Below are 144,179 nucleotides of genomic sequence, written 5' to 3'. Positions count from 1 at the left end.
AACCATCCTTATTTTTTTTGAGACAGGGTCTCTAACTAGCCTAAAGTTTGCCCAGTAGACTAGGCTGTCTGGTCATCAAGCCCCAGGGATCTGCCTGTCTCCCTGGAACTAGAATTACAAGTGTGTTTCTCCACATTCAGCTTTTTTTTTTTTTTTAATGTGGGTTCTGGGGGTTGAACACTTTACCAATAGACTGAGCTATCTCCCTAGTTCCCTGCTCCATTCTTAAATAGAGGCGGAGTAGACCGAGGGATGACTCTAGAGCATACAGGGTTCAAGACATATGATCTGAAGTTAAAAGGCCTTGTCAATTCCTAGGAATTATGGGTTTTCCCCTACAAATGCTAGATCACTCCTGCGTATAGCAGTACTTTCTCCTTGGGACCACCAGCTTATAAATAATGACACAGAGACTTCTTATTAATTATAAAAGCTCAACCTAGCCAGGCGTTGGTGACGCACACCTTTAATCCCAGCACTCGAGAGGCAGAGGCAGGCAGATCTCTGTGACCTCGAGGCCAGCCTGGTCTCCAGAGCGAGTGCCAGGATAGGCTCCAAAGTTACACAGAGAAACCCTGTCTTGAAAAACCAAAAAAGAAAAAGAAAAAAGAAAAGCTCAGTCTATAGCTTAGGCTTGTTCCTAACTAGCTCTTATTACTTAAATTAACCCATTTATATTAATCTACGTCCTGCCATATGGCGTTACCTCTCTTCCATCTTGCACCTCCTGTTTTCTCTCTGTGTCTCCTGGCTTCCCCTGCACACCTAGATTCCTCCTCCTCTTCCTTTCTCTCCCGGGAAATCTCACCTATACCTCCTGCCTAGCTATTGGCCATTCAGCTTTTTAGTAAATGAATCAGAGAAATATACCTTCACATAATGTACAAATATCTCACAATATCACCTGTATAGATGGAAGTTTTGGTCCCACCTGGTCCCACAGTCGTTCAGTCCCAAATAAACACTCAGAGGCTATATTAATTATAAACTGTTTGGCTGAATGCTCAGGCTTCTTATTGGCTAGCTCTCTCTTAACTATGAACCCATTTCTATTCATCTGTGTATCTCTACGTGGTCTTGGCTTCCTAGTGTTAGTGATGTCCAGACCTCTGGTTCCTTGGCAGCTACATGGTATCTCCCTGGCTCTGCCTACTACCTTTTCTATCCCTGTTTTGATTTCCCACCTGGCTAAATCCTGCCTGTCCATTGGCAGAAACAGCTTTATTCATCAATCAATTAGGGAACCATATTCACAGCACACAGAAGGACATCCCCATCACACCTGCAGGAAACACCCACCAGGCACCTAAGGTTGGCACCTGGAAGGCAAGGGTCCAGAGTTTTGTTTCCCAAGGGTGGAACATTGCTTCTGAAGATGGCCACCGACAATTCCTCATGTCCCTAGATACACTTGCCATTTCTCCTCCTCAGAGTCTGAGCTGGCCTTGTGGATGGCTGAGCTGTAAGAAGCCAAGAAGCATCTACTCTCTGGCAGCCCTGAGCCACTGGAAGGAAGTGCTGCAGAATGAGGACCATGGAGGCCACCCTCCCTCATACTGTAGCCACCTCTTCCGAAGGCTATCAAGGAGAGGGGCAGGTGAAGGGAACATAGCAGGACAATAATACAAGTTGAAGGCTGAAGTTGGAGACTGAGTGTCTTGGTGGGGCAGGGGCTGTCCAACATGTGGCATGTTGTTGATTTTGTCCTGGGGATGAACCCATGGTCTTGTGTATGTTAGGCAACTACCCCACTAAGCTATATCCCCAGATCTGTGTTTTCCATTTTGAGACAGGAGTTACCAAATTGCCCAGACTGGCCTTAAACTTACCCTGTAGCCCACATAGGCCTTAACTCATGATCCTCTTGCTTTAACCTCACAAGCAATGTGTTTATAGGCATGCACCATCAAGCCTTATATGTGCCTTGGGATGTAGTTTAGTTGGTAGAATGTTTGCTACTTTAAATATGTCAAAAACAAACGGCTCCAGGTCAGACTCCAGAAGTTTGAACCAGCCCAGTTAAGTCACGCTGAACAGGGTTTCCTTCTTGTCTCTCACAGTTTCTCTTCCAGCTGTAGGGCTTGCAAGTGATAACAATAGAGTAACATTAGACATGGAAAATATGTATGAATGTGTGGTGACAGATACAAGAATGCTCTGGTAGCTTTGTTTGTGATGTGGTGTTATGTTGAAAAGGGCTAAGTGGTTAAGAGCACTTGCCGTTCTTGCAGAGGACCTGGGTTTGATTCCCAGCACCTACATGGCAGCTCACAACCATCTGCAATTCCAGTTCCAGGGGATCTGATGCCCTCTTCTGACCTCTGTGGGCACCAGGCATGCACAAGTGGTGCAGACAGACAAGCAGGCAAAACACTCATGCACATAAAATAAATTAAATTTAAAAAAAATAAGAAACTGGAAAGAGGTTGAGGATGTGGCACAGTGGTAGACCATTTGCTGCTCACACACAGATCCAGGGCTACAGCCCAAACACCAACACTAAGTGGGAAGGAACTTGGAATGAATCTACACATCAAGCAACAGGAAAACGGTCCACATATGATGGGGGTCCTTATCATAAAAGTAAAGAAGTGCCGGGCGTTGGTGGCGCACGCCTTTAATCCCAGCACTCAGGAGGCAGAGGCAGGCGGATCTCTGTGAGTTCGAGGCCAGCCTGGTCTCCAGAGCGAGTGCCAGGATAGGCTCCAAAGCTACACAGAGAAACCCTGTCTCAAACAAACAAACAAAAAGTAAAGAAGCTAAAAGAAATGACTGAGCTACATGACACCATGAGTAAGAGTCTTAGAGACGCACTAAGGTTGTATGCTGATATATAAATCAACCTCACTACAGACCCATCAAAGCATTTCATAGGAGATATGTAACTATATGCTTAAATGTGTGTAAGTACTGTATGGAAGTACTGGGGTTGGAACTCGGCACATGCGCTGGGTTAGCATTCTACAACTGGGCTACACTCACACAAACCTGCAATATACACAATATATCTATATTATATGTAATATATTTAATGTAAAATAGCATTTTATTTATTTATTGTATATGTGTTGTTTTGGAGGCAGACTCCTTTTTTAAAAAAGATTATTTATTTATTTATTTATTTATTTATTTATTTATTATGTATACAAATTTCTGCTTCCATGTATATCTGCACACCAGAAGAGGGCACCAGATCTCATAATGGATGGTTGTGAGCCACCATGTGGTTGCTGGGAATTGAACTCAGGACCTCTGAAAGAGCAGTCAGTGCTCTTAACCTCTGAGCCCCGACAGACTCTTTTTATTTTGTTTTGTTCTATTTTATTTTTCGAGACAGGGTTTCTCTGTGTAACAACCCTGGCTGTCCTAGAACTGTAGACCAGGCTGGACTTGAACTCACAGAGATCTGCCTGCCTCTGCCTCCTAAGTGCCGAAATTAAAAGCATGTGCCACTATGCCAGGCTGGACACAGACACTTGCTAGTTCAAGACTCCTGGGGTCAAGTGATTACCGTAGCTTCCCAGGTAGCTACAACTGCACTCAGCTTTATTTTTGCGGTTGTGAGGACACTGGTCTTGTGGTTATTTGTTGTGGCAGCTCTAGGAAACAAATGTAACCCTCCAGTACCTGCATCCATGAACTTTTGGATTTTGTGTGGGCTATGTGAAGCCCAATGTTACTGAGAACCATGTTTTGCTGAAAATTTGGTTTAGGTCTGGAAGGTGCTGAAAAGGTCCTGTGTCAGCTCCGCACTGTTGTAAAGTGGAGGAACCTTTGAGAGGCACATCCCAGTGGGAGCTTTTAGGTTTTCAGGAGTGTGACTTGAAGAGGATTGTGGGATGCCAGCCTCCTCCTCACTCACCTCCTGATCACCATGAGGTGAGAGGCTTGTTTCATCCTTTGCTTTTCGTTATGATACGCTGCCTCATCACAGGCCCAGAGGCAATGGGGCCAAGCCACCATGGAGTGTAACTGATAAAACCGTGAGCCAAAATAGACTGTTCTTCCTGCAAGTTGATTAACTCGTGTATTTTGTAATAGTAATAGAAAGCTGACTAACACAGGCAAACAGAATAAGGGCTCTTGAACCACACAGCAGACTCTACTTAGAAAATAAGGTCACAGATTTCCCTTACCAGGCCTTCCCTGGCAACTCCTGAGTTTTCAAGACTTGAGTGATAATCTGGGGTTTAGGGCATCTCCATGCTTTCAGTGCTACCCACTGAGGGAACTAGAAAGTCTAGGAGTCATCTATAGGCACTGCAACATGCTGTTGCTGAAGACAGATTCTGGTTAGTTCCAAGGACACTTGGTCATTGCCATCGGGTGTCCTTGCTGAGTGTTTACCTGCTGTTGTCTGGCTCCCTACAGAGTATAAATTCCACGATGCAGCTCATGTCTGCTTCATGCAACACTATTTGGGGTTTAATATTGGGGTTTAATAAACACCAGTCAAGTCGATGCATATATGCATGAATGGGTAAATGAAAGGAGGTCTCTAAAGCAATGGAGATGAGAGTTTCAGAGAAATAATCTAACCCTCCCACCCACCCCACTCCCTCCCCTGGAGAGCAAGAAATAGCAAATACTTGCCACACAAAAGCTTCTGTCACTTTCCGAGGGTGGAGACGGTTCCCAAATTCTTAGTCCAGTGGTTCAGCCATCTTTTGCAATAAATTGCAGGAAGATAAGAAAATGGAACTTGATAGTAACAGGATTGAGGTGGTTCAGAGAGGGTTCTTATGGTGGCCATTTTAAAATACAACTCTGAGCCATGACTTTAATCCCAGGACTAGTGAGGCAAAGACAAGGACAGTCTGGGCTACAGAGTGAGTTTTAGGACAGTCAATGCTACATTTTGCGATTGCTGTCTCAACCCGTGCTCTGCCCCCCCGCCCCAAATTAAAATACAACTCTGGAATTCTCTGCCATCCCTCCTACAGAACTGTAGTCTATGACTCCTCCTCTTGAGTCTGCATACTTGAACAGGGGAATGTAACACCAATAATAAAAACCCAGAGACAGATATGGGGTTCAAACTGAAGGTCAGAGAAGCAGAGCAGCCAAGCCACTAAAGAGCTCTTATCTCGACCAAGGCTGGAAGGGATCCTGTCCTCAATGTGGCTGGAGACTAATTGTCAGAGACTGAATACTGAATGCCCTACTCCTATCTTATATACCTCTCTAGTGCTGAGATTAAAGGCACAAGCTCTGTTTCTCTTTTAGACCGATTCACTCTCATGTAGCCCCACGTGGCCTTGAATTCACAGAGATACACCTGCCTCTGTCTCCTGAGTCCTGGGATTAAAGATATGTGCGGCCACTGCCCAGCTTCTATGGCTGTGGCTAGCTTTTCATTCTGATCGTCAGTGACTTTATTAGATCATTAACAATGTATCAGCACAGGAAAATATGGCAGAAATGATGCTATGTGGGTTTCTAGGAACTGCCAACTTGGGCACAGTGGCACAAGTCTTTAATCACAACATTTGGGAGGAGACAGAGGTAAGTGGATCTCTGTGAGTTCAAGGCCTACCTGGTATACATAGCAAGTTCCAGGCAGCCAGGGCTACATAATGAAACCCTGTCTTAAAAAGAAGAAGAAGAAGAAGAAGAAGAAGAAGAAGAAGAAGAAGAAGAAGAAGAAGAAGAAGAAGAAGAAGAGGAGGAGGAGGAGGAGGAGGAGGAGGAGGAGGAGGAGGAGGAGGAGGAGGAAGAGGAGGAGGAGGAGGAGGAGGAGGAGGAGGAGGAGGAGGAGGAGGTGGGACTGGAGAACTAGCTCCTGGCTCCTCAGTTAAGAGCACTTGTTGCTCTTGAAGACCTGGGTTTGATTGCCATCGCCACATACAGCTGTCTAACTGAAGTCCCAGGGCATCCAATAAGCTTCTCCTGACCTCCAAGGCATGTAGGCACATATATTCACACAGGCAAAACACTCACATACATAAAAATAACAAAATAATTTCAGAAAAAAGGGAAAAGAAACTCTTGGCTTCTTTTGCTTGTCCCTATACAGCCCCGGCTGGTTTTGAACTGGCTAAGTAGCTGAGGATGACCTTGAACTTCTGATCTTTCTGCCTCCATCTCCCAAGGGTTGGGACTACAGGCATGTATCACCATGTCAATTCTTTCTTGCTCTTTTAAATGCTTTTTATGTTTTCTTGTTATTTTGGTTTTTAGTTCTTATTTGTTTATTATTTTTTATGTGCATGTGTTTGAGTGTATGTCATGTGTCCAGGTGCCTGTGGAAGCCAGAGGCATTTTTCTCCTGGAACTGGAGTTACAGGCAATTATGAGCTGCTTGACATAGGTGCTGGGAACCAAACTCAGACTCTCTGCAAGAGCTGCAAGTGCTCTCAATTGCTGAACCCTCGATCCAGAACCCTGTGGGTTGTATGTATGTGTGTGTGTGTGTGTGTGTGTGTGTGTGTGTGTGTGTGTGTGTATGACAGGCATTTACCATGTAGCCCTAGCTGGCCTGAAGCTTTCTACGTAGGCCAGATCTATCTCTGCCTCCTGAGTACTGGGATTAAAGGCCTGTGTCACCATGATGCCCAGCCTGTCCTATTGATGACTACAAATGGAATCAGAGATAGGCTAATAACCAGTAATTTATTAGGGGATATACTCACACAAGGGAACCAGTGACCAGATTAGCACCCCAAGCAGGTTGGGCCCAGAATGCTTCCCAGTACCGGCTCAGCCTAGAGAGAGACCGTGTGCTGGCCCTCCTTGCTCTTATACACCCTGCTATGTACCTGTGACCACGCCCAAGTGGGCGTGGTTAGTGGTACCTGTAATCAGGGTCTCTTCTTACACTGTCCTTTTTTTTTTCTTTTTTTCTTTTTTTTTCTTTTTTTGGTTTTTCGAGACAGGGTTTCTCCGTGGCTTTGGAGCCTGTCCTGGAACTAGCTCTTGTAGACCAGGCTGGTCTCGATCTCACTGAGATCTGCCTGCCTCTGCCTCCTGAGTGCTGGGATTAAAGGTGTGTGCCACCACCACCCGGCTTTTTTTTTTTCTTTTTTTTCTTTTTTTTAAATGTAGAATCTTGCTTTGTAGTGTAGGCTGGACCAGAACTTGTTTTGCAGCCTAGGTTGGTTTTGAATTTACCATTCTCATGTTTTAGCCTCTCTAGTATGAACAGTTATTCTTGAAACTCAGCCATCACACTGTGAGGAAATTCTACTGCTTTGAGAAGAGACCCATATGGAGAGGTACCAGCAGCCAATTTGCCTTTAGTGGGGACGAATCCTCCAGTCTTGGTGGATACATTGCACCTGCCATGGCACAAGCAAAAATGAGCTGTCTCTCTGAATCCTGCCCAAATTGAGGATCCTGAGAAAAGCAAATGTTTTCTGTCCTCTGTTACTAAGTTGGGACTCTCAGCTCTTCCGCTGTGCTTAGTCTCTACAGTCAAGGTCTGTCTCCCTTCTCTGCCTTTAGGCCTCCTGATGGGCACTCAGCCTGAAGAGACAGCTCACACCCCATGAAGAGATAGCTCATATCTGCACCAGTGAGATGGAGTGAGGGATTTTCCTCTGCCCCATGTTCCTGCAGGAGGATTGCTTAGCCTAAGGACCACCCACCACCTTTCACCTTCCCAGCATCCATGTGGAGATCTGGACTGAAAGCTTCACAGCCAAGGGTGGCTTCTGGATGTGGGAATGACGTGTGGGTTTTGTTGAAGCTATTTCCCATTTCTTTCATCCCTGTGGCTGTTTATTAACCTCATGCACTGGCTGAGAAAGTTGAATGCCGCATCTGGCTCGTGGCTTCCCTGTCAAGTCCTGTTGCTCCTTCTGAATATATACTCTCTGAACTCGGGGCAACCGTCTCTGAAGTTGCTGCTAAGTGGTTCTGAAACATGTTTAGATACCATTTAGCTGCTTGAATGACCCAGTGGCTGCCACATTAACCTGATAAACTGTAGGAAGCCACTTGCCTGCTTTCTTCCTCCTGGCATTAGGCAGTGGGTTGAACCGACCCTCACCTCAAGGACACTTTGGACTTCAGGAGGCCAAGGGGGCCTCCTAGGCAGAGACAGATGTGATCTCAATTTTAATCTCTGTGACATAGTCTCATATTCTTATGACCTTCGACAAAAAATGACAGCTGCCTGGCTGAGGGGCTCCACGTCTGTTTATTGGGGACAATGATAACCTCAGAAAGGTTATTTTACTTTAGATTTTAAAATCTTTATTTAGTTTTTGTTTGTGTGTTTACTTGCCGGTATGTGTGCCATGTGCATGTAGATGCCCTCTGAAGCCAGAAAAGGACATTGGATCACCTGGAACTGGGGTCCAAGTGATTGAACATAGGTCCTCTGCTGGAGCAGCAAGTAAAGAGTTGTTTGAAGGGTCTGAGATGAGGTACACAATCCACACGTTAACTGAACTCTTGGCCCTGTGAGATCAACACAAGATGAGTTCAAACACACCACTTGCAAGTTTAATGCTTGTTAAGGGGTCAGGACAATGTCCATACAAAGTCCAAGTTAACCTCTGGGCCTCAGTTTTATTATTTGCAAGTAGAGATATAATAAACACCTCCTCAGGCTATTATGAAAATGAAGGAAGTAAGTGCTTAGTAAACACCCACAACAGACAGCGCTACAATCAGGGGCAGCTGTTAGCACCCTGTGCTTCGTTAATCCAGACGTGAAATCTAATCCATTTCTTATTTTTCACATCAATTTTGCTCCCCGCCAATATCTGAACTGCTGTTTAGATGGTACCCTGTTGATTCGTACATCTTTTATGGTTGTACATGCTAGGCAAAGATAAGTTTAGAAGTGTAAACATACAAAATAAAAGAACAAATCAAAGTTAAAAAAAATGGAATAGTAGGGTTTACAAAACGCGTTTGGATGCAGTAGTGGAGAAAGGAGTTACTGTTTGCTACATGAACTGTTTAAGTTGACTTTGGCATGGCAACTCTTGTTTATTTCCTTATTGTGTTTATTTCCTTATGCTATGTGACGTGTGTGTTTGTGTGTGCGCGTGTGCGCGCGCACGTGCAAAGGCCTAAGGTGTCTTCCTCAGTTGCTTTCCAGCATATATTGTAACACAGGGCCTTTCAGGGAACTGGAGCTCATTGTTCAGCCTACCTTGACTAGCCAGTTTACTCCAGAGGTTCCCTGTTTCTGTCGTGGCTCACAGGCAAGCCTCGCTATGCTCACCTGGCTTTTCTCGTGGGCTCCTGGGTCCAAACTGCAGCCTCTGCACTTGTGGAGAAAGTACTTTACATGGCCATCCATCTCCCCAGCCTATTTTTGATTTAGTTTTTTGAAGGAAGGGTCTCAAGTGGCCCAGGCTGGCCTCAAACTCACTATTTAGTTGAGGATAATCTTGAACTTCTAGTCCTCCTGCTTCTTCTACCTCTTGGGGGCTAGAATTGCAGGCAAGTGTCATCCTGCTGGATTTTTTTTTTTTTAACTATAGTACTGGAGAAGGTGTTCAGGGTCTCCTGAAGGTTAGATCAGCCCCACCAGCTGATCTAAAGCTCTAACCTATAGTAAGAGTTATTTATGTAATCATTTGATTTCTTCTTCTTCTTCTTCTTCTTCTTCTTCTTCTTCTTCTTCTTCTTCTTCTTCTTCTTCTTCTTCTTCTTCTTTAAAAAAAGACAGAATCTGGATATGATAGCCTAGGATGATTTTGAACTTACTGTCATCATGCCTCAGTCTCTTGAGTGATGTGCCACCAAAGCTCAGGGGCTATAGACCCTTGTCTTAGCCACAAACAGGAAAATTCTGAATATCTTTAAAACATTTATATTTACTATGCATCTGAGTTTAGGAGAGGAAAAGAAAAATCTCCTAAATGTCTGAAAACAGGAGTGATCTTGAAACAAGGATACAAACTCTAAGAGGATCCATGTGCTTCTCTAAGAGGATGTTGCCACAGCCCCTGGGAGGACCCATGGTCTTCAGGGATTAGATGTGTTAGCTTTCTGTTCCTGCAGCAAAACACCTGCGACCTTCAACTTAGAAAGAAGAAAGGTTTATTTGGCCCACAGTTGGAGGTTTCGGTTTATGGTTCATTGACTTTGTGCTTTGGGGCTGTGGTGAGGGAGATGATCGTGGCAGGAATCATGTGTCATAGAAAAATCATTCATTTCATGACTGGTAGCAAGACAAAGGAAGAGGAGGAACTAAGGTCCTATCAGTCCCATGGGTCCAGTGACCTAAGACACTCCCACACCCCTCTATGCCCATCTGTGAAATTTTCCATTTCCTTCCAAGGGATGCAAACTAGGAGCTAAACCTTGAACACACATGCCTTTGGAGGATAGATAACACCCAACGTATAACAAAAATGGGCTAGAGACAGGGTTGTAATAGCCCTGTGGTCAGGAGATGATGCCCAGGGGGCATGAGAAAATGATCTAGAACTAATATCAATTTAAACCAGAGCTGGAGCCTGGGAAGAAAATCTTTCCCCTGAAAGGGGTCTAGAGTTTCTCAAGTTTGGGCCCAGATCTGAAGGCCTAATGTCTGAGGTGAAACTGGAATAGGAATCCAGAGGTCAACATGAGCCATCCATCAGGGCCCGAGCAGACAGAGGCAGAGAGTGATAATGAGGATAACAGTGGCCACTCGTCATGAGCCCACTGTGTGCACACACTGTGCCTAGCACTTCACATTTAACTCTCACAACTTACCAAGGTAGATGCCATTATTGTCACCTAATGGCTGTGTTTACAGATTTGGGCAATTAACAGATGAAAACAAAATAGCTCTCCATAGACTCAGAAAGCTAGTGAGAAAGGCATTCTAGAGGTTTTTGTTTGGGGTGAGGGTGGAATGGGGTGGGGTAGGGGCTGTGCTTGTCACAGCACAAGTGTAGAGGTCAGAGAACAACTTCTGCCATGTTTGCCCCAGAAGTTGAACTCAGGTCTTATCTGGTTTGATTGCAAGCCCTTTCACTACCAAGCCATCTTACCAGCCCTATTTATTTATTTTTGAGACAGGGTCTCATGTATTCCTGCTTGGCCTCCAGTCCACTTTGTAGCTGAGAAGGAGTACCTTGAATCTGATCCTCCTGCCTCCATCTTCTAAATGTTGGGTGTGGTGTTGTGGGTCTGTAACCCCAGCCCTAGAGAAGAGTGAAGACAGGTTTCAGAAGCTTGCTGGCCAACCAATCTAGTTGAATCAGCAAGCTCCAGGGTCAGTGAGAGACCCCAGGCCAAAAAATAAGGTGGAGAGCCATTGAGGAAACATCAAGTGATGCTGGCCTCTGGCCTACATGCCCATATGAGCCTGCCTACCCATATGCACACATGCACGTGAGGATTTACACACACACACACACACACACACACACACACACACACACACACACACGCATGCATGTACACACGCAAAAATATAATCGGAAGAATGCCATCAGAAAACATCCAAGAGCCAGCACTTGGGAGGCAGAGACAAGTGGGTCTCTGTGAGTTCGAGGCCAACCTGGTCTACAGACAGAATTCCAGGACAGGCTCCAAAGCTACAGAGAAATCATGTCTCAACACTGCTGCCCTCCCCAAAAGGCTACAGTATTGAGGCTGGAGAGATGGCTCAGTGGTTAAGAGCACTGGCTGCTCTTCCAGAGGACTGGATTCAATTCCCAGCAACCACATGGTGGCTCACCACAGTCTGTAATTCAAGTTCCAGTGGATCTGACTCCCTCATAAAGACATGCAGGTCAAACACTAATGCACATAAAAATAAAAAACAAAGTATATTTAAAAAAAAAGGAAAACATCCAAGACTTTCCCACTTTGCTGTAAATCTGCCTATGTGATATTTCCATCAATATATTTGAAAAATGTCTTGATTTATAATTTTTCTCTGTGCTGTTCCTATAAAAACCTCATGAAACTACTCCCACACTGGCACATGGGATTTGAGCTCATCTAAACATGTATCCCTGGGTCATGGTCACGCATATTCAGCATTGGAGTAAATGATCTCTTATTCCCTTTGAGGTGAGAGCTGTGCTTTCACATTGACAAAGGTTTCTAGCTGAGGCTTTGACCTGTCTCCTTCAATCAGAGCAGGGACTTTTTGTCTGTTTTAAGGGTTGGTTTTTTTGTTTTTGTTTTTAGTTTTTTATTTTTCAAGACAGGGTTTCTCTGGAGCCTTGGAGCCTGTCTTGGCACTCTCTCTATAGATCAGGCTGGCCTCGAACTCACAGAAGTCCACTGCCTCTGCCTCTGCCTCTGCCTCCTGAGTTCTGGGAGTAAAGGCGTGAGCCACCACGCCCAGCTTTGTATCTGTCTAGTTCACTTGAGGCAGGGTCTCTCACTGAACTTGGAGCTTGTCATTTTGGTTACGCTGCCTCTTCCCGTCACCATTTTCATCTGTTCATACTGTGCTTCTCCCTCAGGAGACTCACTTCACTGTTAAACAAGTAATAATCAAACTATAATACAGTAAAAGAAAACAAAACAAGAATCCACAAACACTGCAGTCAAATAGAATGTCTATTTGCTGCCAGTCAGGTGGGTCCTTTCCCTCACAGCATCCCATGATGCTAATTGTGCCATTAGCCCTTCTCTCCAACTTCTGGATGGGCACTGTACTGAGTCTCTGTTTAGGACCATGTCAGCATTTGGCTCGGAGGAAATCCTCTGACCTGGAAGAATTCCCTGGCTCACCTAGGAGGTCAAGGGGCAGAGAGACTTGGGGGCTGGGCACACTTTTTCCAGGATGTAGGCTGTTTCCTGGCTCTGGGGCTCCTCTCCCACAGCAAGAATAAGAATCCATTTCCTGTTCATTATATTTACCTGAAAGGTAAAACAGGTTCTGTTTTTGGAAGCCTCTTGATTGCAGCCTTATAAAGAAGCTCCACATGCAGAATAGGGGGAAATTAATTGGTCTTCCAGGGAGCAGCTGAACGAAGTCTGGTAATTGAATTTCACAATGAATGCCTCCCTCTGGGTGGCCCGAGTGTGATCTGGAATGGATATTTGAAGTTTTCTCTGTGTAAACGGCTTGGGCTCCTCAATGTTTATATTTTTGGTGGGCATCACTCATTCACACTTTCATCAAGAAAAAAGAAATGTACATTTCCTTACAAACTCTGAAATGATAGAAAGGGGAAAAAGAGGGGGAGGGGGCTGGTCTCATCTGGAGACACAATTTGGCAGGCTCTTCGCAGAGACTGGGGAAGAGCCAACTGAGAGAATAAATTATTGCTTGAAAACAGGCTGTGTCAGAGTGGAGCTGCAGACCCAGCTGCTAGGTATCAGAGCAGCCTCAGGGCTCCGTTCCAAAATGAGTTATGCTTGGTGAGGTCGGGAGCCGGAAAGAACACATGAGGTCATGATGCCAATCAATACCTTGAACTGGTGGATGCGGACTAAACTGCCCTCCTCGAGATTTAACTCACCCAGCTGCCCAGCAAAGACTTAACTAACTGTGTGTTTCTGTCTCGACAGAATAGTTACTAGTGAATTACCTTGGCCTTGGGATAGCCATGGAAGACATGCAACCTCAACCCTGGGTGGGTAACAGACCTTTTCAGCTCCTGAAGTCCAGGTTAGAATCAGCAATATAAAATATAGTCAGCTGTCTAGATCTGTGGATTCAACCAACTAGGAATAGAAAATATTAAAACAATAACGCACCCTCCCAATAAACCTCACCTTGTTAATATTGAGCACATATAGGCTATTTTTCTTGTCATGATTCCCTAAGCAATAGTCTTGCAAATATTTACATAGCATTTACTCAGTATGAGGTAGGGGAAGCCACCTAATACTTCTGAAGTCATTTAAGAATGAGAGGATGTGTGGGTTATATGCAAACACCGTGGCGTTTTTTTATTTCTTATGCCGAGCATTGAGCCCAGGGCCTTGTTCACACCAGGCAACCTGGGAGTTACATCCCTAGCCCTGTTGTTTTACAGAGGACGAACTCTTGATTTTGATATCTGACAGGTGTATATGTGTGTGTATGTATGTCCTGGAGTCAAGCCTCAGTGTATACTAATGGATGGTTATATACTACTAGAAATATATAGAATAAATAGGATTGTGATGTGAACCACAAATGCAAATCACATATGTAATTTAAAATTTTTTAGAGGCTGAAGAGCTGGCTCAGGGGTTAAGCCCAGTTACTGCTCTTCTAGTGGACCTAAGTTCGTTCCCAGCATTTATGTCATGATAACATGATCACTGGGGTTTAATGGCCAACAATCTAATGGTGAGAGACCTTGTCTCAAAGGAGTTGTTTTAGGTCTAAAGCCTTCTCCACTCACCCCAAATAGCAGTGCTGGTGACACTGTCCCAAACAGAAGGACTTGGGCCAGTAAACAGAAGAATTGCTGCTGGGTAAACAAGCCTAAAAAGAGTTTTTGTTTACAAGAATAGAGGATCTGCTATAGTGGGTTCCTAATCTGCAGAGAGAGGTGGGGCTTGCCTATAATCCCCAGAAGGCTCTGCAGGAGGATCATAAATCTGAGGCCTGCTGGGCATTGTGGCGCATGCACACCTATAATCCTAGCACTCTAGCGGCAGAGGCAGGTGGATGTCTGTGAGTCCCAGGCCAGCCAAAGCTACAGAGTGAGACACTATCTCAATAACCAAAATCTAATAATAATAATAAAAGAAGTCTGAGGTCTCCCTGGACTACATGATGAGACTTTGTCCCCAAAAGAAAAGTAGGAAAGAAGTCACTACTGAGATGAATCAATGAAAGAAAGGAAGTGAACAATATTGTTGCATCTCACTTATGGAACTGAAATTTCCAAAAAACAAACTTGAAATTGTTAGACCCCCGAAAACTCAAGTATCGGGATCCCAGGCCACGTTCGAGGTCACCCCAATCACCAGGTGCATTCGAGAGCTTGCTGCAAACTGCACGAGGCTTTATTGTAATTTAACGAGCTAACCCTATGTTAGCTCGGGTCTTTCACCCACCCGCCATGGCGGATGGCTAGGAAAGACGGCTTCTAGGGTCTCCCAAAAGATCTTATAGGGCAGCATAAGGGGCGTGTCTAGGTACGCACAGGCTTACGCACAGGCTCACGATTGGTGTGCTTCCAGGCTTGGAGGGCTTGCCCTGTGTTGATTGGTCAACTGGTTGTTATGGCCCTTAGGCCCTCCCAGGGTGGTTGCTATGCTCTCTACGTCATTGCTGTGCGCTTGTTCGTAAAGCACACCCAGGGTCGTAAAGCATAGCGCCACCAGCTAACTTCCGATTGGCTCCTTGTCACGAGACAGGCATCTGACCTCTAAGTGACCAAGGCAGGTTTATGGCAAGCACGTGTTCGGCTGTTATGGCTGCCAAAAGGGAAGCTGGTTCCTTCAAAATCATTAAAAAACCAAAGCTGTCCACCCCACAGGAAAAAAAAAAACAAACACATTCCTGACTGGGGGAGGAAACCTTGGACCAGAATATTTTAGCAGAGAGAGTACAGAGACCAGGCTCGCTAAAGAAGCCAGGACTCAGCAGCCACAGAGCTCTGCCCCTGGCCACCATAAAGTTCTTGAACCAATAATGGCAGAAAAGACACCCAAGGCAGCTCTTTGGCTCTATTTCAAAGGAGAAAACAAACTGATTTTAATTGCAGAGGGATAAGGATTAAGGGTGATACAGAGAAAATACAAGTCAAGAAAATGTGAGCAAGGTACAAGGATGGGTTAGCATCTCTCTTGTTCTTTCCGTGTGTGTGTGTGTGTGTGTGTGTGTGTGTGTGTGTGTGTGTGTGTGTGTGTTGAAGGAACCGGTTTCCCTTTTGGCAGCCATAATGGTCGAACATGTGCTTCTATGACCTTGACCTAGTCACTAAAGTCAGATGCCTGACTCGTGACAAGGAGCCAATCAGAGGTTAGCTGGTGGCGCTAGGCTTTACGACCCTGGGTGTGCTTTACGGACAAGCACACAACAATGACGTAGAGAGCATAGCAACCACCCTGGGAGGGCCTATGGGCCATAACAACCAGTTGACCAATCAACACAGGGCAAACCCTCCAAGCCTGGAGGGACACCAATCGTAAGCCTGTGCGTACCCCTAGACACTCCCCTTACGCTGCCCTATAAGATCTTTGGGGAGACCTTAGGAGCCGTCTTTTTCTAGCCGTCTGCCATGGCGGGTGGGTGAAAGACCCGAGCTAACATGGGGTTAGTTCGTTAAATTACAATAAAGCCTCGTGCAGTTTGCAGCAAGCTCTCGAATCCGCCTGGTGATTGGGGTGACCGAGAACCTGGCCTGAGACCCCGGATACTTGAGTTTTCGAGGGTCTAACAGTGTGTGTGTGTGTGTGTGTGTGTGTGTGTGTCTGTGTCTGTGTGTCTGTGCGTTTCTGTGTCTGTGTGTCCGTGTGTCTGTGTGTGTGATTATGTGAGAGAAAGAGTGTGTGTGTCTGTGTGTGTGTGTCTGTGTGTGTGTGTGTCTGTGTGTGTGTGTGTGTCTGTGTGTGTGTGTCTGTGTGTCTGTCTGTGTGTCTGTGTGAGAGAGTGTGTGTGTCTGTGTCTGTCTGTGTGTGTGTGTGTGTGTGTGTGTGTGTGTGTGTGTATACATGTTGTTCTAGTTTCATTCTGTTTCTGTGACAAGTATGGAAAGCAGTTTAGGGAGTGGAAGGTTTATTTCAGCTTACACTTAGAGGTTACAGTCCATCATTGATGAAAGTCAGGGCATGGACCTGACATAGAATCCATGGAGGACACTGCTTGGTGGCTCACTCACAGGCTCATGCTCAGCTTTCTTTCTTATGTAGCCGAGGACCATCTATCTATCTGCCTAGGGAATGGTGCTGCCCACAGTGGGCTGGGCCCTCCAGGACAGTCCCCCATAGACATGTCCACAGGCCAATCTGATCTGGGCAGTTCTTCAATTGAGACTCCCTTCTCAGGTGACTCGAGGCTGTGTCAAGTCGACAGCTGAAGCTAACTAGAACATGTTTGTGAATTCTACCCCCCCCCCCAATCAAAAGTAGTATAACTGCAGACCTGCATGGGAAGAAAACAAAGAGACAGATGAAAATTGTTTTATATTTCAAAAACATGATAAAACTATAGTGAAGTTCAATTAAATAATTTTTTTGCAGGTCTAGGCATTGAACGAAGGACCTCACGTATTCAAGGCACTACCACTACTCTATATGCCCAGTCCCTTAATTTCAGTTTTCAAAAGAACACAAGGTAAGATGCCAAATAGATGGATGGAACCCAAGGAGGCCAATTGACAGCCCAAACTGCACCATTATGATTAATAAATCTAAAACCACAGAGAACACACTTCTGACAAACACAAATGCTAACACAAAGGAAAGAGTCTAGATGACCGTTATGAGCTTTGAGGAAAGGGACACAGGCTTAAAACTAGAGAGGCTGTCAGAAGGGTTCAGCTGGTGAAGGTGCCTGTTGACACTCCTGCTGCCATGCCTGCCTCTGCCCAAGTGTGATGTCTGCAGTCTATGGCAGAAGGAGAAAACTGACTCCTGCAAGTAATACACACAGAGAGCCACAGACACAGATACACACACACACACACACACACACACACACACACACACACACACACACCATTTAACAAGAAAAAGCCTGGATGGTCATGATAGAACACACCTTTAATCCCAGCACTTGGGAGGCAGAGGCAGGCAGATCTCTTTGCGTTCGAAGCCAAGCCTGGTCTACCCAGTGAGTTCCAGGGTAGCCAGGGATACACAGAGAAACCTTGTGTCAAGAAAAACATGGCCCCTCAACACCAACAAAAAAGTCTAGCAGGCATGGGAAACAAAGATTCAATGCAAAGAAAATAGACATCAGCAAGTAAAAGACAAAGGAAGACAAAATCAAAATGATAAAATGAAGAGATTTCTCTTAATAAAACAAAGCACAAGCCCCAGTATATAGAAATATGGTGTTCTTGGAAACTTTAATTAAAAATATCTCACACTGAAACATAATCTATCATGAGAATTCCAGAACATTCCACGAGGAAAGATGGCAATTTCAACAGTGTCTAGAGAACACGAAAAGGAATAGAGTTGAACTCCACCTGCCCATTAAAATCAACTTACCATGAAGCAAACTCCTAGAGATAAGAATTAAAACTATTACATTCTTAGAAGAAAAAATAAGTGAAAAATCTTTGTGTTAGGTAAGTCTTGTAAATGTAACATCTCAAACATACTAGATAAACAGGACCTCACCAAAGTTAAAATGTTTGTGCTGCAATAGCCCACAAAACAAGAGAAGTTATCTGCAAATCATGTGCCTGTAAGAATCTATTTTGAGATCATATAAAGGATAGTTAACAACTCAGAAGAGAAGAAACAAACAGCGCCTTTAACTAGCACTCTGAAAGCTGAGGCAGGAGAATCGTGATTTTGAATTTGAGGCTAGTTTGTGTTATATAATGAGATCCTGTCTCAAACAAACAAAAAAATGCATACAAGCAAACATAAAAATGGGCAAAGTAGTTTGGGTGACATGCCTGTAATTTCAGGTATTGGAAAGGCTAGAGCAGGCGATATTGAGTTTGAAGACAGCCTAGGCAACACAGCAGGTGCTGCCTCAAAAATCAATTAGAAGATGGGGAGTGGATACCAAATAGAAAATATGTAACTGTTTTTTTTGGGTTTTTTTTTTTTTTTTTTTTTTGGTCTTTTGAGACAGGGTTTCTCTGTGTATCCCTTGTCTGTCCTGGAACTCACTTTGTAGACCAGGCTGGCCTTGAATTTATGGAGATCCGCCTGCCTCTGCCTCCTGCATGCTGATATTAAAGGCGTGCACCACCGATGCCCATCAATAAATAACTCTTAATGTTAATGGTCTCAACTTCCTAATAAGGAAAACAACTAATTAATTAAATAATTAATTAAAATGAATGGACATTTCTCTAAAGAGAGACAAATTGCCAAGAAGCACAGGGACAGGTGTTCGCCATTAGCCGCTAGGGAAATGCAAATTAAAAACAACAAACAGTCAATAGTGCTAGGGAGAAATTGTACCCTCATAAAATTGCTGCTGGGAATCTAATATACTGCAGTTGCCCAGAAAACAGCTTGGCAATTCCTTGAAATATTAAAAAGAGACTCAGGGACCCCTCCTGCACATGCATTCCAAGGAACTGAAAACATGTTTGCAGTGAAATTCATTCCGATGTCTGGACAACATTCTTCATTTTAGTCTCAAACTGAAAACAACCCAATTGTTATTCATCGATGCTTGTTGACACCTGCATTGTGATGGTTAATCTTGTTAATCACCCTGACCCACTGCCCAGAGTCCTGAACCGAATAAAAAGGAGCAATCAAGCAGGGTGTTGGTGGCACATGCCTTTAATCCCAGCACTCGGGAGGCAGAGGCAGGCGGATCTCTGTGAGTTCGAGGCCAGCCTGGTCTCCAGAGCGAGTGCCAGGATAGGCTCCAAAGCTACACAGAGAAACCCTGTCTCGGAAAAACCAAAAAATAAAAAATAAAATTAAAAAAAAAAAAAAAAGGAGCAACCGAGTGGAACACCAGCGTCCATGCCTCTGTGTTTCCTGAGGGTGCAATGTGACCAGCTGCCTTACATCCCTGTGGCCAGGCTTTCCACACCAAGATGGACTGATCGTCAGAATAGGAACCAAGACAAATCCTTCCTTACTCAAGTTGCATTTGCCAGGTGTTTTGTTACAGCAATGAGGAAAGTAACTAATACACACACACACACACACACACACACACACACACACATGACAGAATATTATTTACCCTGACAGAAAGATGGGATTCTGAAACCTGCTATGACATGAATGAACTTTTTCATTTTTATTTATCTGATTATTTGATATTATCTATTTATTTTTGCTAAGTAAAAGAAGCTAGCCCTCCCCACCCCCCACCAAACAACATGCTGTCTGATTTCATTTATATGAAATGTCCAGAATGGGACGAAATGAGACAAAAATAATACGGATAACAACAAACCAGGAAAACCAGGAAGTAAAAGAAGAGGAGGAAAGTCTGTTACGATTTCAAAATGATCAGACAAATAAAACCAGAGTGTAATATAAGAACTAACCACAAGGCTTTGCAACCTCAAGTCACAAATCTAAGATGGCTATTATAAAAACAATCTCTTGAAGTGTGCGACTATTTATTTTGAATTTCAATATTTATTTTAGTTTCTTCAGTTCCCTTTTCTTCTAGTAAATGGTAACAAAATATGCAAAAAGCAATACTATTCATTAAAATTTGGATTTACAGTACAACTCCACCTTAATCAAGTATTTTGCTAGTTCTGTGCCGGCACAGAGCAATGTTTACAATGCTGTTTCTTTGGTGTGAGGTGTAGATCCTGGTGTCTGGTGTGATTTCTTCCCTTACCTCTTCTTCCTAGCATTATTGTATTCTTCATAAAGATTCTATCATTTTTCCCCAAACAATAGGATTAATTTTCTAAGTGCCTGAAAAAAAAAAAAAAAACATGCCGGGATTCAACATGACAGCATATGGTTTGTTATTTTGGTACTTTTTATTTTTCTTTATTTTTAAGATTTCTGCTCCTATCCCTTGCTATGAGCCGCACTGCTTGGCTGGGTCCTGGCAACCTGACTGGATGATGAGGGAGTGAAGAAAGGACAGACACAAAGGGTGGGAATTGGTGGGTCATGGCCTTGGATGGAGTGGGCCATGGCTTTGGATGGAGACATATCAGCAGCTGGGAAACAGCACATTTATTACCTACCTCTGAGAGGAGATGAGTCTATTGTATACAGCTGAACAAGCAGGTAGATTTAGCTCATCTGGGTAGGCAGTCTCTACAGGGGTGCAGTCTCAGTCTGTAATCAGCCAGGAGGAAGCTGCCAGGTAGGTGGATTCTTTGTGTCAACATCCCACACTGACTGGGGGAAAGCTTTGTCATTTTCCTGAGCCTGCCTGCAGCAAGGCTTTACTATTCCCACGTGTCTGAGGCATTCCGGTCCTTGACATGTCTGTGTCCACACCAACAATATACATTCACTCAGCACTTCATCCATTGCCACAATCCTTCTGCAGGAGACTGACTCAATCTTTAGAAAAGGCTGAAAGGAACTGCGTTTTGTAGCTGGTTTTGTGGACATACGCCTGTCATCTCAGGACTCTGGAGGTTAAGACAGGAGGGTTGCTGTGAGTTTGAGACCAGCCTGGGCTGGTCAGTGAGTCCCAGGTCAGAGCTAGATGGTGAGGCTCTGTTTCAAAACATCAAACACACAAACACCCACTGCCTAAACAACAACAAAAAAGAAATACAGAATTGTGGATTCTTTTGTTTGTTTCTTTAGTAGAGAAAAGGTATCTCAATAGCTTTGGCTTAAGTCCTTCCTCTAAGGTATCTACACTCTTGATGAGGAAGGCAAGATGCAAGTGCCCTGACTTGAGTGTCTGGGTGAAAATGTGGCCCCAGAACTTGGAAAGAGACTCCTTTCAAAGACCATAATACAAGCTTAGACCAGGGACTAAAAAGATGTTGCCACAGCCTGGACCAGCAGCACTCAAAGACCTGTAGGGCCACAGTGTGATAGTGTGCTGACTGCTGGAGGGGAAGAGTGACAATAGTAACCATCCTGCAATCCTGTTCTTATCACTTTTGGACTTAAAGAAATAAAAGAGCCCTTTGATCCCAGCACTCAGGAGGCAGAGGCAGGCCTCCCTAGTCTACAGAGTTCCAGGACAGGCAGAGGTACGCAGAGAAACTGTCTCAAATAAATAAATAAATAAATAAATAAATAAATAAATAAATAAATAAGAAAAAAGAAACAAAAGAGAAACAAATAAAAGAATCTCTAACAATTACTTCTGAGAGCTAATGAATGGTTCACTATGGTTCTGTATGGAGCCTTAGCCTGCAAGTTGACTGTGTTTTAAAGTTACCGTGTGTGTGTGTGTGTGTGTGTGTGTGTGTGTGTGTGTGTGTGTGTGTGTGTGTGTGTGTCAGTGTCATTCCCAGAGACTGGGTCCTGAGACTTACTGATTAGGCTAGATAGACAGGCTGGCCAGAGGATCTATCTGTCTCTACTCTCCAGCACCAGGGATTGGGATTACATATGTACTCCACCTGGCTTTTATGTGGGTGCTGGAGATCAAACTCAAATCCTCCTGCTTGCATAGTTAGTGCTTTATTAGGATGGTTAGTTTTAATTGTTAACTTTTAATTGTCACCTGGAAAGTGTGGCTCAGTGAGGAATTGCCCACATTTCTCATTATGTGGGCAGGTTGTAACAGGTTGTCTTGATTACTGTGGTAGCTTGAATGTAATTGGCCCCCATAAGCTCACAGCAAGTGGCACTATTAGGAGATGTGGCTTTGTTGGAGTAAGGGTAGCTTTGTTGGAGGAAGTATGTCACTGTGGGGGTGGGCTTTGAGGTCTCATATATGTTCAAGAGACGCCCAGTGTCTTACACCACTTTCTTTTGCATGCAAATCAAGATGTAGGACTCTCACTCAGCTCCTTCTCCAGCACCATGTCTGTCTGCACGCCTCCATGTACCACCATGATGACCATGGACTGGACCTCTGAACCGTAAGCCACCCAGTTAAATGTTTTCCTCTATAAGAGTTGCCTTGCAGTGGTGTTGGTGGCGCATGCCTTGAATCCCAGCACTCGGGAGGCAGAGGCACGTGGATCTCTGAGAGTTCAAGGCCAGCCTGGTCTACAGAGCAAGTTCCAGGACAGCCTCCAAAACAATACAGAGAAACCCTGTCTCGAAAAACAAAAACAAAAACAAAACAAACAAACAAAAAAAGAGTTGCCTTGGTCATGGTGTTCCTTCATAGCAATAGAAACCCTAAGACAGAAGTTGGTACCAGAGACTGGGATATTGCTGTGATAGACCAGTTTTGTTTGGAATAATATGGACTTTGGGAGTTTGGCTTAGGAAAGCAATAGAATGCTTTAAGTACTGCTTAATGGGCCATGCTAGTAGAAGCATGGAAGACAGTGACACTAAGAATTACTTGAACTGTAGGGCCTTGGCTCAAGAGGTTTCAGAGGAGAATATTAATATGTGGCCTAGAGACTGGTCTTATGAAATTTTGGTGAATGTGACTGTCCTTTGCCCTTGTCCAAAGAGTCTGCCTGAGGCTAAAGTGAGAGTTTTGGATTAATTCCATTGGCAGAGGAAATCTCAAAACAGCCTAGTATAGACATTGTTGTGCAGTTACTAGTGTTAACTCTAACGAAGATTTATAATGAAAAGGAGAAGACTGAGCAGGGTAAATGACAATGTACAATTTGAGGAGAAAAGGATCACCAGGAAGTGGAAGGGAGCTAAATCCTATGTTCAAAGAGATGAACAGATTAAGAAGTGGAATAAAGGGAGTGGTGACCTCGGGGCAAGAATCCACCCAGCTAAATTTCCAACTTATGAAAAGGAATTAAAGAAAAGCTTAGAGTCAGGTATGATGGTACACACCTTTAATCCCAGCACTCAGAAGGAAGAGGCTGGCAGATCTCTGAGTTTGAGGCCAGCCTGGTCTACAGACAAAGTTCCAGAACAGCCGCGCTTAGGCAATGAAGTAAATCATGGAAAACAGAAAGCTGGTGAAGAATATATTGAATGAGGGGGGCATGGTCCAGCCCCAGCAAGCAGCAGAGCATGGAAGCTTTGTCCACATGGTTCTCTGGCTCTAGAGTCAAGGATAGGAGAAAGGCATTATGGAACCTTCCTCTGTAACTAAGGAAAGCCACTGAGGTGTCAGGGGTGTCCCTGAATGGAGGCCCAGTAGAGAAGCCGGTGCTCGAAGCTGTGAAGGTGAAGCCTGCATTTCCTTGGTGAATGTAAGATGTTGGAGATGCCAGAGTAGTGGGATACCTGCTGAGGAGAGCTGCTAGCAGGGAGTGGAACCAGCCCGAGAGAGAAATGTGTTGCAGTCAACAAAGCTGAAAGGAGTTGGAGATGCCAGGCGGTGGTGGCACACACCTTTAATCCCAGCACTCAGGAGGCAGAGGCAGGTGGACCTCTGTGAGTTCGAGGCCAGCCTTTTCTACAAAGCTACACAGAGAAACCCTGTCTCAAAAAACCAACCAAAAAGAAAGAAAGAAAGAAAGAAAGAAAGAAAGAAAGAAAGAAAGAAAGAAAGGAGTTGGAGATCTGAAGACCATCTTGACATCAGACTGGAGACACAGAGTTTGGAGTTTTCCCAGTAGGTTTTCAGTCTTGTTTTGGTTCAATATTTCCTCACTATTCTCTTTCCTACATTTTGGACAGGTAATGTTTATCCTGTGCTATTATATGTTGGAATTATCTAATTATTTTTTGATTTTATAGAGGATTACAGTTAAGAGATTGCATGAATCTTAGAAAAGACATTGAACTTTGGACTTTAAAACATTGTTGAAATTGTGATAAATGATGGGAACTTTTGAAATTAGAATAAATGCATTTTACATTATGATATTGTTACAAGCTTACACGGAGTGGAATGTGGTAGCTTGAATGTAATTGGCCCCCATAAGCTCATAGTGAATGGCACTGTTAGGAGATATGGCTTTGTTAGAGTAGGGATAGCTTTGTTGGAGAAAGTGTGTCACTGTGGGGGTTAGCCTTGAGGTCTCATATATGCTCAAGCCACATCCAATGTCTTAGACCACTTCCTGTTGCTGCAGATCAAGATGTAGGGCTCTCAGCTACTTCTCTAGCAACACGTCTGCCTATATGTCACCACCTCCCACCATGATGACAATGGACTGAACCTCTGAACTGTAGGCTAACCAATTAAATGTTTTCCTTTTAAGAGTTGCTGTGGTTATGGTATCTCTTTGCTGCAATAGAAACCCTAAGATAATTACCTTAAATTAATTAATGTAGGGAGATCTAGCCTAGTGTGGGTGGCACCATTTCCTAGGCATGAGACTTTTGGAGAGATATTCAGCCACAGAGGCCCCCAGGGGAATGTGAATCAGGTATTCAAAGTGGGATCTGTTGAGAATCATGGGCTTGCTTATTGTGAATTTTCTCTTCATTCCTAATTCACCCAAAACTTCTTTGCTTAGTGCTGTTTATTATTATTATTAATTATTATCATTATTGTCTTTAAAAATAGGCTAGCCTGGAGCTCACATCTGACTCAGTGCTGATTTTAAAATTATTTTTTTCTCATGCTCTTTTTTTTTAAAAAAGATTTATTTATTTATTATGAAGACAGTGTTCTGCCTGCATGTAACCCTGCAGGCCAGAAGGGGGCACAAGATCTCATTACGGATTGTTGTGAGCCACCTTGTGGTTGCTGGGAATTGAACTCAGGACCTCTGGAAGAGCAGGCAGTGCTCCTAACCTCTGAGCCATCTCTCCACCCCCCTTTTCATGCTCTTTCACTCTCTCTAAATGAATGTATTTTGAGACTGTCTAATGCTGATTAGGCTAGCCTTAAACTGGCTATGTAGCCAAAGATGACCTTGAGCTTCTGATCCTCCTGCCTCCCCCTCTCAAATGCTGAAATTATAGGCCTCTATACCAGGCTTCTGTGGGTACTTGTGATAGAGCTCTGGACATTGTGCATGCCAGGCAAACACTCTACCCACAGAGCTAGAGCTACATTCTCAGCCCACCACATCTGTCTTTTCATCAACTAATATTCATCTCTCAGTCATTTCCGGAAAGGTTCTTTGAAATACGTGGTTTTATGGTCCATTCAGAGAAAGTTATCTACATCAGGCCCTGACCATGGATCCTGGAAAATCAGCAATAGAACAGCAGGCTTTTGTATTGTTTTGTTTCTTACCACTCACTTTATGAGACCTGCTCATCAAAGAGTCAATTCCTGATGCAATTACACATGTAACCCATATGTCCCCCAGTGGCTCTTGCTGTGAGTGACCTCAGCAAGATGGGCTCAGGCTCAGTTCCATGGCCTGTAGGCCCACAGGTTCCTCCTCAGGTGCCGGGAGCCCCCAGGGGACTCCTGCTCAGTAAAACCTGCCTTCCAGAGTCCTGATTCTGGTATGAATCTCAGTGACCCAGATGTGAAACTCAGCCACACACACAAACAACTCAAATCACAAAAAGCGTTCATGGGTATAATTAGATTTTCCCTCAGTTGATAAAAATTTTAAATACAGACAAGAACAGAGACTAATCTAATAAGTGTCTGTGCCCTCCAAATCAGAATTTAGTGTTATCACTTTACAATGTTTCCTTCCGGTTTAAAAAAAAATGTCTAATAGGATATAAAGTGAAATCTCTCAGGCACACCCACCTCCCTAAAGATATATGCAGGCATTTGGTATCTGCCCTTTGAAAACTTCTTCTCATATATCTACTGTATCATAAATGCCTGTCTTGCATGGTTTTAAGATCCACATAATTGTATCATATTTTATTTTCTGCAACAGGCTTTTAATGCAATAATGTGTTTTTAAGAGCTATCTTTGATGATATATACATATAGATAGATGCAGATATATACAGTTCATTCATATTAACTGTTATGTAGCATGAATATTTATAAATTTGTCTATGCAAAACTCTACTTGTAGACAGTTAAGATTTTTACAAAGTTCCCTCTGTGACAAACAATGCAGCAAAAAGCTATTATTCTTGTATATATTTTATGTGTCAGAGTTTCCTTTAAAGTTTCTAGAAGTAGAATTACTGGGTCTTTGGTGCTCTGTGGGATATTCTGGACTTGTTCTCAGGTGAACAGCAGGTCTCTAAGAACAGAAGCCTGCAGAGTTTCTGGTGTCTCAGGCTCAGACTGGCATAATGGTTTCTGCCTCGTTCTGGTGGCCAACTCTAGTCCAGTTTAGACTCAAGGAATAGATTAGTGGGCAGGAGATAAGGCTCAGTGGTTAAGAGAACTGCTGCTCTTCCAGAGGACTGGGGTTTGATCCCCAGCACCCCCATAGTGGCTCACAACCAACCATAACTCCAGTACTAGGGGATTTTCTGATCTCTGTTGACAATGATGCACACACACACAAACACACACACACACACACACACACACACATTAAACACTCATACACATAAAATAGCAAATACATATAAGATAAAATAATAATGTAAAAAAAAGTGTTTGTTGCTTTTTTTTTTTTTTAAGATCCAAGTTCTGTTCCCAGCACCCACTATTGCTTCATAGCTCCAGGGTATCTGGTGTTGTCTTCTGACCTCCATTTACCTGTTTTTATATGTGCATACCACCCTGCAACCCTCCCCCAGGCATATAACATAATTTAAAATAATAGAACCGGGCAATATAGTAACACACGCCTTTAAGCCCAGCACTTAGGAGGCTGGCTTAGGAGGCAGATCTCTGTGAGTTTGTGGCCAGACTGGTCTACAGAGGGAGTTCCAAGACAGGCTACAAAGAAACCCTGTCTTGGGAAAACAAAAAACAAAACAAAATACCACTGAACTGGCACTAGTGGGGCTGGAGAGATGGCTCAGTGGTTAAAAGCACTGGCTGCTCTTTCAGAGGACCCCAGGTTTGGTTACCAGCACCCACATTGGTAGCTCACAAACCTCTGTAACTCCAGTTCCAGACACCAGTATGCATGTGACACACAGACACACATTCAGGAAAACACCCCATATGCATAAAATAAATAAAATAACTTTTTTTTTTTTTGGTTTTTTGAGACAGGGTTTCTCGGTGTAGCTTTTGAGCCTCTCCTGGCACTCCATCTGTAGACAGGCTGGCCTCGAACTCACAGAGATCTGCCTGCCTCTGCCTCCCGAGTGCTGGAACTAAAGGCATGCGACACCATCACCTGGCTAATAAAATAACTTTTAAAATTAAAAAAAATAGTTGGGGATGGACAGATGGCTTAGCAATCAATAGCACTTGTTCTTGAAGAAAACCCAGGTCCCCACTACTCATGTGGTGGCTCACAACTATCCATCATTCCAGTTCCAGGTCAACCTTCTTCTGACCCCTGTGGCTAACAGGCACTCACATGGTACCTATACACACATGCAGGAAAAAAAAAAAACATATACAGGGGCTGGAGAGATGGCTCAGAGGTTAAGAGCAATAACTGCTCTTCCAGAGGTCCTGAGTTCAATTCCCAGCAACCACATGGTGGCTCACAATCATCTGTAATGAGATCTGGTGCCCTCTTCTGGTGTGCAGATATACATGGAAGCAGAATGTTGTATACATAATAAATAAATAAAATCTTTTAAAAAAACACTTACATACAGAAAAGTAAATTTAAAACCAACCCCCCCCCCAATAATTGGGACCAATGCTGGATGTGGTAGCAAATTAGGATAAAAGGCGTGAGCTACCACCACCCAGCTGCCAGTTCAGTTTTTACATACAATGTAATTTACTCTACAGATACGCCTTAAGCATTTTTGGGTCTTACATTGAATGAGTTGTGGTAAGAATGTAGAGATTTCATGTCATCACACTGCTAAGTGTCCTCTTGTAACTGGCCTGGCAGGCATAAAGATATCTGGCTATCTTGACACAAGAGACCCCAAGAAACTGGAAGTCCCATGGGAAACTCATGCTGGTAGAAGAAAATGCCAGCCATAGTGGTAACTTTAATCCAGTAAATAAATTTACAATTTTTTTTTAAAGATTTTATTTATTTATTATGTCTTCTGCCTGCAGGCCAACAGAGGGCACCAGATCTGGTTGTGAGCCACCATGTGGTTGCTGGGAATTGAACTCAGGACCTCTGGAAGAACAGTCAGTGCTCTTAACCGCTGAGCCATTTCTCCAGCCCCTAGATTTACAATTTTTCATACCACCTTGCTGGAATAACTGCAGCCCAGACAATGATGGGTGGGACCATAACGTGACTGTGACTGGAGACTGTTGATAGATAATTCTGACCTTGACTTACACCTTAATTTCATTTCAGGGTCCTGAAAATGGGTTTTTGGGGGATCTCTGGTTCTCTTTGTGCCTCTTTCCCATGTGGCCACATGGAACACATAACTTTTTTTCTATGTTTCCCTGTTAAGTGTCTTATCGAGGATGGGGTGTGGACCTGACTTGTTAGGTCACAGGCTGTGATGCTCTGAACTCTGCTGTCATGATTTCCATTGCTCAAACTTGTAGAATCATCCGCTCAGAACTTTAAAGGGTGAAGAGAACTTTGCTTCTCCTATGTGAGATCCAGGCAAGAGGCAAGAACAGTTTCAAACCAGGTTAAGACATCACCAGGACAGCCAAGGTGGAGACATTGTTCCTTAGAGTTACAGAGGAGAGGGGAGCAGAGATTGGAGTCAGGGATCACCCCACAGGTCCTCGGGCAGGCCAGCAAGGAGTTTGGCTGAAGGATAGAGTTGTGAGAGGACAAACGGACCAAGGGAGGCATTTATGGATTAAAGAAAAGTGTTTCAAAACAGCCCTTCAAACCTGGGCCGATATTCTGTATGGAAAAGGGCAAATTGCTTGTACAGCAGAATTCCTGGGGAGTTCTCAGATCATAGTGTGAGAAAGAGGATGGAGAATTTGGTTCCACTTGCAACAAAGAATCCTTGTGAACACAGAAAAGGCCAGCATTTTGGAAAGGGAAGGCTTTGAACTTCATTCACATGGAGTCTGTCAGAGGGATAAACTGTGAGGGCGGGACAAAAGGTGATGGCAGAAGATGGAACTAGTGAGGGTGTCTTTCTCAGTTTTAACTGTCAACTTGACACAGACTAGTGTCATCTGAAAAGGGGGTCTCAACTGAGGAACAGCCTATATCAGATTAGCCTATAGGCAGGTCTATGGTGGAATGGCTTCACTTAATTATGTAGCAGGGCCCAGCCCACTGTCAAAGTACCATTCCCTGGGCAGGTGGGCCTGGCCTATAGACAAAAGCTAGTTAAGCATGAGCTGGTGACTGAGACAAGGAGGAGTGTTCTTACAGGGTTTCTGCTTCTCCAACGCTAGGGTTTTTGACTTTCTTCAGTGACATACTATGACCTGAAACAGTAAGCCACTTTTGCTCAAAGTGTGTTATCACAGCAGCCGAAGGAAACTAGAACAGTGGGGTGGGGTAACCAGGAGAACTCACGTGCCTGGGTCCACGAACAGAGCAGAAAGCTGATCTGGAGTGCTTGAGTGATAAGACAAGAGCATACCCCCCTGTTTAGCTCCTCAGAGCTGCCCTCAGTCTCTTCACCAGGTAGCACTATGCCCAGGGGCTAACCAGGAGTCTTGCTCTCTGAGTTTTTGTTGCCCTGAGGAAGACTTGTAGGGTATGAGGAGGCAGGAGCGAGTAATGAAGCTGATTTCCCCCAGCACACTCTTCACTGGAGCCAAGCCTTGCAGGCCACTCTTCATCCTAGTCAGTTGGTTTCATAGTCCCATAAGCACCCTTTCTTCTTGTCCCTACAGGCCAGGACTCTTCCCCCTTCCCTCATAATGTTGCAACCTCTGGGATGGCTTCACAGCACTGCTGAACCCCTTTAGCCCTGTCTACACTTTAATGTTTGCCTTGTTGGCTCCAATCTAGCATCATCTACTTCCTGATGGGACTCAGTAACAACCATGTGAGGCAGTTTCTTTAAAAGGGCACCTGTGAATTTCCAGGGATTATTGTTCCTCTTGGCTACATAGGCTTAGAAACACATCCTTTTGTCTGGAGTCTTTCCTCCCAGAATGAGTCTTGGTGGGAAGTAGAGTTTTCTACTCATGTAGAATGTGAAAGTTCTAGCCTCCCTTGCAGCTAGGGTTTGGATATATGACCCAAGCTCTGTCAATCAGAGGCACAAACTAGACTTTGGATAAGGAGTCTGAGACACAGGGACATTGAGGAGGTAGGGCCAGTGACTGTTCCTCGAATTCTGCTCTGAGGAACCATTAAGGCCTGGTGAGGACTCTAGCTAGCATCCTGCATTGTAGGACACAAGACTGCCATCAGGTTGGCCCTGTGTTTCTGCTATCACACTGTCCAGGTCCAAGTTCCTCTGCCTCCCAGCAGGGTCAAAGCTCTCTAGTCTCTTGTCCTCTGATTCCTACTCTGCTTAGATTTGAGTCAGCTTATAACTTGCATTTATGAATTCCAGCTAGGGGAGGTTTCCTACCTCAAATGTAGACTGTAATCAGTGCTTACCTCTGCCTCTATTTTTGGTGCTTCCTCAGTCATCCCCTGCCTCCAGGTAGCTGTCATTTTCTTTCCAGCTGTGCAGTGGGGAAGGGGGTGATATTTTGACACAGGGTCTCATGTAGCCCTGGCTGAATGATCTTGAATCTCCTATCCTCCATGTTTGCTCCAGCTGTACTTCTTTATTCACAGAAAGGCTGTACAGTCTGTGAGTTAGGAGACATCCACTTTAATGGATCAAAATCCCACACGAAAAGCTTTCTCACTGTGAGGCTAGAGTCAAGTTATTGCACCTCTGTGAACTCTCTTGTCTCCTTATCTATCCAATGGGAGACATCTTGTTGTGAGGACTGGGTAAGAGAACTTGTGTGTGAAGTCTCCCTAGGCTGCCTGGCTCCTAGTCACCATCAATAACAGCCGCTATTATCTTTATACACGCCATTATCATCACCATCAACATGATTCAAAGGCCTTATGGAGCCTACTTAGAACAGGCATCATCAAACCAAATACCTGCAGGAGGCAGGCAGGCAGCAAGGACAAGTGCTGAAGAGTCATTTATACCAACACATTGGCACAAGGTGGGAGCTAGAGAGAATGAGAGCCAGGTCTGTCTCAAGGGGGAAGCCACTGCTCAGCAATAGCCATTTACTGCCAAGTGAACTGTGAGCCAGATGATGCCAGGCTTCACACTATTTCAAGCAAAGCCAAAAATTCAGATCTTTATAGAAAGCTTGGTGCTTCATGAAAAGCTACACAAACACTGCACTGAGGTCACAACAGACTGAGGAGGCCAGTTCGTGTTTCTTCATGTGGGACTCTAGGTCCACTTTCAATTGCCAGGTGACAACCTGCTTGGGTTGGGTTCATTCCATCGGTACAGTCATTGATAGCTAACACCCCTGCCTACCCAGTAGAGAATGTGAGAGACATTCCCTGACACAGGTGTTGGTCTCAGGCACACTTAGAGAGGAGAAGTAAGAATTTCAGGTGTCCTCCAACAGTTACTTTTCTGTGGGTGTCAGGTCCACTGAGGGTAAATGCTTCAGGATGTCAGTGAGCCCCCAGTAACTGCCCGATTACCACAGGTTCAGATTCTCTTATGTATGTTATCACACGTCCAGAGGTATGAAGAACAGGACCAGGACACAGATTAAATGTATCTACAGGATTTCAGGCTTTTTCCATCTTTTCTCAGCATGGAAAGTTTTGCCTCAGTGGTTGCAGGATAGCTACAACCACACCTATCATGATTATGTTCTAGGCAGGAAGAAAAGAATATGATAAGGGGTGGTCCTTATACTAAAATTTCCCAGAAACCTCAGCGTATTTCCTTTTCTATTTCATTGGCCAGAGCTGCTGCCCACATCAGTACTTAGTCACAAAAGAAACGAGATGGGATATTTTTAGATGGTTACACGGACCATCCAAACAACATCAGGTTTCTGTTAATTGGAAACAAAGTGAGAACTGAGTGAGAGTAAGCAACCTTTAGCCTCTGCAGCCTCCTCTGAATACAGACTACATGTCAGACCCCAGCCAAGTACTAGAGACCTCAGCCTTCCCTGGATCTCAGCCACATGAACACAAGTGATTGGATCTCAGTTTGAAATCCAAAGCCTATTCAGCAGAAAGATATGGGAGTGGTTTTAAAACTCAACCAAGCCACCAAGTCCAATGCTGGGACAGCAGCTCTGGGTCCCTCCCTGTCCTGTTCTCCCATACCCCTCTCTGTCCCCACCCCTTCTGTCTCTGTGGCCCCACCCAGGCCCAAGGATGGTGGGGAGACTGTGTGATTAACACCACTAGCAGTTTCAGGAGGCACCCAAGAGAGACATTCTGAGAGAAATATGTCCGCGGCACAGCTGGTTTATAATGTGTATTAATCCCTGACATGTAATTTGAGTAATATATGTAAAGCAGAAAGTTCAGGCGCTGATTTAGGGGCCTTATTATTACCCTGTCAGCAGAATTCATGTTCTATTTGCACAGTGCTCTGGGTCCAGCATCTCATCCTGGGTGACAGAAGGAGGAGGTTTCCTGATGGAGACAGCTGATAGCGGGGGTATAGGTGGATCCTGATGGAGACAGGGTGTCTGTCAGTCAAGTGCTTAGAGCCCCCAGCAGGGTTGCCAGGTACCTACATAGCCCAGGGAGCTATGGAACAAAACCAGGTTCGTACTACTTGGCCTGGAAGCAGATCCATGTTCATTCCTCAAGAGGGCCATAACTGTAAGTCTAGAAAGTCATGGTTTGGAATTCAAAGCCAACTAGGCCACTTTATTATCATGTGACTTTGGACAGTTTTCCCAGTTTTTTGATGGTTATTCCATATGTGCAAGTGGGAATCAGAATAGCATCCATCTAACTGAGGCTTAAAAACAGGTTCTGAGCACTTATGAAGGACTACAGTGGAATTCTAAATGTTTGACATGTTTTCTCAACGAATCCCCATAGCAACCTAATAAGATGGATGTATGATGCCCCAACTTAGAGTTGAAGAAAATAAGGCACAGAGAGGTGAAGTAACTCATTCAAGGTCACACAGCAAATGACTGATAGAGCTTAAAGTTGCCCTCTGAGATCCAATGGAACGTTCTGTCATAATAGAAATGCTTTATAATTCTATGCTGTCTGGTAAAAGATCCACTTGCCACAATTGGCCATTGAATGTTTGAATATGGCGATTTTGACAGAAGATTCTAACTTTTTATTTAACTGTAGCTACTTTAAATATAGTGGTTGGTGGATATGCAGCTCTAGACTCCCCAGTGCTCTCTGACTACACTAGAGGGCTTAGCTTTGACAACTGTTGGCCTAGAACCCCAGGAAGCTCCTATGTTAGCAAGGCTTCCGAAAAAAGGACCACATAGCCATGATGGCACACTTATAATCCCAGCACTTGGGAGGCAGAGGCAGGTGGATCTCTGTGAGTTTGAGGTCAGCCTGGTCTACAGAACAAGTTCAAGGACAGGCTCCAAAGCTACACAGAGAAACACTGTCTCCAACAACAAAACAAGACAAAACAAAAAAAAATCAAAAAACAAAACAAAACCCAGTGCTAGAGAAGTGGAAACAACTGGATTGCTGGCCAGCTAGCATAGACTACTTAATAAATTCCTGTAAGAGACCCTGTCTCAAAAAAGGTGGAAGGCTCTTGAGAAACAACACTTGAGATTATCCTCTGACTTCCACAGCATGTGCATATGTGTATACACATATGTATGAAAACACATACATGCTCACACATAACAAGAACAACAAAACAGGATCATGTAAGGGAGAAAGAGATGACCAGCGTCAGTTGTTATGTCTTTCCCTGTGCCATGCAGAATAAATGCTGCTCCTTTAAGATGAGTGGGTGTTATGGTGTGAACATTGAGGTTCCTCAAAATTCATCTTGAACCTCGGTGCCCAGGCAACAGGGAAGTCTAAAAAGTGGGACCTTTAAGAGGTAATTGGTGCTTCTTACAAAAGCTCAAGCGGGCATGTTCATCTCCTCCATCCTTTCTGCAGTGTGAGGGCTCATGTCTCATCTTGGCAGCAACAAGGTGCTGTTCTAGAAGAAGGAAACAGCCTTTCCCAGAGTCTCACTCTGCCAGCACCTTTATTTCAGACTTCCCAACCTCCAGGTTGTGAGCCAATTAGTTTCTGTCTGTCAAGAACACACTGAGCTGGTGGGTGTTCCGGGTGTCAGGCTGGGGTTGGAGAGAAAGCCTAGTTTGGTGAAGGTCTTGGCATACACACGTAAGGACCAGCTCCCAACTAAAAAGCTTGGCATGGTGGCATGTTTGTAATCCCAGCACTGAGAAAGTGGAGACAGGAGGATTCCTGGTATGCACTGGTCAGCCAGTTTAGTGTAATGATGAGTTCCAGGTCCCAGTCAGAGATCACTTCAAAAAAAAAAAAAAAAAAACAAAAACAAGATAGATGCCCTGAGGAAGGGCACCCAAGGTTAACCTCTGGTCTCCACATGCACGTGACCTGTACACACATGAACTTACATACACACACACACACACACACACACACACACACACACACACACACACACACACACACGTAGGGGAAGCTGTAGCCACGCCTGCTTAGGGGCTGGCTACAGGTGTGCCTGACCACGCCTGCGAGGGCATGGTCAGGGTGATGTAGAGTGAGAGGCAGTCAGGTGGCCGGGTTCAGTTTCTGTTTTGCTTTCGGCTTGCTGTACAGACTGCTGCCGCACCAGCTGGCTAGGTCGCTCTGTAAGTTGTCGTGGCCCGGCTTGTCTCAGCTTTAACCCATGACAGCCATGAGGTTCTACCTGAGTGGGGGTGTGTGAACTTGGAAGCGTCTAGGAACGCAACGACGATAAAGACCAAACATAGGCATCTTGTCATCTTTAGAGAGCTCTCAGTTCCATGTTTTGGAACTAGAGCCATTAGTTTATTAACCATCTTTTCTGGTGTCCCTTAACATCCTGCTAACACTACGAGGCAGCCATTTCTCTCTTGTTCTCTCTCTGCTTGCCCACTTCGCTCCTAACCTTCTGTCCTAACTCACATACCACCAACCCCGCTCCTAACCTTCTGTCCTAACTCACATACCACCATCCCCTTCTCCCAGGTGAGGGCCTATTCAGATGCTAGGCACATACAGATGCAAAATAAGAGGCATATTACCCTCAGGCCAGGTAAACAGTAACAGCCTGGTGTTAATTAACAATACAATAGCGGGCCATAGTTTCCTGGCTTCACGGCTCCTGACAGCCAGAACCTGGGGCCCAATATTTGGTCCTCCACAGTAAGTAAGGCTTTTTCCCTATTAAAATCCCTTGTATTTCTACCTGGCTCTGTATTGGTAATTTCCACATTACACACACACACACACACACACACGCATACACACACACATCCTAGGCCCTTCAGAGAGCCCCAGGATCCTAGATACTGTCTGCCAGTGAGCTAAGATGACAGACACAGGCTCTAATCTTCTACTTTTGGACCTGGCAGTCTAGTAGAGAAGATGATGTTAAACAAATGGCCACTCAGCTAATTATAGCTGACTTGTGATTTTTTGACTTTGCGATGGGTTTGTTGGGTCATAACCTCATCATAAATGGAGTAATGTCTATATTTATAACAGTTAATTAAAGGGCCATCTGAGTGCATGCCAATAAAGCAAAGTGATCAAACGGCAGTTAGAGAAAGTGGTTGGAGAAGCCTAACCCAGCAGTTGTGTCTGGGGCTTTAGGAGATGGTTTGTCTCAGATATGTTGAGAAAAGAGGAGGGGCTTGAATTTAGTCTAAAAGAGTTAGAAGTTGTAGCCAGCTGTAGTGGCCCATGCTTATGAGCCAGCCTACTCAGGAGGTCAAGGCTTCTGTCCAGCTTGGATAACATGGCAAACTGCTAGCTCAGACAACTGGGGTCTGGGACTGGTGAGATGAGTCATTGGGTAAAAATGCCTGCTGTGCAAGCCTGATGCCTGGAGTTAAATATCCAAACCCATGGTGGAAAGAGAGATCTGGTTCATCCAAATTGTCTTCTGATCTCCACATATGAGCATGTCTTCCCATCATGCACATATACACAGTCATCACCATCATCATCATCAAGTCAGATGCTGGGATGTGGCTCAGTTGGTAAAGTACTTGCCCAACATGTGTGAGGCCTTGGGTTCCAAACCCAGCACGACACATACACATACACATGCATGCCCTAAGGCATGCGCGCGCGCGCGCGCGCGCGCGCGCGCGCACACACACACACACACACACACACACACACACACACACACACACACATCCACAAGGTAGAGAAAAATAGGTTAACATATCAGGGGATGAGAGGCTGGGGAGATGGCTCATTGGTTAAGAGCACTGGCTGCTCTTCCAGAGGACCTGGGTTTGATTCCCAGAACCCATTTTACTTCTCACAATCATCTATTATTTCAGTTCCAGGAGATCTGATGCTCTCTTCTGGCCCTGTGGATACCAGGCATACATGTGGTACACAGACATACATGCATGAAAAATACCCAGATACATAAAATGATAAAAAATATTAAAAATATTTTAAAGTACACCCAACAAGCTTTCCAGTAGCAGGAGCAGTGTGGGTGAAGGCATCAGGAGACAGAGTCCTTCAGGTCCTGACCTCAAAATACACAATGACTGGGAGCACTGGTGAGGTAGCCTTGGGAAGATGATGTCCCTACCCCCTTGCCCTCCTCCATTGTGAAATTATTCCAACTTACACTGAATTGTTGGCTGTTACCCTGAAGTGATGCAGGTTTCTGCATAGGGACAGGTGTGAGTTTTGTCTTCAAAAGCAATTCAGCTGTATTGAAGAGTATACAATTGGGCCGTTTTCTAGCCAGGTAACTGTGACATTCCTTTAGGTCTAACATCACTCTTGGGCCATCCAACCTACTTTCCACAGGGAAACTTCAGGGATCTTTTCAGGTTTTGAGTTTTTCATGCAGTTAAAAAAGCCAAACATTTTAGAAAGTTCATCTCTCCTGCCCTCTCCATTTTTATTGTTGTGGGTTTTGTTGTTGTTGTTATTTGTTTTGCTTTAGGGTCTCATGTAACCTAGGCTAGTCTGGAACTCACAATGTAGATGAGATGACCGTCAATTTCTGATCTTTCTGGTTCTTCAAAGTGCTGGGGGGATCCAGTTCAGGATCTTGTACAAGTTGGCAAACACTCTACCAATGAGTTACATTCCAGTCTTCTGTCCCCTCTTCAAGGAATCACTCTGTCTATCTATCCATCTATCTATCTATCTATCTATCTATCTATCTATCTATCTATCTATCCTCATATCTATCTATCTATCCTCATATCTATCTATCTATCTATCTATCTATCTATCTATCTATGGCATGTAACATAGGAAGGGATCACTTTAATTAGTTTTTTTTTTTCTGTTCTCTTCACCAGACTTTTCTGTACATTCTATGCATGGAAGTTACCCCACATTCTTGGGAACATTTCCTCCTCATTCCTGCTTTTGTTGGTAGTAAGTGTGTGTGTGTGTGAGAGAGAGAGAGAGAGAGAGAGAGAGAGAGAGAGAGAGAGAGAGAGAGAGAGAGAGAGAGAGAGAGAGAGATTTGTTTAGGTGCTCGAAATTGTACCCAGGGGCTTACACATGCTATGCAAGTGCTCTACCACTAAGAAATGACTCCAGCCTCCAAAAGGACCCTGCTGGTTGTCCTCTGACCTCCACACACATGCCACAGCAATACTTACCCATGAACACACTCAATGAGTAAATGAGTAAAGAAGCATATAGTAAAGAAGCATGCAGGTAATGAAGTTGTGAACTGCTTTTAACTAAACTGCATGAGTGCTTTGTTCAGATTCTCATATGGATATAAGCCCTCATTTCTCAAGTATAAATGCCCAAGTACGCAACTGGGTTGTATAGAGTTACATATTTAGTAGTAATAAAATGCACATAACATGGCTCACGCCTTTAATCCCTGCACTCAGGAGGCAGAGGCATGTGTATCTCTAAGTTTGAGGCCAGCCTGGTTGATGGAATGAGTTCCAGGACAGTCAGGGCTACACAGAGAAATTCTGTCTTGAAAAACAAATACATGCTATAGATTTACCCTTTTAAGCATTTTAAGCGTACAGTCCATGGCATTAAGCACACTGACATTGTTATATAACCATCACCATCATTTGTTGCCAGATCTGTACCCATTCACCACACAGCAACGTCCTCTTCCTCCCTCTCCTAGACTCTTATAACCACCTTATAACGCAAGCACATCTATGTGTCTACATATCATACACATACACACATACATATATATAGAGAGATATAGATATATAGATATATATGAAACTACCAAGTTTTTATAGGTCAGCCTCAGTATTTAACATTCTCATAGCTGACATAGGAATGCTCCAGTTTCCATTACTCCCCATTGGCATTTAACACTGTTTTTTTGTTTTGTTTTAACCATTCTGATGTGTGCACCGACAAAAGGCTTTGTTTACACATCTAGATTCTCATTCTACAGATACGTGAATTGCAAACATTTTCTCAACAGGGTCTTTCACAGAGAAAGTGTTTTGATTATTTTTATTATATTAGTGTATGTGTATGTATGACGTATGTGTGGTGTGAGTGTGGGCATGTATTTGCCACAACATGTTCTCTTCTTCCACCTTTATGTGTTCCAGAAATCAAACTCAGATCATCAAGCTTACACAGTGAGCATCTTTACTCATGGAGCCATCTCAAAGACCAAGAGAAAATGTTATTTTGTATTGTTTTGTTTTTCCACAGGGTTTCTCTGTGTAGCCCTGACTGTCCTGGAAATCGCTCTGTAGATCAGACTGGCCTTGAACTTGCATAGATCTGCCTGCCTCTGCCTTCCAAGTACTACCCCACCCAGCCCAAAATGCTATTAATTTTAATAAAGTCCAGTTTATCAATTTTATCCTTTATTGACCATACTTCTTCTGGGGGTCAAGTCTCATAACTATTTGGCAATCTGTTTTGAGTTAGTATTTTTTTTGTTTGTTTGGTTTTTTTTTTTTTTGGTTTTTCGAGGCAGAGTTTCTCTGTGGCTTTGGAGGCTGTCCTGGAGCTAGCTCTTGTAGACCAGGCTGGTCTTGAACTCACAGAGATCCACCTGCCTCTGCCTCCCGAGTGCTGGGATTAAAGGCATGTGCCACCACTGCCCTACTTGAGTTGATATTTTTATGTGTCAGCTTTAGGTTGGTTATTTTCCTTTCCCTTGATTCTCTTCTTCTCTTCCTTTCCCCCACACTTCTCTTCTTTGTTTTCCCTGTGCATGATCAGTTGCTGCTCCTGCACCATCTGTTTAAAAGACTTCAAAAGCAGGCACGGTGCCACACGCATGGAATTCTAGCATTGGAAGGTGCAAGCAGGAGGACTAGAAGCTGAAGGCCATTCTCAATTTCCATCTTCAAAAACGGGGTTTGGGGCTAGGTGGTGGTAGCACACGCCTTTAATCCCAGCACTCAGGAGGCAGCCGCAGTTGAATCTCTGTGAGATCGAGGCCAGCCTGGTTTACAGAGCAAGCTCCAGGACAGCCAGGGCTTCACAGAGAAACCCTGTCTCAAACAAAAACAAAACAAAAACAAAACAAAAAACAAAACAAAACCCCAAAACCAAACCAAACCAAACCAAACCAACCAACCAAACAAACAAACAAAAAAAAAAAACAGGGCAGGAGCAGGAGCTGGGCATTGGTGGTGCACACCTTTAATCCCAGTACTCAGGAGGCAGAGGCAGGCGGATCTCTGTGAGTTAGAGGCCAGCTGAGTCTACAAAGCTACACAGAGAAACCCTGTCTAGGAAAAAAAAGAGGGGGGGTGGAGGTGGGGGTGGAGACCATCCTTCTTCCAGTTGAGGACTGGAGAGATGCTCAGAGGTTAAGAGCACTGGCTGCTCTTCCAGAGGTCCTGAGTTCAATTCCCAGCCACAACATGGTGGCTCACAACCATCTGTAATGAGATCTGGTGCCCTCTTCTGGCCTGCAGTCATACATGCAGGCAGAATGCTATATACATAATAAATAAATAATTCTTAAAAAATTCTTTACAACAAACAAACAAACAAAAAACATACTCCTACTGGCATATGACAACGTTACTGTGGGGTTATCAGTCTTCTAGCTGGGCTTATTGTCTCCCATCTTTCTGGAACCACAGGTTAAACTGAGCTTATTTAATGGTTGGAGATGATGGGATTGCAAGAGAATGTACCCAGCGGTGCCAGCATATTTCAGAACCTTTTGTTCATGTCTGGTGACATTCTATCAGCCAAAGCAAGACTCTTGGCCAAGCTCAAAGTTAAGGCAAGAAAATTAGGCACAGTCTATGGAGGTAGAGTCAAGAGAGGCCTGGCATCAGTAGAATCTATCACCTAACAAAAGCAAGAGGTTTCTCTTCTTATAACGGCTTTTATTCACATGGGACCTCAAGCTCTCTTTATAAATATTCCCTATGTTCCCTTCTATTCTAAAGTACCACAGTACAATTAACCCTCAAAATAATGAATATTCACAATACTTTCTTCTCTTACCTGACAGAACAGGGTTTTAGAAAAATTCACACTCATTTTTCTAATTAGCCAGCATCTCTTCCCAACAATAAAGAAATGAGACATTGCAACATTGACTCCGAGTTTCTATCTCTACACTTCCTCCTCTGCCCAGCAGGCTGAGGCTGCTGCTTCTTAGAGGACTGACAATAGCCCAGTGGTTTCTGCTCAGGCTTTTACATGCACACAAGGTCTTCTGTTTGAGAGGAATTGTGCATTGTGCAATTCTTCATAAAGAATGGCTTTGTTCTAGTTTTTAAGGTTATATAAGGTTACAAAACATAATAAATTAATTTAGAAATGATCCAAAAAGGAGAGAGAGGATAAGAGTCAGAACAATCGCTAAGACGTCTACTTTCTTTGCTGCCTTGTGTGGTTGAAGAGAAGAGACTTAGAGATTTAACAGGGAAGTTATGCAGTATGGCATGTGACCAGGGAATGTTGCCCTACCTTAATACCTTTTCCTAATTTTTTTTTTCCTTTATCACTGGTGTGTGTGTGTGTGTGTGTGTGTGTGTGTAGAATAATTTGCCAGGAGGTATTGCATTCCTAGAGGGTCCATACAATATTTTTATGTGCTTGACGACCACCCATTGTCAGCCACGGTTAAGTTTCTCTCTCATCCCACTCACACTAGTGGACAGGTGAACATGTGTTGCCATGGAAGCCTCCTGGAGGTGTCTCTTATATTTTGGGGAATATATGAATCGGTCAAGTATTCTTTTTGGAAGAGATAGACAGCCAGTTGCTACTAGTTTGAGCAAGATGAGGATGTATTATTGGTCTATATGTGGCGTATATATTTATTGGTCTATATGTTTAGGGCAGAGCAGATCTGAGGGATACCTGGATTCAGGAATCCAAACTTCTCCAGGTTCTTCCTCTTCTCCAAGGGAGATGAATAAGGACAATGGAGACTCCAGAATTACAGCCTTTGGGCTTTAGTAACTTCTGGAGGACAGAAAACATATCACCTTTTGTACAGTTTGGATCTTGTTTAAAAAGGAAATGACCTTAACTGGCCTGGTTTGAATCACTTGTTTATGGCCTGGACCAATCATTAGCAGAATACAGATGAGGAACACTGGGGAAATCACAGGAAACCATGAAATCCTGTGTTCCTTATGAGACCAGAACTGTGAGGCAAGTGGAAAACAGCCTGTTACTTTTCTTTCTTTCTTTCTTTCCTTCCTTCCTTCCTTCCTTCCTTCCTGCCTTCCTTTTTTTTTTTTTTTTCTTGAGACCGTGTTTCTCTTTCTAGTCCTGAAACTCACTCTGTAGACCAGGCTGGCCTTCAACTCACAGAGTTCCACCCCCCTCTGTCTCTCAAGTGCTGGAATTAAAGGAGTGCGCCACTATGCCTGGCCCTTAGTTACTTCTCTGTTGCTGTGATAAAATGCCACGATCAAGACAACTAATACAAGGAAGAGTTAATTTGGGAGCTTCCAGTTCCAGAGGGATAGGAGTCCTCTATCACCATCATGGCAGGAAAGCATTGCAGCAGGTGGCGGACACGGTGGCTGGAGCAGTGGCTGGGAACTCACATCTCCAACAATAACAGGAAGCAGCGAGAACAAACTCAAACGGTCCAAGTCTTTAAGCTCTAAAACCACCCCAGTGACATCCCTCCTCAGCAAGGCCACACCTCCTAAGCCTCTCCAACATGGTCAACAACTGAGGACCAAATAGTCAAATATCAGAGCCTCTGGGGGCCACTTTGGTCAAAGCACCACACACCCTCCCCCAGTCTGCACTGTAGGAGGTTGGCGGTACATTGTATTGGAGGGGGTTGTGATCTGGAAGTTCTTCCCGCACTGACATGTTGTAACCCTGATGTAAAATAACACTATTCAAGGAGACAGCTCCCTCTCAAGATGTCTTTGGTGGCCCTTCAGATTTGGTCCTTGTAGATCGTTGCCTAGGGCAGGTTAAATGCTGCTGAGGTGGCTGGACTTGGATGACAAACCAGGTAGCAAGTGCCCAGCTTTCTGAGATGTCACTTTTGGAAACACGAAAACACATTGACCTTGACCCCCTGGGAGAACCGATTCCTGTCCTGCTTCATAGTGATCTCTGTTTGGGGTTTGGCAAATGACCTGGACACCAGGGTTGGGCCACAACAGCCCCGAGTGCTAATTCTAGATCTATTTTCCGGGTTCTGCCATACCACTGATCAAATCCCCCTCTGTCATCTCCTGTATTCCTCTTCAAGCCCCCCCCCCACATCTTCACTCACTCAGAAGCCTTAATGAGCACTGTAGAACTTTCTTAAGATTGGCCAAAGGTATTAAGATTGCCAAGTAGCTGAAGCAGGGGGATCACTTGAGCCAAGTTTTAAGACAACTGGGTAACACAGGGGATTTTTTTTTTCCTCAAAAAATAATCAAACAAGCTGTGTGGTGGTGGCACATGCCTTTAATCCCAGCACTCAGGATGTGTAATGGGGGGTGAGGGTGGAGGTGGAGGGGAGCCAAGACAGGTGGATCTCTGTGAGTTTGAGGCCAGTCTGTCTATAGATGGAATTCTAGGACAAGGAGATTATACAGAGAAGCCCTGTCTCAAAAAATTACTACCACCACCACTACTACTAATTAAACAAAAGGTTGGCACATAACCACATTTATCTATTTTAAAATAAACTAAAAATGTTTAAGGTGTATATGTATCATATGCTTGATGAATCCACATTTAACTAGTTTGTTGAATGACAGACAGTATCTGCCTTGATTCTACCATATTCTTATTGCCTATTAGCCCCCCCCACAGAATATATAATGGATCTGATATTTTAAAATATTGAATGATATCTTAGGGTATCTTCAGATAAGAACTGGATATAAATGTAGGTATGGCAGTGTGGGCCTGTAGTTGCTGCTACTTGGAGGCTAATGGGGGAAGATGCTTAAGGCTGGGAGTCTAAAGCCAACCTAGGCAACACAGGGAGACCCTGTCAAAAAGAACAAATAACAAAAACAAAACAAAGCAAACCCCCCCAAAAACAACAAAACAAACAAACAAACAAACAACCCAAAAACCTAAACTGAAAACAAGTAGTTTAGTTGGTGGGATGGATCCAAGGAACCAGTTTAGTAAGGGGTGGGGCAGGAAAGAAAGTCTGCCGATAAGTTGTTATTTTCCACTGAAAGCAACTAGGCTCAATTCTGCTGAGGGCCTCTGGGAGACAGTCAACAACGTTCCTCAGAGTTATCCTATGCAGTGGGAAAGGCTATGGAGGTCACCGTCACTTCACCACCTGTCATAGGCTGATGGATATATCTGTGGGCATTTCATCTCCGGTCCTCCACTCTGGTCTCCTGAGTATACCAAGATTGCTCTTACGGCTGGGAATACCCCTCAGCTGCGTCCTGGTTGCAGTAATCATGTCTGAAGTGTCCAGTCAGTGACAAGTGAATTCCACTCCTCTAAACCATGTATTATTGGCTCTTGCTACTCCACTGGATCAGTGGGGAGGGGAGAGGGGAAGGTGAATCACATGTGGAAGTCCATATGTCATCCTTGGTCTCTTGGGATAATATAAAGATTTCCCAGAGACACCAGCTTGAGTAGAAGGGCTGGGGTATGCATACAGACTCTTTGACTCAAACGTGATGGAGGGCTGCTGAGATGACTCAGTGGCTACAGGCAACCTGAGTTCTATTACTGGGACCCTCATGGCAGAAGGAGAGAACTGAGTTCAGAAGGTTGCCCCATGAGCTCCATGCGACTGGAATGACACATCAGAAGCATGTGTGTATGCACTCATACACACACAAATCAATGGACTAGACATGGTGGTATAGTCTTTAGTCCCAGCACTCAGGAGACAGAGTAGGCAGATCTCTGTTAGTTCAAAGCCATCCTGGTCTACATAGAGAATTCCAGGTCAGCCAGGAATACATAGTGAAGCTCTGTCTTAGAAAAAAAGATAGATAAATAAATAAGTAAATGTAATTTTAAAATATTGTCAAAAAGTGATAAGGGGATTGAAGGGATGACTCAGTGGTTAAGAGCACTGGCTGCCCTTCCAAAAGACCTAGATTCAGTTCATAGGACCCACACAACAGCACATACACACACACACACACACACACACACACACACACACACACACACACCCTGCTATCCTCAGACTGCTGAATTTGAGGCATCCAAATTGGCAACCCGATCTCTCTGGCACACAGCTCTCTCATCTAAGCGGGAATAATAACAACTCTTCCTCACGGGTTACTTCGAGGATTCAGCAGAGTGGGATGTGGGATGTATTTAGAACTGTGTCAGCTCTGAGTAAATGGTTGTCATTAGGACAACCTGTATCACTGAAACTTTCAGCCCACCCTGGGAAGCAATCTGCCTTCCATCGATTCTAAACTGAGGGCAGTAATCTGCATGGCATAGGTGGTTGTGATTCTGAAAGGAGACACAGGTAAAGCAACAATAGCTAATGTTTACTGAGCACTTGAATGAGCTAGCTATTATGCTGTTATGAGTCAGAAATGTATTTGACATGAAGAAGCAAGATTCAAAACAGCAGCACAAACACTGGAGACTTTCTTTATCTCACATAACAAGAAGTCTAAAGAATCTGAGCTTTGTATTTCTTCCCTGTCAGGTTCATCAAGTCAATTCTTGTCCTCAAGGTTTCAAGATGGCTGCTATACCTCAGTGTATCAAATCTGTGTTCCAACTAATCATGAAGCTAGTGAGTGGAGGATGAAATGAAGGGACAATGAGGGCATCATGCAAAAGGCTAAAGGACACCAGCTGGATCTTGCTTAAAAGCCAAACTCAAAGCCAGGCAGGTGGTACATGTGGCGGTACACATCTTTAATCTGGGAGACAGATCTCTGAATTCAAGACTATTCTGATCCACATGGTGAATTCAAGACTAGTCAATAGGACCCTGCCTCAAAACAAAACAAGCAAACAAAACCAAGAACTTTTCTAGTAACACCAGACTTGTCATCATGGCCAACCCCACCTGCTAGACAGCCTAAGAAATGGAGCCAGGTTTTGACAAGGGAGACTAAATTTGGATGCAGTCAGTTTATAATATATGCCATCTATGCATTTTCCTGTTTAATCCTACTCAAGATTGAGTGAGTAGAAGCACCATTTGTTATAGATGAGTGAACTGAGGCCGGGAGAGACAAGAACTAGCCCAAAGTACACAGTTCACAATCAGCAGAATCAGATTAGAACCCAGGTCTGGACCCTTCTCCATTAAATCATGTTACAAAGTGTTAATTCATTTCCTTGCCTGCCTCTCCTATGAGGTTCCACCAGCTTGATGCTGCTGAGGCTGGGCTTCTGCACCCTGTCCCTACAGTCACAGGGACAGGAGAGCTGGAGATAAGAATCCAAAGAAAGAATGAAAACTACCATACCCAAAGATTCTCTGGTCTTTAGGCCTTGTGACCTAGGTGAGCTTACAAAGTTGGGACCATTCTTGTGTGTGTAGGACAGGGTGGGCTGAGTGATTATCTTTTGATATGGGCATAAATGCTAGCAGAGCATTTTCAAATAATTGTGGTCAGCATAGTCAGCTAGGCAGTGATGGTGCATGCCTTTAATCCCAGCACTCAGGAGGCAGACACTGGTGAATCTCTGAGTTCCAGGCCAGCCTGGTCTATGTAGCAAGTCCCAGGACAGCCAAGGATACACAGATAAACCCTGTCTTGAAAAACCAATCCTTCCTGCTCCCCCAAAAAGAAAAAAAATAATGTGATTAAAGGGTTTCAGATCAGCACCCTGCAGGCCTAAACGACTTTAAATTTTTCAGACGAATTAATAATATTTTACTGTTTGGAAATTTCACATTGTAAACTAAGTTTCCCGTTTCTCTAGGGGAAAAATAGCAAAACAAAATAGTTAACTGGGTCACATGGGAACTAGGATCCACTTAGTGACCCTTTGCTGGAGCGGGGCAGTGACCGAACCTTTTCAGGGATCATGTGGTCACCATTACAGTACTCACCCCACCTACTTCCCTTGTCTGTGCCAACTGCTGGTCTTGAAGACTGGGACTGTAAGAGCTTGAGTTGCTTATGCTCATACAGCCACAGAATGGGGCAACTAGGAACTAGGTCACGGTGACTTCCCCTAGTGACCTTCCACCATAGCTGTTTCTGAGGGTCTTCACCTGGGTGGGAGCTCTACCCCTGCTTGGCCATAGCTTCCTCACCTATAAAATGAAGACATTAACAATATCATTCTTTCAGGAGGGAGAGGGTTTTTTGCTTGTTTGTTTTTGTTGCTTTTTGTTTACAACAACAAAAAACTGCTCTTATGTATGTGTCTTTACCACAGAAGCCAGAAGAAGAGTGTCAGTTCCCCTGGAATTGGAGTGACAGACAGTTGTGAACTGTCATACAGGTGCTGAGAACTGAATCAGGGTCTATCTTCAAGAGCAGGAGGTACTCTTAATCACTGAGCCATCTCTCCAGGCCCAAATGAGAAGCTGAGAGCTGAGGAGCTAGGCAACATTACTGAATGACTATTGTCTTAGTGGCTTATTGCTCTGTAATAAACAAAGCACCCCTCCTGCAGTTTGGAGGTTTAAAATACTACATGATTTGCTCAAGAGGTTTTCAGTCTGGGCTGGGCTCAGCTGAGTAGTTTTACAACTGACTTTGCTCATGAGCTTCTTTTCTTGTTATTTTTTTTTCTTACTTTCTTTTTGGTTTTTCAAGACAAGGTTTCTCTGTGTAGTCCTGTGTCCTAGAACTCACTCTGTAGACCGGGCTGGCCTAGAACTCAGGGACCTGCCTGCCTCTGCCTTCCCAGTACTGTGCACCACCACCTTCCCATTTATGATCATTCTGTGTGCATTGGTTGAGCACTGGGCTCAGCAGGGAAGCTGCCATGATTCTCCACATGGTTTAAGAATCTCTTCTCCTTATGTATTTTCTCCATATGGTCTCTCCATCAGGGCAGCTAGACATTGTCTAGGGTTCCCAATTCCAGGAGGACAGGCTTTGATGTGCAAACACTTGTAGTGCTTCTGCATGACTTATGCTTGCTGAGGTCCCACTGTCCCATCCTTGGCTGACATTAGAGTCTGAGTGCCAGGCTGAAGATGTCACTCAGTGGTAGAGACCTGTCTAATACATGCAAGGCCCTGGTTTCGAACCTCAGCATCACAAAATGGACCATGATACTGGAGCATGGCACTGGAGGCTATCAGAATAATTGTCTCCACATCATTTTCATGATGTATAATGGGTAGAAGGGAGTTCACCTTCACTTTTAGGGTGAAATTGGATAGTCTATGTCACCCTTTTCAGAGCTCTCTTCTCTGAACCAGCTCAGATTTCAATTTTGCAGCTCTGCCTAGAAAGTTGAGGGTGTCAGAGAACCAGACTAAGTTTGAACTAGTTTTTAATCACTTGGATTGCCATGATTGTGTTCCTGTGGAGAAGGGTTTCACTGTGGGCAGGAGGACAAGGCCTAAATCAGGCACCATCTGAGTCCCCTGGCTGGGTTCAAAACTGAGAAGGTTTTCGGCTACCTGGTGAAGAACTGCTGAAGTGCAGCAAATAAAACCATCTGAGACCAACATCCAGGCATGAACTCTCTTAAAATAATATGAAAAAGTGGGTTTGGAGAAGCAGATGGGGAATATAGCGCGTGAGGCCTGCTGACACGCACATGGAAGGTGAGGGCAGAAACGAAGGTAACTGGAAAGTTTCTGGTGGCATTTGCACCTCTTCTGAACACAAGAGTGGGGTAAGGGTGGAAGGACCTGTGTAGCTGTCATTTCCTGGACATTCAGTCTTTTATTTATTTTTTTAATAAGATGCTTCGGAAATGGGTTTTCTCGTTAAAACAAATGCTACCGAATGCAGTGTGTCGATGTTTATATTCCTTCTAATGTGCTTCTGCTTGAGCAAGCAAGCCCTTAATGTCCGTTTCAATTAATGCGGCTGCCTCTGATCTGGGTGCTGCTGCTCTTGGATGCAATGCAGGGTGGGGGAGGTCACTGGGGTGTGGGAGGCAGTGCTGCTCTTGTCAGGGCCCTTAGAGGCCCCTGGCAAAGAAGGGAAGATGTGGAATGAGTCACTGCCTCCTTAGTGAAGACCATACTTTAAAGATGCCAGCCTGCCTGCTGCTTGATAAAAAACGAGCGTGGAGACCATTGGCAAGGCAGAGAACAGAGCAAAGGCTCCGAGAGCCCAGCCAGTGAGGAGCTTGACTGAGGAGAACTGTCCCTCCAACCCTGAGACTCCAGCAACCAGCCACAAGGGTGGAGTCTGTGAGCTACAAGTTTGCTATCCTCGGGTGCCCTGATTCTGCCACATACACCTCATGTCATGATGGTGTCATGACATGATGACATGTCATGATGGCTCAGAGCTAGTGGTCTCATTCCAGCAGGTCTGCCGGTGGCCTGAGGTCAGGATGTCGGTGTGAGTGGGCTGGGCTGAGGAGCAGAGCAAGCTTTAGAGAGAAACAGTCACAAGCTGCCAAGCCTTCCTCCTTCTCTTCCTTTTCCCTTCTATCATCCCACAAGATGTTTAGGAAAAGAATATGGATTTATATTGTCCCAGAGTCAAGCTTCAGAATGAGTTCCCCCTGTAGTAAGTCAGTGCTCTTGCTTTTCATCTCATGACAATCTTTTGTTATGCCCTCTCACCGGAGAACACCTGTGTGTCAGGTGATAATAAACACATTATTTCTAGTTTTCCAAATAACTTTCTAGGTAAATGTTAATGTGTCCACTTTATCTATAGAGGGCAAAATTGGGGTGCACAGAACCACAGAAGCTTGTCCCGTAAGTAGCAGGATTGGGGTTTCCAGAGGCCTGCTCATTTCGATTTCTGGCTCCAGTGTCATCAATTATTGAGCAGCAGGGAGGGCCAAGTTCCTGGCTAAGGCTTGCTAATGGATGCATCTGAAATGAGAAATATCTTCAAGTTTCAGACATTTACAGTGACAAAGATTCAACACAGACTAGCCTGCATTGTCCTAGGAGTCAAGATGTGAAGCTCTTGCCCTGTTCTGTTAATTCTTCTGATATGCAGCTTTCAGTCTAAATGAGTTCCTGTCTCACCATTGGTACTTGAACTTGAAAAAGAAGAATGAGAACATATGGCGGTAGAAATAGAAGGGAGGTTTCCCAGCCCAAACCACATGAAACAGAAGATGATCAGCCCTTAAATTTATAAGAAAAAACAAATCAGGGAATAGAGAGATGGCTCAGAGATTGAGAGCAGTGACTGCTCTTCCAGAGAACCCAGCACCCACACGTGGCTAGCAACCATCTGCAGCTCCATTTCCGGGGAGATGTGAGGCTCTCTTTTTGCCCTTCAAGGGTATTGCATGCACATGGTGTACAGACAAACAGGCCAAACACTCATACACCCATAAAATAAATGTAAAAACAGTAACAAATCACTGCTTTAAGTCACCAAGTTTTGAGGTCGTTTATTTTGTAGCAACAGATAACATAAACCTCAAAGGTGTCTGTCTAGTTACAGACTTTAACAGCGAGAGACTGCCAGTTTTTAGACCACAACCTACAATTATTGGTTTGCAGACATAATTTATTTGGCTTGCATAGGGTTATTTTTCAAAAGATGATCTGATACTTAGAAACTGGGAGATTTCATATGAGAATCCCTATTTAGAGGGTCTCTTGGAAAACCTTGCATCTCACACCTGCGTCCTAGCAACAGCTGGCTAGCTGTCACCTATCTGTGTGTGCACTCTATAGTTTACCACAGTCCCTCCACTCCTTGTTATCTTGCTCCTAACATGCTTTCTGACCCCTGCAGGCATTTGAATTTTTGATTCATGCTGTTGGCATGGCAATGGGAAGGCACTGGAGGCTTCTGAGGAGAGGAGAAAGGATAAGAGCTGAACAGTGAGTAACGCATTGGTGGGGGCGACTCTGGAGCATGTGTAGTAAGAAAAGAAAATCTATTCTTCAGTCTGTCCAGAGCCATGAACTCCATCTTATGGGAAATGCTCCTTCCCTTTCTCTGATTGTAAGGTTCTAATTGAGCCGCTGAGAGCTCCCTGTATCTCCCACTTTCCCATACAGCAGGATAGGTTAATGAATGACACTCAGAGTTGGGGAGAGAAAGTGGCTGAATGTATGCCACAGGGCTCAGATAGCTTTGGGTTTAAATCCTGGCTCCCTCACCTACCATCTGTAAGAGGCTGGCCATGTCACATTTCCTCATCCTTGAAATGGGGGAGAAACTGACTTTGTAGGGTTGATACGATTTAAAAGGACAGTTGAATAAAATTAATTTTTACATGTTTCCCCAACCTTGACACTGTAAAAACCTTTTTTTTTTTATCCAGTTGAATGTGGAAACCAGTCTCTAGAGCTTGTCTATTTTTTACTCTTATTTTTCTCAACTCGTACGCCACTCTCTAGAGCCCTGTAGCTCTTTTATGCCCATCTTCACATTTGCTTTTCCTTCTGTGTGGCGTAGGCAGACTTCTGTAAATGAAATCCTTATGAAAAATGTGGACCCTATTGGGTCCTACTCATCTTTGGTTAGTTTTAGTTAGGAAATTGCAGCTTCAAGTTAGAAAAACTACTCAAACTAGGAAGGTGCATTTGTTATAGCTGAAGTCCAGAAATGGGCTGGGAAGATGGTTCAGTCATTAATTAGTGTGCTTGCCATGAAAGCTTCCTCTTCCCATAAAAAGCTGGGTACTGGTGGCACATGCCTTTAATCCCAGCATTCAGGGAGGCAGAGGCAGGTGTATCTCTGTGAGTTCAAGGCCATCCTGTCTACAGAGTGACTTCCAGGACAGCCAGAGCTACACACAGAAACCCTGTCTCGTAAAACAAAACAAAACAAAATCTGGGCATAATAGCACACATCTGTAATTCCAGTGCTGGGAGGCAAAGACTGTCTAGCTAAATTGTGAGTTCCAGGTCAAGAAACTCTATCTCAAAAAATAAGGTGGGGGACGCTGAAGGTGGCTTACAGGTTAAGAATACGAGCTGTTTTTCCAGAGGAACCTGATTGGATTTTCAGCACCTGTATGGTGGCTAGCAACCATCTGTAACTCCAGTTCCAGGGGATCTGATGCCCTCTTCTAGTGTCTGAGGGCACTGACCACATATAGGGCACAGACACGCAAGGAGACAAAATACCCACACATATAAAATAGAAATAAAATAAATCTTTTAAAAAAGGTTCTTCTACAGTGTAAGTGGTCCGAGGTGACCTGTGAAATGGTCTGAGACCCTCTTTTTTTTTTTTTTTTTCTTTTTTGGTTTTTCAAGACAGGGTTTCTCTGTGTAGCTTTGGAGCCTATCCTGGCACTCTCTCTGGAGACTAGGCTGGCCTCGAACTCACAGAGATCCACCTGCCTCTGCCTCCCAAAGGCGTGCGCCACCAACACCCGACTTGGTCTGATACCCTCTTAACCAAGGAAACACTACAAACTCAGGCAAATCAAGTAGTTCAAACTTCCATGCATATGACAAGAATACCTGTAAAACTGCCCAAGCAGGTGGTCAATGTAATGCATATTTGAAAAGCCACCTAGTCTGAAAGATGTCACTTAAAGAAGCAACCTGTGTCATTCTGTCAGTATAATGGTAGAACTGGGTGGTGTGTCAAGGCCAAACACTATGTCTGGACATGATGGCCTGAAAAAGGTGTTGAGCTTTTTTCTGGACATGCTTAAAAATGCAGACAGTAATAATGAACTTAACTATTTGAATGTGGATTCTCTAGTCTTTGAACACACCCAGATGAACAAAGTACCTAAGATGCAGTCCTGAATTTACAGAGCTCACGGACAGATGAACCCATACACGAGTTTCTAGAACAAAGAGTTCCCAAGCAAGAAGAAAAGATATCCTAGAAGAAATGAAAACCTACAGTATGGGAATAAATACAGCGTAAAAGCTAGGGAGAGATGGCAGAGAATACCCATGTCAACTTTTGTACACACACACACACACACATACACACACACACACACACACACACACACACACACACACACACACGTAACACCACCACCAAGTAAAAAGTTCAGAAGTGAGTGTATCTTCTGAACAGTTTCTTTAGGTTTTTGGCTCAATTTTTCAGAAATGTTTTCTAGGTTCTGTCTTCCAAAACTTCTACATCTTGTCTTTTGACTGCTGTCTCTCATGATAACTGAGAAAAAAAATTCTCTTGCGATGGTAGGTATTGTTAGACCCCCAGAAAAACTCAGGTATCTGGGGTCCCAGGCCATGACCCCGGTCACCCCAATCACCAGGCAGATTCGAGAGCTTGATGCAAACTGCATGAGGCTTTATTGTTTTTTAATGAGCTAACCCCATGTTAGCTCGGGTCTTTCACCCACCCGCCATGGCAGATGGCTACCTAGAGATCTTGTAGGGCAGCTTAAGGGGAGTGTCTAGGGGTACACACAGGCTCAGGATTGGTGTGCCTCCAGGCTTGGAGGGTTTGCCCTGTGTTGATTGGCCAACTGGTTGTTATGGCCCATAGCCCTCCAGGGTGGTTGCTATGCTCTGCAAGTCATAAAGTACACCTAGAGTCGTAAAGCATAGCGCCACTAGCTAACTTCTGATTGGTTCCTTGTCACGAGGCAGGCACCTAACCTCTAGTGACCAAGGCAAGGTCATAGCGAGCGCGTGTTACTGTCATGGCTGCCAAAATGGGGGGCTGGTCATTTCAGTATCATAGTAGACTATGCTATCCAGGAAAAAAAAAGAATATCTCTTCTTCACTCATCCCTTTTATTGAGCAACTACCCTGTTTTTTTTGTTTGTTTTTAGTTTTTATTTATTTATTTTGAGACATGGTTTCTCTATATAGCCCTGACTGTTCTGGAACTCACTATGTACACCAGGCTGGCTTCAAACTCACAGAGATCCACCTGCCTCTTGAAGGAACCGGCTTCCCTTTTGGCAGCCATAATGGTCGAACATGTGCTTCTATGACCTTGACCTAGACACTAGAAAGTCAGATGCCTGTCTCGTGACAGGGAGCCAATCAGAAGTTACCTGGTGGCGCTATGCTTTACGACCCTGGGTGTGCTTTACGGACAAGCGCACAGCAATGACGTAGAGAGCATAGCAACCACCCTGGGAGGGCCTATGAGCCATAACAACCAGTTGACCAATCAACACAGGGCAAGCCCTCCAAGCCTGGAAGCACACCAATCATGAGCCTGTGCGTAAGCCTGTGCGTACCCCTAGACACTCCCCTTACGCTGCCCTATAAGATCTTTTGGGAGCCCGTAGGAGCCGTCTTTTGCTAGCCGGCCGCCATGGTGGGTGGGTGAAAGACCCGAGGTAACATAGGGTTAGCTCGTTAAATTACAATAAAGCCTCGTGCAGTTTGCAGCAAGCTCTCGAATCCGCCTGGTGATTGGGGTGACCGCGAACGTGGCCTGGGACCCCGAATACTTGAGTTTTCGGGGGTCTAACACTCTGACTCCCAAGTGCTTTGATCAAAGGTGAGCAACACCACCTCCTGGCCCTGCCCTGGGTTTTTAATAGTTTAGGAAGACTGGAGATCCGGTTCAGCAATTAAGCACTTGTTGCCCCTGAAGAGGATCTGAGTTCATTTCCCAGTACCCACAAGGTGTCTCACAACTATATGTAACTCCAGTTCCAGTGGATCTGATGCCCTCTTCTGACCCCTTCAGACACCAGGCATGTATGTAGTTGTACATATATACATACAGTCAAAATACTCATAAACATAAAGCAAGTGTTAAAAAATAATTAGGGAGGACATATCATATTCATTAAGCATGTGGACTCTAAAATTGGACTCCATCATTTTCTAGCTGTATGATTTTGGGAAAGTTAACTTCTTTCATGACTGCTTGCTCCTCTATGGGGATTTTAATAGTACATATTTCATAAGGCTGTTAGGGAGATTATATAAGCTTGAAAAGCAGTCAGTTCACTGCCTGGCAACTAGTTAGTGCTCTATAACTGTTAGCTAGTGTTGCCAGCATATTTCCTTAGAAACATCTTCCTTCAAATTCTCATCTTATTAGATTGTTTTAGGCATTAATGTCTTTTTGACATTTCTTGGTTGAATTTGTTATAGTCAACCATAAAACAAACATTAAATGAGGGGGTCTACTATTTTATGCACTGAAGAGCAAATAAAACAGACAACGTCCTGTCCTTATGTTGATCATACTGTGTGGAAAGTGGGGTGTAGCAGAGAGACCATAAGCAAATATACAGATTTCAGGTGGAACATTGCTATGGAGAAGAATCCATGGAGAAAGGGTGTAAGTAGTGAAGGGCTGCTATCTAAAATGTGGACAGGTAAGACTTTTATGTGTGTGTGTATGTATGTATGTAATTATATACTTCTTTAAAGATAGAATTTCAGTATAGCCTTGGCTGGTTTTAAGAGTTGGTATGTAGACCAGGCTGGCCCTAAGCTCCCAGAGATCTGCCCTGCCCAGGTGTGGGGACTAAAGGCATGCTCCACCACTCCTGTCCATGTAAGACTTCTTTTTAGAAAGCCTGAAGATGGCTGTCCATAGTGGTGTACACCTTAATCCCAGCACTCAAGAGGCAGAGAAATCTCTGGGAGTTTGAGGCCAGCCTGACCTACATAGTGAGTTACAGGATAATTAGAGAGCTACATGGAAAGATCTTATCACCAAAAAAAAACTTAAAAAAATACCTAAAAAAAAAAAGGAAGAAGAAAGTTAAAAAAAAAAAAGAAACTGTTAAGATGGCGAGGAGTGAACTTGTGGTGGTATCTTGCTTGTACAAATAAAGCCTGTCTGGAGGTCAGAGAATGGAGCTTGCCACTAGCTAACCATAGAGGTCTGGAGCTCTGTACATACAGACAGGAAGTGAGGTAGCTGGACAGAAACAGGATGTAAGCAGGGAGAAACAGGAAATCTGTTGTCTTGTCTGCTGGATGCTAAGGAGGTAAGGTATGCTGTGGCTTGCTCCTTCTCTGATCTCTCAGCACTTCCCTCTGTATCTGACTCCCGCCTTTTTATTATCTAGACCATTTACATGAGCCAATCAATATCTAGGAGAAGACTATTTGAGGCCAACACAACAGCAAAGGCAAAGGCCCAGAAGGAGCAGTATGTTAGACCAGGAAAAAGACCATAATGTAGCTAGAGCAAAACAGCAGACTGAAACTTACACCATGTCAGAAAGGGTAACCAGTGATAAGTTACACAGGACATGGAAGAACGTGAACAGGATTGTTGTGCAATTTTTTTCATAATGGAAGCCATGAACAGAGTAGGGCAACAGCTGCAACTTGCCTAGTAGTGGGGTTGAGAGATCAGAAGAGGTGGCTCCTGAGTTGAGTATTAGATGAACTGGAGGTATCTGGAGAGAAGTGGAAAAGTGAAAATGCCACAACACAAGGTGTTAAGGGTGGTGGCGGTGGCGCACACCTATGATCCCGGGAGAGAGAGAGAGAGTCAGAGAGAGAGAGAGAGAGAGAGAGAGAGAGAGAGAGAGAGAGAGAGAGAGAGAGAGAGAGTGTGTGTGTGTGTGTGTGTGTGTGTGTGTGTAGAAGCAGGATCTCTAAGGCCAGCCTGGTCTACAAACTGAGTTGCAGGTTAGCCAGGGCTACAGAGAAACCCATTTCAAACAAACAAACAAAAACAAAACAGACAGGTACATTCAAGCAAATATGGTAAGACTAGTGCACAGAGAAGGAAGAAAAAGTAGGCTGGACCGATGGATAGAAGTGTTTATTGAACACTAGACATTTCTTACTTCATCTGTGACAGGCATTGTACAGGTTCGGGGAACGCAGTAATATTAAAAATTATCAGTAAAGAATTCCTGGTCTTGGCGCTGGAGAGATGGTTTAGTGGCGAAGAGTGGTTGTTCTGCAAGGCTGAGAACCTGTTTGGATCATCCATTCTCCACCTAAAACGGCCTGGCATCGCTGTGATTCCAGCAGGTAGAGGCAGGAGGATCAACATCATTTTTGGCTACAGAGCAAGTTCAGTGCCAGCCTTAGCTACATGAGTCCCTGCCTCGAACAAATCACAGGTCTGCAGGGATGGGGAATCCAGTCTTCTGGGAGCTCAGTAGTTAGAGCAGGCAATGGTCCTGCTTGTGCTCCCAGACCTCTGATTGTCTGGAGAGGCCAGAGTGTGGATGTGGATGGGAGACTGAAACATTGATTCGAACGGGAGATCCTGACACAAGAACTATTTAAGAGGGAGAACCAACACCCAGGTTAAGTAAGAAAACATTTCATCTCGTATGGGCAAAACAACTCGACTAAGCTTCTTTTATATTCCCTTTGAGGAACGGCACCCAGACCCCGGGACACGAAGCCTCTCCGCCCAACCCTAGTCTTGGCAGAGTGGCAGCACTCTCACTCTTAATTCCTAGAAAGTGAAATAACCGGGCTCCAATTACTTCAGGGCCCTGCCCGCATCGCCCACGGCTAACCCGCGGGGGCCCCATCTCCAGGCCTCGCCCACTCAAGCACCACCCCGTCGCTCCTCCTTCCGGCTCCTGCTCAGGGTTTACCTCACACCCCCTCCAGCTCGCTCTGCCTCCAGGCCCGCCCCCTTCAGGCCCGCGGCAACCTCGCGTCTTCTGGGTTTCTCTTAGCACCGCCTCCGCGTCCCTAGGCCCCCGCCCGGCCCTAAGTCCCCTCCTCTGGGCACGCTCTCCCGTCGGCTCCGCCCTCAGCCTGCTCCGCCCGGCCCGTCAGCCCCCGGGACCCCCCGGCCCGCCCCGCCTTCAGCTCCCGGCCGGTGGAAGCCGCGAGCTCCTCTCGCTCAGCCCAGCCAGCCCCCTCCGTCCTTCCTCCCGTCAGGCCCCGCCCCGGGCCCGCCCTCCTCCTCTCCGCGCCGAAGCTCGGGACCTTTCCAAAGCCGGGCGCGGGGGTGTGCAGGGAGCCCCCGCGTTTGGAGAGCGGGGCCCGGGCAGGGCGGCGCCGAGGACCGAGAGCTCGGGCGGCTCCGGTGGCACGATCCGCCCCGGAAGACGCAGACGAGAACCGGGCCGGGGCCGAGGCGGCGGGCAGGCCGCGTGCAGAGGCCTGCCTTTCCCTCCCCTCCCTGCGCGCGCCCGAGTGGTGGCGGCCGAGAGGAGGACTCGTGGCTGCGGGGCTCGCGCCTCTGTCAGTGCGGCGGGGCGCGCGAGCGGCGCGGGGTGCGGAGCCGAGGGAAGCTGAGGGGGCGGAAGCGGCCGCGGTCGCGACTGTCGCGCGTGTGCTCCGGCTCCTCACGCGGCGGCCGGCGCCGCCTCTCCCGCCCGCCCGCCCGCCTGCCCACCCTCCGAGAGCGGCCGCGCCGTCGCCTTCCGCGCCGCGCGGCTTCCTCCAGACCTCAGCGCGGGTGAGTGGGGGCCGCGGGCCGCTCCGGAGGAGTGCGGGCGGGCTGTTCTTGTGCCTTTTCCTTCCTCAGCTCCTCAGGCGGGCCGTTGCCTATTTTTAGAAACTATTTTTTTCGGCCGTGCCGGGAGTCCTGGGAGCCGGAGTAACTCTCGGCCCCCTCCCTCCGGGCTTCCCCTCCCAGGCCCGCCGCCCCGGGGCGCTTTGCCAGGGGCTACCCGCGCTCGCTCCTGGCCGCCTGGCGTGCGCAGCTTGCCTCTGGTCAGCAGGCCGGGCCGGGGCCAGGAGTTGGGGGTAGGCCGGCGCCCGCTCGGAAGTTGGAGTCTTTTGTGCTCGCGCCCCGCCCCGACCGGCGAGGGGAGGAGGGGAGGGAGCGGAGGTTGCGCCCGGGGGACCTCGGGCGGGCTGGGGCCTGGCCCTGGCCTGGGTCGGGGACCCGGACTTCTTCCGGCTTTCCAGTCCGGGCCAGCTCTTGGTGTTCTCTTAGGCGCACAGATTTGGTGTCCCCCCCTCTCCGCCCCCCCAGTGGTTTTATCGCCTTCCTCGCCACCCTTGCCAATCCTTTGGTCGTTGTCACCTGGGGCGCCGGAGGGGCCACCAGCCCTGGAACTGGTCTCACACTTTGTTTCTGTCCTCTTAGCGGCCGAGCCTCAGTTTTCTCCTGGGTGAAATGGGGTCAAGAAGGAACGCAGCCTCGCAGGGTGTTAGTGTATTCAGGGAGGGAGTTAGTACATGACAGAAGCGTTACATGCCAACAGGTCACGTTCAATTAGACTGACCCAGGAACTTCGTGAATGTATCGCCTAATGTCCACAGCTGAATTCCAGAGTTGTCCCTACTCAAAGCAGCAGAAATCCAGTTGCAGAGAAATGAAATAGCCGTAGAAGTGCAAAGCTGTTAGTAACTTACTTATTTCCTGATATGAACATGTGTCATCTCTTGTTCAGAGGGCATTTTGATTTACCGTTAGGATTAACATCATATAGTTAAGAAGAAACGTAACTCCGGGTTCCTCCCTGAGACATTGACCTATCTGCCACAGATAAAATCCCCCTTTGTTGCTATCAGAACTCTGAGGGAAAGGTGATTAGGATTAATTTGTTTTGCTTGGTGGTGTGGTTAGAGGCATCCAGAGATCTCCAAGCCTCCAATCTAAATGAAGTTCTGAGCTTAAGGACCTCACCAAAGTCCACCTTCTGCTTTATTGCATGTCTCTCTCTTCTCCCAACCGCAAATCTTGTATTCTCCATGTTCGTAGTTGGAAGGTCAGGGGTGTAGGTAGCTCAAGTTAACTGCCTCAACTCCCTGCCTTCAAATAGTGTTATTCTTTGTTTCCCAGTGAGGCCTAGAGGGGTTAAAGTGAACTAAAATGAACTTTGGCAATTGTTTTCTGTGGTCAGTATGATATTGGTTGTGGGGATCATCTGAGAAATCAGACAGGGCCAGGTCTTGAGGCTCTCATGTTTGCATTAGTTTTTCAACCTGTAGGTCTGCTGTGCTTTCATCCTTAAGATTCTAGATTTGGTAGTGGTGGAATATACGAGTGGATGGCTCAATAGACCATCCCTTCTTTGCTTTTAACTGATCCTTGAAAGGGGCAGGTTGTCTAAACCTTGGTGATTACTAGAATTCTTGGTAGCCTTTCAGTCTAGTGTCATCCCCCCCCTCCCCCAGTTTGTTGAATATGATCTACTTTTTCAGTCCTCAAGATCAGGAGTCTCAAAAGACCTTGTGTAGTCTCAGCCACTTTCTGTGCCCCCATGTCTAAAGAGCAGGTGTCTGTATTTTAAATTAACACATTTGTTTTAGTTTCCTAAACAAATGGTTTAGGTACTCTCCTGATTTCTAATTTATTGTGAAGTAGTTTGCAGGGCTTGATTTATGCCTTTGTAGTGTCAGGCAGTAGAGACAGATTAGGAAGGACTTTTGCTTTAGGATCACAGGATTTAACCAGCGTTGACTTCTACAAGGAGCTGAGCCATTCCTTTGAGTGGCCCTTTGAGTCTGGTTTTTCCAGACACGGTTTTCCTGTGTAGCTTTGGAGCCTGTCCTGGAACTCACTCTGTATACCAGGCTGGTCTCCAACTCACAAAGATCCACCTGCCTCTGCCTCCCAAGTGCTGGCAAGTCTGTTTTCTTATGTGTAAAGTCTCATAGGGTGCTGTGGAGACAAGAAAATGATTGTGAAAATGCTTGTTGCAGTAATAATAGCTAACATCTATTAATCAGTCGTAGGACTGAAGATCATCTATTAATCAGTCATAGGACTGAAGATTTTTAGTGGACTATGTCATTTGATACTTGGAACAATATGAACTAAGTATTATCCCTGCTTTACAGAAGAAACTGGGCTTAAAGAAAGATTACATCAATTGGCCAAGCTGGATTCACTCTGCAGACAGTAACAGTAAAATCAGATTCTTTGAGAAGTTGTGGTGCCATCCATGTATGTCATATTTTAAATAGTTGGCAATGCAACAGTTTTACAGTGTGCAATTCTATGGGAATAAGTATATTTTATATTGTTGTACAGCTGATATCTCCAAATTACCTTACCTTTCCTAACTGAAATTCTCCTGGTCAAACACTTTTAACTTCTTGTTGAAGATTCTTGGCAAACCATTCTGTTTTCTGCTGTAAATTTGACTACTCTAGAACCTTCACGGTGAAGTGAAATAATTCAATCTTTGTCCTTGCCAAAGCTAGCATTACCTGCCTTCATTTCAGTTTTCGGTAAATGCAGAATGATATACTAGTTATCATCTGTGGCAGAGAATGACATCCCTAGATCAGGAATCCAGGCCTGGTTGTGTCTCTGACAAAAGCCCCCTTCTCCACACTACAGTTGAAGTTGATTGCTGAAACCAGTTAGGGAATTACACTAGCCCCTGTATTTTCAGAGGGAGACCTTCCTTCTACCCTTGAACCAGAACCCAGACTACTCCATGGTCTCTGTGCATGCTTGTTTGGCCATTCAGGGTCTGGGTATACAGCTGTAGTGATCAGGAATAGCAGACTATGACAGCAGCTTGAATTAAATTTGTCAGCTGATTAGGTGGATTAATTACCTCAATGACAAGCTCCTTTTTTGTGTCTCTCCTTCCATAAAGGCACACAGAAAGGATTAGAGTTTGGAGTCTGGAGTCTTAGATGATCTTAGATGATTCTTACTGCTGTAGGTGGTTAGGGTGAGGTTAGGGTTACATTGAGCTTTTCAAAATTCACTTTAGTTAATCTGTTTCTGTGTCTTGTAGTGAGATTTTTATTTATGCAAGTTGGTTGGAATTTTGTTCTGATAGTAATGTGGCTGTTCCAGAGATGGGGACTAGGACAACGAACATGGTTATGTTGTGCTCTCTAAAAATCTGATAGCCCACATTGCCTATATACTAAAGTCAGTGTGTTGAATAGTATGTTTGGTAAACTGCCATTTTTCCTTTTTTTTTGTGATGCTTGAGATTGAACATGGATTTGTTTTTATTTTATGTGTATGGGTGTTGGGTCTGCATATGTGTCTGTATACCAAGTGTATGCAGTGCCCAAGGAGGCCAGAAGATGATGTCAGATTCCCTAGACAACTGGAGTTTCAGATAGTTGTGAGCTGCCATGTGGGTGGTGGGAGTTGAACCCAGGTCCTCTGAAGAATAGCTAGTGCTCTTAACCATTGAGCCTTTTCCAGACCTTGGATAGACCTTGGATAGGTCTGCATGGCTATTTAGACCAGACTTCTTTTTAGCATTCCAGATAACTACTTGTTTCAGTGGACACATCATTATTGGAAAATGTTTTCATTTACTGAATTAAAACTTTTTTTTTTTTTTTTTTTTTGAGGAAGGGTTTTACTATATAGCTAAGACTGTCTTAGAACTTGGGGTACTTCTCCTCAGCTTGGAGTTACAAGAAGGATCACTGATGATGCCAGGCTTCATAGACCAGTTTTAAGGCATTTACTAAACATACTACGAGGCTCGAGGATTTGGGTATATTTAATCAGGCAAAGAAGCAGGCATATGAAAAGTTGTGACTAGGCCAGGACCTTGAAAGCATAGACAGATGACGTCTAACCTAGCATTGTTGGGTCAAGAGGGCATCCTTGAATTTGGCTAGGCCTAAACATAAGCCAGGAAAATGAAATTTGGGAAGCCACAGTAGAGGCAGAGACAGGACTATTCAAGGCAGAAAGAACTGTAATTGGAGCATTGGTAATGATGTTATATGAGACTTTTGTTTACTTATTGTATTAGGTACAGTTGTAGGCATTTAACATTTGTTAGCTTCTTCTCTGAGAGGTAGCTAAAAGTATTGCCATCCTGTAGGTGAGGAAAGCATCTTGGGAATTAAATGAATTTCTCAAGATTCTCAGGTCAAGTGTAAAGCCTCAGCTGAGTGGATGTGGTGATAACAGAATTGGCAAGGTAGGGAGAATAGAAGTCAGCTCACAGAAGGGTACTGTTGACCCTGTGAAGGACTTTGGACCGTATCTTGAGGTAAGGGGGTCTATGGTCTATGAGTTTGCATCATTTGGAGGCTATCTCTGGTAATATTCTAGGGGAATAGACTGAGAGCTAGAGCACTACTGGTAGAGACCAGTTAGCCAGGTGCAGTATCATTGGCCCAAGATTCTGGTGTTTCAGGTGACAGAAATCACAGAGTATGTATACATGAAAAAAGGGAACCAAATAAGATTGTTGGAATGGAGAATATGGAAAGAAGCACATTTTAATCTATCATATAGAAGAGTTTGGGGTGTGTGTGTATGTGTGTGATTTGTTTCTCTATGTAATAGCTCTGGCTGTCCTGGAACTCACTCTGTAGACCAGGTTGACCTTGAACTCACAGAGATCCACCTGCCTCTGTCTCCCTAGTGCTGGGATTATAGGCATGTGCTACCAGTGTCCGGCTAGATGAGGTTTTAAGTGGGAACCAAAACAGGGAATATAGAAGGGAAGGGTGAGAATTTATCTGCTTTCATTAATCTCTGTTATAGATACCAGTTCTGTATCAGAGCTGGGGACATTGGTGAAGGGAGGTGGGGGTTAGTTTGACTTCAAAACCTAATTTGGCTAAACCAGCAGTTCTCAACCTGTGGGTCATGACCATCAGAAATATGTCTTAGGAACTGAGACACCACTAGAAGCAAAATTAGTTATGAAGTAGCAACGAAAATAATTTTATGGTTGGGATCACCACAGTATGAGGAACTGTATTAAAGGGTCAAAGTGTTACCAAGGTTGAGAACAGCTGGCCTAAACTGAGTGATGCAAACTTTGGAAAAATATTTCCCTTTGGAAAGGGAAATATTAGTTGCTAGGCATGTGGGTTCTGTACAGCTGCAAAGGAAGACTGCTTTTGTTAAGCCAGGATAATCTTGTATTTTCTCTAGTCGGCGTCTTGTAACACTCGTGTTCCAGTGTGCCGCTCTGTAAGTATTGTCACCTTAGCTAGGCACCAGAAAACCAAAATATGAGTAAAGGAGCCCAGGGAAGTCCCTTTCTAGAAGAGCAACAGATCTTAGTGACTTTGATAGAACAACAGGGTGGAGAAAGGAGAGGGTTGTGGGATTGAGCAGGACAGGACAGGGTGGGATTGCATTGGGGACTGTTTTTATTAGGGATAGGAGTCTATCCTAATAGACCTGTTTTCCAGATTTCCTATTAGGTGGCAAATGTTCAGGTTTGTTCATCTGAATAACTAAGATCCCTTCTAGCAGTAACATTTTATGACTAAATAATTTAGACACTATATCTCCAGGAGAGGTATTTCCCTTCCAGACATCTTAGGCAGTCTTAGGGGTTAGGTAGGGGAGGAAAGATAGCAAGAGGGCTTTCACATGAGTGCTTTGTGTTAAGGAGAGAAAAGGAAAATTTGAGATCTTTGTTCAGGATAGATAGTTAGGGCAGAGAGAGTCGTAAATTGGATGATTAGTAGCCTGAGGATTATCTGGTCTGTTTCTTTGATCCTAAGTGGGTTGGCTAGAACAGGCTATTTTTATTCACTGATGTTGTTTTCTTCATAAAGTAATCTAGGAGGTTCCTGAGAGTCTATAAAAGCCCAAAGACTAGAGATAGGAAGTGGTGACAGAACAAGATTGGAGGTCCCTTCCTACTCTCCCTCCCTCTTTTCCCTTAGGTAAATACACAGGACTATGCCCAGGCACCATTGTTAACTTTTCTCATTGTTTCCATGGCACTTCCTTTTTCTTCCATGTTAAGTTTCTTGTCATTTCATAATTGCTTTTGTAGTAAAACATGTGAGGTACCTTTTGGGAGGAAAAAAAAGGAAGATGAGATGTGGTCCCTTTTTTTAGTTTCCATTTCTTAGAAGAACACTTGGAGCTGTCTACTGTGTCCTGCTCTGGATGGAAGGGTAAGAAGTCAGGGTTGTGGCTGAATACATAGGTTTCCCAGAGGGCGTGTGTATTTGGAATGTTGAGAGTTGATGAAAGTGCAAATCTAGCAGTCCTGTCACCCTGTCTAGTGAGTTCCATTAGGTTTAAAAACATATCTGATGGGCTTTTGATGCTGTCTGAACTCAGTGTTAGTTGGAATTACTTAGGACTGCAATTTTAGTCTTTCTTCTGAAAAACAAGGTGATAGTACTAGATAATCTTTTAATTTTGTTATTTACTATTGTGGGTATATATAGGAGTATGATGTATGTGTGTCAGTTGGTGTGTCTGTGTCATGCTCGAGTGTGGTGTTTTTTTTTTTTTTGTTGTTGTTGTTTTTTGAGACAGGGTTTCTCTGTAGCTTTGGAGCCTATCCTGGCACTCACTCTGGAGACCAGGCTGGCCTCGAACCCACAGAGATCCGCCTGCCTCTGCCTCCTGAGTGCTGGGATTAAAGGCATGTGCCAACAACGCCTGGCCCAAGTTTGGTGGTCTTTTGGGAGTTGATTCTTTCCTTTTACCCTGGGTTCTGAGGATCCGACCATGTCATCAGGCTTTGCATTGCAGGTACTTTGACTTGCTAAGCCATCTAGCTGAATCTGGAATAGGATCTCCCCCCACCCCACCCCCCCAACAGTATTTCCTCTGTGTAGCTTTGGCTGTCCTGTAACCCGAAGAGATCTTAATCTCCTGGATGCTGGGATTAAAGGTGTTTGCCACCACTGCCTGGCTTGCAATAGATAATCTTTTTTTTTTTTTAATTTTTAAAATTTATTTAGCATGTATACAGTATTCTGCCTGTGTTTCTCTTCATGCCAGAAGAGGGCATCAGATCTCATTACAGATGGTTGTGAGCCACCATGTGGTTGCTGGGAATTGAACTCAGGACCTTTGTAACAACAGCCAGTGCTTTTAACCTCTGAGCCATCTCTCCAGCCCAGAATAGATAATCTTAAATGTTGTTTCTACTACAGTTTTATGGAAGTGGCTTAAGAATTTTTCTCTGGAAGGAGAAAGGGGTTTACCTAAAGCATTAAATATCTCAGGGTTAAATTCTGGGGTCATCAAATAAACCTTTTACTATATAAACCGATGGATATTGCTTTTAAAGAGTAGACAAATTGCTGAAGAAAATCCTAGGTTAATTTACCAAATTATCTGCTGAGTTTCATTATAATCTTGGAGCTGAAGCCCTGTGGGCAAACTTGGGAGCCTAAGACTATATGGAACATTAAATTTAAATATGTGACAGACTGTCTGAAAAATCACATAATGAAAGTAGAAACAGTAGGAGTGGAAAATACTAGCTCCAAAACATTTCTTGTTGTTGTTTTTGTTTTTTTTTGTTTTTTTTTTTGTTTTTGAGACAGGGTCTCTGCAGCTCTGGCTGTCCTGGACCTTACTAGGCAGAGTGCTGTCCTCTAACTCACAGTTCCATTTGCCTCTATCTCCTCAGTGCTGGGATTAAAGGTGTGTGCAGCCATGCCTAGCCCCCAAGCAAAGAGTTTTTGCAGAGCTTTTAGCCTTATGACGTAAGTACCCTTATTTCAAGACACCTGGTCCTTGAAATGGCATCTATAGAGAATAAGTAGTTCAGTTTGTCAAGCCAAGAATGATTGCTTTACTCCAAATACATATTCTCTTTTAGAAGGCCAAGTTGAGCAGCCTAATGTTTTTGGCCAGGCTTTCTTCATCCTGGAGACATTTATTTGGTATTTAGCTGTCTCTTGTTTATTGAAGATTTTGGTAAGCTTAGTTAAAGGTGATGTTTGCATGGCTTCTCTTCATCTGTTTGTCTAGTTTGCTTTATAATTCTTTGTGCTAGTGAAAGCAAGCCCGGCAGTAGATTTAAAAGGGTCATTTCTGTAACTCATCGTTTTGTAGGTCTAGGTTTCCCTTGTGTTGGGTCTGATCACGCTATACTGGGAAGTCAAATGTTGCCTGTTCCCCCTAACAGACCATTTTCAGGCTTTGGACTTTGTTCTTCTAGATAACTGTAGGCTACCACTGAGGAATGGTGCTGTCAATATAATGAGGGATGTGCATGAGTCATTGGAACACAAGAGTAACTTTTCTTAAAACCTTATAATCTCACCTTAAATTAATTTTTCAAATCAATTAAAATAGCCTTTTTATAGTTAGGGTTGTAAATGAGGTTAGTGTTACCTTGATGGTGTAATACAATTACGTTTGGAACAGCCTATCTTCCATCCCTGTGCTCATCTGGTCATTGCGGCAATTTGTGTGCCTACTGTGTATTCTCCTTGTAGAATTTCTATCTGCAGTTATTTTTCAATACTGGAGGGAAACAGGTAAACAAATCAGGGTAGCTAGATGGCTTACTGGATAAGGAAATTTACCGCTGAGCCTGATGACCCAAGTTTGATTCCTGGGATCCACATGTGGTAAAGAGCCAACCCCTGCAGATTGTCCTTTGACCTCCACATGAGCTTTATGGTGAGAACACTGTGCACACACTCCCTAAATAAAACTGAAAACAATGGCCATTTGTATTCCATTCCTACCCATTCCTACCTGTGCTTCTCTTGGCCCAGATACCTGAGTTGTGAGTTCATACTGGCATTAGCATAATTGATGCTAATAATTCATAGCATACCACTATGAAAGAAGGCTTTGGTTGTCTGACTTCTAATGTATTGATCTGTTTTTGGTATTTTCTTCCCTTCTCCTTTTCTTCTGCATGCTATCCAGTTGTTGATCTTTCCTGTCCAATGTGCCCGGTCCCTAGCAAGTAAAGTCAAGAACATTAGTGTAAGGGAGAACACTGATCTTGTTGAAGGTGCAGCCATCCACCTAGCACCTTCTCTAATTCTTATATCACTTCTTTGGCTGACTTCCAGAAAGATCTTTCAGAGATAAGATTAAGAAGAAATAAGGCCCGGCTGTTGGTGGCACACACCTTTAATCCCAGCACTTGGAAGGCAGAGGCAGGCAGATCTCTGAGTTCGAGACCAGCCTGGTCAGCCAGGACAGCCCCCAAAGCCACAGAGAAACCCTGTCTTGGGGGGAGGGGGAGAAAGAATAAGGAGAAATAAGTTTCATATTGAATTACTACTTTCTTTTGATATAAATAAGTCTCTGTTTTGCTTGCAGTAGATATTTGAGTTGTGTTTTTTGGAATTCGATCAATTTGTAGTTTGCTGATTCTCAAAGCTCATCACTGTGACTGCCTTCTTTAAGTGCTTTGCTGCATTGAGTCCTAAAAAATGGAAATAGAAATGAAGGGAACATGGAGGTTTCCTTCATCTTGAAGAACTCCTTTCTCTTAAGGGAGAAAAGTCACTTAGGGTAATTTATTGTGGTCATGATTTTTTTCAACAATTTAGCCTTGCCTGAGGGGTTTAAAGGACTAAGTGGGTTCTTGAGATAGTTCAGTGGGTAACTGTACAAGCCTGGTATCCTAAATTCCATTGCCATCATGTAAAGGTTTAAGGAGAGAACCAGCTTCTAGAACTCTCTCTCCCCTCCCTGTCCCCCCCCCCCAGCCCCCTCCAGAGATAGCTTGATGGTTAAGAATACTGTTGTTCTTTTAGAAGACCAGGTTTGATTCCCAGCACCCACATGTGGTTCACAGCTGTCTGTAAATCCAGTTCCAGGGGATTCAGTGCCCTCTTTTGGCCTTTTCGGGCACCAGCATGAAAGTGGTACACAAGCATGCAGGCAAAATACTCATAAAATACAATAATAAAATAATTAAAAAATTAATATTTAAAATACTTTTTTTTTCCAAAAAAGATTAAGAAGTATGCCTTTGCCAACCCTTGAAGATTAGGGATAATGTTAAGGGAGAGGGCCAAACTAGAGCCTATTGTTGAGGTGCTCTTTGGTCTTCAGTGATGTTATATTCTCTGTGGGGGAGATAAAAAAGCTGATAATGAGGTAGGTAGTGTATTGGGCAGTGAAACTTGGGACAGGAAGCTCTACTCTTTTATGGCACTAGCAAACTGGAGAAATAATTTTTCCTTACTGAGCTTCACTTTCTCATTTATAAGATGGGGTTAATATTCTGTATCTTGCTTTCCTTACCATGTAAGGGGAAAATTAGCTAATGTTACTAAAAGTACACAAAGTAAAATGGTGAGGCAGTTTTACTTCATGAGTCATTTGTCAGAAGTAATAGGTAACTGGCAAGGGTTTCCATAGGAAGGGAAGTCTTTGGGCTGCAGTGGTGAGCAAGAGTATCTGAGCCAGTCTCTAGAATCAAGAGACATCCCTTGAATGTCTGAGCTGGTTTGGTCTTGTAGTATAAGGATAGTAACTATTGTTTGAGTTGTTCCTCATTTCTAATATTCTGACTGATTTCTGCTTACAATTGATTAAATGCCAGTATTTCTGTTTCTGGACTATATTACCCAGACTCCACCCAGAAGCAACATGCAAACACCTTTTCTCAGTTAAAGGAAATCCTTTCTTTCCTTCTACTTTTACAGTTTCTATTCATCACCCAGGAAGTCAGGGCAGGAACCTGAAGGCAGGAACTGATGCAGAGGCCACAGAGGAACTTATCAGCTTGCTCCCATTGACTTGCTCATCCCGATTTCTTTTCTGCTTTTTAGTTCCAGGAGAGCTAGGGCTACACAAAGAGAAACACTGTCTCAAAAATCCAAAAATATATATTATGTTTTGTGTATGACTGTTTTGCTTGCGTGTATATGTATGTGCACTATGTGTATTCATGGAGATCAGAAGAGAGTAAAGGACTTTCAGATGGTTATGGACCACGTGTGTTCAGAGGATCTGAATATAGATTCTCTGCAAGAATAACAAGTGCTTTTTTTTAACTGCTGAGCCATCTCTCCAGCCCCAAGCCTGCTTTCTTACCTATCTAGGACCACCTGCACAGAGTAGCATCACCCAGTGAGCTGGGCCCTCTTTCATCAGTCATTAATCAAGACTGCCTATAGGTCCGTGTAGATATTTTCTCAGTTAAGATTCCTTATGTATTAAAGGGTTCATTTTCTTTTAAAGCTGAGGAGGAAAGGAAACACTGACACCTAAAGACTCCAGTCTCTCAGCTCACCTATTACTTGTGTATTTGCTCAGGGAAAAATGACCATTTCTTTGTTAGCTTTTATCCTGCCAGTGGAACCTTGCTGGGTGTTTATTTTCTGTAGTTTTACCAAATCACTTTGAAGGCTGGCATGAACATAGATCATGTCTTAGAGCCTTTCTTCTTTGTTCTATAAGCAAATATTAGAAAATGTACCTTAAATTAACCTGGTTGGGGGAAATAAATGGTCCTGGTTGTTCCCTAATGGTAAACATTAGTCAGCTCTTGAGTCTGTGTCTGTAGGGCGTTTGTTAAAAGAATCTGGGGGTGTTGGAGCTTCCACTAGAGACATTGATCAGAGGGCTATTAGGCTCCTGGTCAATTCGAATATTTGTTGGAAAAGATCTGGCCTGGGTTCTGAATCTGCCCTCATTTTAATAGCTGCAGTGAATTATGTGTCTGTTTTGTAATTATGCCATATGTGGTACCATGTATTTGTGTTAGTAGAGCTGATACTCAAAGCTATGTGCTAAGTTTTAAAAATCTTTTTAGATCTACTACAGTCTTTAGAGGTAGATTCTATTGAGTCCTATAAACCTCTCTCTCTCTCTCTCTCTCTCTCTCTCTCTCTCTCTCTCTCTCTGTGTGTGTGTGTGTGTGTGTGTGTGTGTGTGAGAGAGAGAGAGAGAGAGAGAGGTAGAGAGGTAGAGAGAGAGAGAGAGTGTTTCTGTGACCATAAATATAGCTAGGGAAACCTAGTAAATAAAAAACAAATGTTTTTCTAGCAATAAACCTTCCTGGGATTGAGTTACTATTTCATGGGTAACTAATCTCTTGCTGGGCAAAGGTGTTTTTGCTTTTGTGGAAATATTGAAGAAATCCAGAGGCAGTAGAATAATGGAGTGCCATCCTGCTTCAAGGGATAGCAAACATTTAGGTGGGACAGTGTTGACTCCCAGTGGCATCTCATGAGGACAGTTTTGTTATTTTGCAAAGAAAAGAAAATTTTAGTTGTGAACTACAGAGAAGCAGCCCCTTTGAGAGAAAACAGTTCCTTTAACGTTGGGGACAACCAAGTGTTTTCTCTTCTAGATCTCTTCACAGCATCTTATTCTCTAGATCAGAGATGAAAAACTGGCAGCTGCTGGGTTGGTAGGCCCTGAGTACATGTTGTCTTTGACCTGAGGTGTTTTATTTGGAGTTAGACCCTGAGATAGCCCTGCTATGTGTGTTACAAGAGTGACTGGTAACATGTGAAGAGAGATTTTGTTGTTGTTAGTATACAAAGTAATGAATGGGTTTCATTATTTCATTTCCATACATATGTTGTAATTTATTCTTTTATTTTTATTTTATTTTATTTTATTTTTTTCGAGACAGGGTTTCTCTGTGTAGTTTTAGGAGTAATTTATTCTTATCCCACTTTCCTACTGCCTTTCCTTATGCTCTCTGCCCTCCTTTTACTGGTCCTTGTCCTTTCCCCAAAATCCCCATTTCTTCTTTCTTCTCTCCCCTGTCTCTTTCCAGTCCCTTCCAGTAAGATCTCTTGGTTTTTCTACTTTTAACACACACACACACACACACACACACACACACACACACACACACCCTACCTACCTCTCTGTCTTTATATAAGATAAAATGTGGTTATTTCACTCACTTATCCAAACGTAATGCTCTCCAGTTGTAGCCATTTTTTACTGCAAATGTTATGATTTTGCCTTTCTTTTGTGACTGAATAAAATTCTATTGTATGGCCAGGCGGTGGAGTGGAGGTGCACACTCTGAATCACTTGGCAGAGGCAAGTGGGTCTCGGTGAGTTCGAGACCATCATGGTCTACAAAATGAGTTCCAGAACAGCCAGGACTGTTACACAGAGAAACCCTGTCTTGAAAAACAAAACAAGACAAACAAATTAAGAAAAATTCCATTGTGTGTATGTAGCACATTTTCTTTATCCATCTATCAGTAGTTAGGCTAGTTCCATTTCCTGGCTAATTTTAGTTGTTCACCAATAAACATGGATGCTCAAGTATCTTTGTATTATGTTAACTTTGGGTGCATATCTAAGAGTGATATAGCTTGGTGGTTCTATTTTTAAGTTTTTTTTCTACCCCTATGGAACCTCCATGCTGACTCTTTGTCAATTATTATTATTGGAACCTTTCAGGAAGTCATTGTCTCTGCCCATATCTTGAAGTCAAACTATGTTTTTAGAGCTGGAATTTGTTCGAACACGGCACCTACAGAGGATCTATTGGAGCTGGAGTTGCATACCCTGGGGAGCTGTCTGATACATAGGTGCTGGGATAGAGAGTAGCAGGGGCTGGTGTCTGATATGAACCATAAACAGTTCTAGTTACAATAGTGGGTCTAGGCCCTGGCTGTTCTTCAGAAGGGTTCATTCCTTTGATCCTCCACCAGGCTTCCTGTCTTGTGATTCTTTATTACCTTGCCTGTGTATATTTTCACATGGCTTTTTTGGGACCCTGTGACTGTGTTCTTTGGGAAATCTTCTGCAGCATCACCCTAACATGGAAGAATCCTTGAATTTACAACTAACAATCTTCATATTTCTTCTTAATGCTTCCATATGGGTAAGCTTCTTTAGATAGTAATGTATTTGTTCTCAAGTTTGTTAGAGCCACACTCAACTACTTGTCTCATTGATAACCAAGCTGTGTATCAGTTGCTCTTTTTGTTTTTCTTCCTTTTATCTTTGAAACTTGGTGGATTCATTTTGTTACCCGTTTGACCTCTGATTTGCTTTATTGCCAAGGATAATCCTGAACTTTTTATTTTTTTCTTGCCTCTACTAAGTGCAAAGCTAGGATTATGGGTGTGTCTGCCTGAACTCTTTAACATTAAAGAGACTTCAGCTAGGTGTCGTGCTGCTGAATCTCCTGAGCGTAAATGAGGTCTCTTTATTTTATGAGGAACCTTCAGCTGCCACTATTGACTAGTCAGTTTGTGTCCTGACCTGTCATAAGACTTGGCAAAAAATAGCAAATTAGCCAAGGCTTAGTAGGTCTTATCTTTGTTAAAGTTGCATTTCTTATCCCTAATATTTGTAAACTGGGTGTGTATAGTGGTGGAAGTAGGACTGATGCCATGATTAAAGCTGGTTTTCTTAGGAGTTAGTACCTTGTTCTTTTTCTCGTAGTTGCAAATCCTATTTGTGAAAAGTAGGCATCTTCTGCGCAAGAGCCTTCTTGAAGTTATTGTAACATGGTCATTGTAGGTACCTGACAAAAAGGCTGTCAATATGTGTGTGTAACTCAGAAGGTATTTAAGTTCTTACGATGCTAGTTTCTCAGATTGAGGCACATGATTGCATGTGGGAAGTATGTAAAATCACAACATACCCAAAGTGTCGATGCATTTGGATTTCTTTTGTGATTTAGAACTGGCAATTTTAAAGTTCTTTTTTGAAACAGAATCTCTTTTGCATAGCCCTGGCTGTCCTAGAACAGACCAGGCTGGCCTTGAACTCACAGAGATCCACTTGTCTCTGCCTCTTGGCTTTTGGTATTATAGGCATGCTCCAGTATGCCCAGCTAAAGTTTGCTCTTAATATCAATCACACAGAAAGGGATCTGTGTGTGTGTTGCTGAGGATCTGACTTAAGGCCTGATCATGCTTTATCATGCTTTGTCACTGAACCAAACAAGCCCCTACCCCATTCCTAAATTGTATGAGTGGACAATAAATTGGTGTGCATTTTTTAAAAAATGCATGTGTATGTGCACACACATGTACGCCTTGTATATATGAGGTTGCATGCATGCTATAGATTTATGTGGAAACAGTCAGTTTCCTTCTACTGGGTGTACAGGGTTTCAGAGAGGTGTGGTGACAAACACCTAGTCACTGAGCTGCCACCAGCCTAAGAAAGATGTGGTTTTTTGTTTTAAGGTTAAATGAGAAGACATCAAAGAAACAGTAGATTATAGAAAGCCTTCTGATCTTCCAGTGGATCTAATGTTACTAGATCTTGACAATTAAAAGAATAGTTGGAAAAAATTTTAAAAGAACAGTCTGAATAGCTCTAGTTGGCCTGGAATTCCCTGTGTAGATCAAGGGTGGCTTTGAACTCACACAGATCCACCTCCAGTGTCTGTTCCTGAGTACTGGAATTAAAAGAGTGTTTTACCTTGCTGCCTAATTTTAAAAAGCATGATCTAATTTTTAACATTGGCAACTAATCTGGGATTTTTAAACTGGATTTGTATGGATCAGACATACCTTTTTTAGTGACCTATAAAATATATTACTGGTCTGGGAAGGAAGTAGACTTTGGACATGGCTAAATAGGTAATGGTGTCAGAAATGGCAGGCAATTACTGGAACCCTCGGCCAGAAGCCTGGCTCTGGCTTTGAACACTTGCCCCCACAAAGAGAAAAATGACATAAAACTTATAAAAGACAAAAAAAAAATGTACAGTTTTGTTGCAAACTGGAGACAAAGCCATTCTCAACTTAATCTGTTTTCCCCAGACAAATTTCTAAATTTTATAGAAAAGATAAAGCCAGGAAATAGGCTTATGTAGATTTATGTGGTTCTCATTGAGTTGAAGGGGGACAGGTGTCAGTCACTAGAGTTCTAATTCTATTTGGTTTTCGTGTAACCTACTCAGGGCTTCTGAGCAGGCTGTCTCTGCTGTCAGCGTCATGTTTCTTACAGGGAGCCGGGGCTGAGAAAGCCAATTAACATTTTTTTCTTTTTAGTTTTGAATGAGTTCCATTATAGAAGGAAGCTAAGAGACTTGATAAGTTAGGACAGATTGTTACATTAAACGTCACCCTCTTGCAGGCTGTCCTCGCTTCTTGTGCATGCAGTGACACTTCTTCCTAAGCCCCACATCCCACACTCCTTACACTGAGGTGCAACTATTCTCTTCCTTGATTTTTGTCTATCTTCCTACCTTTTTTTTCTCACTGTTTAAGGAATTTTTATTAAAGCAAGAATTTTATAATCCAAATTATGTTTTCCTTGCTCAGTCCATCAGTTATACAAGTTGAAACAGAACTGATATCCCAAGCTATTCCACAGTAAAGAATTACAAAATTAAAGAAAGGAATGCTTTAAATTTTTATACTTTGCTGAAAATTCTTTTCCCAGGGTCTATAAAACATTAATTTGTTTTTATATTTTACTATTTTTTTTGTATTTTTTGTTATTTTAAATCAAGTAATCAGGACTAGCATTGTTTGCTAGAGCTGGCATTTGCTTGGTACTTAAGGTTCAAAGTTTCCTTTCCTTTTTTATTTATTTTATATTTTGCAATGTTTTTTCATAATATTTAAATTTTTAGATGTTTAGATATTTTTTTCTCCGGTGAAGCACGAGTTTCTTTTCGTGGTCCCTGATCAGTTTAAACAGATGGAACTCCAGCGGCACTGTTCACTGCCTTCTGGGCAGCCTCTTTTGCTTGGTGGGCCTGTAGTACAGCTATAGCTTCATCAACCTTTGAGCGGAGAGACTCGGGAGACTCAAGCATGTGCAGTAGTTCTGGGTTATCAATCTCCAACAGCATGCCAGTGATTTTACCAGCCAGAGTGGGGTGCATGGCTTGAATAAGAGGAAACAACCATTCACCCAACATTTGCTTTTGCTCTTGAGGAGGGGCAGATGCCAACATGGAAGCAGTTAAAGGTTCTTGACCTTGCACATGAACAGCAGGCTGTTGCATGGTAACTTGTGGCTGTGCATTAAGTTGTTGCTGGGGGTTGTGGACTCCCGCAGCATATTTATACTGGGGAACGGTGGGGACAGCAGGCGTGGCTGCAGCAGCAGCAGCTACAGGACGTGGACCCATGGTCCGTGTTGAAGTGTTAGCAACATGCTATGTTGACATGACTCATGGAACCTGTGAGGATGCTGGTCTCATAGTACTAAATGGTGGTCTAGGAGCAGCTGGGCGGATAGCACCGGGCATATTCTGGAATGGATGAGGTCTGGCACCCTGAGCAGTCCAGCGAGGACTTGCTCTTAGTTGAGCAATTTGGCTAGGAGGATAGTATGCAGCACGGTTCTGAGTCTGTGGGATGGCTGCCATGAAGTAACCTGAAGGAGGTGCTGGCTGGTAGGGGTTGATCACAGGGTTGGGCACAGCTTGCACACTTGCCATTCTCTGCATATGCTGGTTAGTAAGGTGAGCCTGGCGCTCTTCTTTGCGCTGAGCTAAAGCTACATAGAATGGCTTTGTGGCCACAATTCTGCCATTCATTTCCGTAACTGCTTTAGTGGCTTCTTCAGGAGATGAGAAACACAAAACCAAACGCTTTGCTGCGACCACCCTCCATCATAACCTTTGCACTGGTGATTGTACCAAATGGAGAAAACTCGTTCCGGAGACGTTCATCATCAAGATTTTTCACATAAATGTTAACACCCTAGTATCTGGTGATCCTATCTTGCTTCATTTGCTCAAATTTGCGCTTAAGCTCTGTCTGTTGTTCCATTTTTTTCTGAGCTCGACCAACATAAATCTGTTTACCATTGAGTTCCTTTCCATTCATCTCATCCACAGCTTTCTGTGCATCTTCATGCTTCTCAAAGCTTACAAATCCAAATCCTTTGGATTTTCCACTTTCATCTGTCATTACTTTCACATTTAAGGCAGGCCCAAACTTGCCGAAGAGATCCTTAAGGCGCTCGTCATCCATGTCTTCTCCAAAGTTCTTGATGTAAATGTTAGTGAAATCCTTTGCCCTGGCTCCAAGCTCTGCTTCTCGTTCCTTGCGAGACTTAAATCGTCCAACAAACACTTCGGTCATTTAGAAGCATCCCATTCATTTTCTCAATAGCTCTTTCTACAGCTTCCTGTGTTTCAGAGTGTACAAATCCATAGCCTTTGGAGCCATTTTCATCACAAACCACCTTACATGAGAGGATGTTTCCAAATGCAGAGACTCTAATATCCTTCATCCATTGTACCTAGCAGACTTTTTAAAATTAAATTTTTTTTCTCCCTGAGATAGGATCTCACTTTAGCCATCAATGGCCTGGACCTAGCAGACATTTGAATTTAAAAAAAATTAGGGCTTTTTGTTTGTTTGTTTTCTTTATTTTATTTTATTAGTTCAAATTGGGAACAAGCTTGCCTCAGATGTCAATCCCTTCTCCCTCTCCCTCCCCTCCCCCCCAACATCCCATCTGCCCCTAGCCATTCCCCCTCTATTCCCCAGGCAGGGTGTAAGGCCCTCAAAAGGGGCTCCCCAAAGTCTACCACATCATCCTGGGCCAGGCCTAGGCCCTACTCCATGTGTCCAGGTCAAGAGAGCATCCCTTCACAAGGGATGGGCTCTCAAAATCCCTTGTTTTTTTTTAAGACCTTACATATTTAATACAGTGCGTTACCTCTGTACAAATGGAAAAAAAAATTAAGTTCAACATTTCTAGACCAATATGGCTGTTAATTTTTGTACAATGCCAACTCAACACAGTAAACTGGGATTTGTTTTCTTGTTTTGTTTTTCTGTGTAACAGCTCTGGCTGTCCTGGAACTCACTTTGTAGACCCGGTTGACCTTGAACTCACTGTGATCCACCTGCCTCTGCCTCAAGTGCTGGTACTAAAGGCATTTGACACCACTGCCCGGCCAAAAACTAGTTTTTAAAAGAAATGCCTACTGATAACTTAGTGGATTGCTTGTCATTTATTTAGTAGATTGTGGACTATTTGTGACATCTTTTGGAAATAAGGTAGAGGAAACAGAAGATTGGGTTAGAATAGCAGTTTTCAACTTGTGGGTTGTGACCCCTTTGGAAGTCCCCTTCGACAGGGGTGCCATATCAGATAGCCTGCATATCAGATATTTGCATTCATAATTAGCAAAATTATAGTTAGGAAGTAGCAACAAAAATAATTTTATAGTTGGGGGGGGTCACCACAACATGAGATGTTTGGGTCGAAACATTAGGAAGGTTGAAAACTACAGCACTATGTAGATCAGGCTGGCCTTGAACTCATATGCCTGTACTTCCCAAGTGCTGGAATTAAATTCATTGGCCACCACAGTTGACTGCTTTAGGAGTAATTTAACCCCCCCCCCCCAAATCTCACTAGTCTCCAGTGGGCAGGGCATTTCAAGACATTCAATAGAGGCTGTCTAGAGCCTGACCTGTCAGAAGTGTTGCAGTGGTTCCTAATTAGAAATGGATCTATACGGGCTTGTAGCCAGAGCTGGGGAGACTCTTGATTACCATGAAATGGATCTGGTAATTGTTAGCACCGTGGTTCTGAAAGTGTGGTCCTCTCCTGGGATCAGTGGCAGGCAGCACTGCCCTGAACAAATTGTGAAAAGGTTGGTGAACTTGTGTTCTCCATTATTTTCTCCTCACTTAATAAAATCATGCTAGTGCCTAGTTACAGACCACTTCCTCAGATAGAAGTCACTTATTTAATACTTCATAAATGTTAAATACTAGGGTAAGCTCTTTTGCATGTTTATGTCTTCTAAGTTACCAGAGTAGGTTAGAAAAGGAAATGGAAGCTGAGAGAAGTGAAATAATAAATACTTGACTATTCATTGTTACATAGCATATTGTCTGTGGTGATGACCAACATTCGAGACATAATTGTAATTCCAACTACTGAATTACTTTGTTTTTTTAAAAATCAGGGCCCACCTTTACCCTCATAAATATTCAATTGAAGATCAGGTCCTGTCCTTGTAGCCCTTCAAAGACTGGAGAAATTTCTTTTAAAACCAGTGGTAATATAGTTATTAGTGGGGAGCTCTGCTTGCTTTTGCTTTCTCATTTCCTTTTCAAAGTCTAAGGAATGAGCAGGCTCTAATGGGAGAGATCAGTCATCATTTGGGATCAATGGAAGGTCTTTTAGAGCGATGCTGAATTGAAGGAGGAGAAAAGGACTGTGGATATTTCTATGCATTGAGAACCTGAAGGCTTAGCATGTTCAGTTACCTATGTTGTCAGACCCTGTTACTCCTATTGTTGGTCATTCAACAAATATTGGATGAGTGTTGTCCTATGTATTAAGACTTTTGCTAGTGCTAAGGATTCCTAGATAACTTCACAATCTAGCATCATTTAGGGAAGGATGCCAACCATAGTAGATGGTGTGTGCTCTTTAATAGGATCATGTATAAGCATGAAAATGGGCTTTCCTGGGGAACATAAATGATTTGTGCTGTTGTTTTTTTTTTTTTTTTTTTTGAGATAATCTCATGTAGTCCAGGTTGGCCCCAAACTCTCAGTCCTCCTATCCTACTTGCCAAGTTCTGGGATAACAAGAGTATGCTACCTGTTTTGTTTTAGGATTTTACTTATTTTATGAGCATTGGTGTTTTGTATGTGTGTCTGTGTGAGGGAATCAGATTCCCTGGAACTGGAGTTAGATTTGTTAGCTGCTATGTGGGTATAGGGAATTAAATGAGGATCCTCTGGAAGAACAGCCAGTCCTCTTAACTGCTGAGCCATCTCTCCATCCCCATAGCTCTCATTCTCATTCTCTATCTTCTCCCCTTTATCTTCCCCCTCCCCCCTCTTTCTCTTTTCCTTTTTGGAACTCTTCATGTAGACCAGGCTGACCTCGAACTCACAGATCTGCCTGTCTCTGCTTTCTGAGTGCTGAGATTTAAAGGTGTGTGCTGCCATGCCAGGCTTTACTTGCGATTTGAAGGTAAAGTGAAGAGTTAAGGTAGGGAAGGAACCAGCACAAACAAAAGCATAAAGTTATATTCAAGAACCCAGGGTAAAGAAGTGCACATTAGAGTAGTTCTTCATATAGCAAATCAGATTGAGCCCTTGCCCTTTGCCACCTTTCTACTGTAGCCTTTGGATGGCAGTGATGTAGGACTATAGGTGGTGGAAGAATTAGATCTGTAAGGAGGTACCATTTGAAATTTCTAGAATTCTGTAGAGGGAAGGCGGAAGGAAACTGAAAACCAGCAATCTTTTGGACCAAGCCTGCCAGAGGTGCTGAGTTCTTCACAGTGATTTGAAAATTCTGGCCTGGGCAAATTGGTTGGTTTTTCTGGCAAAATCCCATTGGCTCCATATAGTCTGCCCCCCCCCATGCTTTTTAAAAAAGAAATTAATGGGATCTGTTCAAAATACTTCTGAAATGAAATTACATTTTTAACTCTAATTACCCTAATTAAAACTTGACAGCCATAATCCTGAAATGACAGATATAGTAAGTACCCCAGGCCTGTGACAGGCTCATTTACCCAGATGAAATGTCGTTTTGTTTTGGCTTAGGAAAATTCTTTTATTTTTCTTATCAGCAGCTTAGTCTTTGCTCCCATAGCTTTACCAAGCTAGGGGAGCTGTAGTGGTGGGCTACAGGCTTACCCTGGACATAATCTCAGTAGAGGTGCCATCAAGATGGTTGTTACCACATATATCTAAGTCTTTTTCTTCAGTTCAAATTGGACTTAAGCCTTTGAATGAAATTCTCTGCTTTGAAGGTGAAGGAAATGGCATTTGTTAGAAACCTGTTGATCTGGGGATAGACCTTGTTCTTGGGTAAGTTTATGACTAGTATTAAGGGCACTTTAACCATCTGTGGTGATGAACACCTGTAAATCCTTGCACTCAGGAGGCTGGTGGCAAGAAGATCACCAATTCAAGGCTAGTCAAGACCTGTTTGAAAGGCAAGCAAACAAAACCATCAACAGTTTGAGGTTAGGAACAAGAAAGTCTGAAAATAGAAGTCTTTTCATATATCTCCAATTCCTCTAACTTTGTACAGGCTTGATGGTTGCCTAGTCTTAACTAATTACTTGGCTAGCCTTAAAATATCTTGGGGTGAGGACTAGGTCCAAGTCCATGAAGCTAACTGAAGAATTGGTTGATACCAAGTCAAGAATTCTAGAATCAGAAGCCTTTTAAAGTCAATAGACACTGGCTGCTATGTTTTATGCTAATTACTAGAGAGATAGTTGAGTAAGACACAGTCCCTGATCCTGAGAACCTTAGAATTGTGGTGAGGCAGCAATAGGTAAGGAATAGTCATTCATATATGACAAATTATTAAGGGCAGAATAAACCTTATTCAGTGTTAGAAAGTCTCAGTGCCTTATGTATATGAGGTACTGAAATGAGTACATAAATATTTCAGATACAGGTTCTGCTTTGAAGAGTGCCTAGTAAATTAAGACATGTAGACTTGTGAAAAGTTGATTGTAACACTCAACATGTAGATGATATCTGCTGGACAGATTTACCTGGAGAAGAGAGGCTGGTCAGGAAAGTGAGAAAGGATTAGTTTTTCCACTGGTCATCCACAAAGATTTACCACAGCCTTTTTCATTGAGCTTGTCCTTGAATAGGGAGTAATGGAGGAATGAAGAAAAACACTGTAGGTGTTAGGAAATAGCTTGACCAAAGTTAGGATCTGTCAGGTGATAGGTGTCTGATGTGATTTGAGTAGTATACAGGGAAAGGGTGTGGTAGATGATGAGGGTAAAGTTTAAACTTTATCCGGACAGCAAGGCAATCAAATTCATTGAGACAGTGTAAGACTGAGATGGCAGTGTATATGGTGTATTCTCTGATAGATGTGATTGGAGACAAGTAGATTAGTTAAAACAAGGGTCAGTAAATTACGATCATAGGGTGATACACAGCCACTGACCCACAGAACCTATGTATGTTTTTGCATTTCAGTGATATGTTGAATACTACAGAGATTTTGCTGCTGTAGCCCTCAAAGCCTAACAGTCTAGCTGTCCAGCCCTACACAGAAAAGATTGACAGATACCTGAGTTAGGTAATTATATAGGGTATGTAAGAAAAAATAAATGTTAGAACTAAGTCTGAAATAGGTTGGTAATACTGAAAGAAGTTAGCAATGCGATTTAACAGGTAACACTTGTCCTATCTGCCTCTCAAGTTTGTAAAAAGGCATTTGATATGTAGGCAAGTACTGGTGTGCTTTTATTAGTTGCATAGCTTTGGTCCAGTCATCTAACTGCTCAGAGGCCCAGATGAATATAATGTAGTAAGTAGGATAAAGAGAAGCCTCACCAGCTTGATTCTTCCTTACGGATTTTTGTCTTGTTTTGATTTTGGAGACAGGGTTTCTCTGTGTAGCTCTGGCTATCTTGGAACTCATTCTGTAGACCAGGCTGGCCTCAAACTTACAGAGATCTGCCTGCCTCTGCCTCCTGAGTGCTGGGATTAAAGGCCTGTACCACCACATGTGCTGCTCAGCTCTTAGGGAATTTTGTAAGTCATCTAGTTGGAAAGACAGATGTCCTAGAAAATGGAGTTATGTTAGGGGTTGTGGGTGTGTTGTCACCTTTAATCCAAGCACTCGGGAGGCAGAGGCAGGTGGACCTCTCTTGAGTTCAAGGCCAGCCTAGTCTATGTAGTAAGTTCCAGGCCAGACAGGGATACATAGTGAGACCCTTCCTCAAGAAGAAATTGGGCAAAGGGTTTGGTGACTGTGTCTGGAGGTATAGGGGAAGTAATTTCAAAATACCACATACCCTTTCTCTTCATTAATTCAGACGTTTGTTGTAGCCATATTGAATTTGTTTCTATCCTTCAACTGCCAAAAACCAAAGGCTGGATTTATCCCTAGCCAGAAACAAGCATAAGCACAAATGTCAATTTGTATTGTTAGCATCAGTTGTCAGTCATCTGACAGGAGAACCTCAGTTGAAGAATTCTCTACATCAGATTGGTTTGTGGTAGATTGTCTTATTAATTGATGCAGGAGGGATCAGCTCACCAAAAGCTCTACCACCACTAGACAGGTGGTCCTGGGCTTTTTAAGAAAGCAATTACATATGAGCCAGAGGGAGAGTCAGCAAGCAGCATTCCTCTATGGTTCTGGCCCTGACTTTCCTCAGTGATGAATTGTGACCTGGAAGTATAACCAAATAAATCCTTTTCTCCTCTGTATTGCTTGCATTTAGTCAGTGTTTTATCATAGCAACAGAAGAAGACTAGCTCAACCTACAAAGGAGCAGCTTAAGATAGGAAGAGTTCATTTTGCTTAACATTTGAAGGTACATCCCATCATGGAAAGGTTGGACTGTGGAAGTGGCTCTGAGCAGAGCAGTTAGAGAATGTAAGTAGTAACCATACTAAGCCTCAGGGCCCACATCACAGTGACCCTCATCTATCTAGGCTCCACCTTCTGAAGATTCCCAAAATCCCCCTAAACAATGTCATCAGATGGGGAGGATCATTGTGAGGTTTTTTTTATATTTTAAGAAAGAGGGCTGGAGAGATGGCTCAGCGGTTAAGAGCACCGACTGCTCTTCCAAAGGTCCTGAGTTCAATTCCCAGCAACCACATGGTGGCTCACAACCATCCGTTATGAGATCTGGTGCCCTCTTCTGGTGTGCAGATATACATGGAAGCAGAATGTTGTATACATAATAATTAAATAAATAAATAAATAAATAAATAAAATCTTTTAGAAAGAAAGAAAGAAATATAGCCAGGCATTGGTGGCACACACCTTTAATCCCAGCACTGGGGAAGCAGAGGCAGGAGGATCTCTCTGAGTTCAAGGCCAGCCTGTGAGTTCAAGGCCAGCCTGGTCTACAAAGCGAGTTCCAGGATAGGCTCCAAAACTACACAGAGAAAAAGGACCTGTCACCAAAAAAAAAAAAAAAAAAAAAAAAAAAAAAAAAAAAAGAGGAGGAGGACGCAGAGGAAGAGGAAATATAGCCAGGCATGATGGTGCAGGCCTTTAATCTCAGCACTTGGGAGGCATAGGCAGGTGTATCTCTGAGTTCAAGGCCAATGTGATCTACAAAGCAAAATCCAGGCTAGCCAGGGAATGTTAGACAGAGAACTCCCACCAGGAGAGGGAGGAGGAAAGAGTGAGGGAGAAATATCTTCTGATAACTTCAAAAGCCTTTGTAAGTCCAAAGTCTCATTTGAGCCATGAGCCATGCTCTCAGCTGTGAGCACTTGTGATTATTAAAAAGCAAAGTTATAAGTGTAGATTCTTCCAGTTTGAGATGTAGCATGGTCCTCTTGGATTACAACTGCTGCTTCTATTCTTGATGGGCAGGAAACACTTCCCTAAGTGAACTTAGGACAGGTTTGCCCAGAGTTCTCAATAGGTTGAGTCCTTCACTCAAGGTACCTTTCTTATTGTCCCAGTGCAGAGCATGAGGTTTCTGTTTAACAGTGCTAATATTTTTTCTTTTATTATTATTTTTTAAAGATTTATTTATTTTATGTGTGAGTGTTCTGTTTGCTTGTACACCTTTATGCCAGAAGAGGGCATCAGATCGCACTATAGATGGTTGTGAGTCACCATGTGGTTGCTGGGACTTGAACTCAGGACCTCTGGAAGAGCAGCCAGTGATCTTAACCACTGAGCCATCTCTCCAGCCCCAAGCGCTAATATTTTCAACAATTGACAGCTACTTTGTTCACATTACCATGTTCTCAACTTGAACCAGATTCAAGCTCCTTTTCTCACTTTCCAGCTTTTTTGCTTTACTCATTGCTTTTTCTTGCTGTAAACCTAGATAAATGCAGCAAGCAATAACCATACCACAGCCTGACTGTTCTACTGTCATGAAATTTCTTCCACCAAATTAGTCTGTTACCTTTAAATTCACCATATTCATGTCTTTTAGGACATAGAATGCAGCCAGTTTCTTTACCAGAGTGAAACTTAATGGTTTCTAGTCCATTCCTGATGGAGATAGCTAGTCTTCGTTGTCAATTTGGGATTTAGAATCACCATGGGACATATCTCTGGGTTTGTTTATAAAGGTGTTTCAGAAAGACTTAACAGCAGAGAAGAATGTGGATGGCATGATTTCATAGGCTGAGGTCCCAGACCTAAGCACTAGTGTCAATCTCAACCCTGCCTGCTGATTATGGTTGTAGTGTGTCCAGTTGCCTCATGCTCCTGCTGCAGTGTCTACCTTGAAACTTTGAACCAAAATAAATTCTTCAAAACCAGAAAAATCTATTTATTTATTTATGGAATGAAGAATGGGAATGGGGGCAGGACACACATGTGCCCATAGTGCAAGTGTGGAGGTGAGAAGCAGCTTTGTGGAGTTGATTCCTGTTTCCACTTTTATGTTGGTTCTGAGCATTGAATTTTGAGTTATCAGGCTTATGTGTCAAATGCCTTGCCTACTGAATCATTTGGCCTGCCCTCTATTCTTGCATTTGTGGTTTTCTTTCCAGTCTTTGGAGCTCAATTTAGAATAGCCCTCCACAGTGACCCATTAAGCTCTGCTTATAGTGTTCAGTTCTTTTTTCCATGTGGGTCAGATTTAATGCAGCAATGATTCCTTTTGGTTTTTAAAAAAGATTATTTTTATTTATGTGTACATCTATGTGTGTGTATGCACATATGCATGCGGGCACCCGTAAAGGCTAGACGAGGGTGTTGCATCTCCTGGAGTTGAGGTTATAGGTGGCTGTGAAGCTGCCCATTATGGGTGATGGGAACTATAAGTCTGGTTCTCCAGAAGATCTCTTAACTGTTGAGACATTGCCTCAGGTTTTTTTTTTTTTTTCCTGTTAGTTTTTGTATTGCTGTCACCAAGTAGCTGACAAAAAAGTAACTTCAGGGAGAAGAGGTATATTTTGGCTCATGGTTTTAGATTACAGTCGATCATGGTGGATATCTTTGTCTCTTGTAAGTTCCAGTATAGACGGCCTCTTTTGGAACTTGGGATTTCTCTTCAAGGGGTCAGTGTCAAAACACATCCTTTTTCGTTTTAACCTTTTCCTAAAGTTCCCCTCTCCTTTCAGTGTAGAGGATGAGTTTATGCATGCACCTTCATGTGCTTGAAATCCACCACCTTTAACTGTGAAGACTGTAGCCATCTGTAACTGTTCTTAATAGTCAAACTTCATTTTATAGTTTTATCATTTGGTGTAGACAGTCATTTTCAGTGATTAACTCATTGAGAGAAAAGAAATGGCAGAGGAGATAGACAAGAAAACAAGAGTGATCAAAGCCCTGCCACCAGTTTGGGCTCAAAACGACATCTATTTTCTTGCTATTTCAGCTGTATTTTGCTGCCTTTTCTTATAAGAGCTTGGGATAGGAATGAACTCAGTGGAAATGGTAGCAAATAGATAGCCTTTGGAGACTGGCCATTGGGGAAGCCTGGCCTTGGGTTTAGAGATGTGCTTTTGTCTTAGGAAGGACCTAAGTTCAAGGTAGCTGACAAAGGGGCTTTCAAATGGACCTGAACCTATTTAAGTAGTAAAGCCTCATGGTCAGCTGACTGTGTCCTGAATGTGGCTGCAAGAGCTCCACAAGATCTTGTCCTACAGCTAGCCTAGTGTAAGATAACAGGGAGAAAAGGTTAATTCCCAGGCCTTATCAGGAGGGGAAGAAATCACAATTTGTTTGATAACAGGATTTAAATTTTTCAGTCTCAATTTGAAATGATAAAGCTATGGTAGCTAGAACGAGGAAAGAAATGAGTCTCAAGCTAAAAAGCAAAGCACCCCTCTCAACAAAAACAAAAAAGCCAAGCTTTGTTAAATTATATAACTTATCCCACTTAAACCCTTTAACCATTTTCTTCTTGGCATAGTATTTGTAAACCTGGAGCTTTTTCCTAGAGACTGTGTCCTTTTCACTGACCATGGCTGGCTCTGAGCTATAGTGTCTTTCAGTTATCTGCTTTACCTTTGACTCTGATCTGTGAAGCTTCTGATAGTTTCTTCATTCATTTGGGAACAAGCAGCCTGAGATCCTACTGTAGATACGCTAGTGTCTTACTATGCCTTTGATTCCTTCTTCCTTTAAGCTAATCTCCCCTTCATACGGATGACCTGAATCCCAACTAAAATCCACACATGGTCTTTTTAATTTTTGTGCAACTGTTCTATTCTTCTGTGGTATTAATTTGGTGGAGTTTATCATTGTCTCAGATCCTGGTCTTTCACCCCAGGCCTTGGTTTCTTGGGTTGAGTCTACATCTACATAACATTGTTATTGCTAGTTCAAAACTGACACGAACTTAACCTGCAATCTCAGCCTCCACATTGAGGGAACACCACATTGATTCTACATCACAAAGTCTAGATAATGTGGAAAGCACACTGGTTGTGGATAAGGAGGCTTATTGTGGCCTTGCCATAGACTTTGATTTTGGACAGAAGGTCTGACCTGTCCTTTCAGGTGGTACAGTCTTTCTAGTGCCTGCTCTCATTAGGGATAGGAAAGCTATCTTCTGTGTAGTCTCAGTTGCACAGAGCACTGTCTGGCATGAGCCTTGGTGTGTTGGTTTCTGATTGTAAAGCCTGAGATTCCCCTCCTAGCTCTAGAGGGGGGAGGGGAACCATCCAACTGTCTCATTAGCATGGAGAAAAGAAAACAGTAATTACTTGTGCCTCCCTTGATAATTCTGCAGGGTTGGTTCTTAGGGAAGGAGGAGGGGAAAACTGGAGACAGCTTCAGCTGAGGAAGGAGAAATGTTCTTACTTAGTTCCCAGAATATGCAAAAGCAAGAATTTGCACATCTGTTGTATTCTTAGGACATTCCTCCAGGCAGGCTGGAGACTGCCTGGATTGAATTTCAATTTTTGTGGCATATATTAATGTTCTTACTGTCTGACATTAAGTTACTGGCTATGCTAGGTATTCTGATATTTGCCTTTGTTAAGGAGTAGGGTGGGATTTTGCTGGAGCACTTTGTGACCTGGCTGAATTTTTATGCTATGAGATCTTCTTGAAGCAACACAACATTTGGATTTATTTTTCTAGTCAAGGTTAGGTGTCTTTGTAAATGGGAGGAGTCTTGGAAAACGACAAGACTGTAGTGTTCTGTCAAGTCTAAGAAAAGCAGGACTCAGAAGGCTTGAAAGTGGGAAGTTAGGAACAGCTGGAACAGAATTAGCAAATCAATATGCAAGCTTGGCTATGGACAATGACTGTTTGCTCTGTGTTAATCTTTCATTCCCTGTGTGGACAGTTGTGAGCCCAGAAGTACTGATTGTAGCAGAAGCGGATTGGAGAATGTGCTGTGCTGGTGAGCGTTGCTGGGGGGAGCTTGGAGCTAGTAGGTTCTTCTGTTGCTGTTCTCCTGCTCTGGTTGCTACTCCAGGCCAAGAGAACAACTCCCCCCCCCCCCTCTTCCTCCTCCTCCTCCTCTCCCCTCAGGAAGATAGCTTCAGTACCTCCTTTCATGTAACCTTCCTTTAGACTTTGGAAATCATTTATTGTAAACAACCAAGGCATCTGTAAAGACATGTTTAAAAATTTGTTTACAAATGTAGGAAATGATTGTTTCTGTCAGGTTTATATTCTTCTACCCCTTGAAGTATTCCCTTTTTCCCTCCCTGGGCCTTTTGCTTGATTAGTCTGCTTTTGCTGTCCAGGTTCCAATGTTCCCTTAGCCTCTAGGTATATATTCCTGCTTTCCTTATACTTTTGTAGAATCTGTTCCCTATGTTTAGATGGAATGCTCTAAATAGCATGGCCTAAGGGAGGAGTAATTCTCTTCAGCCTTAACTTGGCAGTTAATTGGGCCATAGTAATGTGGTTCCCAGGAATACACATCCAGGACACAGTAAATGCTGATTCTCAGAAAGGTCTCCATATCATTATATAAGGTACTTTGATCAGATATTTCAGGACAGGCCTACTTGTTAATAATCTCAACCCTTAGAATATAGTCTCCAGAGGCTGAGGCTGGAGAAATGGCTTAGTGATTGAGTGACTGACAATAGTTGCTACTCTGAAAGAGTAAGGCCCCTAGCACCCACATCCAGTGGCTCACAACTACCTAAAACTGTTGCTTCAGGGGATTTGATGTTTTCTGGCCTCCCTGGGTACTGCACACATTTGACATTCATTCACACAAACCCACACAGAAACACATAAAAGAAAACAAAAAATCATACTCCTTTATGATTTTATTTTTGTGTGTTAAGATTTATTTTTCTTATTTTTATTTATGCATGTTTATGTTTGTGTGAGGGAATGCCCTGTGTATGCAGGTGTCCACAGGGGCCAGAAGAGGGCTTTGGAGCTGCATTTGACAAGTGTTTATGAGATAGATGTCTGATGTGGGTGTTTGGAAACAAACAGGTCCTCTGGAAGAGCAGCAACTAAAACTCTTAATCACTGAGCCATCTCTTTAGTCCCCAAATAAAACCAATCTTTAATTGTTGGTGGTGGGAGGGCGTAAGATGACTTAGAGGGTAAAGGAACTTGCTGTCAAGTGTGACACCTGAGTTTAATACCTGGGACCCACAGGGTGAGAGGAGGGAACTGATTCCTCTAAGTTGTCGAAGATATGGCCCAGTATGGTAAAAGCCTGTGTTGTGGTTTGAAAGTTAAGTGTCCCTTGTAAATTCATGTATTTGAATACTTTGTCCTGAGCTGGTGGTGCTGTTTTGGAAGGGAGTAGACACTTTTGGATCTGGAGCCTACCTAGAGGAAGCAGGTTACTGTGGGACAGCTTGAGGTTGAATAGCCTAGCCCCATTTCCAGTCTGTCCTCTGCTTCCTGACATGGTGTGCTGTTATGCCCCCCTCTCTCTCCATGGTGGACTATCTCTCTTCTCCTTACTTCTTTCTAATATTGACTTACTAATTTAGTTGTGTATGTATGAGTGTGTGTAGGTCAGACTTACAACCCTCTTGGTAATTCAGTTCTCTTCTGCCTTTTTGGTCCTTTGGATGAAACTCAGATGGTCAGGCTCAGTGAAGTGCCTTTATCCACTGAACCATTTTGCCAGTCCTGTATCCCTTATCTGTCTCTCTACCTTTCTTTTTTTTTTTAAATTAACTTTTTTTATGTGTGAGAATGTTTTGCTTGTGTGTATGTCTGTGTATCATATGTGTGCCAGGTTCCTGCTTAAGTCAGAAGAAGGTTTTGGACATGAGTTATGGATGTGTGTGTGTTACAGTGTGGGTATTAGGAATTGAACCTTGGTCCTCTGCAAGAAAAGTGTGCTTAATTAACCTGAGCCATCTCTTCAGTTTCCTCTATCCCATCTTAAAACCAAAGTAGACTCTTCCTCCCATAAGTGACTTTTAAAAAATATTTATTTTCATTTTATGTGTCTTTGTCTGCATGTATGTATGTGTATGTGCCCGGTGCCTGCAGAGGCCAGAATAAAAGGGCATTGGATCACCTGCAACTGGTTGTAAGGTGTCTTGTGGGTGGCAGGAACTAAACACTGGTCCTGTAAGAGCAGCAGCAAAGTGCTTTTAACTGCTGAGCTTTCTCTTAAGTGGCTTTTTGTCAGGTGTTTGTCACAGAAAAGTAGGTAAGTGGTTATAGCAAAGTAACTAATGTACCTTTGTGAACTCCTTATGTAACAATAGGCTGACAGCTGGCTGGTCTACAGAGGCTTCTTTAGTCCTGGCACTTGGGAGGCAGAAACAAGGGGATCTCTGTGGGTTCAAAGCCAGCCTGGTCTACAAAGTGAGTTCCATGAAAGTCAGGACTGTTACACAGAAAAACCCTATCTTGAAAAATCAAAAACAGGGGCTGGAGAGATGGCTCAGAGGTTATATAAGCACTGGCTGCTCTTCCAGAGGTCCTGAGTTCAATTCCCAGCAACTACATGGTGGCTCACAGCCATCTGTAATGAGATCTGGTGCCCTCTTCTGGTCTGCAGGGTTACATGCAGACAGAATACCTGTACATATGATAAATAAATTAAAAAAAAAAAAAAAGAAAAATCAAAAACAAGCAAAGAACCAAACCAAACACCAAAAAAAAAAAAAAGTGTCAAAAACAATAGGCTGACAGCACCACAACCAGGGGTGGGTGTGGCGCATATCTATGCCTAACCAGGGTTGGAAAGTGGAGGCAGGAGGATCAGGAGTTGAGGGCCATCCTTGGTTACATAATGAATTGAAACCCAGCCTGAGCTTCAAGAGATCCTGTCTCAAAAAATAAGTAAGATTTATGTAATGGGTCATTACGGCTATTCTTTTAAAAAGAAAAGCCCTTGGTTTTTCCCACTGTGCTCTCATGGCATCCTTTGAAAGGCTTTTTGTGCCATTTTATTTAAAGTAGATTCTACTCTTACTCCTTGTTTTATTTCGTGACTGTTTAAATTTTCTTCCTAATACTCAACATGGTCTGAAATGATAGAAACCAGGATTCAAAATGTGTAAGGGTTAAGACCCTTGACAGACCTCTTTTCTCTGTTACAGGTGAGCCCTGATTCTAGAGACAGCTGCTGCTGACCCTGTAACCCTAAGGACTAAGTAGCTGGCTAAACTCATTCTTGGTACAGGTGAGTGAGGGTATTCAGGCAGATTTGGGTAACCATGGGCTAAGATAAAGGGTAACTAGTTTAGGGATTCTTTTCAGCTTTTGTACTGATATCTTACAATTAATATTTTTTTTTCTAGGTACTGGAATATTCTAGAGATGGGAATAATCTACCAGTGAGCCCTAGGTAGCCTACTGGCCTGGGAGGAGGATTGAGGTCACTTTCTTGGAGTTGCCATAAGCATGTTTGGGATCATTTGTCAGAAAAAGGGCTTCCTTTCTTCTTGCTTTTGTCAGTGCCGGGGGCAAGGGCAAATATAAGGACCTAGAGCCTATATCCCCATTGGGGATCTTCTTGACTTCAGCCTATTTGACCTACTAAGCCCCAGGTTAGCATAAGGAAATCTTAAGTTTTCTCTGTTCTGCATAATGTGATCATGAATGGATAAGGATGCAGTGATCCAGCAGAGCTGTGTGAAATGGGTGAGGATGCAGTGATCCAGCAGAGCTGTGTGAAATGGGTGAGGATGCAGTGATCCAGCAGAGCTGTGTGAAATGGGTAAGGATGCGGTGATCCAGCAGAGCCGTGTGAAATGGGTGAGGATGCAGTGATCCAGCAGAGCTGTGTGAAATGGGTGAGGATGCGGTGATCCAGCAGAGCTGTGTGAAATGGGTGAGGATGCAGTGATCCAGCAGAGCTGTGTGAAATGGGTGAGGATGCAGTGATCCAGCAGAGCTGTGTGAAATGGGTAAGGATGCGGTGATCCAGCAGAGCCGTGTGAAATGGGTGAGGATGCAGTGATCCAGCAGAGCTGTGTGAAATGGGTGAGGATGCGGTGATCCAGCAGAGCTGTGTGAAATGGGTGAGGATGCAGTGATCCAGCAGAGCTGTGTGAAATGGGTGAGGATGCAGTGATCCAGCAGAGCTGTGTGAAATGGATGAGGATGCAGTGATCCAGCAGAGCCGTGTGAAATGAGTAAGGATTGCAGTGATCCAGCAGAGCTGTGTGAAATGAGTAAGGATTGCAGTGATCCAGCAGAGCTGTGTGAAATGGGTGAGGATGCAGTGATCCAGCAGAGCTGTGTGAAATGGGTAAGGATGTGGTGATCCAGCAGAGCTGTGTGAAATGAGTGTTAAGCAGCCCAGAGAGGAAGGGAAATCACCACATTGAGAATTTATTATGCTAGCTTTCCCTTTATGTAGACAACTACATTTTATAGACGAAGACATTGAGACAAACAATCTAGGAACCCATAAAGCTGATCTTAGAATCAGCTCACTGTGAATACCATTATGATGTGACAGACTTTTCCAGGAGCTGCTTGAAGTTTCCCTGGAATTATGCTGTTTCTCTTCTCTCTCTCTCTCTCTCTTTTTTTTTTTTTAGGAAATTTAAGGAGCTAGCCCTCCTCAGAGATTTGAGTTATTTGAGGAGCCCAGTAGGACAGGGAGGAATTAGGGTTCATTGTGATCAATTATATGATCAATGAGGATCAGAGAGTGCAAGACAGGAAGATCTTAAGCAGGAAGTAGCTTATCTAACTAACTGGAAGAAGAAAATACCCAGAAGTGAAGGGATCTAAGAAGTTGGGCTGACAGGAGTTAGGAACCTGGACAGCTGGGTTGACATTGGGAAACAGAGTTTCTCTGTGTAGCCCTGGCTGTTCTGGAACTCACTCTGTAGACCAGGTTGGCTTCAAATTCCCAGAGATCAGCCTGCCTCTGAGTCCTGGGATTAAAGGCCTGAGATACCTGAATTTTTAATCTTATCTCTCAGTGTGCCTTTGGACAGTCTTCATTACCCCAATTTGTAAAATTGTTACTTCCTGCTTCCCTGCAGCATTGTGTGTGTGTGTGTGTGTGTGTGTGTGTGTGTGTGTGTGTGTGTGTGTGTGTGCGCGCGCGCGCGCGCGTGCGCGTGCGCGCTCGCTCGCTCACTCACACACAGGACTGAACCTAGGGCATTGTATTTGTTTGGCAAGCACTCTACTATCAACCTAAATCCCTATCTCCCTGCCATATGTGTGTACAACCATTCAGTAATGATGTAGAGAACCAAATGAGAAATCTAAGAAAAGTTTTGCAAATTAATATGTAACATGAATGAAAGAAGAAAAGTCAGACCTGTTTGTTATCCTACTCCCCAAAGTTAAGAGTGAGGGTTTTCCTTAGGGTATCTCTGCTGTAAGTCTTTCCCTGCATCTTTCTCTCTTCTCCTGCAGGACCTACCCAGAGCAGTGCTTTATCACAGGGAAATGGGTTCCAGAGACAGGTGACAGAACATCCAACTCTGGCAGTTGTAGTTTGCAGCATGTGCTCTGCAGAGTTAGGTTTAAATTCACTCAGGTGCCCAGGCTTCAAGGCCTCTGCTGGAGGGTAGATCTTAAAGCAGCTCTTTTTAAGAACCCATTTCAGCACTAACCAGCTCAGTGCATTGTTTCCTGTTGCCTCAGCAGAATAGCCTACTACCACACCCACTGGTAGTGAAAGAAAGGGTACCTATGTTGAAATTTCATCATTCCAGTTTTCCTACTGTCTTGCTTTTTTCCCCTGGCCAGTGATTTAAGCTGTTTTTTTTTTTTTTTCTTCTCTGTCTACTTGAAGGGTCACAAAGGGATAGAATGCTCACATGGTGCTCTTAAATTTAGTGTTGACAAGTTCCAGTTTTTCTTCATACTCTGAATCTTCAGGTTTTTATTAATACCTTTGTGTCTTGGTGATCTAAGTTCCACAGATTCTGATCTTTCCATGGCTTGTGTGCCAAGGTTAGAACTTACTGCCCTATGAAAACATTTCACTGTTACTTAAAAATGTGAGTGGTTTCTTGTAAATAAGTGTGTAATATACAGATGTATGTATAATAGTTTATTTATCTAGCAGTCTCATGTTCCTAGAGCCCAACTGAAAAACAGGGAAGCAAAGCATTGCTATCCTTAAGCCTTGCATAATAACATATTTTAACATGTTATTATAAGCTTAGCTGTCTTGCTTTTAAACTTCTGCAGGTAAAAGTAAAAGCAATGAGAAAAGCTGTGCTAATATTAATGACAACTAGAGGTAAGAGGCGAAAGCTGGCAGTAATGAAAAGGGTGAAAGAAAAATGATACTATATTTAAAATAATAGACTGGACGGCATTGAAATAGAGGTGGGTAACAGCCCTACAAATAAATACCTGTGTGCTTTACTAAGATAGGGGTGGAACTTAGGGAAATAGGTAAGTTCTGAGGTTTTTATTAGAAAAGTTATTTGTGGGATATACTATATTACTAGGCACAGAGTCTATGTAAATTTATTTCATTTTCATAGCAACTTGAGAGGTATGTGGTGATATTCTTGTTTTATAAATTGCTGAGACCTAGAGAAGGCATGTAGGCATTAATTGGAAGAGCTAAGCTTAGAATATAGTAGAATCTGGGTATAGAGACCCAAGACTTTTCTGTTATACTTGGGTTTGGGTTTTTAGATTGTTGTCTTTTCAGGCTTTTGGATCAATAATAGCTCCCCCTTTTTGTTCATCCCACTATATAAATTTTCTGTTTTGAAGAAATTATTATTCATCTGCTTAGTGCTTATTGGTATTTTCTATGCAGCATGCATGGTTTCAGGTTTTGAGATCTAACAGTGAATAAAATAGTTTGATCTCAGCCGGGCAGTGGTGGCACATGCCTTTGATCCCAGCACTGGGGAGGCAGAGGTAGATGGATCTCTGGCCAGGTCTGTTAAACAGAGAAACCCTGTCTCCAAAAACAAAAAGAAAAATAGTTTGATCTCATGTTTACATATTAGTGGAAGAAAGCAGAAGAATGAATAAATACGAAGAAAAATAATGTAGGATAAGGGAATAAGGAGAACTATAGATTAAAGAAGGTCTGTCTGAGAAAAATAAGGTTGGTGCAGAAGCTGAAGTATTGAACTTTGTATCTTAAACTAACATTCTAGGCACAAGGATTCAGCAAGGTCAGAAGTCCTGAAACAAGCATATTGGTTGTGTTTGAAGAAAAAGGTGTCCTTAGTGTATAGAGAGGAAGTAAGCAAAGGGGACATTAGACTATGCAGAAGTTGTCTTAAAGAGTAAGGTCAGGTTATGTAAGATTTTGAGAGGAATGTTGTGATTAACTAGCTATCTTTAAAAAAAAAAAAATGTTCTGCATGGCGGTGGTGGCACACACTTTTTATTAATTCCAGTACTCGGTAGGCGGAGGCAGGTGGATCTCTGTGAGTTCGAAGCCAGCCTGGTCAACAGAGTGAATTCCAAGACAGCCAGGGCTATACAAAGAAACCCTGTCTCAAGAAAAGGAAAAAAATCAGGCTGGAGAGATGGCTCAGAGGTTAAGAGCACTGACTGCTCTTCCGGAGGTCCTGAGTTCAATTCCCAGCAACTACATGGTGGCTCGAAACCATCAGTTATGAGATCTGGTGCCCTCTTCTGGTGTGCAGATATACATGAAAACAGAATGTTGTGTACATAATAAATAAAATCTTTAAAAAAGAAAAAAGAAAAGAAAAATCCCTCTGACCGACTCCAACAGCTACTACCTCTCACTCTTTATGTAGTGTGGAATTGCAAAGAACTGTGAGAGCATTACCTTGTTCCAGTTCTCATTTATTTATTTTACAATGTAGTATTCAGTCTTAATCTGTGGGTGGCTTACTATAAGAAAATTCTCTTTTACTCTTAGGTTTACTGAGAGGTTTTATTATGACTGGTTATATTCTGTCAACATGGTATTACATTGATTTTTCAGATGCTAAACCAACCTTGTGTTCCTAGAATAAATCCCACTTTGTAGTAATGTATAATTATTTTTTTTTAATGCAGTGTTGATTTTATTTTTTAAGATTTATTTATTATGTATGCAGTGTTCTGTCTGCATGTATGCTTGCAGACCAGAAGAGGGCACCAGATCTCATTACAGATGGTTGTGAGCCACCATGTGGTTGCTGGGAATTGAACTCAGGACCTCTGGAAGAGCAGTCAGTGCTCCTAACCTCTGAGCCATCTCTCCAGCCCATGTATAATTATTTTTATGTGATATTAGATTCGATTGTATTTTTGTGATGTCTTTGTTTGGCTTTGGTATCAGAATAATAATAGTGGCCTCAAAGGCTAAACGAGAAGTAGAATCATGGTCTTTTCTGTAGTCTGAAAATTTGGAAAGAATTATATTATTTCTTTAGAAGTTTGATAGAATTTACCACTGAAGCCATGTGGACATGAAATTTTCCTAAAAATCTTAGTTACTAATTCATTATAGAAATGTTTTAGTTTTTTCTTACAGTAATGCTTAGATTTTCTATTTCCTTTTTAGTCACTTGATAATTTGTGATTTCTAGACACTTGTTTATAAGTTGATTTGTTCACTTAAAATTATTTGTAGTATTTTCTTATATTCTTTTTATATAAAATCAGCAGAGCATCTGTGTGCCTGGTTTTAGTAATTTGTAACCTCATCTTTTCTTTGTATTGGTTTATACATTTTATAATTTTTTTTCAAAAACTCAATTTGTAGTTTCATTAGTTTGTTGTTGTGAATTGATGTTCTCACTTTAATCTTTATTATTTCCCAACCTCTGTTTGCTTTATATACTTTGTTTCTCTCTTTCTGGTTCTTAAGGCTTAGGCCACTGATTTAAAATTGTATTTATTTATTATTACTATGTGTATGTGTACCCTAACCCTTTTCTTGTTTCATTAAAACTAAAAATGTTCTTTCTTACTTTCTTACTGAAACAGTGGGCAGAGACGAAGACAGCTAAGCAAGAGAGAGGTACTAATAGGTCCTATAGATCAGATCAGTTAGAGGTCACTTCTAGAAACATTGGTGGCAGGGAGTCCTGAGCCTAAGAATATTGCCAAGAAATCAGAGTCTAAGTCAGGAAATTGGAAACTTCAGTTCAGGAAACCAAGGTCTGTTAGTAGCTGTGGTGCTAGGATTATGTGATAAAGCTAGGCCTAGTGGCACAGGTTTATAATTCCAGCTACTTAGGAGGGCGAAGCAAGGGGTTCTCGGCCTGCTCTGGCTGTTGAAATGCAGTGTCAGCCTGGACACTTCCATAGACCTTTTCTCAAAAAAGAAAGAAAAAGGAAGGAAGGAAGGACGGACGGATGGAGGCACAGGTCACTTCATTTTAGCTTCAAAACTCAGTTGTGATAGACAGATTCTTGAGATTGGTAAGAGATACTGTAGGGAATTTACCTAATGGAGGTTAGGTGGAGGGAGTGGTAAAACCTATTTTAAAAGACCCCATTAACACAAAGCAGAGAGCAAAGAGCTGGGCCTAGTGGTAAAGAGCTATAGTCCTAGCTACTCCAGAGGCTGAGCCTGGAGGGGAAGGAATAGCATACAAGAGTCTCTGTGCTCCTTTGGGGGTGTGTGTGGCTGGCATTTTTGTTTTATCTTGAGTTTCTATTCTTTTACCTTTATCACCATTCCCTTATATTTCTGCAGTTAGCTGAGTCTATCAAGAGCTACCTTAGTGCCTAGGGCAAGAGACAAAAGACTCTAAAGACATCACTGTTGGGGGTAAGTTAGTGTTTCTTTCTCACTCTTCAACCCTGAAACTATATGACATTAAAGGAGTCAGATTTGTACTAAGATTTGAGTCTTTGCTGTGACGTTTATCTCCTGTGTGACTGACTTCACTGACCTGTAGTTTTCCTCATCTGCAAAGTTAGATCTTATTGTGGTTATTGTGATGCTAATGGAGGATGGAAAAATACCAGGCCTGCCTAATTGGAGGGAGTCTGTCACTGGATATACCGTCTTTAGACTGTATATCCTAGGGCCCCATATTCACTTTTTCTCTGCTTCCTGTCTGCCGTGGTGTAAACTCTGCCATATTTTCCTTTACCAAGATACCAACCTTAAATCAAAAAGCTTCTTCCTCCTTGAAAGATAAAGAAGGGAGTAGGAAGAGCCTTGGTATAGAGTAGGGTTCACCTATCAGTGACTGAAATAAATTCCCCAACCATGTGTTACATAATTAGATTTAAAAAAGGGAACCTGGTAGTTCAGGTTCTGAACTTTTAGTCTGGCCAACCTCAGGAAACCAATTCATTCCTGAGTTTCACTTTCCTCAGCTATAGGAGGAACAAAGGCAGAAAGCCCATTATCTTGTTCTTAGCTGTTTGTATTCTGGCTTTTGCCCTTGGTTGAGAGGATTTCATCTGTGAGAAGGCTTTTCTTTTCTTTGTATTTATGTGTATGTGGTGTATATGCCAGGTGGGAACTGGAGTTGTGAGCTGCCTGATGTGGGTGCTGGGAACCAAACCCAGGTCCTCTGCAAGAGCAGCAAGCACTATTTAGTACGGAATCATCTTTCTAGCCCCATGAGAAAGCTTTTCAAGAGTTGAGGTTTAGGGGCTGGAGAGATGACACTGGCTGCTTTTCAGAGGTCTTAGGCTCTCTTTGTCCTCTGCTCATATTAGGCACACAAGAGGTACGTAGATACTACATGCAGGGAAAACACCTGTATACGGGTTTTTTAAAAAAGGCTTTGTCAGCCGGACGTTGGTGCCACATGCCTTTAATCCCAGCACCCTGGAGGCAGAGGCAGGCGGATTGCTGTGAGTTCGAGGCCAGCCTCGTCTCCAGAGTGAGTGCCAGGATAGGGTCCAAACTACACAGAGAAACCCTGTCTTGAAAAACAACAAAACAAAAAAAGGCTTTGTCTAGCTGGGTGTTGGTGGCACACGCCTTTAATCCCAGCACTTGAGAGGCAGAGACAGGTCAGGTGGATCTCTGTGAGTTCGAGACTAGCCTGGTCTGCAAGAGCTAGTTCTAGGACAGCCTCCAAAGCCACAGAGAAACGCTGTTTTGAAAAACCACAAACAAATAAATAAATAAATAAATAAATAAATAAATAAATAGTAAGTCACTTGCTCAGACCAGATTCCAGATCTCTTCTGTCTCATTCCAGGGTTTTCTTTTCTAGAGTCAAACCACATATATGTAAACAAAGCATTTCAGCTTTCCTAACATCTCCATCAACAGCCTTCTTAGGTCCCCTGTGGTGTGTGTCAATAATACAGGCTGTACTTGTTTGATTTACTTTGGCTGGTACAAGATCCAGATGCTTTCAGAATAGCACAACAGATTCTCTAAATCTGCCCATTCCCAATGTGCTGCACTCTATCAACTGGCTGGGGCTTGTCCCTGAGTCCTCCCTACCTGTCATGTCAGTCACATTGTTTTCTTTTGGTAGTTTGCCCTTTCCCTCTTAAATTTTTTAAAAAATTATTTCTGTGCATAGGTGTATGCATGTTATTAGAAATAAGTTTGCAAAGAAAGAGACTACCATTCTAGTAAGAGTCTGAGCAAGGCAAAATTTTACTTTTGGTCTTTGTCATGGGAATAAACTATTTTACTTTAGCCATTGTCTTAGAACTACCACTTTGTGCAGAAAGTAAGTTGCTAGTTTTCCGCTCTTAACTCATGCTACCCCCACACTTAAAACTAGCAGCTCATTCTCCTCTCTAGTCAATGTTCAGAATTGTTTGAAGCCTGGCTCCATTCTTAACCTCCACGGAAGCAATTGGAAGAGAATTGAGATTTGAAGTTGACTATTTCTGGATTTGAGCCCTAGGAATAGCGTCTCCGTTTTCCCTAGTTAATTACCAGCTAATATTAGATAGGAGTCTTTAGGTACTCATTGCTTCGAGCATGTGACTCTACAGCTAATTCAACAGTTAATTTTTAAAAATTTCTTTATTAGCATATACTATATATTATATTGAGTTTTATGACATATCCATGCATGTATATAATCATATATTTAACCATATTCACGTCCTATCACTATTTTGTTTCCTTCCTACTTTTGCTGATCTCCTTCCTCTTCTTAAGCAGTTTTCCTACTCCAACCCCATTGTCAAATCAGAGTAGGATTACTACAGGAGCGTAGTTGAGAATACAGGCAACATAGTGTGGCTACACCACTGGAGAAACTTGGAAAAGTTGGAAGTTGGAAAACTTAAAAAGGAAGCATACACACACACACACAGAGGTACACATATAAATACATATATAATACATATAAACACATGGAGAGAAGTCCTGTAGAAGTTAGAATTCTGCATGTATCTACTGTATAATTGTTGTCTAGTCCCCCTCCCCCTCTTTGCAATGTAAATTTGAGGTCTTCTGCTTTTCTTATCAGAGCCCTAAAATTCAGCCTCATAGCCATTTGGAAACCTGATTTGATTATGACTGCTCACATCAAAACATTTCTGATGATTGAACAGTAGTAATCCAACTGGCAGTGTGCCACTTGGAGAGAGCAGGATGGGAAATGATTATCTCGATGAATGGTAACTGTTAATCCATGACTAGAAATGCTCCACAAATCAACTAAAGATTTCTAAGACAGGATTTGGGGTGGGTGGGTTTCTAATCTTATAATTTAAATTAACCCATTTCTATTAATTTACTTTCTGCCTCGTGGCTTTATTACCTTTACTCTGCCCATGTTGCTTTCCTGCTTCCTCCATGTCTGGCTGATGACTCCTCCCAACTCTGCCCTTCTTCTTCCCAGTGTTCTCTCTGCCCTGAAAGTTTTTCCTAGCTATTGGCCATTTAGATTTTTATTAAACCAATTACAATGAAATATCTTCACAGTGTAAAGGAATATTCCAAAACATAAACAGTTGCACATTTTCCCATATACTTGTATAAAAGACAGTGAATTGACAAGTGTTCAAATGTTGCTGAGGCTGCTTAGAGGCCACCTCTGCCATTCTGAACATCATTTCAAGTGTCTAAACAAGATTATTGTAATTTGATAGAACCTCTCTTCATAATTACACAGATTCCTATATGCGTGTTTACTAATTATGTTCCTAGGTTAGCACTTTCCCTCTTAAGAACATCAGTTTTTATGCCTAATAATGATAGTACTGTTTATAACTACTTTTGAGATTGTGGTAGTTTTTAGATATGAAGGTATGGTGGGGGGTCATTCCCTGCCTCCCCAGTGATTTGATGCTTTGGTTCTCTAGATGGCACTATTGAGGTGCTTAGACCATGAAGGTGATGACTTCATCAATGGGTTAAAACTACCCATAGATTCATACTAAATGGGCTTTTAGAAAGTAGGCCTGATTGGACGATGTAGGTCAATTAAGACATGATTTTGAAGGATAAATCTGGTCCCTCTGTCTTGGCTTACTCGATGCCATGAGGTGAACAGCCTCGTTGGTCTCAGGCCCATAGCAGTGGAGCTCGTTAGCCACGGACCGAAACCATAGACAAAAATAAATCTTTGTTCCCTTTAGTTGACTTTCTCAAATGATTTGTCATTGTGATAGGTAAACTAACAGATTAGTATGAGAGTTCAAAATACTTCGTAAATATCATAATCTACAAAACTTGCTTGAGTAAAGGCTAAGGCATACTGATCTGTTTTTGTTAGCTATTTGAAGACTCCAGGAGATGGCAGTAAAATCAGTTCTTCTCTAACCACCCTTATCCTAAGAAATGCTGGGTCTCATTTTCTTCCTGCCGTTTCATGGCCCAGAGGACTTGGGTAATAAAAGAGCCCCTCAGGTCATGCATGAGTAACCAGGACAGTTATCTAGCAGATACCAAGGGCAGGGCAGGTAGCTCAGGAAGCAGTAGCTGATGAACAAAAGGCTTTCTCTCTGTTCCTAATAAATTGGTCCTTGGAGATCCTAGCTTTGAAATTCTAATTGACACAGGAGGAAAAGATTCATTAGACTCTGGACTCATTAAAATGCTCTGCTGCTCACCTTCAATTTATTCTTGGCAGTTGGTCAGAAGGAATTAACTAAACTGACAGTCTGTGATGCTGCTGACAGCAGAGTCCTGTGTGCTTGGTGGTACTGGGGGCTGTGGGTGTTGGTTGTGCCTCCTATATTCTATGGAATATATAGATGGTTTGAAAAGCACATCATCCCTAGGACTTCATGAGTCTAAATCTCACATATCTTTAGCACTGAAAGGACCTTCTGAGATCATAAGGGATAACTCATTTACAGATGGTCCAGAGAATGACTAGTGCTTGCTCTAGTCTTAAGATCTTAAGATCACCAAGCAATTTAATGGTGAAATTATGGTCACATAGCCTGACTTTGGGCCAAGAATATTTTTCCCTTGGACCCATTTTGAATTTTAGAGTCAGAATGTCATTAATTCAGTTATGAAACATATTATTTTATTTATGTGTATGCACATTTTGCCTTCATGGTGCTTGAAGAGACCAGAAGAGGGCATAGAATTATAGACGGTTGGGAGCTGCCATGTGTATGCTGGAATTTGAATCCAGATCTCTGGGGGTAGGGTGGGGGGAAAATCAGTGTTTTTAACCACTTAGCCATCTCTCCAGCTCTTAAAATATAATACACATTTTGTGTGCCAAGATTCTGTGACAGAATACGCATGGGGTTGGAGGAGGATAGAAGAAGGGAGTCATGTACCTTTCCCATATTAGAAATTAGAACGACCACCACATGGACTGAAGAGATGACTCAGTTGGTAAAGTACTTGCCATGTAAGCATGAGGACCCCAAGTTTAGTTCCCCAAACCAGAGTTAAAAAAATACCTTGCTGGTTGAGGCCAGCCTGATCTACAGAGAAATTTCAGGACATCAAGGGCTACATAGAGAAACCTTGTCTCAAAAAAACAAACACCCCCCCCCCATTTAAAAAAAAAAAAGACCTTGCTGGGCATGGTGGCCATGCCTTTAATTGTGGGCAGGGGTAGGCAGATCTCTGTTAGGTCAAGGCCATCCAGGTCTACATAACAGCTTCAGGTCACTCAAGGCTACATAGTGAGACTGTCTCAAAAAGGCTATAAGTAAGTAAATAAATAAAAGTTGATTGTGGTGGCATGTCCTTATAATCTCAATGCTAGGGAAGTGGAGATGGGTAGGTCCTGTGGTTCATTGACCAACTTGGTGAGATGCCCTGTTTGAAAAAGGCAAACAAGATGGGCAGCTTTTGAAGAATGACATCTAAGATTGACTTCTGGTTGCCACACTCACCTGTGTACAACCATTTGCATACATACGTTTATTCACACCTACATGGACACATTTCACAGAAAGAATGACAAACAAAAGAAAAAGGAATGATTACTGCTAATGAGGAATTTGTTCACTAGAGAAGCATATAGGGAATATGAAGGCTATAGGCCCAGCGCAACTGGCTTCTGTATCCCAGGTTTGAGATTAGATATAGTTCCTTCATTAAGAATACAGACTTAGACTATGTCACTGTTCCCAGCTAGGGCCTAGATTCAAGAATGCTTTGCTATAGTTTTTGGCATTCGTTGCTAAAAGCATGGGAGAACAGATGGCCATCTCAGCAGTTTGGATCATGAGGGTATGATCTGAGACAGAGCTAGAAGATACATTGAGAGCTCTATACCTAGTTACTGCTGTTTAGGCCCCTCCCAAGCTGTTCTCTATCTCAGAACAAAGCAAAATTAGCTAACTCTATTTCTCATCTCTAGTCTTCCACTCCCACCCCTATCCCTTCTCCTCGTCCCATATATTTATGCTGTACTGACCTCAGTGTAAGGGCTACTGGGAGCTGCTATCCTAAATGACCCTTTGAACCTATTTCCCAGGCATGTCTCAAGATGAAGCTCATGAGTCTGGTCCCACAGCCCTTATGGCATCTACTTTATTTAGATCATTCTAGCTGTAGGCCTCCTACCAGGCTCTCTTCTCATCCACTCCCCTGTTTTCATTCCCAACTCTTAAGAATTAGATAATCTGCTTAGTATGACTGCTTAGCTTAAAGAATAATCAATACTGAGAGGAAACTGATGGTTCTTGATTATTTAAAATGCTGTTAAATTTTAGTAAGTATTAAGGTGCACATGACTTGGAATCCCTGAAAGAGTGTCATAATTTTTTTTTTTAAAGATTTATTTATTATGTGTACAGTGTTCGGCACCAAATCTCATTACAGATGGTTGTAAGCCACCATGTCGTTGCTGGGAATTGAACTCAGAACCAGGCAGTGCTCTTAACCTCTGAGCCATCTCTCCAGCCCCGAGTGTCATAAATTTTAGAAAAAGAAAAGATAACAATATTTATTTATGTCATTTCAGAAATTTCTTAATATTCTGACTTTTGTACCTGTTTTTGTCTTTGAGCTATAGAGAAACTCTGAGGGAAATAATGCAAGGATTTCTGTTTCTGCTTGGCATTTATGGAAGCCTAGGGAAGGCTAGTGACCATTTAATAATCTTAATGGCAGAGCCCAAATAGAAATAAGATGTGGAAGATAAATGGTTATAGACTTGAAACAAGGCATTCATCACTTTCTAGTCATGTGACTCTGAAGAAGTTATTAAACTTCTCTGAGCCTGTTTCTTTCTGTGTCATATGAGGAAAACATGCACTTAATATAGTTGCTTTATGTTAGCACCCTACAGAAGAAATATAAGAACTCATTATTGTTCCTATCTCAGTGGTTTTTTTCCCAGAGATTTATTCAACTTGCTTTTAATTTTGTATGTACACTTGTGCAGCAACATGTGCATGTGTGTGTGTGTGTGTGTGGGGGGGTGGCTCAAGGCTGTAAGTCTAACATGTACTGCTGAGACATCTCCAACCCCTTATGGTTTGGTTTTTTGTTTGTTTTTATTTTGTTTGTGAGACAGGGTCTCACTCAAGGTTGGCCTTGATCTTCCTTCTGGCCTCTATTTCAGTGCTTTAAATATGTATTATTTATTGATTTTTTTTGAAAATAGATTCTTTTTCTCATATGATATATTCTGATTATAATTTTCCCTCCCTCTGCTCTTCCCAGTTCCTGCCCATCTTCCCTCCCCTCCAGATCCACTCCCTTTCTGTTTCTCATTAGAAAAGAACAGGCTTCTAAGAGGTAACAACCAAATGTGACAAAATGATGTAAAAGCTATCTTATTGAAGTCAGACATGGCAACCCGAAAGGAGGAAAAGAGTCCCAAGAGCAGGAACAGGAGTCAGAGACCCACTTGTTCTCAACAGTTAGGCGTTCCTTAAAAATACTAGGCTAATATCTATAATATATATGTAGGGGACCTAGTGTAGACCCATGTAGGCTCTATGCTTGCTGCTTCACTCTCTGTGAGTTTATGTGCACCTTGCTTAGTTGATTTAGTAGAGGGCCTTGTTCTCCTGGTATCACCCATCCCCTCTGGCTCTTAAAATCTTTCCATCCCTCTTCTGCAGGATTCCCTGAGTGCTGACGGGAGGGATTTGATGGACCTCCAATTTAGGACCTTGACAACCCCCACCCCACCCCTGCTGAAGGTCTCTGCATTTGGTTCCCTTCTGCTGCCAGGGAAAGTCTCTCTGATGATGACTGGACAAGGCACCGATCTTTGAGTATAGCAGAATATTATTAGGAATCATTTTACTAATGTTTTTTGTTTTAGAGAGCCATCGTGTTTGATTTTACCCCTAGGTCTCTGGGCTATCTAGTCTCTAGTTCTTGGTTAGCCAAGCAGTGTCAGGTGTGAGTTCCTTTAGACATTGGTTGGCTACTTCCGCAAGTTCTGTGCCACCATTGCCCTAGTATATTTTGCAGGTAGGACAGATTGTAGGTCAAAGGTTTTGTGGCTGGGCTGGTATCCATGTTTCCTTTCAGTAGCCTGCAGAGTACCTTCCTACACCAGAGAATAGAACGTGGTGGTGAAGCTTCGTGTAGGCACCAGCTCAACCTACCGATGTCAGTGAGTTGTGTGGGTGGTGTTCTTGGCAGCTGACAGTTTGCTAAGAACAACCATTTGTCTTAACAACAGTTTGAGTTGTTTGAGGGTTTCCTTGGGACTCCTTTAACCACCAACTCAAGTGAATTTCAACCCAGTCCAGCCACCGAAGTCTTGCCTGACAAGAAATGGCCAGTTGAGTCCTCATCAGGATCACCTTCAGAGACTCCAGGACGTTTCCACTGCAGTAGGTTTCCACACGACCCTCCAAATGCACCCCATTTCATCTCTTCCCTGCACTTCCTCCCTCTACCCCATCTCTCCCCCTTTCCCTGATCTCCATCCCAGTCCACCTATAAAATTTATTCTATTTTCCCCTCCCAGGAGATCCATGTGTTCCCTCAGACCTCTTCTCTCTGCCCAACCACTGGGTCTATGGATTGTAGATTGGTTATCATTTCCTTAATGGCTTCTTTATCAAAAATCAGGTGTCCATGTGTGTGGATTTATGTTTAGGTCTTCAGTTCAATTCCATTGATCAACTTGTCTATTTAGCTTTGTAATACAACTTGAAATCAGGAATGGCTGAATGTCCAGCAGTTCTTTGATTGTTTATTATTGTTTTAAATATCCTGGGTTTTTTGTTTTTCCATATGAAGTTGAGAATTGTCCTTTCAAGGTCCAGAAAGAATTGTGTTGGAATTTTGATGGGGATTGCTTTGAATCTGTAGATTGCTTTAGGTAGGATGGCCATATTTACTATGTTAATCCTACTGATCTTTGAGTATGGGAGATCTTTCCAACCTCTGATATCTTCAGTTTCTTTCTTCAAAAACTTAAAATTTTTATTTTACAAATCTTTCATATGGTTGGTTAGAGTTACCCCAAGATATTACATACGATTTTAGGCTATTGTGAAAGGTGTTATTTCCCTGATTTCTTTCTCAGTCAAGTCCTTTTGTCATTTGTATAGGTAATTGATTTTTTTCTGAATTAATCTTGTATGCAGTCACTTGAAAAGTGTTTATCAGCTGTAGGAGTGTCACCTACACTTTCAGGTAGAACTTTCAGGATTGCTTATGTATACAATCATATCATCTGCAAATAGTGAAACTTTGACTTCTTCCTTTCCAATTTGTATCCCCTAACTCTCCTTCAGTTGTCTTACTGCTCTAGCTAGAACTTTGAGAACTATATTGAATAGATAAGGAGAGAGTCCTTATGAGGGAAATTGGTTTGTAAATTTCTTGTCCTGTCCCTGATTTTAGTGGAATTGCTTTGAGTTTCTCTGTATTTAATTCGATGTTGGCTATAGGCTTGCTGTAAATTGCCTTTATTATATTTAGGTATGTCCTTTATATCCGTAATTTCCTCAGAATGTTTATCATGAAGAGGTATTGGATTTTTGTCAAAGGCGTTTTCTGTATCTAATGAGATGATCATGTGATTTTACTCTTTAAGTTTGTTTATATGGTGGATTACATTTACTGATTTTTCATATTGAAAAATGAAAAATTGAACCATCCCTGCATCTCTGGGATTATGGTGAACAATCTTTTTGATGTGTTCTTGGATTCGATTTGCAAGTATTTTATTGAGTATTTTTGCATCTATGTTCATGAGGGAAATTGGTTTGTAAATTTCTTTGTTGAGTCTTTATGTGGTTTGGGTATCAGGGTAATTGTGGCCTCTTAGAGTGAATTGCGCAGCTGGGCAAGGGTGCATGCCTTTGCTCCCAGCACTCAGGAGGCAGAGGTAGGCTGATCTCTGTGAGTTCAAGGCCAGCCTGGTCTACAAAGTCAGTTCTAGGATAGTCAGGACCGTTAAGCAGACAACCTGTCTTGAGAAAAACAAAACAAAATAAACAACAAACAAAAATTATGCAGTGTTCCCTCTGTTTCTATTTTGTGTAATAATTTGAGGAGTGTTGACATTAGTTCTTCTTTCAGAGTCTTGTAAAGTTCTGCCCTAGAACATCTGGTCCTGGGGTGAATTTGTTCTTTTGTTTGTTTGTTTGAGATAGGTTTTTCCAGACTTGCCTGTCCTGGAATCTCATTCTGTAGACCAGACTAGCCTTGAACTCAAGAGATCCTCCTGCCTCTGCCTCCTAAATGCTGGGGTCAGAGGTATGTGCCAACAACATCTTGAGGTTGGGAGACTTAATGGCTGCTTCTAGGGGTTATAGCTCTATTTAAATTGTTTATCTGATCTTGAGTTATCTTTGTAAGTGATGCCTATCAAGAAAATTACCCATTTCTTTTAGATTATCTGATATGGTGGTATAGGTTTTTAAAGTATGTCCTTAATGATTTTCTGGGTTTCCTTGGTATCTGTTGTTATGTCTCCCTCTTTAACTTTTGATTTTGTTAATTTGAATATTCTCTCCCTGACTTTTAGTTTGAACAAGGATTTGTCTATTTTGTTGATTTTTCTCAAAAAAAGACACCATATTTCATTTATATGTTTTTTTTTTTTTTTGTAGTTTCGTTTCTATTTTATTGATTTCATCTCAGTTTGATTATTTCTTGAGGTCTACTCCTTTTGGGTGGCTTACTTTTTTGTTCAGGTATGCTCTAAGTTCCTGGTATGAGATATCCTTTTTTTTTTTTTTCTTTTCCAGACAGGGTTTCTCTGTGTAGCTTTGGAGCCTGTCCTGGCACTCACTCTGTAGACCAGGCTGGCCTCAAACTCACAGAGATACGCCTGCCTCTGCCTCCCGAGTGCTGGGATTAAAGGTGTGCGCCACCAACGCCCGGCTGAGGTATCCAATTTTTTTACGAGGGCATTTACAGTAAACTTTCCTACTTTCACTGTGTCCCATAAATTTGGATATGCTATATATTCATTTTCATTTCTTTATTTTTGTCTTGATCCACTTTTCATTTAGTAGAATTGTTCTGTTTCCATGAGTTTGCAAGCTTTCTGTTGTTTCTGTTGATACCTAGCTTTAATCTGTGGTGGCCTGATAGGAAGCAGGAAGTTATTTAAATTTTCTTGTATCTGTTGAGACTTCTTTGTGTCCAAATATGTGGACAGTTTTGGGGAGAGTTCCATGAGGTGCAGAGAAGAAAGTATATCCTTTTGTGTTTGGGTGAAATGTTCTGTAAATATCTGTTAGGTCCATTATTTCTCTGTTTGGCTTTTGTCCGGATGGCCTTTCTGTTGGTGGGGTGAAGGATTGAAGTCTCGCACTGGCAGTGCATGAGGCTCAATATGTGGTTTAAGGTTTAGTAGTATTTCTTGTACAAACTTGGGTGCTCTTTGTGTTTGGGCATAGATGTTAAGAATTGAAATATCATCTTGGTGGATTTTTCTTTTGAGTATATGGTGTCCCCCCCTCTCTTTTTAAAAGATTTTATTTATTTATTTCTTATGTATACAATATTCTGCTTCCATGTATATCTGCACACCAGAAGAGGGCACCAGATCTCATAACAGATGGTTGTGAGCCACCATGTGGTTGCTGGGAATTGAACTCAGGACCTCTGGAAGAGCAGTCAGTGCTCCTAACCTCTGAGCCATCTCTCCAGCCCCTCCCCATCTCTTTTGATTAGTTTTGTTTGAAGTCTGTTTTGTTAGATATTAAAATGGCAATACCAGCTTGCTTGTTAGGTTCATTTGCTTGAAATATCTTTTTCCAACCCTTTACCCTTAGGTGATAGACCCTTGATGTTGAAGTGTGTTTCTTGGATGCAGCAGAAGAATGGATCCAGTTTTTCATATCCATTGTGTCAGTCTGTGTCTTTTGGTTGGGGAATTGAGACCATTGGTATTGTAATGTATCAATGATCAATGATTGTTGAGTCCTGTTATTTTGGTGGTGGTGGTGGTGGTGGTGGTGGTATGTTGTGTGCTTCCCTTTTGATATCACTGGTGAGATTATTTCCTATGTTTTCATGGGAGTAGTTAACCTCCTTAGGTTGGAGTTCTCCTTCTAGATACTGTTTAAATTTGACTTTTCCATGGAATATATTGTTTTCTCCATCTGTAGTGATTCAAGGTTATTCTGGATAACAGTAGTCTGAGCTGGCATCTGTGGTCTCTTAGAATCTGTAGGACATCTGTCCAGGCCCTTCTGGTTTTTCTTGTAGGTTTTAATACTCTTTCTTTGTTCTGTACGTTTGGTGTTTTGATTACTATGTACTGAAGGGTCTTTCTTTCCCAGTCCAATCTATTTGGTGTTCTGCTTGCTTCTTGTACCCGTATAGGCATCTCCTTCTTAGGTTGGGCCTTTGAGTTGAATTTCTTCTCCTTCCTCTATACCTATTATTTTGGTTTGGTCTTTTCATAGTGTCCCAGACTTCATTGATGTTTTGTGTTGGGGGTTTTTAGAGTTGATACTATCTTTGACTAACATATCTATTTCCTCTATCATATCTTCAACACATGAGATTCTCTCTTCCATCTCTTGTATTCTGTTGGTGAAGCTTGCCTCTGTAGTTCTTGTTCATATTCCTACTTTTCATTTCTAGAATTCCCTCAGTTTTTTTTGTTTTTGTTTTTGTTTTGTTTTGTTTTTATCAATTCCATTCCCAATTTTGGGTCTTGGACAATTTTATTTATTTCCTTATACTGTATTTTCTTGTGTTTCTTTAAGGGATTTATTAATGTCCCCTTTAAGGAGCTCTGTCATATTTATAAAGGCTGTTTTAAGGTCTTTTTTTTTTCTGCTTCAGCCATGTTGGAATATTCAGGACCTGCTGTGGTAGGATAGCTGGGCTCTAGCAGAGACTTTATTTCCCTGGATGTTATTGTGTTTTATTTATTTATTTTTTATTTTATGTGCATTGGTGTTTTGCCAGCATGTCTGTATGAGGGTGTTGGATCCTCTGGAACTGGAGTTACACACAGTTGTGAGCTGGGAATTGAATCTGGGTCCTCTGGAAGAGCAGCCGGTGCTCATAACCACTGAGCCATCCCTCCAGCCCCTATTGATTGTGTTTTTATGTTGGTGTCTCAGTATCTGGGGTTGGAATGATTATAGGTCTGGGGATCATTTCTGGATTTGTCTTTGTTGGGTGGTTGTATTGTTCCTTGGTTTCTGCTTCTTTGGATTTTTAGAGAGTATGATGGCAGTTTGTTGCCTGTTTTCCTGGCATGCTCAGCTGGTGTATTCACAGGGAATGCCTGCTGGTGTTGGAGGATGGGATACTGGGATGAGATGGGGGAAGGAAGGTTGGAAGAGAGTTTCTGTGATCCTTTGGGAACATGCTCAGCTAGGAAAGGGAGACCACAGCAGGTTTCCTGCTAAAGAGCTGGGGATGAGACTGGGGGAATTGGATATTAGGATCCATAGGAGAGATGTGCCCTTCAGCTTACTAGTTGCCCTGTGAGAAGTGGCCTTTGGTTAGCCAGGGGTGCCTGCTGGAGTTGGGTTCCTGGACAAAGCAACACATGGAGGGGAGTGAGGGTAGGAGGGCAGTCTATGGGGTCACAGGAGATACAGGTGGTAGAGAAGGAACACCAGGGATGAGACTGGGGGAGTGGCTCTGCGGAACAGAGAAGGTCTGTGGGCAGACTACCTGGTTTTCAGGTATGACCTATGGTTTACCAGGGAGTGTCTGCTGGAGTGGGGGCTGTGATACAGCAACAAATTGGGGGAGAAAGGTTTGGAGTGGTTGAAGAAGCTGACCAGAAGTGGATGAGATGGAATGTCAATGCCTTTTTGATATTAGGCCCTTTTCTGAGGAATGGTCACTTGTGTGTTAAAGGGCATTACTTTCCATTGAAGAATTACCGTAGAACTGATCTTGTCTTGCTCCTTTGTTTTCAGGGTCAGTTGGGTAAGGTTTGCAATTGAGCTTTTAGACCCACTATTTATATAAAGATGGGGGAAGGGGGCAACTCCTGGACCGCAGCATTATTTGTACTGCATTATCCTTCTTTTTCTAACCAGCAGATGTTGAAATTATAGACATTTCTGTAGTCACTAATCAAAGCACATTGTTTGAGCATCAAGCTTTCTGTTTTGACTTGTTTGTTCCAGCAGGAAAATAAGTAAACAGCAGATTTAATGGCCACCAAATGTTTCCAAACAGTTGAAGAACTAGAGTGTCCTGGTCAAGTAATTAGCTTTGTGTCTGCAAAGTTGCATCTAACTCACAGGCTGTTTTCTCTCATCATTGTCTTGCCTCTTCTTCTGCCCTACTAAGCTGCAGAGTGAAGGACTTGGGCACATTCGGTTCTTCCTGTAAGTTTAGATTGCATCCCAGGGATCTCGGGGTTCCACCATGCAGTTCCCAATGCAGACCACTCTGGTATCAATAATTATAACACCACTAATTTGAAGAGAATCTACCAGTTTTCTGCTCCTTTGTTGTCATCTCTATCATGAAGTTTATAGGGTATGTGTTTTGGGGGTCCCATCTGCCCCAGCCCCCAGGATTTCACTGTGTAGCTCTGACTATCCTAGAGCTCTGTGTATAGACAAATTGGCCCAAACTCACAGAGATCTACCTGCATCTGCCCATCAAATGCAGGGATTAAAAGTATACACCACTATGCCCATCTGTTCTTTTGGATTTTTATCCAGCCCCCGGGAGAAGTTGCTTTGGCAGTTGGTGGGGACTGTCTTTATAGTTTTCTAAGTCTCCTAGGTTGGATTTAGTTAGCAGGTCAGTGGTGGCATACACCTTTAATCCCAGAATTTGTTTGAGACCAACCTGGTCTACAAAGTGACTTTCAGGACACCCAAGGCTACACAGAGAAACCAAAAAACCAAAACAAAATCTCCCTTATATTGTCTCTCCAAAGAAGAGACTCTTGAAAGCCTTTTTTTCCCTTTAATTTTAAATTTATTTTAATTGGTTTCCTTGCACATATGTATGTGTGAGGTTGTAGGGTTTTCTAGAACTGGAGTTACAGAGAATTGTGAGCTGCTGTATGGATGCTGGGAATTAAACTTGGACCCTTTGAAAGGGAAGTCAATACTCTCAACCACTGAGCCAGGTCTCTAGCTCCAAACCTATCTTATGTTCAAAAAAGCCCAGTGACATTGAAGTTATTATTTCCCTTGTCATAGGCCATTGAGGTGGGAAAAGGGGTGATCATTTATAGGTAGGTTTACTGTTATCACACAGTTGCTTAGTATGAGCTTGATGTGTGGTTAATGTCCAAGAAGTGGTTAGTAGTTGGAAAACCATTACAGTCTGAGGAATGAAGTTCATGCCTTTTAAAAACAATGCTTTGTATTTGTTTCTCCATGGTGGGACACTGTATAGTATATTGAAGATCACTGGGTAATACAGAGAGGAGGGCTGGGTGTCCTTCTCTTTGTTGGTTGCTGATAGATAGGTGTTTTCTGGCTCTTGCTATTCTGCTTGGTGAAGACCTTGTGCATCTTTCTACCACAGAAAAGCTCGTATCCAGAAGTCTGGTCTGAATATTCAACCTCTCTTTTTTCTTTGCTCAAAATAATGTAATGAACTCAGCTTATCCTTTTGCTCCAACTTTGTTTTCTCTCTTCACTGTCTTGTCTCCCTCTTTCCTACTGAAGGGTAAAGGACTTGAGTATATCTTAATAACTACAGCTATATATTTAACATTAAAGAATTTCTCTGTCAGGAACTGTGAGGAATCATTTATTGTAACAGGACTTGGGTAGGATTCTAAAATGAAAAGACAGGGTCTCACTTTGTAGCCCTGGCTGGCTTGAAACTCACTATGTAGAACAGACTCTTGAGCTACCAGATATATGAATGCTGGGATTAAAGACATGTACCACCATGCCCAGCTTTGGTAAGATTCTTACACTTATTTGTTGCCATAAATTTCAGAAAACACTTGCTGGTTTCATGGTAGTAGCGTTGGAGGCCAGGATTGCAGTGATGAATGCTTTTAGAGTTTAGAATTTAGTATAGGGAAGCAGATGTGTAAATACAGAAGTGCAGCAGCAGATAATGCAGCTGGAGTTCGGGAAGGAATTTCAGAATCTCAAGAATCTGCATGAGAGGAAACAAAGGTTTTTCCTTGAAGAGTTTCATCAGGACTATCAGTCACATTAAGGGATTTGTACTTGGAAAATTCCTTTGTCCTCAGCAGCTTTCGTCACCACATCTGAGATCGGCTGCAGTCCTGTTTTATAGATGCGCAGGCTCTCTTAACCCCAGTCAGTACTAATACTGTGATATTGGAGCCATCTAGTAAATGGGAGCAACAGTAATTTTTACTAAAAACAGTTGTTTTTATTTAGAAAATTCCCCCAATGCTTAACTTTCTTCTTTTTTTAATTAATTTATTTTCTCATTTACTTTATGTATATGGATGTTTTGTCTGCATGTATGTCTGCACAGTACATATATGCATGGTGCTCCGAGAATCTGGAAGGTGTCAGATCTCTTCAGACCGACTGGAGTTACAGACAGTTGTGAGCTGCCATGTGGTTGCTGGGGATTGAACCCAGGTGCTCTGGAAGAGCAGACAGTGCTCTTAACCTCTGAGCCATCTCTCCAGCCCCCCAATGCTTGACTTTCTAATATTTTACTAAATTCTCCCAGTGACATGTATGAGGAAGATCCTATAATATTTCCATTTTTCAGATAAGAAAACTGGACTGACAAGATGGCTTAGCAGTTAAGTCACTTGTCAAGCTTGATCTGAGTTCTGTCCTCAACGCATGGTAGAAGGAGAGAACCAACTTCTGCAAGTTGTCCTTTGACTTATGGTGTACATATGTGCTTCTTTCCCACTCTTAATAAATTAATATGTAATAAAAATAAGAAAGTTAAGGCACAGAGAGATTAAATCACTTACTTAGCATCCTAACACTTGATACCTGAGGAAGCTCATCTTGTACCCAGGTCATTGCCTTAAAACGGCCCCAAGGTGTGAGCATGGTGTAGCAAGCTACACCTGCAGTTTGAACTGCTTAGAAGGCTCAGGTTGTAGGATCATTTCCACTCACAAGTTCAAACTAGATAACACAGGCCTGCCTCAAAAAGGAAAAATAGATGCCTCTACCTCCACAAAGGACATTGAGACTGTTAGTATAATTCTTTCTTTCAAGAGTTATAAAGTCAGGGCTGGAGAGATGGCTTCATGGAAAAAAAATATTGTAAAGCTGAGAAGTTAAATATTTAACAAAGTTAAAGTGGTGTTTACCACTCTAGTGGGCAGCATGAACCTGGAAGAGCAGGGACTAAAAATGAAGTGGCCTAAAGTCTCATGCAGTAGCCAACTTTGTTTGGAACATCAGGCAGTTTATACTCTGAGAGTTAAGAAGAGTCACCCAAGGAAGGTATATAATTACTAGGATAAACCACGGGTTGCAAAAATATTTTCCCTTAGAGATATATAAACAAATAACAATAGATATCTGTAATGAATAATCTAAAGTCAAGTCACTCCTATATGCTATACTGGGAGGGGCATGAAAGCACATTCCAAGAACAAGTCCATGTTTTTGAAGAAACGGAGGTCACAAGATTCATGACTTTTTTTCTTTTTCTTTGAAATTTTCTTACAAGTATTCAGAATCCCCCCCACACACACACCCACCATTCTTGTACTGTGTTCTGACACATGATAAGCAGTAATTATTTATATTACAAGAAGTGATTCCTAAAGGCTGATATGGCTTGCTTGAACTTTTGCACAGATGTCTCCACATTTTCTCTCTCCTGCATCTTTGTTTCTTAAAAGGCAGGCATAGGGAAAGGAGAGACGTAGAGGTGATTGTGCATGGTTTTTAGCTCAGTTCAGTTCAGGAGATAGTCCTTGAGCACCTACTGTGGGTCTCTCCTGACAGGCAGTGAGGATGCTGAGATAAAATAGATGGTGTTTGCTGTTGTATTAGGATGAAGACAGGCTAGGAAGAGGTGACACTGAGACATCATTTTGATAATGGTCTCCTCAGATGGACTTCAGCCAGCACATTAGACCTACAGTCCATGCCTCATACCACAGCCAGCAAGGCATTCATATTAATTGTTAAAATAATCACCCATATCCTTGTCCTCCTTAAGGTACTGTTATTAATGTAGAAAGCAGTAATACCTTAAGGTATTATTTAAGTCTTCTCAACACTTGAATTGGTAAATTCTATTTTGATGTTAGAATGCTGGTAAGGCTGAGGAGAGAGAGTCCTTGTGCTGAGAACTGTGCTTTAGGAAAGGATTTATGTCTCCCTAGGCTTCCTGTCTGGTTATCTGATGGGCTTCTTAGTTATCACATACTTTATAGTATCTTGTACCCAAGCAATTTTTCTCCCTAATTTGGCAGAATGAACAAGAAATGGGAAGATTTCTGAGGTCAGACAATGAACTGAGTGGTTTCTAAGATTAGAGGCTATGCCAAGGCAATGAGGGCTTATTGAGTATTATTGTATGAGGAACTTGCAAATAGTCAGTCTGTGTCTGTGAGCATTAGCACCCCTGCTGTGTCTGGCAATGTGCTAAGTGAGTGGAAAATAGTAGAAAAGTTCTGTGCTGTTTGGTGAGAGAAGACTTAACTTGAGAGAAAGAGAAGTCAGCATGAGAACAGGATACTCTGCCCAGGGATTTTAATTGGTGGGTTAGACTCTGAAGAGCACTTAAGGTGTGCCTCCTTACAGAACATTGTGGCTTGTCACACAGGAATAAATACTGGCTCTCATGCAACAAAGTCTTCCTGATATACTGTCATCCAGTTCTCTGGTGTCATTTTCTGCAGCATGAATCCTTATGTATCCCAGATTATGTACTTATTATTTTCAAGCTACAAGGCAAGTTAAGCCTTAAACATTTGACTGTTTCCACTTCCCCTAGATGTGGACTGACTTCATTTTGTCCCTCTTAACAAGATTAGAATTTCTTGATGATTCCTTTAAGGAGTGCACATAGGCATTAGATACTATAGTCCTGGAGAACTATTGGGTTGTGAGCTGTCTGAGGTGGGTGCTGGGAATCAAACCTGCATTCTTTGCAAAAGAGTATAAACATTCTTAACCCCTGACTTATGTCTTGCCCCAACAAATGCTTTCTTGATAAATCAGTAAATAAATCTTTTTGTTGTTCCTTTGTCTGAGAAACTATAATTATTTCCTTGTAGCATTCAAAACTCTGTGAAGAAAAAAAGCCGGTAAACAAAATCAGAAGACTATTCATTTTCACCTGGGCAGAACAACAGATGAGAATTTGTTTTCCCCTAATTCACACAGTTATACATAAGCACAATATAATATATGATCCTGTTTGCCATGAAAGTGGCAGTCATTCAAGATAGCACTGTAAATTGTTACAGCCATTTGGGAAAGCAATTAGGCTGCATATCTCAAACTGTAAAAATGTTCATACATATGACCAGTAATTCTGCTTCTGGCAATCTATCCCAAGAAAATATATAGTATCTAGAATAAACTTTCCCTCAGATGATATTATTTATATATTTATAATAATAATATGAGAAGTTAGAAAAAGCTGCAAAGAATACCAGTCTAGACTATTAAAAAATTCATTTAGTTATTAAAGCAGTAGTTCTACAGACTGATACTTATTGAAAACTATGAACAAATAAAGATGCTATTATATATACTGTCTAATTATGTTAATTTGGAAAAAGGTTATACTGGGCATAGTTTGTTTATGCATGTAGTCTAGCATTCATGAGAGCAAGGCAAGAAGATTGAGTTTAGTGCCATCTTGGGTGACAGTGCAAGACCATGTCTCAAAATAGAACAAATTAAACAAATGATCTAACTCTGTAATACACAAGAAGAAAAACACTGGAAAGAAATAATAGCACATTAATATACTATAAGAAAAGTGGGGGTTTATATGGTTTTGGGGGTGCAGGTTGTATGGTAATTTAAAATAATAGTCATTAAATGAAGCAAATTCTCACTCAAATGGCCATATAGGCATTTAAAAATAATAAAGTACATTTTTAAAATCTTGATTTCTATCTTAAACAAGAAACAATGTGGTAATACTTTTAGTGGCAATAGAGGATTAATTTTAATAATTAATAATAGAGGTGGTAATGGCGGTGGCGCATGCCTTGGGAGGCAGAGGCAGGCAGATCTCTGACTTTGAGACCAGTCTAGTTGACCTACAGAGCATGTTCTAGGACAGCCAAGACTACACAAAGAAACCCTGTCTTGAGATTCCCCCCACCCGACTCCCCCAAAAAAAGCAAACAAAAAATGGAAGGCAAATTACAAAAGAACTATTACTTAGGCAGGTGGTAGTGTTCACACCTTTAATCACAGCACTCAGGAGCCAGAGGCAGGTGGATCTCTGTAAGTTCGAGGCCTAAAGACAACCATAGCAGAGTCCTAAATTACATTTGAGTCATCACCCATATATCCGCCTGAATGTGGGAAATAAAAAAAGCCATAGCCAGTGAGTGCATTTGTTGTCTTTAGAATCAAGCCTTTTGTGAGGGATGGTGGTCAGAATTTTCAAGGAGAAGGATTGTTGTAATGAGGAAAATATAGATTCTACTTGAAAGGATTTTGATCAGCCCGTATACTTGAGAGGCAACACACTTGGTTTGCAATGCCAATTTGTACTATCCTGTTCTTCCGACTGATTATCTGCCTGTGAAGATTTTCCACCCTTAGGGGGTCTTCTTTCGTGCAGCTACATAGCAAACTCAGGTAACACAGCATGAAATCTCCCTCTATCTTCACAACACCTATATTGCACAGGGACAGGACAGAAATTTTATTTCTCCTTTACAGGGGGGAACCTTGAGATTTTTGTTGTTTTGAGACAAGGTCACACAGTGTAGCTGGGTCTGGTAATCTGCCTGGCTTAGTCTTGAGAGGGTAGGATAGGGATGGGGGCACATTGGGATTAGAGGTCTGCACTACCCCACCTGCTGGGGAACCTTGTGCTTTGAAGAAGTAAAATACCTTTCCAAGGTCTCTCAGCTAGTAGAGTTGGGATTAACTTTCAGCCCGATAAGGGATGGGCTAAACACCCTCTCTGTTATTCTTTATTTTCTCTAGTATAGATCCAAAAAGGGTAATATGTGCACAACCGTGGCACAGCTCTATGCAGTGATTGGAGTAGCCACAGACTATAGAGATTCCAGCAGATGCAGTATACTGAATGAACAGGGATGACTTAACAGTTTCAGCCCTCAAGGCTTACTTGTCCATATAGAGATTAATCTGTGTGTCTGGTTCTCACGGCATAAGGAAGCTTTTTGGGGGACCTTGCCTTAAGGGTTCTTTTTCTGTTCTCCTCACCTTGGATTCTTTGTATGTTCAATAGACTGCTTTTTTATTCCAGATACCCATTCATTATTTATTTATTGAGCACTTGATGGACACCCAGTCCTGTGACCTTCAGAATCATCCCTGTGGAGTTAAAAGACAAGTCTTTACTAGAATTTGGTGACCCATTTGAAGAGTCTTGATTGTATCCAGTGATTGTACTGTTCTCTTCATCATAGTTTGACTCTAGGTTATTGTCAAAGTAGAGCTGACCACCTGTCTCATTATAACCTCAAGGAAAAATTTTTTAAGTTCTAGCAGTAATAATCATGGTAGGAGGAGCTAATATATGCATGCTTTGTTTGCATTTGAGTGCCAGGATTAGAGGCCTGTTCTACCCAACCTAACCTTATTTGCGTGCTTTGGAATGTTTTAGAAGTGTACATGAATTTAGTTGTTTTATCTTCCAATAACCCTATTGATATGAATAGCTGCCCTGTTTTAAGATGAGATATCTTCACAAATGATGTATTTTGGAGGCTAGAAAGATAGCTCAGTGGTTTAGAACACTTGTTGCTCTTGGACAGGACCAGGGTTGAGTTCCCAGTACCCCCATTGTGGCTCACAACTATATGTAACTCTAGTTCCAGGGGACTCAATACCATCTTCTGACTTCTGAAGGCATCAGGAGGTACATGGTACACATACATACATACATACATACATACATACATACATACACACACACACACACACACACACACACACACACACACACACACACCCCACTAATACATATAAAACAAATCTAAATAAAAAATTTAAAAAGATAGAGTTAGCATATTTCATGAAGGTTACATCACACAACTAGTTCAGTAATGGGATGAAAGGATGTGGTTTCAAAGATTATTTATTCTCATGACTACAGTTCATGGTTCCTTACAAGGGAAAGATATTCAAGTGCTGACTTTTGCTTGATGGCAAGCTGTATGGGTTTTTTGTGTTGTTTGTTTGAAATAGGATCTCTCCACTTAGCCTGGCTGTCTTGGAACTCAATATGTAGATCAGACTCACCTCAAACTCACAGAGGTCTGCTTGCCTCTGCTTCCTGCTTTGCTTGACTTAAAGGTATACACCACTGTGGCCAACTTATTTTGTTTTTTAAAGTGTATTTTTTTTTAAAGATTTATTTTATGTGTTTTGCCTGCCCTTTGAGGCCAGAAGAAGACATTGGGTCTCTTGGAACTGGAGTTAACAGTTGTTAGCTGCCTTGTGGGTACTGGAAATTGAACCCAGGTCCTCTGGTAGAGGAACCAATACTCTTAACTGCTGAGTCAGTGCAACTCAGGCCATGCATTTAATGCCAACTCACAGCAAGTTGTTTCTTTCTCTGTAATGCGTATTGTTAGTTCTGCTTGTACTAAAAATAACACTAGGTATTCTCTTTTCGGGGTAGGGGCAAGGTATAGTTGTGAGTACCAGGACAGCCAGGGTTACATAAAGGGATCCTATCTTTAAAAAGGGGGGTGGGGTGGTTAAAATAGAAAGAAGTTTGTACACTGAAAATTTAGCTGTGCATAAATAAGGTACAAAAACGTCAGGCGTTGGTGGCACACGCTTTTAATCCCAGCACTGGGAAGGCAGGCGGATCTCTGTGAGTTCGAGGCCAGCAGAGCAAGTTCTCAAAAGCAATACAGAGAAACCCTGTCTCAAAAAACAAACAAACAAACAAATAAATAAATAAATAAATAAATAAAGTACAAGGTATACAAGTAGCTCTTGTATGCATTCTCAGCTAGCCACAGTCTTAGGTATGTAGTCTTTTGGGGGAATGAATTTGTTATTTCTGTTACTCTTAACTTCCTAGATGAAAAGAGAGGCTGATGTATAAACAGCTACAATACAAGACTGAACATAATAAGAGGGGTTAGAGATGTTTCAGTGGTTAAAATACTTACTGTGCAAGCACAGGCATCTTGTGTTTGGATCACTGATGTCCACCATGCCAGATGCAGCATTCCATGTTTGTTACCTTGGTTCTTGGGCAGGGGCCTGACATAGGCAGATCCTGAAATCATTATAGCAGACCTGGGTTTAGTCTCAAAAAAACTAAGGTAGCCAGCAATAGAGAAAGCTACCTGAAGTTGACCTCCACCCTCCACACATAAACACATGCACAAGCACTCATGCACACACATGTACACTCACACAAATAGTAACAAATGTAGGACATGGCTTTTCTTTTCATTTTGTTTGTTTGTTTGTTTTGTTTTGTTTTTTTGAGACAGGGTTTCTCTGTGGCTTTAGAGGCTGTCCTGGAACTAGCTCTTGTAGACCAGGCTGGTCTCGAACTCAAAGAGATCTGCCTGCCTCTGCCTCCCGAGTGCTGGGATTACAGGTGTGCGCCACCACTGCCTGGCCTCTCTTCTTTCTTTTTTCTTTTTTGGTTGAATTTCTTTATTTTTTGTCTTTTTTTATTTTTTATTTTAATTAGATTATTATTTTACATGTCAACCCCAGGTCCCTCTCCCTCCCCTCCTCCCCTGCTCCCCCAATTAATACCCTACCTATCCTATAACCTTTCCACTCCCCAGGGAGGGTGAGGCCTTATGTAGGGGGTCTTCAGAGTCTATCATATCCTTTGGGATAGGGCCTAGGCCCACCCCCTTATGTCTAGGCTCAGGGAGTATTCCTCCATGTGGGATGGGCTCCCAAAGTCCATTCCTATGCTAGGGATAAGTACTGATCCACTACAAGGGGCCATAGGTTTCTGAGGTCTTCTCACTGGCACTCACATTCAGGGGATCTGGATCAGTCCCATGCTGGTTTCCCAACTGGGGAGGTCAGCTGTTTCTGTGGGTTTCACCAGCCTGGTATGGACCCCTTGCTCATCAGTCCTCCTTCTCTGCAACTGGATTTCAGTTCAGTTCAAGGTTTAGCTGTGGGTGTCTGCTTCTACTTCCACCAGCTGCTGGATGAAGGCTATAGGATGGCATATAAATTAGTCATCAGTCTTATTATCAGGGGAGGGCATTTAAAGTAGCCTCTCCTCTGTTGCTTAGCTTGTAAGTTGGTATCATCTTTGTAGCTCTCCGACATTTCCCTAGTGCCAGATTTCTCTTTAAATCTATAATGTGTCCCTCTATTATAGTATCTCTTACCTTGCTTTCTTCTGTTTTTCCCCCAACTCAACCTCCCTGCCCCGTCATGTCCTCCTCACCCCTCCTCTTCTCCCCTTCTCATTCTCCTAGATCCCTCTCCCCCCTACCCCCATGCTCCCAATTTGCTCAGATCTTGTCTCTTTGCCCTTCTCCAGGGGACCATGTGTGTCTCTCAGGGTCTGGATATGGCTTTTCAATCCTGCTTGGTTTCCTTTTTCTTTTGGTGTATAGAAAGACAAACCAGGAATATCATTCTTCTGGAATATGTCCTCTTCTTAGGCCTCTGGCACCAGAAGTTTGTTCTAGTTCTTGTTAAACCTAAATCATCTTCCCTTGTACATGATCTACAGAGTAGATAACCAAGATAAATTACCCCTAGAAGAACATATCCTTGGCCTGCCTATTCTCTTTGCTCTTAAAAGGATGGTGGTGGCAATTTTTAGAAAGTAGTCTTGACATCAAAGTCTAAAAAATTCAAGCTAAATGACTTAATGACTTGAAAGAAATGAAATTAATTGTTTTGTTTTCTAGTGTTTGATAGGGCAGGGCCTGGAACCTATCTGTTATTGCTAGTTCACTCTAAGTATGAAAAATTGAGAGTAAATATTTAGAAACCTTGGTTGCTTGGCATTTTCTTCTATCAGGACTTAGGTGTGATAAATTAGAATTTTGCACTCGGGAGGCAGAGGCAGGCGGATCTCTGTGAGATTGAGGACAGCCTCCAAAGAGAAACCCTGTCTCCAAAAACCAGAAAAAAATATAATAGATTAGAATTTTAAAAAACAAAAAACTAATCCTTCATGAATAGTTTTGAGAAATACTGGCTTACTTGGTTATTATTAGTATGATAAAATAGAAAAGAACTTCAGTCTTCTGGTCTATTAAACAATCAATACCTACCTCAAAGAATTGCTTTATTGATGATTTGATGGTAGATATTTGGGTTACTTAATATACTTGTTCACATCACTTAATCCTCACCACCACACTAAAGCACATTTTTTCTGAGACTGGGTACGTTATAGGGCTGTAAGTGAATTTGGATCTGCATGGAGCTATGCTGTTTTCTGCATAGAGTGTGCAAAAGAACTCTTCCTTGTCCCGTAGTGTAGGGGATGCTGTAGCCACGCCTGCTTAGGGGCTGGCTTTTCTACCATGGTAGCTGGGTACACTAATGGCGTACGAGAAGCAACCTTAGAAGAATAGTCATGATAGCTGGGTGGAGTAGGTGCCTCAGATTGGAGTGATTCTGCCTCTGAGGCATCCCAATGATCTTTAAGCCTAGTAATGGCATCCTTATGAAAAGTTTCAATCTCCTTAATCATAAAAGATTCCAAGCATGTTAGTGAATCTGTAAATTGCTCTAACTGCTCCTCTACACATTTTTCTAGGTCTTTAATACGGTAGTCCTTAGGCAACATCTGGATAGTATGGAAACTGCCTTCTAGGTATTTGAGTCTAGATTCGAGGTCATGATTTGCTGATTTTGAGTCCTCAGCAATCGACCATATGGACCTATCTAATCTGTCAGTCCTGTACTGTAGTAAATTATCTTCTAAACATTCAAATATAGACTCAAATTTGTGATCTGCTACCTTAGATGCTTCAATAATTGATGGAATGGCATTGTCCAGTTCTTCAACCCTATCCTGGGTATTTTGCACCTTTGCATCTAGTTTTTGGGTAACAGTGTCTATCTGAGTTTCTAGCTGGCTACAGATATTCTTTAGTTCACATGGTCCTCTGACACCCTAGCCTCTAACGCCTCAGACATGGAGGATCTCTCTGTGTTTATCTTATCATTAATATGCTGCATCTCATCTTGGGTAACAGACAACTCTGTCTTTAGCGTATTGGACACAGAGCCAAGCTTATCATCCAATTTCTGTTCCACTTGCTGCACAATTGTGATCTGACCTAATCTGTTCTCCAAAACCTCATTGCGTAAAGCTGTTATTTCTTGCAAGCAGGTGGTGAGGTTATCTTTGTCCCTGTTCCTGAGCCCTCTGGCTAGTAATATTACTTGTATCAGCAAGCTAACTGCCATTACGGCATAAGTCTGGTAATTGGCAGATTAGCATCCTCCTCAAACACTGAATTCACGTAATAAGCAAAAATATTATCAATTTTAGCAAATGATAAATATTCTGCCATAATTTTACCTGATTTCTACTCCAGATGCAGTAACTATCTTTGACCAGCAGGTGGTGCAGGCATTCAGCTACTCAGCACCGCTTTTGGCAGTGGTCGGTCAGGCAAGATGGTCACAAAGGTGGAAAGAGGTCACAAAAGTGGCTATGCTTATCTTAGAGAGTATATGGCGTTGGAGCCGCAACCTCTGAAAGAGATGTGGCTTTAAAGCAGCAGCAAGGGGAAGAGAGGGTGGGGGGCTGCTGAAAGCCAAGGCCTACTTCCGAGGCCTCTCGGCTAAGGGCAGGAAGCCTCCGGGCATGGGTAGGCTGCAGTCCGAGCTGTTCTGGTGGCTGCAGCTAGAAACTTCGACAGTAACCATGGGGAGGTCTGTGGAAATTTCCTAGCTGGGCTGTCGGTTCTCAGCAGCTTATCAGCAGCCAGAAAGCGCTTGTGTGGTGCGGCGGGTAGGCTGGGAGCACCTGTGGAAGGAGGGATCTTTCCCTGCCTAGGCCGCAGTCCAGGTGGGACCTGCAGGCTGTCCCAAATGGAGGCTAGATTTACAATATCCCACTTCTGACACCAGATAATGTGGGAAATTACCAATATGGAGCCAGGTAGAAATACAAGGGATTTTAATAGGGAAAAGGCCTTACTTACAGAGTGACCTAGCCAGCTGGTGGGCAGCAATCTGTACAGCAAGCTAAAAGTGAAACCGAAAGCAGGCTACCACGAAAGTGTCCCTCACTCTACATCACCCTCACCATGCCCTCACAGGCGTGGTCAGGCACACCTTTAGCTAGGCCCTAAGCAGGTGTGGCTACAGCATCCCCTATAATTGCTTAGGGGCTGGCTACAGCATCCCCTACACAGTAGAGTTCCAATTCTGTCACTAACCTAACTTAGTTTTTGACCTTAAGCAAGTCACTTTGTCTGGTTCTTAATTTTCTCATTTACTTGCCATGATTGAGTGACCATATTTTATCATCTTACATTCCTTAGTATCTAGCATGATCAGGGCTTAGCGTGTTAATGGGTATTGAATACTGTGGCCACTGATTGTAATAGAGGTTTTCAGTTTGTTTTATCTGAACATCCTAGGTATTTTATCTTATGCCTTTCCTCTAGAGGATCATGTTTCATATTATTTACGTGTGTGTGTGTGTGTGTGTGTGTGTGTGTGTGTGTGTGTGTGAGAGAGAGAGAGAGAGAGAGAGAGAGAGAGAGAGAGAGAGAGAGAGAGAGAGAGAGAGAGAGAGAGAGAGGAGAGTTCTACCTGCATGTATCGTGCAGGCCAGAGGAGGGCACCAGATTTCATTATGGATGGTTGTGAGCCACTGTGGTTGCTGGGAATTGAACTCTCAGGACTTCTGGAAAAGTAGCCAGTGCTCTTAACCACTGAGCCACCCATCTCTCCAGCCCCCATGAATGAATGAATACATACATACATACATACATACATACATACATACATACATACATACATACATACATACGAATAATGTTACTTCCTCATGTCTATTTTAGGCAATCTCTAACCTGAATACTTTGAGATAACCAATATGGCACTATGGGATGTGTCTAAAGTAAACAACCAGGGTTATTATAAGGTAAAGGTAGAAGGGGCCGGCTCAAAAGTCAGAAAAAGTACTCTTGTCTATTGTTACTCTATGGGGCTTGGGCCTGGGGCAGCCCTGCCAGGCCTGAGTAATGGCTGCAGCCTGGAGCAAGGTTTTCTGTGCACTGTATTGGGGTCTCCAGTAATTGGAACATGGCACTTTCCAACTTATAATGGATAGCAGAACAAGAGGGGCATTTGTCACTGCCTGACTTCCCTACAGGAAAAAAGCTCATAAGTCACAGCTGACAAACCCTTTGATGATTTTTAAACTTCATTTACAGCAAAGAATAGCTATAATCAAGCAACAGCAAGCAGTGACTAATCTTGCTACATTATCACTGTGAGGAGCCAGCCTCGTGAGGTATGAGAAGTGGGAGGGGTCTGTTTTGCAGTTTCATAGTAATTGTGGATTGGCTCTTGGGCTTGTGAGTGTGCTCTAGGAAAGACCACATGAATTTGCCTGAAGGATCAGAAGCTGACCAACCGTAGACTCAGCATTGAAGCCATTGAACTAACTCTTGTCTGGTCTCACTCAGATTTGTGCCACCTCTGGCTTCAGTGGGACACCATCATCTGCTTCAGTAAGAGGCTTAAAAGATAAAATAGTTGAGGTAGATAGTAAGGACTCTTTATGATTGCCCATGTATACAGACCTGGAAGGGTCTTTTGTTGTCTAAAATCTAATGTTTTGTGTTCCAGAGGATGACCTATGGCAGCCATATTTTGGGTTTTGAACAAATGAGCTAAGTATATAGCACCCAAAATAAAAGAATAAATATCGGCCGGGCAGGAGTGGTGCACCAACCTGGTCTACAAAGAGAGTTCTAGGACAGGCTCCAAAGCTGTAGAGATACCCTGTCTTCAAAAACCAAACAAACAAACCAAAAAAAAAAAAAAAAAAAAAAAGAATAAATATCAAATGATAGATAGATACACAGATAGATGATAGATAGGCAAGCAAAGCATCATATCAAGTTCTTAAAACATCCAGCAGAAATTCACTGGGGGAAGCCTCTTTAAGTCAGTCAAATCAGCTAGAGTTCCCAATAGTGAGTCCCTAGTAGTGTCCCCCTTGAGTGAGGGTCCCAAGTAAAAGAACAAATAGCATAGTACCCAATTTGATATTTTCTCCATGGCTGGACTTTGAGCTTTTCTTTACCACTGTAGGTAGTTTTATATTGTGGGAAAAATGATAGCATTTTTACCTTTTAGCTATTCTCAAATCAAATAGCTTTACTTTGGGGTTATTTTGTTGTACTTTTTCTCCTTGTCAGAGATTTGACAAGACAAATTTGAAAGACACCACCCAGTTAAGAGGACCAATTTATCTTTAGATAAGGGGCCTTGGAGGATACTTTTGAGACAAACATGCTTGGGTCTGAAAACAGCAAGGGAACCCTGATTCGAGGACTAGTTTCTCAGTGAGTTCAAGTAGCACAAGGCAGTTTACCAGTATAATGTATATTGTATAGATTATATGGACATTACTGGTAAAGGCAGGATCATTCTTATGGATGGAGAAATCACTGAGAGTGATCTCATGGAGAAGGAAGAACATAAATGATCAAAGTTGCATTAGTCTTCTCACTCTAATCAGACTAATTACTGTGGCTCTCTGAGACTCGGTTGCTTGTTAGTTTTTTAAATTTCCTCCTTTGTGGTACAGAGGAGAGAACCCAGGACTTCATGCATGCTAAGCAAGTACTCTACTACTGAGCTACATCCCCAGCCAGAGACTTGGCTTTTTAATCTGTAGAATGATGTGGATACTAATTTCATTAGGTTGATCAGGATCCTAAGGAATCCTGTGTATAAAGCTTCCATGCCTCTCCGTTAAAGGTGCTGTGTATTGTGTTCTCCTTCAGGACAAGAATAAGTGTGCATCTATCAAAGGAATAGAAGGCCATAACTGAGGTGTTGTCCCATTTCAAACTTTTGCCAGCCTACTCTGTAGGTCCATTTACAGAAGCAGGTGAGGCAGACAAGATACGAGCTTCCATGTGGACACTGAGAATTGGATTTGGGTCCACCAGAAGAGCAGTCAGTACTCTTTAACTGCTGAGCCATCTCAGGCTTGGTGGCAAGTGCCATTATCAGCTGAGCCATCTCACTGGCCCCCTGCAAACTATCTCTGGCCATAGCAGAATAGCTTTAATTCTGCTTGCCAGTTGAGGATTCTGAAGCCTAGCAAGTGCTAGGGCTGAGCTCATAAGTTGACAGGACTAGATTTGGAACTCAGTCCTACCTGATTCTAAAGTTTATGCTGTTTTTGCTATTTCATCGTGTTTGGGGGTGGGGTGGGAAACTAACAACAGTAACAAACTGGATTCCCAAAAATGCCTTTTTTTTTTTTTTTCTTTTCTTTTCTTTTTTTTATTTTGAGACAGGATCTTAACTATGTAGCCCTGGCTGGCCTGAAACTATTTAGACTACCCTGGCCTGGACTTGCAGAAATACACCTGCTTTTGCCTTCCAAGTTCTGGGATTAAAGGCCTGTGCCACTATGTCTGTCGAAAGAGAGCTTCTTGACAACCAAGAGAGCAGTCTCTACTTGGTTTCTCAGCAAGGCCAGTATTGGAAACACTCAAAAGTGGTTGTTGAATGTGAGGGATAGTAATTGGGCAGTAAGAGAAATAGGTATAATCCTATATCTTTTCATTAATTTGTTGCAGATACAACAGAGCACTTTCACATTGGTTAGCTCATTTGATCACTGAAAAGATAGAGGGAGATGCTTTCTGTTTTCAGAATAAGGGTGTTGTTGTTTGTAGAAATCACATGACTTGTTTCAGGTGGTATGAACAGCCAAGCCAAAGTGGAGCCTTATGCGTCTATAGCCAGTTCAGCTTGTACTTTCATGTCTCTAGAAAGCCTTCTGTGGTTGGCTAGTTGAGAGCTGGGGTTTCTCATGGGAGTGGAAATGTCAGTGCTACTTGGGAAATTAGTTCTGTCTGGCCAGTGATGATCATTTGGGCAGTGTTAATGAGTAGGGGCCTGAAGAGTTTAATGAGATTAATAGATGTTTTGTCACCCATGGCTGCCTGGTAACTAGGTTCTCTGGACTGAGGAGTTCCTAAACACTGATCCATCTAATTGCTTGGCTTCCTCCAGGGATAGTCTCCTATCACTGACAGCTCTTTACTACTTGCTGCCCTAGGGTTATCTGAGGGTGTAAAGGCAGGAAAAAAACCAAAAGTAACCCAACGTGATTGGCTAAAACTAAGCAGCATTGGGGCAACAAGACCAAGAGAAGCAGCTCCTCTTTGGAAGTAAACATTCCATGAGGAACAGGTCCAGTCCTAGGCAGGTTTAAACACGACTTAATTCAATCTGAGAGGCAGGATTGGAAGCCTAATGAGGGAGGCATGACAAAGTTAGAGTCAGGTTTACAGTGGATAAGTCTAGACTGTGTAATGTCAGGTCCCCTCAATAGCTGTTTGACCTTACATAAATCATATAACTTCAAAAAATCTTCAGCCTTTAAAAGGGATAGGGGGATGACCAGCAATGATATTATTTTAGCCCTTTTTGATTCTATGACAAAATTGCTGTTTTATTAGCAATAAATTTATTTATTCAAGTTCTAGAGTTCAAAATGAAGGCATCTGGTTAAGTGTGCCCATGGTTCCAGGACAGGTCTTTTTTGTTGTGTTCCTACATTGTAGAAAGAAAAAGATAGTTCTGAAGAGGCTCTTTATTTTTATTTATTTTTTTATTATGTATACAGTCTTCTGCCTGTATGCCAGCAGGGGGCACCAGATTTCATTCAAGGTGGTTGTGAGCTACCATGTGGTTGCCGGGAATTGAACTCAGGACCTTTGGAAGAACAGTCAGTGCTCTTAACCCCTGAGCCATCTCTCCAGCCCTCAAGAGGCTCTTTATATTATAAAGGTACTAACACCCATTTATGCAGAGTTGGTTCTTATGACCTAATCACCTTCTAAAGACTCTGTTGCCTTTTGCCCTTAGATACCCTGGGGGATATCTGAGTGGTTTGGAAAGAATGTTGCTATCAAAGATAAAGACAACCATTTCTGGAGAAGCTAACCAGTTTCCCCAAAGTATCTACTACCTCCTTGGTTCACCTGCTCTTGGTTACCAGGCAGCTAGGGATGGACAGAAGGCCTGTTGATCTCTAAGCTCAGGCTAATACGTGTTCATGTTGGAAATTAGGTTTCAACGTAGAATTTGACGGAAGAATGCAGAGCCTGACAGAGATCCATGGCATTCATAAAAGTCCTGTGCAAATTGAAGAATTGTAGAAAGGGGAAGGACAAGGAGGGTGTGTGTGTTTGACACAGATGAGTATCTTGCCCTAGAAACTATTACCTTGGGAATTTTTGCACACACAATCTGGCCCCTGTGGATGCCTGTATTTGTTTGTTTTGTTTTGTTTTGAGACAGACTTGAATTCCATTTGTGGCTTTGCTTTATTAACTTATTACTTTGTCTCATCTTCCTATTTAAAGTAAATCCTTATGTGAAGATTAATGGGAAGAGATGCAGGAAGCACTGGTACTCAGAATCAGAGGCTCTTTTTACTGTAAGAGGTTTTTGGGAAGATTCTCAATTACCCAAAATTTAGGAGTTGGGAGGTACCTTTTAAGACTTTTACATTTGCAAAGCTCTTTGGTTTTTTTTCTTTCTTTCTAGTGTTGGCTTTTGTGTTCTAGATCATAATTTCTATATGAAATGTTTGAATTTGGGAAAATGGTTTGTGTTTTGCCAAATTTCTTACTAACTTGGAGAAGTTGGCCCATCCCTTCCAGCTGTAATTACATTTCAAAGCTTTTGTCCCTGGTGGGGTTTAATTAGTTTAAGGCTCCAGCTTTTTAGCAGTTGTTTATCTAGCAAGTGCAAGTGAAGACATTGGCCTAGGAGGCAGCCTCCTGTAGTTTTTCTCCAGCATAGCAGTGTTTTTGAGATGCTGTCTTTGTTTTCTGCTCCATGTTTTCCTGGATGCCCATCTCACTTAAAGGAAAAAATATAATACAAAAATCCTGATTTTGTAGGGTGTGATAGCCTAGGCCTGTCATTTTACTTGGGAAGTGGAAGTAGGGAGATGAATTAAAGGCCAGCTTGAGCTACATGAAACTCTTGTGTTTAAAGAGAGAGGTTGGGAGAGTGTGGGGGGATGGAGAGGGAGAGAGGATACTGAAGGGCAAAGGCAAAAAACAACAACAGAAAACCTAGATTAGAGCTAGAGGACACCTCAAACCCTGAGGTTTATGGACCATGGTATCCTGGCCAGGTTCTGCTCCTCTTTTTTTTTGGGGGGGGGTCTCAGTAAGAACATATCACCAAAGACCCTGCTAATCTGACGTTACAGATATCTCTAACAACACATGTGGTTGCTGTATGACCTCTGCCCTCCCCAGGCCTACCACCCACCTCTCCTCAGCTTATTGTTAAGCATAAAAACCTCTGGAGTTGTTGGTACCTTGCTCTTAGTTACACAATTTATAAAGCAAAGTTTGGCTGGTAGTGGGGACTAGCTTATCAAGTTAGATAGTTTTTGCTGAAAAGGATATTGATATTTTAGGACCCCCACTCTTGAAAAATTCAGAAAGAGGCTAGATGTGGTAGCACATGCTGATAATCCCAGCAGTTGAAAAGCAGGAGGATCAGGAGCTTAAGATCATCATCCTTCAGGCCAGTCTTAGTTATGTGCTACTTTGCCTTTTTCTAAATGGGGGAAACAAAATGGGGTGTTTATTAAGTTGGGGGTGTTGGTTTGTGAGGGTGGGCATTTGGATCAGACTAGAAAACCAGGCCTGAAAGCTAGTCAGTATGGCATACACCTCTGTAGCACCATTTGAGGGTTCCACAACTCCCTAGACGTGCGTCTCTCTTCCTGGGCTTAGGGAGTCTACAGAGTAACATACAGCCTATATGCTAAAGCATCATGCAAGACTTAAAAGATCAACTGGGAGGATATAGATTGGGGGTTTGGGATTTGGACACCAGAGCATGTTCCATTTAGCAGGCACGTGCATATACTTGGTCTTCTCTATAGATCAGAACAGGGTGACAAGGTTGACTCTTCTTGGTATCCTAAGAATGTGCTCCAGTCTGATCATGACTCTAATCTAGAGTGGTCCCACTACTGGTGGTATTAATAGAAGAGACAAATACATAGAATTATACTAATAGTGGATCTTGTAAAGGCCTCCACAGTTTGCAAAGTTCTTTTATATTTATTGTCCCAAAGCTCAAGTGAGGAGAGAAATGATTGGCAGAGCCAAACCTGAAAGACTGTTCTCCAGCAAGCCAGTGAGTGCTGATCCCTACACAGTACTACACAAAGGAGCTCAGTGAATGCTTCCTACTCAGTTGTGTTAGAGGCTCCTAACAGTCTGAGGGAATCCACTACTGCCCTGTCTTTGTCATATAAATGGCAGAGCCAGCAGCCTGGTTGGTTCCCTCCTGCTGAACAAAATGGCATCTTTCTGTACAGTTTTGAGCAGGATCAGTCATCTAGTGTCATGTAGGCACCTTAAAAAGTTTCTTTCTATTAGTGAATGAACAAGGAATTAACCATTGAATGAATCCAGATAGGAGGATTTTTGTAACTGAAAAATGGGGAGCATTAAATATTTCCTATGCTTATGGAGAGTATATTGGCTGTGTTCCTGGGTATCTCCTTGTGTCCTTCACTGCTTTATAAATGTTGGTGTAAGAGTAAACCTACTAACAAGAACCTGTCTTGTCCAAGTTAGTTCTAAAGCTCATATCAGCCTCTTCATTAGTAGCAGCAAGTTAAACTCTGAGCCCTTGCTTTATGGTAGTACAAAAAGATAACACATTTCTCCAACTTGCATTCTTACTTATTTCTCTGAAATGAAACCCCCAACCCCCAGCCCTGTATTAGGTAGAATAAACATGCAGGTTGATGAAGGTTTTTATACCTTCTGCTTGGAGGTTATTTAATACCTTCTGAAACTGCCCTAGGAGATAAGATTCAAGTTGCACTCCGAACACGGGCCTAGTAAGTACAAATGCCACAACCAGACTGCAAACCTTGCCTGCTGGAATTAAACATCCTCTTTCCTTTCTCTTGGGGCTTATGCCAAGGTACAACTGTTCTGCAGAGAGACTCTGTAGGATAAAATGCCTTTTTTTTTTTTTTTTTTTTTTTCTTTTCTTCTAAAGCCAGAGTCTACCTGGCTGACCTGAAGAATTTACTATGTAGACCAGGTTGGTCTTGAACTCACCTGCCTCTACATCCTGAGTGCTGGGATTAAAGGCATGCTCCATTGTGGCCAACAGAACATATATTTTAAAAAGCCAAGTATAGGGGCATGCACTTGTAATACCAGTGCTAGAGAAATCATGGGTAGGCTTGCTGGCTATCCATGCCTGCTTACTGGACAAAAGAACAAGCGGGTGGACTTGGTACTTCTACTGATCTGCGTATAGACACACATAACAAGAGTAGTTGCAAACTTGTTTATAAGCCGAATAGATTTTGAGTCTGTATAAAGTTAATAACTAATAAATTAAATTACTAACGACCATTCTCAGGTAAATTCATTATCTTAACTATTTAAATTGGCTTTAACTCTAGGAAGCAGTGATGAAGCTGACAGAAATGGGCTTTAAAAGTGTTTAAATGCCTCTTATTAGCAAGTTAACAATCTTAACAAAAAACAATTAGCAGAGTCTCAGTTTCTGGTAAAATAATCTGTATTCATCCACGAGTTCTTGGGATCATTCAATATTATATGCTACTCTTAGCCTACAGTGAGTACCTGGTAAGTCTATGTAAGCACACGTTTTTGCAGAGTGGCTGGCACAGTAAAGACTTTACTGGCTGGGTTAGTAAAGATGAAGTATATCTAGATCAGACAAAGCAATTTTTATAATAGGGGACTGTTCTTGAAATTACCATGTGTTCTCCTTGTTATGGTTCTGCGTTGAAGGAACAGAAAGAAAAGCTGTAGAAAATTATTTAGTTTTAAAATGGGGTAACATTGTGATTTTTTTTCTTTTTTTTTTCTTTTTTCTTTTTCTTTTTTTTTTTTTTTTTTTTTTTTTGAGACAGGGTTTCTCTGTGACTTTGGAGGCTGTTCTGGAACTCGCTCTAGGCTGGCCTCAAACTCACAGAGATCCGCCTGCCTCTGCCTCCCGAATGCTAGATTAAAGGCATGCGCCACCAATGCCCGGCTCATTTGTGATATATTTTTAAAGATATAAGGTTAAAAAAAAATGCAATCGAGGCTGGAGAGATAGCTCAGCAGTTAAAGAGCCCTGGGTGTTCTTCCAGGGGACCTGGATTCTATCCCCAGCACCCTCATGGTGACTCACAACTCTCTGTGACTTCTAGTTTCCCACTGAAAAAACACCAATACACATGAAATAAAAATAAATATTTTTTAAAACTGGAGTTAAGAGACTGGTTAATCCCAGCCTTGCTGTTGACTAGCATTGTGACTTTCCAGTGTAGGGTTTTCCTGTGTACAGTATCGTGAGTACCAAATGAGGGAATGTTGTAAAGCACCTAGTGTAAGATTAGCAGCCAGGAAGTGGCAACTCTTGATAATGTCACCAGAAAACAGGATGCCAGAACAGGGAGAATGGGTACCATAGGGTTGAGAATGTGTACAAAGGCAAGGAGCAATCCAGGTTAGTCAGGGTATCTATTGGCCATGAACATTCCCCGAGCCTGGCCTGGGAACCCAGCTTCACATTGGCGTTATCTTTTCAGGTGGACACCATGTCCTTGAAGATTCAGACCAGCAATGTAACCAATAAGAATGACCCCAAGTCCATCAATTCTCGGGTCTTCATTGGAAACCTAAACACAGCTGTGGTAAAAAAGTCAGATGTGGAAACCATCTTTTCCAAGTATGGCCGTGTGGCCGGATGTTCTGTGCACAAAGGCTATGCCTTTGTCCAATATGCCAACGAACGCCATGCCCGGGCAGCTGTACTAGGAGAGAATGGACGGGTGCTGGCTGGACAGACTCTGGGTAAGTTAACCTCTTCTGAGTAGCTACTGCCTGGAATTTTATGATTTCAACAGATAAAAATTATATTTGTAATTCTTAAATGAGTGCCAAGAGGAGAACACATGGTTATAGAGGGCCCCTTTCTCCTGTCCTTGCTTTCCCAATTCCTCTATTAAAAAAAAAAAATTATTTGTTTCTGGGCTTGATGGCATGTGCTATTAATCCTAGCACTTGGGAGGCAAGTGGATCTCTGTGAGTTCAGGGCCAGCCTGGTCTACAGAGCGAGTTCCAGGACACCTAGGGCTACACAAGGGGGCTCCTGTCTCAAAAGAAAAAAAAGTGTTTGCATACATATATATGTGTATATGTCAACCATGGTTCCTGTGTAGAGGTCAGAGGGCTAGAGTTGGTTCTCTTTCCACCTTTATGTGGGTTCTTAAGAATTAAACTCGTGTCATCAAGCTTATGAGGCAAACACCTTTCCCCCCCGATCTTCATAGCCTCCTCCCCCCACCCCCTTAAATTAAAAAAATTCTTAAATACAATATATTTTGAATATTTTTTTCTTCCCTAACTCCTCCCAGATCTTACCTACCCATCTAATTTTGTTTTCCCCCCTCCTTCTCAAAAAAAAGAGAAATGAATAAAAACAAGGAAAATTAAATAAGAAAGAAAAAAAAAAGATAAAAGTGCCAAACAAAAGCCCCCCCCCCAAAAAAAAAAAAAAAACATGGGTTTGGTTTTTGCTGGCCAACTGCTCCTGGTATGTGGTTGATAGACCCACTGGCACCCCATTGGAGAAAACTGATTGTCCTTTTGCCTACAGATGTCGGTTGCAAATAGCTTCTTGTTTAGGGGTAGGACCCTTTGTCCACTTAACTCCTTTTAGTGCTGCAACCCAGTTAGTCTTGAACCTGTGTTGGTCCTGTGTGCGCTGCCACAGCCTCTGAGTTCATATATGCATTAGTCTTGTGTCTGGAAGACACCATTTCTTTGTAGTGTTCATCACCACCTCTGGCTCTTACAGTTTTTTCCTCCTCCTCTTCTGCATAGATCCCTGTGCCTTGAGGGGAGTGGTTTGATGAAGACATTTAGAACTGATTGCTACAAAGTATCACAATGTTCAGTTCTGGGTCTCTGTTAATTCCTGTCTATTGCAAGGATCAGCTTCTCGGATGTGGGTTGAGCAGTGCACTCACTGATCTACCCCCATAGCCTCTTAATAACAAGCTTTATGGTTCCAGCTAAAATCCAGGTTCTCCGTAGAAAGGGAACAAAATGAACTAATATAGCCTGTTACCCCAATCTACAGAAGATATGAGTTAGAACCCTTTCTAAAAGCTATGAGGAGCTGTGAATACAAGGACTAAAGGGAAGATGCGTGCTCTTGGCATTATTGATTACATACATATGAAATGACTGTTGGTGTCTACCTTACAGTGTGTGTGTATGTGTGTGTGCATGTGCTTGATTGCTCATATACGTCTTTGTATGTGTTTTAGAAGGTATATCTATATGTATGTATTAGTGAATATAAGATATGCAGATGTGATTGCATTTGTGAGTGTGGGAGCAGATGTGCTTGCTTTTTTACTTAATAGTCCTTGATCTTATAGGCTATGTATATATGAGGGTATAGATGTGTTCATATATACCCGATTTATATGAATTTACTTGAAAATATGTATTTATATGGTATGTGAAGACTTGTGTATATATCTGAATGTATATGAATATACAACTAGGCAGATCCATATGATGTCCTGGTATTCTTGTAATGTTTGAAAATTAAATGTTTAAAGACCTTTGGCTACCTCAGTCCCATGTGTACACTGTGTAAATACACAGAGGCATGATGGTGATGTGTGTTGGCATACTGCTGTCATGTTAGCATTCCAACTCTGCGTCTTCCCTCCACACAGACATCAACATGGCTGGAGAGCCCAAGCCCAATAGACCCAAGGGGCTAAAGAGAGCAGCAACTGCTATATACAGGTGAGGCTCTGTGTTTTTTTTTTTTTGTTTTTTGTTTTTTGTTTTTGTTTGTTTTGTTTTTGTTTTGTTTTGTTTTGTTTTGTTTTTTTGGTCTGCATTGGTTGGGTCCCTCTTTTCACAGAGGGAGTAAATGCTGATAGTGACAGTGTACCAAGCTTAGAATTTAGGAAGATTTTGGAGATGAGGACCTGTGGAGAAGTGGGCTGAGTAGCCATCTCCCTTTGTTTTCCCAGTGGCTACAGCTTTGACTATGATTACTATCAAGACTACTTCTATTCGAGGTGAGCAGGGAAGGGGCATGTCAAGGCATTAAATAGCCAAACTGGAAGGGTCTTAAGAGATTGCTGGTGTGGCTCATAAAGTCCTCCAATTGGGAACTGAAACACAGAGATGTGAGTGAGTCTTTGCTTCAGGGTTGCTTCACAAATCAGGGACAGTGCTAGGACTAGGATCCCATTTTGTAAGTGCTCAGGCCAGAGCTCTTACTGTCACACCAAACTCTCACATTCTGACTACCTTGCTTCTTCTTAGTTCTATAGCGTAGGGGAGTGTATAGCTAAAGGGTGAACACACCTGGGCACAGTGCTTTCACAGGTAGTGCCCATAAACTCTGTTCAGTCTTTGTCTCTGTAAGGTGCTCACTCAGCCAAAAAAGTCAGACCTACAGATAGTTTGGTCTGACTCTTATGACTAAGAAGTCCTAGTTATTTGGAAGCCTGCGTTAGTCCATGATGAGTTGTGATCTGCCTTCTATCTCCAATCCTACCTACACTTCAACCTTGAAGTCTTCTAGAGGCCCCAGCCACATTTGTTTGTTGAGAAGTTTTAAAAACTCATTATCCTCCTATATCTGCCTGTTGAGTGCAGGGATTACAAGACTAAACACAATGCCAGCTCCTGGTCATGTGCTTGACTAGAAGTTGTGGTGACGATTAAATCAAAAGGTCTCCTTCCTTGTCCAGACAGCCCAGGGAAAAGAATTCTTCTGAACCATTTTCTCTGCTGTAAGTGTTAAGTGTCATAATCTGGAAATTCAGGAGACTGGATGCTAATCTCGGCCGTGACACTGAATAGGTGTATCTATCCTTGGGCAAATTCTCCTACTCCTAGTCAGTGACATAGGCTTATACCAAATGATCTCTCGGGACTTCTGAAGTTCTTGAGATTCCAGGGTCAGAGCCATCATCTCCCCTTGTGGGTCAAACTGAAGGATCGGGGATTGCATTCATTCCCAGAGACTGATCACTAGTTGCCACCACCTGCAGGACTCTTTGAACAGGAGTACCAAGAAGCAGGACCTTGAGTATCCTAGTGGTGGCAGGTACCGTGACTCATCAAAAAAGTAGTTGTAGAGTATATCCCTGATCAAGGCTGTGCTTCCCTTCAGAACCATGGTCATTGCACAGGTGGTGGGAGAGTTCCCTGCTCAGCCTTGGGTCTAATTTAGCTGCCCATCCTCGAAATAATGTTGAGCACTTGGCCTATATATCTCTGGAGAAAAAGAAAGGTGTTGAAATGGTCCAAAAGAAAAAAGGAGCTTAGAAGTCTGAGGCCATGGGTTCCTCATGAGTGCTTCAGTGCCCTAGTACCCAGCTTTTGTTTGTCAAACCTTCTTAAGTGTTTTTAGTGAGGTTCTCATGCTCTACCCTTCCTGCATACTCAGGTAGTCAGTGAACTTGGACAGCCCTCTTCATTAAGTAGATGGGAAAACTAAGGTTCAAGGGTTGGCCACCCATTTTCAAACCTCTCTGTTTCCAGGTGGAGACTTTCACTGTTTTGATTTTTACAGTATGATCAGATGAAGGTGGGGTGATTATCTGAGTAGAAGGCGGTGCCTTCAGGAAAGGCTCCTTTTAAGACTGGGCTGTTTGTCCTTATACTGTTTCTCCTAGCATGGCTGGGGATAAATCTGTAGGTGCAAACAGTAAGGTTTTCTTTCATTAGCCTTTAGGATCTGGAAAACCCCTTTCATCATACCAGGGCTTGTTGGAATCATTCACTTCTTCCCTGGCCCTTTCCGGTCACACAGGTGAAGTTAGTATTGTAGTGCCTCCTGGTGGTCACAGGCCATGCTGCAGCCTCTGGTCTGTTTGCCTTTGCAGGCTGTTTGATTATAGAGGCCGCCTTTCTCCAGTGCCTGTGCCCAGGGCAGTCCCAGTGAAGAGACCCCGTGTCACAGTCCCTTTGGTTCGCCGTGTCAAAACTACAATACCTGTCAAGCTCTTTGCCCGTTCTACAGCCATCACTACTGGCTCAGCCAAGATCAAGTGTGAGTGACTTTTGTTGTTGTTGGTTTTTGTTTTTTGAGACAGGGTTCCACTGTATATCTTTAGCTGGCCTGGAATGCACTATGTAAATCAGACTGATGTAAAATTCACAAAAATTCTTCTACCTCTGCCTCCTGGGTGCTAGAATTAAAGATGTGTATGCCACTACATCCTGATGACGTCTTTCAATCTTTCTAGATTTTTGAACCCCTTTGGGGTTGGATATCAGATATTTACAATTCATAACAATAGCAAAATTGCAGTTAAAAAAGCAGCAACAAAATAAACTTATCGTTGGGGGTCACCACACCACGAGGGTCGCAGCATTTGGAAGGTTGAAAAACCACTGTTCCAGATGGTTTGTTTTTTATTATCACTAAAATGATAGAATCACATTTTTTAACAACTGATTTTTAAAATGTTAATCTTTGTTTTTATTTTAAGTATGTGGTGTTTGCCTGCATATGTCTCTGCACCGGGTATATGCAGTGCCAGTGGAGGTTAGAAGTTACAGTTTTGAGCTGTCAATGTCTGTGCTTGGGATCAAACTCGGGTCTTCTGCAAGGGTAACCAGTGCTCTTAGCCTCTAAGCCATCTCTGTAGCCTCCAGAATCATACTTTATTAACACTGAGAAAGGAGTAAATCTGTAGTTGAAGTTACTCTTAATAATCAAGTGTTTGGATGCATTTCTAAAGAAAGTCCAGTGCTGTGGTATGATAGTGTTTTTTCTCTAGTAAGGATAAGTTCAGATTTATTCTGGTCTTTGTATACTGCAGTCAGACACCCAGGAAATCTAATTGCAGAAGACCTTTTTTGTACCTTTAAAAACATACCACATCCTGTAACACAGCTAAAAAGACACTCCATTACTTAGGTGTTCCCAGAACACACCACAGACCTACATTGTTTTTCTTTTTGAGACAGGCTCTCAGAATTTAAACCAGATTAACTTTGAACTCACAGTATCCCTGCATTAGCCTTCCAAGTGCTGGGATTGTAAATGTATGACCCACATGGCCCAGTCCTATATTCCTGTGTATTTGCAGTCCCTATAGGATGGGAGCTCTAGGGCAAATGACAAGGATCGGATTATGAACTGGTCACCCCTGGGGCCCGTTGGTTCTCTCAAGAAGAGACCCTTTTCCTTGGCAGGAAAAGAACCAAAAAGGAATGGCTTCCCTAGTTGATAGAATGAAGCTGGGGTTTTGTTTGCATTGTACCCCTAAGTGATAACCCTGTCTCCCCTCTACTCCCAGTGAAGAGCAGCGAACTACAGACCATCAAAACAGAGCTGACACAGATCAAGTCCAACATCGATGCCCTGTTGGGTCGATTGGAACAGATCGCTGAGGAACAAAAGGCCAACCCAGGTCAGCTTTGAGGGCAGCCCTTGGGAAGATAGTGTGCCCCAAGGGCTAGGGATTTGAAGCTCCAGGCCCTGAGACTTGATATGTAGTGAAAGCCCAACTTTCACGAAGGTGTGCTGCATAGCTGCTCCAGCTGATTTCTAGTCCTTTCTACTTCTTTTACCCTCAAGATGGCAAGAAGAAGGGTGACAGCAGCAGTGGTGGAGGAGGCGGCGGCAGTGGTGGTGGCGGCGGCAGTGGCAATGCTGGTGGCAGCAGCGGCAGCGGTGGCAGCAGTGGTGGTGGCAGTGGCAGCTGCAGCAGCAGCCGGCCTCTGGCCCCCCAGGAAGACACGGCTTCTGAGGCAGGCACACCCCAAGGAGAAGTCCAAACTCGAGATGATGGCGATGAGGAAGGACTGTTAACACATAGTGAGGAGGAACTGGTAAGGGCCTGGCTAGCTATGTGACTCGGAAGGGCTAGAGCTGTCCCCCTCTGAGCTCCTTCCTTTCTGCTTTCCAGAGTGCCAGTCCTATGAGGAGTAGGGAAGAATGAGCAGCGTATAGTTCATTGTTTGAGCTGCTGGTCCGAAGTCCCACTCAATACTAGACAGACCTCAGCAAAGCCCAGGGCCCAGTGCACCTTCTACTCTGGGTGTATTAAAGAGGAGGAGAATTACGCCTAAGAGTTGCACACACAACCTCTCAGGAATGGTTGGTGTTGATGATGAAAGCCATGAGAAGATGGGAATTTTAATTTCACATGAGAATTTTCTAAAAGCCATTGCCTTTCAAGCATCTAGCAGGCTGTCTCTTAAAGGAGTAAACTCCTGTATATATGGGAAGTATTCAGGGTGAGGTTAGGAGCCATGAGAGGGCCTAAATTGAGTGAAAAGGTCTGATTTCTTTCAACACTCAAGATGCCTGCTACAGTGTTTGCTGCTTGTTTAGTGAACACTTGAGTTGAATATCACACTTTAACCTTAACAATAGATTAGATTAGAATGGCCACATTTACCTTGAAGAAGCTGAAGCTCAAAGTTACCAGGTACCTTGCTCAGACTTGGTCTGTGATAGGTGTAAGTCCTCCTATGCCACACTTGTTTTTCTTTTCTTTCTTTTTTAAAGCCTAGCCTGGTACTTCATCTTATTCTCTTAGGCATAGTACTCTCAGTAAAAGCTCTAAAGACTCTGAGTTGGGCAGACCACTGATCTATATGGCTTTAAGCTTTGCTGTAGTCCATGGTCTTTCCATGCATAGAATGTGTCCCTGTTACACTAGCAAATCCCAGGACTGGTCCCTTAACTTTGGGATCTTCAGATAACCCTCTCAGGATTCTAAGCCAGTTTTATTGGTTGGTTCCCTTTAGTTGGACCTCCTTTCCAGCAGTCCTCTGAGCCACAGGACATTCCTGAACAGATAGCGCAGGGTAGAACTTGTGACCTACGGTGAATGATTTGTGCTTGTCTTCCTCCTCTCAGGACCACAGCCAGGACACAGATGCAGAAGATGGGGCCTTGCAGTAAGCAGGTATGGGGTGCCTAGGGAGCACAGGAAATCAATGAAGTGATTTCCTGCAATTTCTTCCTGATGTGGGTCTAGGGAGCCATACTGTGCCGAGGCTGAAGGTCCTTACATGCAGCCTTACTGCAGTGTAGTCACACAAATCAGGAACACTCAGAGAGTGTTCTCTTGGGAGCAGGATGACAAGGAAGGAAAAGTGTGAACTGGAGTGGTGGAAGAAATGCTGTGCAGCTTAGTCTGCCTCTTAGTGAGGGAGAAGCATTCCATAGGGGGAGAGAACAGACAGCCTTATTGGAGCACAGCATTGTGACAGTCTTTAAGGACAAGAGCTGTCTGTTCTGTAGCCCAGCCCTGCAAGGTAGGGGAAAGGTGCCATTTGTTTTAAGAGGGGATGACTAGAAGTGTCTCATTCCCCCCTTCCCTCGTTAGGTGTTCAACTTGATCCTGTTAAGGGGAGGAGACGCCCTGCAAGCTTTTATGGCAGGAGCTGTTAATCTGATCTCTTCTACCCTGCAAGATTAGGATTGTGTGTATATCCTAGAAGTGGGAATGCAGATGTTGAAGGGTAGAATGAAACATCAGCATGTCTCATGAGATTCCAAGATAGTAATTGACGCTTAAATTTGAATTCAGTAACATGCAGCCCCAAAGCCTCCACTCTGGCCACTGTCTGTTATCCTGTTATTCCCTACCCTAGAGGAGTTTACAGGTGACAGAGAGGTGCTTTGGTAGATAACACATTTGTAATATAGGATCTCTATTAGTTAGAGCTTCCAGATTAGTTCAGAAATTTCCTCATGTAAGTCTTCCCTCTTGAAACTTAATTTATTTTTACCCAGAAGACTATTTATATATTGTGCAGCTAGTTCATGTTAGGTTTTAAAGGCTCAGGTGGGGAGATCGCTCCGTCCAGGGGTTGAGCCTTTCCCACAATTAATTACATGATCAGAAAATTGGGAAAGGTGCAGACATAGCACCGCACCCCTTTTCCTTACCCCTATGATCAGAGTTTGTCTCAGCCTTAGTTTCTTCTTTGCCTTGACAGGAAAAATGGCCACCAGCAGAAGAAGGGCATCACTGTCTCAGGCCTCAAGTCAGGCACCCATCTCTGGATGCCAGTTTGTAGTGGGTACCAGAGGAAAGCTGCCAGCAGGCACTCCTTTCCCCGTGCATCCCAGCCAGTGAGTGCTACGTCCTTTGCAAGTGGAGTTACTGGCCTACCCTTACCCCATGCACTCTTCCTGTCTGCACTGCCTGGGCCAAGGGGCAGAACACATTCTGCCCTTCTTCCCCAGGGAATTCCCAGGCTTGGATTTTTCTATAGGTTTGAGGGGGGTGGGGGTGGGGGTGGGGTTGGTGGGTGAGGGGAACCTGACAATAAAGAGATTGGATCCAAATATGGTCAGATGGAATGGTTTGCTTATTTGGCTGGTTTTATTTACATTGTTATTGTGCATGTATGGTGTGGGGTGGGATACATTTGCATGTCACACCATTTGTGGAGGTCAAAGACAACTTCATGGAGACAGGCTTTCGAAGGAAACACTTTACCCACTGAGCCTTCTCACTGTCTCTACTTCTATGATAAAACACTATGACCAAAAGCAAGTTGGGGGAAGAAAGGGTTAATTTTATCTTCTACTTCCAGGTAATAGTCCATCATTTGGGGAAGTCAGGGCAGGAACCTGGAGGCAGGAACTGATACACAGGCCATGGAGGATTGCTGCTTACAGGTTTGCTCCTCATGGTTTGCTCAGCCTGCTTTCTTACAGTGCCCACATTGGACTTGACCTTCCCACATCAACCTGCAAATCAAGAAAAGGCAGCATAGCCCAGTCTGATGGGGAAATTTTCTCATAATTAAGCAGCCAGCACACAGGCCTGTGGTTTTTCTCACAGTGGTATTTTAGCCTTCTGCCTATCAAAAAGCTGGTATGCTCAACCCTTCTGTTCTCCCATCTCCAGGAAACACTGTCTCCAGTGTCCAATACTGATCCATTTGCACCAGCACTCCTCTGCTAAAATGATTAAAGTTAGGTGTGATGGCACATGCCTATCATCCAAGCACTTAGGGAAGTGGAAGCAGAAATACCAGTTCATGACTGGTCAGGACTCCATGAGACCTTATTTTATCTCAAACAACAAAAAACAAAAGCCCACAAATGTATCTGCCATTTTTGGAGTACCTATGCAAACACTAGAATCTAAATCGCTTTAAGCAAGAAGTAGCTTTATTCCTTTCCTAATAGTATGTTTGTAGGAATTTTAAATTTTAAGCTTTTCCTTTTTTTGGTAAACTTAAGCCATCTGTTCTACCCTATTACTGCCGTTTTTGGGTTGTTAAAATGTTAAAATGACACTCAAGTCGCTGCTTTGACCTGGCTCCTTTTTCCGTTTTTGGAAATGCAGCCTTGATTCAGCTGCTGTTCTGGTCATTTCAGGGATGTTTCAGTACTAGTTGATTGTTCTTAAAGAACTAACTGTTACCTTCTTGGAAAGGC

At 42.8% G+C, this 144,179-nt stretch overlaps 1 protein-coding gene and 1 pseudogene across 5 annotated transcripts; one reads left to right on the top strand and one right to left on the bottom strand.

The window, feature by feature from the left end:
• Positions 1–58,057: 58,057 nt before the first annotated feature.
• On the top strand, positions 58,058–143,075 carry Raly (RALY heterogeneous nuclear ribonucleoprotein). Of its 5 annotated transcripts, XM_027421419.2 has the most exons (10): positions 58,265–58,316; positions 90,818–90,900; positions 134,302–134,566; positions 136,468–136,540; positions 136,774–136,821; positions 138,643–138,809; positions 140,065–140,178; positions 140,346–140,599; positions 141,636–141,684; positions 142,724–143,075. In XM_027421419.2, exons 3-9 carry the CDS (start codon positions 134,311–134,313, stop codon positions 141,678–141,680), a joined length of 957 nt encoding a protein of 318 aa, XP_027277220.1. In that variant the 5' UTR covers positions 58,265–58,316; positions 90,818–90,900; positions 134,302–134,310; the 3' UTR covers positions 141,681–141,684; positions 142,724–143,075. The 5 variants fall into 5 exon arrangements, with proteins under 5 accessions (XP_027277218.1, XP_035302761.1, XP_027277220.1 ...); XM_027421417.2 differs by lacking the exon at positions 90,818–90,900 and having other exon boundaries at positions 58,058–58,316; XM_027421421.2 differs by lacking the exons at positions 58,265–58,316; positions 90,818–90,900 and adding an exon at positions 97,359–97,404.
• On the bottom strand, positions 74,974–76,643 carry LOC100759704 (annotated as a pseudogene).
• Positions 143,076–144,179: the final 1,104 nt, after the last annotated feature.

The sequence above is a fragment of the Cricetulus griseus genome, chromosome 6 (genome assembly GCF_003668045.3).
Source record: "Cricetulus griseus strain 17A/GY chromosome 6, alternate assembly CriGri-PICRH-1.0, whole genome shotgun sequence".
Taxonomy (NCBI): Eukaryota; Metazoa; Chordata; class Mammalia; order Rodentia; family Cricetidae; genus Cricetulus; species Cricetulus griseus.
The sequence above is the reverse complement of the archived record's forward strand: the minus strand, read 5'-3'. Positions and strand labels throughout refer to the sequence as shown.

Bases quoted from the DNA above. Each gene is read 5' to 3' on its own strand.
- Raly (XM_027421417.2), top strand. From the start codon at position 134,311: ATGTCCTTGAAGATTCAGACCAGCAATGTAACCAATAAGAATGACCCC. The intron at 134,567-136,467 runs GTAAGTTAACCT...CCCTCCACACAG, and splicing joins GCTGGCTGGACAGACTCTGG to ACATCAACATGGCTGGAGAG. The intron at 140,179-140,345 runs GTCAGCTTTGAG...TTTACCCTCAAG, and splicing joins GGAACAAAAGGCCAACCCAG to ATGGCAAGAAGAAGGGTGAC.